Source organism: Callorhinus ursinus, unplaced genomic scaffold (genome assembly GCF_003265705.2).
Source record: "Callorhinus ursinus isolate GAN/ISIS: 27379988/994484 unplaced genomic scaffold, GSC_fseal_2.0 scaffold23, whole genome shotgun sequence".
Classification (NCBI taxonomy): Eukaryota; Metazoa; Chordata; class Mammalia; order Carnivora; family Otariidae; genus Callorhinus; species Callorhinus ursinus.
In genome coordinates this window covers 4,182,941-4,304,836 of record NW_027397085.1, presented here as the reverse complement: position 1 = coordinate 4,304,836, position 121,896 = coordinate 4,182,941, and the positions used below count along the sequence as shown (strand labels likewise).

Genomic DNA, 121,896 nt, shown 5'->3' with positions numbered 1-121,896 from the left:
CCTGTGCTTGAGTGCGGTGGATTCAGGGCAGAGATCCTGGTTGTCCTTCAGTATTCTACTCTTCCTTAATATTGTTAGAATTTTAGCTAGGCACATAGTTGCCTAGAATCCTGCATTTAACCAATTTTTTATTTCATAAACCACTAAGAAGAAAATACTACCTAAGATGGGTAGTCCAATAGGTTATGACTGGGTTAAAATGGGATACCAAGGGGGACCCTGGGTGTCTCAGTCTGTTAAGCATCTGACTTTTGGTTTTGGTTGCGGTCATGATCTCAGGGTCCTGAGATCGATTCCCACTTGGGTCTCACGCTTACTGGGGAGCCTGCTTAAGATTGTCTCCCTCTTCCTCACCCCTCCCGCACTCATGCTCTCTCTCTCTGTCTCTTGAAACAAATCTTAAAAAAATAAAATGGGATACCAAAGTTTACACCTTCAGAGAAGAAATGAGGGTCTTACTTTATTCAAAAGAAAATTCTGGAAGCCCATTTAGAAATGATTTAATATTGAAGTTCTTATAGTGGTGGTTATAAATCCAGCCTGGACATTTCTCAAAGTTGTACGAAGAACTAAAGTGTGAGCGGGGCGTTCTCTCAGAGCGCTCTCCTTCAGGTAAAACCAAATCCGAGGACCAAGCAGGCCGCACCCGCAGGTGGTCCCTCCCAGGCTGCCGAGCCGCCCGGGCAGGAGCACTGAGGCACGCTACCCGGACACCGCAGGGAAAAGAGAGCGGCCCAGCAGTGCCTGCCGGCTCTCCGCGGGCGGCGAACGAGGGCGCACGTGGACCCTGCCCCGACCATCCCGGGTCACCGGGGTGCCGCGAGGGAGCCGCTGCAAGGGGCGGCCGCGGCCGTGAAGGGCCTTGGGACAGACCTGAGGGGTGCGGCGGCCCGGCCCTGGATCCCGAAGCCAGAGGGGCCTCGAGAGGCGGCGGCGGCGGCGGCACACGAGATCCGTGAGTTCCAGGAGGCGGGCTGTAGACCGCGCGGTGGCGGCGCCGGTGGGCGGATGGGGGCGGGGGCGGAGGGAGTCCGGGCCGGGCGGTGGGGGCTCGTGTGCAAGGTGCCGCCCGACCGCCTCAGGACCCCGCGGGATCTGGGCGCCCACCCCCCGCCACCGCATCACCTGTGGGTTGGTTTGCCACTTGGCAACCCCCCTCCCCAAGTTTTGATTCCGGCTGTTTTATTTCAGGTGAAACCTATATACTGTGGTTGGAAGGAAAGAGCTATTCTTTCACTTTAGGGAAGAGGGTTTTTGAAGAAATGATTAAGCCCTATTGCAAATAAGGAAGAGAGTTTCATGCGGTGTTATCTCCTATATCCTGACTCACGCGGTGACTTACTGTGTGACTTTAAATCACTTAATCTTTCTGTGCTTAGGTTTCTAAAGCATGGGGTGAGTCTTCTGTGCCTCTTTGAGAATAAACTTATAGCATAAACTGAGGCACATTGTTGAGTCTTCAAAAGTTGAGAATGATTTCAAGGCTGTTAACAGAGCACTAGTCCCTTAATAATGTTCAATTAGTTCATCCATCCATCGGTTCGTTCATCTAGAAATATTCTCAAGAGTTGACGATTTACTAGACATATTTTAGATGCGACTTAGGCGGTGGGAGCGTGACAGTCCACGTTCTGGTTTGGGTGGAGGGTTGAAAGACGCTAAAATAAGTGAGCGAATAAGTGAGGAACGTCTTTCAAGGCAGTGATAATTGCTGCGGAGGCCACATAGCCTAACCCTAGCTTATGAAGTTTTTCTCCTGTGTTTTCTTCTAAAAGGTTATAGGTTTATGTTTTACATTTACATTTATGATCTATTTTGAATTAATTTTTATATAAGGTATGAGGTTTACATCAAGGTTCGAATTTTTTCATTTGGACATCTGTTTCAACCAAATTTTGGTTTCCATTTGTTGATGCCAGTATATAGAAATATGATTGATTTTTATGTGTTGACTTCGTATCCCACAACTTTGCTAACCTCATTTATTAGTTCTCGAGCTGCTTTGTACATTCCTTTGGATTTTATACGGAGATAATCAAATTGTTTGCAACTAGACAGAGACAGTTTGATTTCTTGCCAATCTGTATGCCGTTTAATTTACTTTTACTGCTATACTGTACTGGCTAACACTTCCACACAATGTTTTAAAGAGCGAGAGTGGACATTTCTGTTTCTTCCTGAGCAAAAAAAGCTTTGAAACTTTCTTGATTAAGTATGATGTTGGCTGTCAATTTTTTGTACATGTTCTTTATCAGGTTGAGGAAGTTCCCTTCTATTGCCATGTTGCTGAGAGCGTTTTTGGTTTTGTTTTTACTCATAGATGGATGTTGAATTTTTTAAAATGCTAAAATGTTATCAATAGATCATATAGTTTTTCTTCTTTAGACTATTTGTATGATAGATTACATTGCTTGGTTTTCAAATAATGAACTAGTCTTGTATTCTCAGGATAAACCTCACTTGGTGTGTTATATTTTTTATGTATCACTGGATTTGATTTGATAATGCTTATTCAAGGAATTTTGAATCTATGTTGATGAGGGATATTTGTTTATAGTTTTATATTATTACAATGTTTTTGGTTTTAGAATGAAGGAAATGCTGATCTCATAAGATGAGTTGGGAAGTTTTTCCTCTTGTGGTTTATGAGAGAGATGGTATAGATTTGGTGTTATTCTTTAAATGTTGGGTAGAATTCACTAGTGAAAGTATCTGGGCATGAGGATTTCTTTCTTTCTTTTTAATGCACATCTGAATGCTTTTTAAGGGCATGAAGATTTCTTTTTAGAATATTTTAAATTACAAATACCATTCCTTTAATAGTTATAGTATTATTAGGTTATCTATGTAATCTTGAATAAATTTGAATAGTTTGTGGTTTTCAAGAAATTATTTCATTTCATCAAAGTTGTTGAATTTATGTTCATGGAGTTGTTCATAATATGCCTTCATTATCCTTGTATTGTCTGTTGGGACTGTAGTGCTATGTCCTCTGTCATTCCTTATATTGGTAATTTGTGTCTTCTTTCTCTCTCTCTCTTTTTTTTGTCAGTTTTGCTAGAAGTTTACTGATTTTATTGGTATGTTCAAAGAACCAGCTTTTGTTTTCATTGATTTTTTTTCTGTTGTTTATCTCTTTTCAATTTCACTGATTACTGCTTTTACTTTTGGTATCTTTCTTCTGTCTGCTTGATTTAGGTTTATTTTCCTTTTTGGTTTTTCCTTTCTTTTTTTAAGATTTATTTATTTTAGAGAGAGAACGCATGTATGTGGGCAGGGGGTAGGGGCAGAGAGAGAGGAGAGAGAATCTCAAGCAGACTCCCCCCTGAGTGCAGAGCCCAGCATAGGGTTCCATCCTAGTAACCTGACATCATGACCTGAGCCAAAATCAAGAGTCAGCCATTTAACCGACTGAGACACCCAGGTGCCCCAGGTTTTTACTTTCTTAGGGTAGGAGCTTAGATTACTGATTTGAGACTTTCTTTTCTAATAATTTAATGCTATGAATTCCTCTCTTAGCTTTGCTTTAGCTGCATCCCACACATTTTGATATATTTTATTTTCATTCAGTTCAAAGTATTTTCTAATTTCTCTGGGTTTTCCTCTTTGATACGTGGTTCATGTGTGTGTGTGTGTGTGTGTGTGTGTGTGTGTGTGTTTATGTTGGAAGTTTTGATAGTGCTGGGCATAATACCTTCCCTCTTGGCTATATTGTTCTGGGGGTGGATAGTGGCTTCCCAACCCTTCCATTCATCCATCTAACAAATATTTATTGAACACCTACTAACACTCAGAACTGGAGTTATTTCAGCTTCCTCTTTGTATTCTGGTGAAGGAAACAGATAGTGAGCAAGTAAGCAAATATATATGTATTACAAAGTCAAGTAATATCAAGTGATATGAAGAAAAAAAATGAAGTAGGGTACAGGGGCAGAGAACAACAGGAGAAAGGGGATTGGGTGGTCAGATACGATTTTTTAGAAGTGGTACCAGTTGAGCAGAGACTTGAATGAAATGCAAGAGGGAGCTGGGCCTTCTTTTTCTTTTTCTTTTCTTTCTGTTTTTTTTTTTTTTAGACTGTATTTATTTATTTGAGAGAGAGAGATCACAAGCAGGGAGGAGGGGCAGAGAGAGAGGCAGGCTCTCCACTGAGCAGAGATCCCGATGTGGCACTCCATCCCAGGACCCTGGAATCTTGAGCCGGAGGCAGATGCTCAACTGACTGAGCCACCCAGGCACCCAGGGCCTTGTTTTTCTACGTCACCGTGGTCTCCTCCTGTTCTGGTCCTTTTACTTCATACTTGCCCAGCTCCTGAAGGTATTGGAGTTTTTGACCCCTAAAAGTTTAAGTGAATGATACAACTCTGTGTAACCTGTTGTTTTGGGCTGAACATTTATCTTCATCTTAAACATTTCAAAAAAAAAAAGAGACATATATAGTAAAGTAATCTAAATGTTATTTAATCAAGCTGAAAATTGATATGCTTATTATTTGTCTAGATTATTTTTTTAAATCTGTCACTTACTAGCTAGAAGGTAGACAGTGGTATGTTGGTAAATGTTTGATTACCAGCTCTGGGGGGGGGTGGAGTGGGGGGGAGTGAGTTCTGATTTGTAGTATTTTCCCGTTTCCTTTGTGTAATACTTTCACCATGACTGATTTAAAGCTACAGTATCATTGGACACAGTTGGGAAGAGCTACAGCCAGTTCTTATTAGTCTGTACAAACTGGCTTCTTCACACTGCCAAAGGTAGTTTTATAATCTCCATTTACATTTGAACGTAAACATTCAGAATTGTTACAAGATAACTCAGTAAATTGTGGGCAAGTCTGCAAACATTTTGAAGCCTAGGGATTCTGATGCAATTGGCTTGGGTTGAAGAACTTGGCATCAATTTTTTTTTAAGGGATTCAATTGATTTTATTGTGAAGCCAGAGCTAAGAACCATTGATTTAGTGGATTAAGAATCTTGTATGATGGGGCACCTGGCTGGCTCAGTCGTTAGGCATCTGCCTTCAGCTCAGGTCATGATCCCAGGGTCCTGGGATCGAGCCCCGCATCGGGCTCCCTGCTCAGCAGGAAGCCTACTTCTCCCTCTCCCACTCCCCCTGCTTGTGTTCCCTCTCTCGCTGTGTCTCTCTCTGTCAAATAAATAAATAAAATCTTAAAAAAAAAAAAAAAGAATCTTGTACGGTGCTTCCCAGTTGTCTTAGAAGCTCCTTCAAAATTACTTTTTCTTATAGATGTGGTAGACAAGGGACAAGATATTTGACTTCAGGGAAGGAATAGAATCCACGTGTCATATTTCAGGACACCACAAGGTCTTGATTTACCGTGGGACGTACCCAGGAGGGAAAAGACCAGGAACTAGAACTATACTCCCATTGGATTAATATAGAGGGACAAAGAGCTGGGGTCAGGGCTATGTGGGAATGAGGAGAGAGTTGAAAGAAGTCTAGTCTAACTGACAGAATGCATTAGCTAAAGCATGTGACAGTGGGCAGTTTGAATCTCCACTGCAGTAGTAGACTCTCATGCTGACACCCTGGACACTTGCTGTGATTGAAAGCTTGGGGTTTGGATTCAGGCTGCCTGGGATAGTTCTATTATTTATGATCTTTAAGAAATGAGCAAGTGGTTTAGCTTTTCTAAGTCTCATTTTCCTCATCTGTAAGATGGGGGTGATAATGTCTACTCCATCAGGTTGTTAATTTCATAAAAACCCCACTGTGCTCGGACATTTAGAGATCAAGTAGAAGAGGAAGAGCCAATAAAAGAGACTGGAAAGCAACAGGTAGTCTATCAGAAGCCTGAAGAAGAATGTTACAAGGAAAGTATGGCCCTCTGTCAAATCTGCCAAGAGTTTAATGCACACAAAGAGAAGTGATGACTGGGCTTTTTGGCAAGGTGGAGTGATCCTGATAAGCGCAGATTCAGTGAAGTGATGGGAATGAGGTCTGATTAGCACGGAGGTGAGATGAAACTGTGAGGTGAGGAAGGATAGACATCAATTATAGAACACTTATAAGAGTTTTGGGGGAAACGGTAGGTTGAGAAATGGAGTGGCATTTGGAAAGGATGTGAAGTTAAGAGAGTTTTTTTCCGCTGGAGTATTATAGTGTCTCTGTATATGTTGAAGGGAATGGTCCCCTGGAGAGAGATTAAATGATGCAGAGGAAAATGTGACAATTTCCAGGAGATTGATACATGAAATAATTGAAAAGATGAGAAGGGTGGGATCCAGTGCTCAAATGGAGGAGTTGGCCTTGGCTAGGTGTGGGGATGCTTCATTGACTATAATAATAGTAAAAGCAGAGAGTGTGTATAAAAGTAGGTAGGTAGGTTGGTGGACTTAGTGGCTGGAAAATAAGGGAGTTACTATCTGATTGCTTATGTTTTCTGTAGGCAATATTATCAATTGAGAATTGGATGTTGGTGATCATGGAAACTAAATTAGGTACATTAGTAGATTGTGATATTTGAAAAGAAAGGAAAAGTCATGGAATTGAAGAATGGAAGGCTAGGGAAATGAAGTAGGATTCCTGTGACGAGATTGTACTTGAGATTAGTGGGTAAGAATTTAGGAGTATGGAGGTGACTGGGTGGCTCAGTTGGTTAAGTGTCCGACTCTTGATTCTGGCCCAGGTCATGATCTCAAGGTCATGGAATTGAGCCCTGCATCAGGCTCTGCACTCGGTGTGGAGTCTGCTTGAGATTCTCTCTCTCCCTCCCCCCCACACTCCCTCTGCTTGTGCACGCATGTGTGGGCTCTCTTTCTCTCTAAAATAAATAAATAGATCATTATGTAAAAGAATTTAAGAGTATGTTAGTTATATGCAGTATGTTAGTCTCTGTAGTCAGGGTAGACTAGCTTTTCCTGCAGCAGCAAATAACGCCTAAATCTGAGTGACTGAATATAATCAAGATCTCCTTCTTGCTCAGACAACATGTCTAACAGGAGGGTCCCTGCTCTGCCTAGCTTCTCAGGAAACTGTGTGTCAAGAAGTGTAAAGAGGCCAGAGCACTTGGGTGGCTCAGTCAGTTAGGTGTTTACCTTTGGCTCAGGTCATGATCCTGGGGTCCTGAGATCGAGCCCCGTGTCGGGCTCCCTGCTCTGGGGGGAGCCGCTTCTCCCTTTCCCTCTGCCCCTCCCCCCAGGCTTGTTCTCTCTCTCAAAAAAATAAAGTAAAAAAAAAAGTAAGAAGAGGCCATTTACTCTACTTGCAAGCTAACAAGTTAGCCAACCATGGTATCATGGACATCATGGACACTAGCAGAAGACACTTCTGGATCAGACACAGGGGACTTTAGTACTCACAGGAGGAGCGGTAGCCAGAGTGTCCACATTTGTGTAGATTCCCCAAGTCCCCGTTCCACAGGGAGATGCTAAGCGCACCAAGTGACACCTGCATAAGCTGTGAGTTGTGTTATGGACGAATCCTGCACTTAGGGAACCCAAACCTTTTCTCTTGGGCCAGAAGCATGCCTTACTCTCTCTATGTTTTAAAGCAAGCCATAAGCAAACTAGCCCCTTGCTCCAAAGGAGGATATTAGCTCTCTTTTTTGACACAGTTGACTGTGCCAACATCCTGGAAAAGATGGTCTAGAACAAAAGCAGTCAGTGCTTCTGCTTATAAGTTGTACAGAAATGGGGGTGCCTGGGTGGCTCAGTCAGTTAAGCATCTGCCTTTGGCTCAGGTCATGATCCTGGGGTCCTGGGCCCCTTGTATTAGTTTGCTAGGGATGCTGTAATAAAGTAAGCTGGTTGGCTTAAACAAAAAAATTTGTCTCAGTTTTTGAGTCTAGAAACCCTAGATCAAGGGGTCGGCGGAGTTAGTTTCCCCTGAGGCCTTGTTCCTTGGTTTTTAGATGGCCATCTCCTCCCAGTGTCTCCACGTGGTCTTTCCTGTATCATATCTGTATCCAAATTTCCTCTAAGGACACCAGTCATATTGGATTAGAGCCCATCCTAATGACCTCATTTTAATTACCTCTTGAACGATCCTATCACCAAATATAGTCACATTTTAAGGTACTATGGGTTAGAGCTTCAACATGTAAATTTTAAAGGATTACAATCCAGCTACAACACTGCAACATTTCAACACATGGCTTCCAGGGTTGATAAAATGGGAAGAGAGCACCTGGAAGGTGACACGGGAGCTTTTCACCAACTCTGGCCCAAGGAACATACCATCACTTCTGCTTTCAGTACAGGGGACGGACCTCATCTAAACTGCAGCCAGACTGGGATGTGTTTGTATCCATGCACTCAGATAGGAGGGGAAAACCAGATGTCGATGAGCACTAGCCATGTCTCCCACAGCATAGTTGTGTGTTTCTCTCCAGTACTCTTCAGCTGTTCAGGTGCAGAAATGGAACAGATAGCAGGTGGGTTTAGTCTCAGAATTAGGATTCTGCCAGCTAGTCTGATGAGGAAAGAGAGTGGCAAGGGAGGTAAAGGTGTTTGTGTAGAAGGGATTTCAGAGGTGGACTATAGGATCTAAACTGGGTAAGGAGTGGAGTAAGGGAATAAGGGATGTTTATATGAAAAGCTGGTAAGAACAGTAGATTGGAGGACTCGATGAGGTTGTAGAATTTCAGGACTGGGAGAATTAGAGCAGGTGAGTTGGATGGATGAGGTGGTGGTCAGACGATGGGATTTTGGGGGGGGCATTTCCTTTTTTATTTAAATTCAATTAATTAACATATAGTGTATTATTAGTTTCAGAGGTAGAGTTCAGTGATTCATCAGTTGCATAGAACACCCAGTGCTCATTCCATCATGTGCCCTCCTTCATGCCCATCACCCAGTTACCCCATCCCCCCCACCTCCCCTACAGCAACCCTCAGTGTCTTTCCTATGCTTAAGTGTCTCTTATGGTTTGTCTCCTCTCTGATTTTGTCTTGTTTTATTCTTCCCAGGTTTTCTTTTTTTTTTTTTTTTTTTTTTTTTTACTAACCAGAATCATGCTCTATGTATTGTTCTTTGATGTGATTGTTGGAGATGTTCTCAGCCTAGCACACTCCTTTTATCCATTCTGTATTCCACAGAAATAGTGTCACTGTTTGGGTTGCTTCATTCTGCTGTTATAATTATACCTACTTTTGTGCACAAACTAGAGCACCGGGGCTGGAATTTGAGGGGAAGAGTGCCAGTTTGAGCCCTTGGCAATCTGAAGTGAAGGCGTGTTGACTTGGCATTGAGCAGGTGGCAGGCCGTGCATGCTGACTTGGGCAGGAGGGCGGCTGGACTGTGAATTTTGGACCCAAAGGCCAATGGCATCATGTGTGACAGGGACGTGGCTGGTTTTGCTTTTAACTTTTGTTTTTCTGGGAAACTCTCTCTCTCCTTCTATTCTAAATGAAAGCCTTGCTGGATAGAGTATTCTTGACTGTAGATTTTTTCCTTTTAGCACTTGGAATTTATCATGCTGCTCCCTTCAGGCCTGCATAGTTTCTGCTGAAAAACCCACTGATAGCCTTATGGGGTGTCCCTTGTATGTCATTGCTTTCCTTTCTCTTGCTGCTTTTAAAATTCTCTCTTTATCACTACTTTTGGCCATCTTATTTACTTTGTGTCCTGGTGCAGACCTCTTTGGGTTGGTTTTGTTTGGGGGTCTCTGTGCTTCCTGGATTTGGATTTTTCTTTCCTTCCCCAGATTCAGGAAGTTTTTAGCTATTATTTCTTCAGACAAATCTTCTGCCCCCTTTTCTCGCTCTTCTCCTTCTGGGATCCCTATCATACGACTATTACGCTTGACAGTGTCGCTGAGTTCCCTGGGTCTATTCTCATTTTGTGTATTTTTTTCCCCTCTCATCTGCTCAGCTTGATTACTTTCCATTACTCTGTCCTCCAGGTGGCTGATCCGTTCTTCTACTTCCTCTTGTTTGCTATTTATTTGAGGTGGTCTATTTTTATTTCCATTTAGTGAGTCTAATAGCTCTAATTGGTTCTTTTTTACATCTCCTATCTCTTGATGGAGAGTCTCATGGAAGTTTTGCACTCTTTTCTCAAGTCCGGTGAGGATCTTTATGAGCATTACTTTAAATTCTCTATCAGACAGATTAGTTATCTCTGTTTCCCTTAGGTCTCCTGCTCTGATTTTGTTCCACTCTTTCATTTGGGACATATTCCTCTGTCTCCTCATTCTGTCTATTGCTGTGTCTGTTTCTATGTGCTAGGGAAGTCAGCTACATCTCCTGCACTTGAAAGTAGTGGCTTTATGAAGAAGAGGTCCTGCAGCGTAACGTCTCTTTTTCACTAGAAAATGTGCTTCAGGAGGTGTCTCCTATGTGTGTTGCTACAGGGGTGTCCTACCATTGTGGCTGGGATGTGTTTGCCTTCAGTCCAGCCTGTGATGGCGCTCTGCCTGTTGTGGGCAGAGTCTGGTGCCTGTGGTGTTAGTGGGCTGGTCCTGAGCTGCCTTGGGCTTGAGTTGAGTCAAACCAGGTGTTCGCCAGAGATGAAGTAGCACCAAACTGCAGGCACTTTCCCTGTATTGTCCCCTGAGAAGCTTTTGTTGATGGGTGGGGCCTGTAGTCAGACCAGCTGCCTGCCGCCAGCCCACTGCTGGGGTCACAGTCAGACTGATGTGTGGTTATCTTCCCCTCTCCCTGGAGCAGGACTCACTTTGGAGTAGTGCTGACCCTTGTCTGGGCTGCGTGCACACTACTGGGCTTGTGGCACTGCTTTGATGGGATCTTGTGAAGAACGATCGGAGTGGGTGGATCTGCTTCTCTGTGGCCTCTTGTCTATGCCAGGCTGCGGAGAGTCTGTTCTGCCAGTTTTCGGGCTGCTTTCTGGGTTATTTATGACGATGTGGGTGGTCTGTAGGCAGCCACATGGCAAGGCATGAGCCCAAGGCCCTCCTACTCCACCATCTTCCCAGCAGCCTCAGACAATGGGATTCTTGAAGATGTCAGAGGTAATGTAGTTTTTGATGATGATGTCAAAAGAATGACCCTGGGGTGCCTGGGTGGCTCAGTCATTAAGCGTCTGCCTTCTTCTAAGGTCATGAGTCCAGGGTCCTGGGATCAAGCCCTGCATCGGGCTCCCTGCTCGGCGGGAAGCCTGCTTCTCCCCCTCCCACTCCCCCTGCTTGTGTTCCCTCTCTGCTGTGTCTCTCTCTGTCAAATAAACAAATAAAATCTTAAAAAAAAAAAAAAAGTATGACCCTGAAATTGGGTGGCTGAGATCAGGTGGAATGAAAGATTATTCTACATGAGGGAGTCAGAGAACTGGGAGACCAGAGTATGGGATTTGTCATCTGTGTGGATGTTGAAGTCACTTAGAGTGGGGCCCACAGGAGGGTTAGAAGGCAAGAGGGGGATCCAGGTGAGAGAATGAATGTGTATTTCCCCCATGAAGATACTCTTGGTCTTTGATTAGACTTGGTAGTATTCTAGAGTCTTTGGCAGATTATATTTTCATTATTATTATTGGGAAACTACTTGGCAACTCATCCACAAAACCTCTTAGGGGGCTTTCTTTTTAGAGATGGCCTGTTGCTGATTTCAGATCATTCCAATTCTGACTTTATCCTCCTAAGAGACCCTACATATTAAAAATACTCAATAATACTTTCAGATCATTCCAATTCTGACTTTATGTCCCCTGAGAGATCCCGAGTTCTCCTGCATATTAAAAATACTCAATAAATCCTAAAATCTTCTCTAGGCTAGTTAATAAAACCTGCCACCTGAATGTGTATATGTGTTTAATATGTAATGTTTATAGTAGGTATGAATCTACTTTTATCTCTTTTTACATAAATGAAAATAAAACATGTTTATCCCTTTAGCCTTTGTATATGTTTATATGATGTGCTACATTTTAATGATTTGTTTCTGCTGGCCGGGCATCTGCAGTGGGTTCTGCAGACAACAATTTTATCTCTGTAAACTTGTATGGAGCATTTGGGCTCCTGCCTGTCTAATCTTATACAGACATCATTAAAAAAAACCGCAAGTCCATGGCCACCCTCCGACCTCCTAGAGGCAGATACTACGTTGCTGACTTCAGGGTGGTCCTTGGAAATGATGTTTTGTTTTGGACCAGGAATATTTTTAAGGGTGTGAAAACATTTGCATTGTGAGCCTCAAGTGAAATCTTGATAATACAGCTCTGTAAAATATTGATGCAAATTTCCTATGTTCAGATTGGCAGAATGTGAAAGGCTCAAGGCTGTTGTGTCGTTTTTAAAGTCACCAGGTTTGCCACGTGAGGTTTGCCTTTTTTTCCTTCACCCCCCCCCAAATTCCTTCAGTCATGCTTGCTTGTTTTCTTTCAGTACTGCCAAATCAGAGAAGCTTTCACAATGCTGCAAAAAGCAATAATTTGGATCTTATGGAGAAGCTGTTTGAAAAGAAGGTTAACATTAATGCTGTGAACCATGTGAGTAGAAGTCACAGATGTGACAAGTGAGTACTCTAAGGGTGGTTTGGATTTACACAGTCTGACTGAAATAATAATAAAAATAAAAATGATTGTGCTGGATGAGGTAAGGGAGAGCTCTGTTGTTGGTTAATTCCAGAATGTGTAAGCTAAAGGTGGAATCAAGCAGAGGAATATAAAATCTTATCAGAGGGGAAATATATAGTCACTATGTGCATCTGTGCAAAGTCTGTGGGTAGGCAGTAAAGCCAGTTGTCAAGGTTATGGGCCTGGACTTGATCCTGGATTGCAGCCTTTGGATCACTGGCCTCACACATTCTGGAAAGGCAGAACATCTTTTGCTTCACAGTTTCGTCACTGCTTTCTCTCCAGGGATGTCCTTTGTTGTTTGGCCTTCCAAATTTAAAATCCAAAGGAGCACGGGTTTGTATTTTATCGCTTTTGAAATATAGTGCCTTTGCATGTCGGACACTGGGGCCTTTTCTAAAGCTTGGCTCTTACTTTATTGTTCTTCAAGTGCCTGGGTTTAGGAGAGAAGTCTACTGCTAGAAATACGAATTTCCTACTGCTTGGTTTTGTAGAGATTTCCTGACAGCTTTTCGGGGCAAGGTTTATCAAAGTAGACAGGTTTAGGGCTGTGTTAATTGCCTAGGACAATCTGTGCAGTGGATCAAAGAGGAGATAACAGAGGTGGATTTAATGCTAAATGAAGCAGAAGTTTTAGTGTCCTTACTGGTACAGACCCCTTCCAAGGCATGGGGGAGGGCTCTAGCAATGTATTCTCATGCTTATATGGTTTTGTAAAATCTAAAAAAGTAAGAAACTTTAATTGCCATCAGTTCAGCTTTTTGACTCTGGCTTTAAAGAGGGCTCTCTAGAGAGTGTAGACTACGTTTCACAACACGTAGATCTGTCCCAGACAGTGACGTCATATGAATTGAAGTCATGCATCATATGCAGTGGAAAGATATTTACTGGTTGTGCATATGTATATGGAAATTTATGTGTCTGTGTGTATATTGTATGCATGTGTATCTCTGATATGGTTATATATAATATTCATTGTCCGTAGGTATCCTAGAAAGAGTAGAAAAATAAAGTTTTGCAGGATAACAATTTTAGGAACCAAACAAAAACAAAAACAAAAAAAAAAGGAAATGAATCAGAAAGGAAAGAATTAAAAAGAAAGAAGCGAGCAGGGGCCTTTGCAAGTAATATCTAGATAAATTGTTGAGTAAGTAAAGCAATAATCATTTTTCCAAGTAGCAGGAAATAGATTCTCTAATGTACTTTTATAATAATTTAAAATTTTTTCACATAAGACTTTCTGATATTTTAAAAAATATTTTATTTATTTGAGAGAGAAAGAGAGCACAGAGGGAGAGGGAGAGGGAGAAGCAGACCCCCCCCCTCCACTGAGCAGGGAGCCCAATGTGGGGCTCCATCCCAGGACCCTGAGATCATGACCTGAGCCGAAGGCAGACATTTAACCAACTGAGCCACCCAGGTGCTCCAAGAAATTCTGATAATTTTAAACCATATTCTTATGTTAAAGTAGTTAAAAAGATTTAATGCTAAATGAAGCATGATTTAGGAGACAATCAGGGCATTTTAACTTATGGTCACTGTGGCAAGTTACCAACTCTCAATGAACTGTATTATACTTTCTAATGACATCTCTTTTAGTCCCATTTACAGCAATTTGTTTACATGGTTACTTGTAGAGTTCCTTAAAATCTGTGATGATAGAGATGAAAAAATATTTATAAGTGGTTTTATTGAATTATCTTGGATGCTGTTTTGGCTTGACATACCAGAACACAACTCTAAATTGCAGACAATGTCAGGATAACTCATGCTTTGTCAAACTCCAGTTTATCATCAATTTAGCTACCAAGGATATCAGATATTTAATTTTTGCAATACTTTATTCGAAACAAAGGAGGAAATCCATGTGCAGGCACCTTCTTTGGAAGCAAAAACAGTGTCTAGAATATGGGAAATATGACATGTGTTTTACTTACAAGCAAAACATCTCTTCTCTGAAACAATGAACTGTCTCTGGACATCCCAGGAGTACCTTGTTGGCTTTCCTTTGAAGCAACAGATAGTCATAGCTTTCTTTTTCTGTGTCTGCATCGTTCTTTTCTTTTCTTTTCTTTTGTCTTCTCTTTCTTTCTTTCATTCTGAAGCAGTATGTTTCAGTAAAATAAACTACAAAAAATTATAGAAGGAAGACCATATACGGGGTTGAATATCTAGGAAAATTTTTGTTTTGCATTATCAATATATTCTAAGCAGAAAAAAATTGCTGTTATTAATAATTGCATATGGGAGAAAATACAACTTTTGCTTTTTATTTTTATTTATTTATTTTTAAAGATTTCATTTATTTGAGTGAGAGAGAGAGAAAACACATGTGGGAAAGGGGCAGAGGGAGAGGGAGAGGGACAAGCAGACACCCTGCTGAGCACAGAGCCTGATGCAGGGCTCGGTCCCAGGACCCTGAGATCATGACCCAAGCTGAAGTCAGACGTTTAACGGACTGAGTCATCCAGGCACCCCTACAACTTTTACTTTTTTTAATTGAAATCCATTATACTGTTACAATCAATCATGGGTTATGCCATGCACATATAAACATATGATAGAAAATTATGGCCGTTTAAGACACAGGAAACATAAAGAGGCTAAATAGCAATTAGATGACTGAAAACACAAATTATGTTTCTTCAGATGAACCGCAAAGCCTTGCATTTTGCAGTGGGGGCAAATGATTTATCTGCGGTGGATTTCTTGCTTAATCATAAGGCAAGAGTGGATATTGCTGATAAGGTAAGCTCACCTTCATTTGGTAGAATGGATTGGAGCATAACCAGTGTATGGGGAAAATCTGGTCACTTCAGTTATCTTTTTTTCACATACACACAGAATATTTCCAAATTCAGTTTTCACTTTGGAAAGATCTCTTTAGGGTGTATTTGGTAACTAAATTGTTTACCTATTACTTGTAGGACTTAGGCTTTTGCTAATTTTCTCATATTGACCTTATGGCCAGTAATATGCATTTGTAAGAATAAGGTGGTTGCCCATAGTATAATTTGGGACATGGGGGACAGAAGCTAACTGGCCTCATGGACATTAAATCTTGACTTTGCTGTGTGAACTCTAATAAAGCTTATTAAGTACATACTATGTACTGGGCACCAGTCTTAGGACTTTGATATTGAGTGCCCAACCTTGTCTCCCAACCTTGTGAGAAAAGTGTTACTAAAAATATACAGTTTTCATAGGAAGAGCCTAAGACAGAGAAGTTGAATATCTTGCCCAATAATTACATCTAAGAAGGGGTGAAGGCAGGATTTGAACCAAGTTTACCTGGTTCCAAAGACCATGCTGTTAGCCCTAAAGCAGCTTAACTATTTGTCTGCCTTGATATCAAAACCCACCCTAAGGATTTTCTCCCTACTTTTCCCAACTTCACTTACTACTTTATCATGGCGCAAGAAAACCACTTGGGCTGGATATACCCAATATCACATTCATCATCTCCAGTTGCAATGAAAGATGATGGTCTTGATTTTTAGAATCCTATGGACTGTGGCTCCTGGTTCTTAGTTAACCAAATGGGCCATTGTTCCTAAAGTGTTCCGAAGGTTTTCACAGAGCTATTCTATTTTGTCTGGATTGACTCATTGGAAGATAAAACTCAGCCCTGCTTTACTTTCATTCTTCCAGGTCCTGGGTTTAGTATGTGCTTAGTAAATCTTTGGAAGATGAGTAAATGAAGTCAGATCAAACCAGCTGGTCATATTGTTGGTTTTGTTGGTGTAGACATGGCCTAGACATGATAATGATGAAATTTTTTTTTGTTTTACGAGGGGAGCACATCCTTCTCTGTTTTATTCCTCTGAGATTGGTAGGCAAGTCAATTGATATGTAATAGAATCAGAATGAAGAAGTACCCCTTACTAAAAATTGGCACTGAAAGCACTCCAATTTTGTGAGGGTAATAAGTTGTATTATGGTTATTGTACTTAACATGTTGTTTGGGTCTGGAAATTCTTATTTGATTATTTTGCAATGTTAGCCTGCAAAAGATGACTTGGTAATAGACCTGATTGCCAAGAGTCTATTCTTAATTTTGACGTTGAAACCCTGATACAGTAACTTTTTATTTTAATTTTTAAATTGACCGTACAATTTTCTTTCTTTTTGGTGTACAGTTATATGAATTTTAATGTATGTGTAGATTCATGTAATCACCAGCATAATCAACATACAGAACAATTGCATCACCCAGAAAATATCCTCATGCTGCATCTTTGTAGTCAAACCTTTACCCACCCTGGAAACCACTGATCTCTGCTCCATCTCCATAATTTTGCCTTTTTAAGAATGCCATATAAATGATGTCATATAGCATATAACATTTTGACACTGGCTTCTTTCACTCAGCAAAATCTCTCTGAGATTCATTCACATTATATGTATCAATAATTCCTCCCTTTTTGTTGCTGAATAGTATTTTAGTATATAGATGTGCCACAAGTTTATTTATGCACTCACCTGTTGAAGGATGTTAGAGTTGTTTCAGTTTTTGACTATTACAATTAAGCTGCTATCCCTTTCACGAAGATGGCGCCAAAGGCTAAGAAGGAAGCCCCTGCACCTCCCAAAGGTGAATCCAAAGCAAAGAATTTGAAGGCCAAGAAAGCAGTGCTGAAAGGCGTCCACAGTCACACAAAAAAAGATGATCTGCACATCAACTACCTTCTGACGGCCCACGACACTGCATTTCCGAAGGAAGCCCAAATATCCTCGAAAGAGTGCCCCCAGGAGAAACAGGCTTGACTGCTATGTCATCATCAGGTTCCCCCTAACTACTGAGTCAGCCATGAAGAAAACAGAAGAGAACAACACACTTGGGTTCATTGTGGTTGTTAAGGCCAACAAGCACCAGATCAAACAGGCTGTGAAGAAGCTCTATGACATGGATGTGGCCAAGGTCAACACCTTGATCAGGCCTGATGGAGAGAAGAAGGCATATGTTCAACTGGCTCCTGACTATGATGCTTTGGATGTTGCCAATAAAATTGGGATCATCTGGGCACCTGAGTGGCTCAGTTGGTTAAGCGACTGCCTTCGGCTCAGGGCATGATCCTGGAGTCCCGGGATCGAGTCCTGCATCGGACTCACTGCTCAGCAGGGAGTCTGCTTCTCCCTTGGACCCTCCCACCCTCATGCTCTCTCTCTATCTCATTCTCTCTCTCAAATAAATAAATAAAATCTTAAAAAAAAATTGGGATCATCTAAACTGAGTCCAGCTGGCTAAATCTAAATGTAAATTTTTATACAAACAACAACAAAATGAATAAAGTTGCTATCAACATTTGTGTACCAGTTTTATGTAGGCGTAAGTTTTCATTTCTCTAGTATAAAGCCCTAGGAGTGAGATTACTGGGTCATGTAGTAAGCTGTATACAAGAAGCTGCCAGACTATTTTCTGTAGTGGCTGTGCCTTGCATTCCCAGCAGCAGTGTTACAGAACTCCTTTGTTCTACATCCTCATCAGCTCTTGTAGCTTTCATTTTTTTCTCCTCAATGTTTGCCTTTCTAATGGGTGTGTATTGGCATTTCCTTGTGATTTTAATTTGCATTTCTTTAATGGCTAATGATATTGAGCATCTTTCTTGTGCTATTTACCATTTGTATATTTTCTTTGGTGATGTGTCTATTCAAATCTTTTGAGTACTTTTTTTAATAGAGTTGTTTGTTTTCTTACTGTTTGGTTTTGAGAGCTCTTTATATATTCCAGATACAAGTCCTTTGTTAGACCTGTGATTTGCAAGTATTTTCTCACACTCTGTAGCTTATCTTTTTCACAGAGCAAAAGTTTTAAATTTTGATGAATTCCAACTTATCTGTATTTTAAATCTTTTTTAAAAAGGATTTTATTTATTTGACATAGAGAGAGAGAGTACAAGCAGAGGGAGAGGGAGAAGCAGGCTCCCCACTGAGCAGGGAGCCCAATGTGGGGCTCGATCCCAGGACCATGAGATCATGACCTGAGCTGAAGGCAGCCACTGAACAGACTGAGCTACCCAGGCACCCCCCAACTTACCTGTATTTTAAAAATGAATCTAGGTGTTGTGTTATATCTAAGAAAGACTTGCCTAATGTGTCATGAAGATTTTCTCATATTTTTCTTGTAAAATGTTTAGAGTTGTGTGTTTTACATTTAGATCTATTGTCCATTTTGAGTTATTTTAAGTATAAAGTATGAGGAATAGGTCAAGGTTCTTTTTTTTCTTGCAGAGGGATGACCAGTTTCTTCATCATTTGACACCAGTGTCACTTCAGGTTTCAGCACTTTTGCAGTGCTCTTTGGACCTGCCCCACGGGTCCAGTCTGAGACCTGGGCAGTGGTCTGCCCCATAGTTCAGCATTCCAGGGCTTTGTCATGTTGTGTAGGGTCTGGTCCATGTACGGATCGGAGTGAGGCCTCACACACAACTTTATGGGCTTACTTTCTCAAGCTTCCACCTCTCCAGCCTCATCACCCCCACATTCCCCGGCTCCAGGGCCCCTCCTCCCCTTTTCCTGGTGTTCTGACTAGAAAGTCAAGGGGGTGGTCTCTGAGCTCGGCTATGTACTTCCCATGATTAGGTCTGCCTCTGGGACTGAGGGAGAAAAATAAGGAACATGGGTCCCACCCCACCCACTCTTATGACCACAGTTCCTTTGGTCCGAGAGGATTTCTCTGTCAGTTTTAGGTGCTTGCCCACTTAGTGCTGTTGCTGTCCCTTCTACCACAGGGTTCCAGCTTTGGGAGTGAGGCTTGCCTGGAACAGGACCAGAAGAGAATAGAGAAACAGTATTTCCCCTACTTTCTCTGTCTTGCTCCTTAGCCCAGAAAGAGAGGGCTTCTCTTGGAGTTCTTTCTGTCTGTGCCCAGAGCACACTTCTGTGACTTATACTGCCTTGAGTTCAAGCTGGAAGATGTGGAAGGAAAAAAACAAAAACCAAATCAGGAAACCCTCTTTGTTTATATTTTTGAGTTTTGGTTTACTTCCCAATCTACCTGCTACCATTTACTTCTCAGAGTCCTCAAATAGCTACTCCATGCATTTTGTCTGGAGATTTCAGTCACATCTGGTGAGAGAGACAGTGTATTTACTCCATCGTACCCAAGACCATAATCCCAAATCTTTAACATACTAAAAAGTGGAAGGAATTGTACAATGAACACTTACACATCCATTGCCCAGGTTGATAGCATCTTTTCTTTTACACAGCATGTCTGAGGATCACCATGTTTCTAATATATTAAATACACTACTGGTTTCTGTCAGAGTGTAAGTCAGTTATTCCTGAAATGATGAAGAGATGTTCTACCAACTTATTCTTTTTGAGGCTTTTCCAAACATACATTTGGAAGCTAGCATCAGCTTTTTTGTAATTTGGTCTTGTGAGATTGAAATGCTGTCAGATGGGAAATATGGTATTAGTACATATATATTCCAGATGTATCTCTGTACTCCACCTTGAAAGTTTCACTAAGTTTAATATTTCTATAACTTAATTATTCACAGTGGTATTAGAACATAACTAATAAATTGCTTTTTATAATTCAAGCAATGCTGTGTTTGGTCAAACTTTCTTTATCTGGGTCATGAGCCTTGAGTTTGTCTTGGCAGATCTGTCTTCTAACACCTATTTGTAAAGAGCCAAAAATTGAACCCCTTCACCATCAGTATTTATTCATTGCCTGCTCTGGGTAAGTCTCAATGCCAACTACTGGGGATTTAACAGCATTTAAGTTCTTGTTACTCAAAGTGTCGTCCTGAGACCAGAAACACTGGCATTTCTTCGGAGCTTGACATGCAGAATCCCAGAGCCTACCCCAGACCTCCTGAATCAGAATCTGTGACTTAACAAGATCCCCAGGTGATTGTGTCAGGAAGCACTGGCAGGAGATACAGTCCCTGCTCAGAGGGGTGTACAGTCTATTAAGGGAGCAAGGACCAAGACCATTGACATGATGTATCTTTCAAGGCACTGCAAGCTAAGGATCAAATGCATGGCCCAGGTGCTGAGAGCTTCAGGTTCAAAGTTGGTGGCATCCCTGAATCTTGGGAACAGGCACACTAGATAAATGGAGGCTCTTACTCCAGATGTGAATCAAGGATCCCAGATGGAGAGCAGGTGGCGTTTAGAGGATAATGACAGGCATCAGCTCTCAGAGCTTCTTATCTCTGGGAAGGTATTCCGTGCATGTGCTCCTCAGGGGAAGTTAATGACCTTCTCACTTGTGATCACACTGGTGATAGGGACAGAGTGTCACCGACGGTGGACCTTTTACACTTTACAGAGCATTCTGTACACTCTGAGTGTAATCCATGACACATGCTCACAAACTGTCCTAGGCATGTCAGTTTATTGTCACAAGACATAATTTTATGAATATTTTTGTAAGGGAACTAACATTTGTGAGCAGTGATTCTTTTCCTCTGAGGAATGATGGTTCCACTTGGAATATATGGCTTCAAACATTCCTGTTGTTGGCAGTTTGAATTCCTGGCTCTTGGATTTTATGATTAGTGTTTGAAATCTTTCAGTGTTGCCTGCTTTGAAATTAGGAATGACCTATTAGGAAAAAATAGAGCTCCTATCAAAGTGTGAATTATCTTCTTTCAAAAATATTTCTGGGGGTGCCTGGGTGGCTCAGTCGTTAAGCGTCTGCCTTCGGCTCAGGTCATGATCCCAGGGTCCTGGGATCGAGCCCCACGTTGGGCTCCCTGCTCCGCAGGAAGCCTGCTTCTCTCTCTCCCACTCCCCCTGCTTGTGTTCCCTCTCTTGCTGTCTCTCTCTCTCTCTCTCTGTCAAATAAATAAATAAAATCTTTAAAAAATATATTTCTGACTTATTTTTTGACATATGTGAAACTGGATTTAGTATTCCTGAATAGAGACCATTAGTTTGTAGAGAAGAGCAATTAAGGAGTAGAATTGTATTTAGGGCACATTTCTTGAAAAACCTCAACTAGTTATTGTACATCATTAGTCCTTGGGAAAAAGTGCAGAAATTGGTGAGCACTTTCTGCATATTGGAATTGTAAATATATAAATAGGCTTGAATAGACTAACTCACTGGGTAGTGTGGCAGCCGAAATGTAAATTTTATAGAGTATGACATTTAAAGCAGGGTTTATCAACAGTGGCCCTATGACATTTTGGTCAGATGATTTTTTGTTGTTGTTGTGGGAGGCTGTTTGGGATTATAAAATGTTTTGCGGTATCTCTGGCTTCTCCCCACTAAATGCCAATATCTCCACTCAGCCCCAGCAATCAAAAGTATCTTCTGACATCTCCAAATGTCCCCTGGAGGCAAAATTGCCCCTCTCCCCCACTGAGAACAACTGAGTTAGAGTTACACCTCAATAATCTGGGATTTCCTTTTCACTTCTCTGTATCTGTACTTCCCTGAGAAGCAGAGAATACGTTAATGCAGTTTCTGTGGTAGCCAAAGTAAATGCCAAAAGGCAAATGAAAGTGCCCCCCACAGACCCTCCTTCCTTGTTGATTTAGTCATATTGTATACATCTAGCAAACTGGTTTCATGGCTTACAAAGTCAATTAAGATGCAAATAAGATGTGCTGAGAAGGCTTACTTTTTGGAAGGATGGCATTCAGAAGGCATTTAGAAGGACTTTAACAGAGCACTGGATGATTTTTTAACAGAGATGAAAGGAAACAGAGAAGCAGACACAGGAACTTACAGGTAAGGAACCTGAGGCTGAGTGTTAACTAGAACATAGTATTTGAAGTAGGAGAGCCAAATTGAAGGTCAGTTTCTTTTGACTCTACAGATCACACTCATAAAGTGTGCTCTATATTACTTCTCTAACTTGGGGCCTAGGATGCAAGTCCCAGCTTTCCTAGTTTAGTACCCTCCAATTCCACCTTCCTGAGATAGCCAATGTTAACTGCTGGCTCTTTCCTTTCACACTTTTCTCCTGCTCATTCAGTCTACAAGTCTAACTGCCCACAGCGTCCCGAAGGGTCAGTAGGTCCTTACTGAGTCTCTGTCAGTCTATTCCATGCATGTGTGCATGCACATGCACACCTATATAATTTTTAGAGAGAGTATTTCAAATGATTTATATAGAAATAGGGTTCTTTTTATAACCTCAGTCTTCTCTGTTTTTTCTTTTTTGTGCACCTGCTCCTTCTCCAGTAACTACCTTTAACAACGCGGAGAATGTGTGTTTATTTCTGTACTTTTGCTCATGCTCAGTAATCATATCTATATTGGCAGCGCACATCTATCTATCTACGTGCCCACCTTAGACAGATATAGATACATATGTGTACACATGTGAGTTTTTGTCGTTGCTTGTTTTATAAAAAATGGGATTATATTTTTTTGTGCATCTTATTTTTCACATTTAACAGCTACCTCGGAAATCTCTCCAAGTCAGTTTTTATCGCTCTAACTCATTATTTGTAATGGCTGCTTGATGTGATATGACTGTGCCCTAATTTGCTCAGCGTTCTTATATTGATGGACATTTACCTTGCTCTCCTTTTTAAGGGTTACAATTAATATCCTTGTTTACATAACATTAGGTTCTAAAACTCTTTTTCAGGGGATAGATTCCTAGTAGTGGGATTGCTGGTTGAATTGAAAATTTCAATAGCTATTGCCAGATTGCTGAAACCATAATTGTTCATTTCCACTAATACCTTAAGAGAGCACCTTTTTTCGGTCCACTTTTTCAATTGGTTTAATTGCCTTCTTTTTGTTGATTTGTAAGAGGTTTCATGTATTAGAAAAAGTAACCATTTATCTTTATTAAAATACATTTTTAAAAATCTATCATTTGTTTCTTGACTTTATCATCTTTCCTTTTATAACTTGTGGATCAAGACACTGTACCTTACAGTCTAGATTTTCTTCTAATATTTTTGTGTGCTTTTGTGTGTGTGTGTATAATATGATATAGGATTTAATTTTATTTTCTTCCCTGTAGAGAATGACTTGTGCCTGTACCACTTATTAAATGTCTTCCTTTCCCCCATAGAATTGAAGTATCACATTTGCTGTATATTAAATTTTTTCCCTATTTGTTAATTTTCAACACTTGAGTATTATCTTGGCCTTTGTTAACTGAGGTAGTGTGTTGTAGCTCATTCCAGTGATAGACGCTTTTCTTTTTTCTTCTTGGGGAAGCACGGCTTGACAGTAGTTCACCTTGCAGCCTGGTCTGGAAGTCTCGAGATCATGCTCATGCTCATTAGAGCTGGAGCAGACCAGAGGGCCAAGAATCCGGTAGGTATGTGGGTCACACCTGGACATAGTTCTCCCTGCCCCAGTGCAGGATGGGGAAGCTCTCAGATCATTGTGTATATATGTCCCCCACCTTGGCTCTCTTCAGGATGGAATGAATGCCCTCCACTTTGCAGCTCAGAGTGATAACGTACGCATCGTGGAGTACCTCGTTCAAGATTTGCATTTGAAGGACCTGGCCCAGCCTGATGAGGTGTGTTTGCTATAGCAGGACAGGTCCTATGCATACCGCCCCCAAATTCCTCTTTCTTCCTACTCCTGCTAGAGCTGTCAAAGCAGCCAGCACAGACAGACCTGGCCCTATAGCTAGCTCCTCCATCACTCTGGCAGAGGACAGAACAGATGAGAAGTGTTGGTGTTGGTGGGGCCCCAGGCATCTCCTGTGGGAAGGGCAGGAAGTATTGAGCAAGCATCCAGATTCTTTTTTCCCTCCCGGTCCCCTCGTCCTGGCTGACTGTGGACAGCATCCACCCTATTTTGTATTCAGAATGTATGTTTGCATTTTACTCCATTATGCTTGGCCTTTTGGGAGTGTATTTGATCCAAGACTATGAAGTAATGGAATCATGGAATATAATGCGGTGTTACCATATTTGTGTACATTCTTTTTCTTTTCATAAGGAGATAGATATATACTAATAACAGTCACCACCTATTGAGTATTTATTAGTGTTGCTAGGTACAGAGGAAAGCTATTTACATACATTATTTCATTGAGATGTCTAGGGCCTGGTGTATATGGATGCTTAACAAATCATTGCTGAATGAATGAATTATCCTGTTAATTCCCATAATTCCCATAATCATATACAGAAAGATTTTGTTTATTTTTAAAGGTGATGAATTTGAGGTTCAGAGAAGCTAAGTACCTCGTCCAATGTCCCAAAACTGGAAAGTGAGAGCTAGGATTTGAATTCAGGTCTAGCTGACCCCAGTCACCATGCCGGCATGCTGTCCTGTCTCCCTTCTCAGATGGGCATTCCCTATGTGCCAGGGACTGTCTTTTTCCTGGAATATCTTCTTCTAGACTTTTCTCTAGGCTTTTCTCTCCCCTGTTCTGTCTAGGGGAGAATACCCTGTGAGACTGAACTTTTGATTTCAAATGGGACCTCCTTTTCACTGTGCCTAGAACATTATTCTCCATAAAGTCTCTCCAGAAATTAAGCAGTAATACCTCATTTCACCTGTTGTAAAAAACTTTCACATTCTTTTCTGACCTTAGTTTTTTTTTTTTTAAAGATTTTATTTATTTATTTGACAGAGAGAGAGAGCACAAGCAGGGGTAGCGGCAGGCAGAAGGAGAAGCAGGCTCCCCACTGAGCAAGGAGCCTGATGTGGGGCTCCATCCCGGGACCCAGAGATCATGACCTGAGCTGAAGGCAGATGCTTAACCGACTGAGCCACTCAGGTGTCCCTGACCTTAGTCTTAACAACAACAACAACTCTTTCTTCAAATGAAGTCTATAAATTTGTTTTACTTCCTCTGAGTATGACTGAGTAACTATACATTTACAGCTTAGAGGCAGACAGACTTGGACTGTGGTCTGGGCATATATATTAGCTATGAGCTTTAAGCAAGTTTTCCAACTGCTGAAAGCCTCAGTGTGTATAAGGGATGATTGGGGAGGGGGGTGTTTTGGCTTCCATATAATTTTTATCAGCAATACCTCCATGGTTTCATATAGATGATTGATATTTCCCCAGTTTTATGTAAAAAGGCCTGTGCCATTGAACTTCATTGTTAAGCCATTCCACCACCCCTTTCCAGTCACACGCTACCCCTAAGCCGTTCCTACATAGCAATATTGGAACAGCCACTGTTGGGATGTTTGAATGAGTTAATGAGTATAAAGCACTTACTTAGCCAAGAGCCTGATACATGGTAAGTGCTCACTAAATGGTAGTTATTATGACAATTATTATAGGATAAAATACACTGATATCCTCTAATTGATAATCATAGTCAAATAGTGACACAGTGAGGAAGTTAGATCATTCTAGTTTGATTGATGCTAAGTAGGGATGCGACCTGTGAATGAATTCCACTCAGTTCAATTTAGCAGATCTTTGTTGAGGGCCTGTTATCTAGGAGACACATGACAGTCTTCCCTTTCAGTGGGCTCTGGCTGATTTCACAGGAGACAGCAGGGTGTGGGGAGGATCAGGTAGGCTGAAGGGGCTCAAGGACCAGAGCAGGTTTCTGGGAAGTCTTGGCCACATCTGCAGCTTCTGCTGGCCAGCAGCCTTCTTGGCCACCATCTCTTTAGCTGGCTCTGGGGCTGTCCTGTCCCCACCCCTCTCCCTCCTCCCCTGTGTGTTGGGAAAAATGCGGAGGAGTCTTGGCAGCAGACTCTGCAGACATGTCCAGCTGAGAGATGTTAAAATTAAGATGGATTCAGAGACATATGAGGAATGAGCAAATAATGAGTCCCCTGGCTCATTTAGGGAGAGAAGAATCTCTGAGTCCACTTTTAGTTCTGTAAGAAACCTAGATGGATCAATGCAAAAGACAAAGTCTTCTCTTTTTCTGAGATCTGTGAGTGGGTCAAGGATGTTGGCAAAACCCAATAGGATCTGGGATCAGGAGCTCAAGGTGTACTAATTCATCATTAGATTTTTCCATCTGTGTTTGCTTAAAAGTACTGTGGAACTCACTGAATGCATTTGATAGAAATGACTGCTTCACCTTCACAGCTGGTCCTCTTGCCTACTTTCTTCTCAGCAGAAAGTGATGGAGAGCCTGCTGACCTGACCAGCATTGGCAAAATTCTCTTTAGCCCAGAGGGAACTCCAAAAGCTAGCAAGGAAAGCCTTGTGGGGAGGAGGTCTTTATTAATAAAAGAGATTTCACTAGGCCCAGAGGAGTGTGGGTGGGGATGAGAGAGATGGAAGACACTGGAAAATATTTTGAGGTTTCTTCCAGCTCTGTGGCCTCTCCAGGGGAGAGAGATTAGAGCAGCCAGGAGAAGTTATTGGTAAAGTAGTATAGATGTTTTGAATCTACATGTGAACTTCCATCTAGTGGTCAAAATAAGTACTCAAAATGTTTGGGGTGGAGCAGGGGCAGAGAAAGGAATGGCCTTAGAGTATATGAATAGTTGTTGAATATTTTCATAAGAGTTTGGTGGTACCCTGTTAGGTTGGTTTCAGCTGTAGACTTATGGGAACTTCCATTGGTTTAAAGGAATCTTATAGGAAGTCTTTAAAGATCAAAATGCAAAGAAGCTTCCCTTTTTGGAGGGTTGGGAATAATGAGCATGAGGGGATTTGGGAAGACATACCTACTTACATGGACCTGAAGCCGGTATTTAAGGGCTCCAGTGTGCAAGGGGGGGACCTCACCCACCCACCCTAGTTTCATGACTGCATATTTAACACGCTGCTCCTTCAGCACTTTTTTTTTTAAAAAAGAGAGAAAGAGACAGCGTGAGAGAGAGAGAGCACAAGCCGGGGGGGTGTTGGGGGGCGGGAGGGAGAAGCAGACCCCCGCTGAGCAGGGAGCCCAAAGCGGGGCTCGATCCAAGACCCTGAGATCGTGACCTGAGCCAAAGGCAGACGTTTAACCGACGGAGCCACCCAAGCGCCCCTCCTTCGGCACTTTTTAATTCATGGCAACTTTCTTTTTCCCTCTCAAATCTCTAATTATTAAGGAACCTGCTCGGTTTTCCCTTATGCCAGGGTTCTGTTGTGAGGGTCACAGGGTAACGGGAAATGTCGTGGGGGGTAGACCTGCACACGGGGCACTGGGGGGCTTTGTGCTGGGTTCTCCCTGGTTTCCTCTCAGAGGCTCTCCTCCCATCATCTCTGGGGTCGCTGTGGGAAAGGATGGTCAGTTTGGACTTTGGGTAGCCATTTATAGTGGCTGTTTATGAAATTTTTGCTGAATTTGTTAACCTGTCAGATTTGATAACCCTGCTAATAAACTTAAAAATGAAAAATAATTTCTAATAAACAGTTGCAACCTCTCAGACTTATTCACATGCTAACAATTTAAATACATTGAATTAAAACAGGTTAAATAGACATTGTGTTAATTAAGGAAAAAAGATAACAGAAATTCTGGCCCCTCCTTATTTTCATTAATTAGGAAAGGGAATCGGGATCCTGAGCTGGGAAGGCACTGTGGTTTCTCTGAAACGGGAATTCTGACGCCAGGTTCCACTGTCCTGGCTGGAAGATCTCCCTGCCTTGCAGGTAGGAGTCAGTCCCGGGGGACTGTACTGGCTAGAGGCCAACCTGAATAGCATTTTAGAAGGGTTTGGTGGTTAAAAAAGGAAATAAGACATGGTAAGAAACTATATATTTTTTTAAAAAACATGTATTTTTAAAGTTGATGTTATTTTCTCTAATAATGTAGGCTAAAATGGGAGAAAAGATTTATATCTCATTTTACTGTCACTTCATCTTTATTCTACCTTCTGATATGTTTCTAAGATATGGATTACTTTAAATGCCCTTATTTTGTGTAATTTGGCTTTCACATTTTTTTTTTCTTGCTGATAACATTTTTAAAGGGCATCCAAAGTTTAAAGTAATAGCTGTTTTCTTGGTGAGGAAAAATATTTCATCCGTGATAACCTCCTATTTCTTATCAGATTAGGCTTTCTTTGGGGGTGGGTCCTCTGTCACTTTGTTTAGCCATGCAGAAATGCAAGTCTTTGTAGCAGCCAAGGGTAAGAGTAAGGGCATTTTATTTTTTTTAAGATTTTATTTATTTATTAGAGAGAAAGAGTGTGAATGCAGGAGCAGGGGGAGGGGCAGAGGGAGAAGCAGGACTTGATCCCAGGACCCTGGGATTGTGACCTGAGCCGAAGGCAGATGCTTAGCTGACTGAGCCACCCAGGTGCCCCCAAGAGTAAGGCCATTTTAAAGTTGAACAGATGAGCACTTGGTGTTATACACACCTAATAAGTCGTTGAACACTACATCAAAAACTAATCATGTACTATATGCTGGCTAACTGAACATAATTTTTTTTTAAAGATTTTATTTATTTATTTGACAGAGAGAGACACAGCGAGAGAGGGAACACAAGCAGGGGGAGTGGGAGAGGGAGAAGCAGGCTTCCCGTGGAGCAGGGAGCCCGATGCGGGGCTCGATCCCAGGACCCTGGGATCATGACCTGAGCCGAAGGCAGCCGCTTAACAACTGAGCCACGCAGGTGCCCCTAACTGAACATAATTAAAAAAAAAAAAACTTGAACAGACCCCTGGTATTTCTAATAGTATTTGTCCCCAAACTGCTAACTATGTATTAGTTAGACTTTGTTCTGTTATGAGTGATAAAAATCTAGTTTAGTCTAGATTAAGCAATAGAGGTAATTTATTGCTAACTGAAGAGTGTGAGGATGTATCTGAATGGCTTGAGGCATGGCTGGATCCAGCTCTTCTTTTCCTTCCTCTCTAACTCTCTGTTGTCTCTCTGTTGGCATTATTGATGGATACACTCTCCACATGGTGGGAAAGCTTGCTCCTAGCAGTTTCAAGATATTCTTATAATCTTTTTTTTTTTAAGATTTTATTTATTTATTTATTAGAGAGAGAGAGCACACATGTGTGCATGAGTGGGGGGAGGGGCAGAGGGAAAGGGAAAGACTTTCAAGCAGACTCCCTACTGAGTGCTGAGTCTGACTTGGGGCGTGATCTCGCAACCCTGAGATCATGACCTGAGCTGAAACCAAGAGTCAGATGCTTAACTGACAGAGCCACCCAGGTGCCCCTCTTACGGATATTCTTATGGATTTTGATTCATAAGAAAGAAAATTCCTGGGTGCCTGGGTGGCTCAGTTGGTTAAGCGGCTGCCTTCGGCCCAGGTCATGATCCCAGGGTCCTGGGATCGAGTCCCGCATCTGCTTCTCCCTCTCCCTCTGCCTGCCTCTCTGCCTACTTGTGCTCTCTATCTCTATGTCAAATAAATAAATTAAAAAAATCTTTAAAAAAAAGAAAATTCCTATCATCAAATGTTCATATATAAATCTCAGGAACGACTCTGTTTGGCCCTGCTTGAATCATCTGCCCAATCCTGAACTGATCACTGTGACCAGCATGGGTTAAGTGGTCACTTCATGGGCCAGTTAAAACCTGGCAGTTGACAGCACTAAATGGCTAAATGGCAGAGTACATGTGTATATAATTGGGGAAGTTCTCTAAAGGAAAATGAAGCTGCTGTTACTAGAAGAAAGAAACATAGAGACAAAGCAGCAGATGTCTACTCTAGGACACAACACCCTCATGTATTATTTATGGTCTCTGTGGGTAAAGGGCTAACAAAACCCCTTTTGCTTCTGCATGAGAATTTAAACTTTGGTTAGCTTTTTGGCTCTGTGTCACTGCAAACAAGATAAGCATTGCTTGTGATAAAAATGACCCCTAATTAGGAAATTGCATTTGCATTGGGCTCCCTGCTCAGCGGGGAGCCTGCTTCTCCCTCTCCCACTCCCCCTGCTTGTGTTCCTGCTCTCGCTATCTCTCTCTCTCTGTCAAATAAATAAATAAATCTATCTTTAAAAAAAGAAAAAAAAGGAATTGATTGACTCACTCAAATACTTCATGCACAGGTAACTTCAGGTATGTCTGAATCCAGCAGCGCCCATGATGTCAGCAGGGCTCTTGTCTCTTTTTGCATTTTTCATGTGTGCTTGCCACTGTGCTGGCTTCATTCTTAGGTGGGTTCTTCTTGTCAGGTGACAAAGAGGGCTGATGACTGCTTAGCCGATGACTCTAGATACAAACAGAATGTGCCAGAAAAATATCCCATAGTTGACTCTGATTGGCGTAGCTTGGCATGTGACCATCCCTGAGCGAAACAATGTGACCAAGGGATAGACTGTGGAAGAAGCAGGAGCCTGTGATTAACAGTTCTAGAAAAACAGGGCACAGGCTCCCAGGGGAAAATGTCACCACCAGTGCTCTTGTCTCTTGTTCCAGTGCATTAGCAATTTAAAAGGCCTTCTTCCACCATTTCTTGTCACTTGCCTTCCCACCCACAAACACACACTCATACTGAGTTATGTACCCCCACATATCACCAGCTCTCAGTTACTGCATTTCATTATAATTACTTGCTCATGTGTCCATCTTCCCTGTTGGACTCAGAGCTTCTTGTTGCTGACCACAATATCTGGCATATTCATGGATGCTCAATAATTGTGGAACAAATAAGTAAATAATTTATAAGGGTGTGTGACTAAATGTTTTCATGTAGTGTATAATCATGTCTCTCACACATCCTTTTTTGTGATTTTTTTTTTTAATATAAACCTTTATCCATTGTCACCATTTGCAGATATTTGTATAAGCCAGACACAATAATTTTTGGTCTGTCATTTCCAAAGTGTTGCTCAGGGATCAAGACTAAATTCTGTTTTTCAATTAGGTGTCTAATAACTTGCAGAAAATCAGAAAACTGGGGGCCCAAGCAATCTGTTTCTTCTCTTTCCACTTCCTTAGTGAACTCACGAGAATGATGATGAGAGCCAAGCCTTCCAGGGTTGAAGGTTGGGGATGTAGGCCTCATTGGCAAACATGTCTGGCTCAAGAATAATGAATTAGGAAAAATTTTTGTACTACTTTGTTTCTCCAGCTTCCATAAATGCGTGAGTACAGAGTCCCATAGGGCTGATCCTTGTAGACGTTTTTTTTTTTTGCCATTATTATTTCAGCATTTTCCTTCCTTATCCTTCCTTTTTTCCCCCGTTAATGGGGAATCATGTGTTGTTTGTCTCAAGTTAACAGTCTCCATGATCTTTTCATTACCCTGCATTAGCAGATCAGATAACAAATCTCAGATTTAGGAACCTTCTTATAAAGAGGCTTGTATCTTGTTTTCCACATTTCAAACATCTTGCTAAGCTTTTGGTTAATAACACACCAAGCCAATTTGTGAGTGTTTTCTTTAATTGAAGAAAATACTTCTGCCTCCATCTTGCCCCCCAACTTCCTTTTTCTTCTTTTAAATATCTGGAGTCAGAGGGGTGCCTTGTGGTTCATTTGGTTAAATGTCTGACTCTTGGTTTTGGCTCAGGTCATGATGTCAGGGTGTGAGACAGCCCCACATTGAGCCCTGCCTTGAGCCTTGAGGAGGGCTCCATGCTCAGCACAGAATCTGCTTGAGATTGTCTCTCCCTCTCCCTTCCCTTCTGCCTCTCCCCCTGCTTGTGTATGTGCGAGCACTTTCTCGCTCAGATTAAATAAATAACATCTTTTAAAAAAATATCCTGAGTTTGAAAATTAAGTCTTCTGTGGATCTTTCACTTTCTTGATGACATTTTGGCTATTGCAAATGGACCCTTCAATGGCAGTGTGAAAAATTTAAGAAATTACCACGGTCAGAAAATTCTACATTTGAACTTTCCTCCCCAACAAATCATACCTAAACATCCTTATTAAGCTATGTTCTCTGGATGTTGCCTAATTTTTCCATTCCAATTCATATAGACCTGTTCTCAAGAGTATTCCTGTTGATTTTTGGTGAATGTTGGAGATAAATATATGAGCAAGCAAGGAAGGCCTAAAAAGAAGCAGTAGAGGGCGCCTGGGTGGCTCAGTTGGTTAAGCGACTGCCTTCAGCTCAGGTCATGATCCTGGAGTCTCGGATGAGTCCCACATCAGGCTCCCTGCTCAGCAGGGAGTCTGCTTCTCCCTCTGACCCTCTTCCCTCTCGTGCTCTCTATCTCTCATTCTCTCTCTCAAATAAATAAATAAAATCTTAAAAAAAAAAGAAACAGTAGATAAAATTCCATGTCTGATTGAGCCATCTAAATATTAAGTCCTGGAGAATTTCTGCTTCAAACATTTTTATCAGTAAAGCAAGGCTTAATGTGTGATGTGCTTGCTAGGCACCTAGTAGCTTCTCAATAAATAGTTGAGTGATAGAACTATTCAATAAACACGGAAAGTTCCTGGACCATTTTCTTACACCACACACAAAAATAGACTCCAAATGGTTGAAAGACCTAAACGTGAGACAGGAGTCCATCAAAATCCTAAAGGAGAACACAGGCAGCAACCTCTTCGACCTCAGCCACAGCAACTTCTTCCTAGAAACATCGCCAAAGGCAAGGGAAGCCAGGGCAAAAATGAACTATTGGGATTTCATCAAGATAAAAAGCTTTTGCACAGCAAAAGAAACAGTCCACAAAACCAAAAGACAGCCGACAGAATGGGAGAAAATATTTGCAAATGACATATCAGATAAAGGGCTAGTATCCAAAATCTATAAAGAACTTATCAAACTCAACACCCAAACAACAAATAATCCAATCAAGAAATGGGCAGAAGGCATGAACAGACATTTTTCCAAAGAAGACATCCAAATGGCCAACAGACACATGAAAAAGTGCTCAACATCGCTCGGCATCAGGGAAATCCAAATCAAAACCTCAATGAGATACCACCTCCCACCAGTCAGAATGGCTAAAATTAACAAGTCAGGAAACGACAGAAGTTGGCAGGGATGTGGAGAAAGGGGAACCCTCCTACACTGTTGGTGGGAATGCAAGCTGGTGCAGCCACTCTGGAAAACACTATGGAGGTTCCTCAAACAGTTGAAAATAGAGCTACCATACGATCCAGCAATTGCACTACTGGGTATTTACCCCAAAGATACAAATGAAGGGATCCGAAGGGGTACGTGCACCCCAGTGTTTACAGCAGCAACGTCCACAATAGCCAAACTGTGGAAAGAGCCAAGATGTCCATCAACAGGTGAATGGATAAAGAAGATGTGGTATATACACACAATGGAACATTATGCAGCCATCAAAATGAATGAGATCTTGCCATTTGCAACGATGTGGATGGAACTGGAGGGTGTTATGCTGAGTGAAATAAGTCAATCAGAGAAAGACATGTATCATATGACCTCCCTGATATGAGGAATTCTTAATCTCGGGAAACAAACTGAGGGTTGCTGGAGTGGTGGGGGGTGGGAGGGATGGGGTGGCTGGGTGATAGACATTGGGTAGGGTATGTGCTATGGTGAGTGCTGTGAATTGTGCAAGACTGTTGAATCACAGATCTGTACTTCTGAAACAAATAATGCAACATATGTTAAGAAAAAAGAAAAAGAAGATAGCAGGAGGGGAAGAATGAAGGGGAGTAAGTCGGAGGGGGAGATGAACCATGAGAGACGATGGACTCTGAAAAACAAACTGAGGGTTCTAGAGGGGAGGAGGGTGGGGGGATGGGTTAGCCTGGTGATGGGTATTAACGAGGGCACATTCTGCGTGGAGCACTGGGTGTTATGCACAAACAATGAATCATGGAACACTACATCAAGAACTAATGATATAATGTATGGTGATTAACACAACAATAAAAAAATAAAAAAAACAATAAACACGGAAAGTTGGTAGAAATCCTACGTTTGAAAATGAATCTTGTTGTCTGGCTGTGAGTTGGCACTTCCCCAGGTGCTTGGGAGGAACGCTTCTGAACAGTACTTTTCTGCCCCCATAAAAATGATTCTGTGCTGATGGGGAGTTCCCACAATTTTGGGCAACAACTCAGAACTGGATCTGGTTGGGACTTACAGAGATTATTATTGCCTGGGAAGGGCCTACACGCCATGACCAGAAGCACCGTCTTGGTCTCCTTGTAACCATCAAACTGCTGTCCATCTTGTCAGTTGTCTTGCTTGTCCAATAAATGTGTAATAAACACTGGAGGTTTGTGACTGATTTTCAGAAAGGAAGAAAACCATTTCTTTGGGCAGCCGACAGGGGCCACACTGAAATGATAGAAAAACTTATCTTCCTTAATCTACACACTTCAGAAAAGGACAAGGTGAGTTGGACTCTTATTTCTTTGCTGAAAACAAGAGAAAGGGGAGTGACACCTGGTATATAGATTTAGTGATGTCATTTTGGTCAGGAATGTTCAGTTGTTACTACAGTCAGAGTATGGAATATCCAGATAAAATGAACCTACTTTTGCAGTGGAACATCCAGATTGCTAATTTTCACTCCATAAATGTTTGTGAAGTCAACAGACTACATGGATTTTTCCGCTGTTAACTCCAGTTTCCTCTTTTCCTCCCCTGAGGTCTGCTGGAGACTCAGTCTCACCTGACTGGGGAGGGAAACCCTAATGGACACCCATATCTTTCTGCACATCTTTGATTATTTTCTTAAGAGGAATTCATACATACACATGGAATTGTGCGTCCAAAAGTTTTGCACATTAAATCATTTGGTATACATTGCTAAACTATCTCCCAGAAATCTTTCACCAGTTTACCTTCACATAGGTCATATGGGATTGCTTCTAAATTGTTTCACTTTTTGTTAGCAGATTAGCAGCAAAGGTAGAACAAGGAGCATGGATGGTTTTTCCCTACTGGTTCAAACAACTATGTCTTTTCATTTGAAACTTTAAAAAATTGTAAATTTCACTTGAAACTATGGATAATGTGGCCCACACTCTGGACCACAGCTTTAATCAAAGTGAAACCTCTCAGGAGCCCCATTTCAGCCCTGTTGGAGGGGCGTGTTGCTCAGTGCAGAGGACTCTATCATGAGTTTGTCTCTGTTGCAGGAGGGGAATGTTGCCCTGCATCTTGCGGCAAAGCATGGTCACAGTCCTGCAGTCCAGGTGCTGCTAACCCAATGGCAAGAAATAAATGAGATCAATGAGGTGCGTGAAGTTGCTCATTATAGGTAAGCACAAGACTCAAAAGTGGAAGGGTGGGAGGAGTGGCTTTCATGGGAGGAAAACAAAGGTGTTAGTGCTGCAGAGTGTAAAATGTCATGCTAAAAAATCCCTTCTTTTTTCTTTAAAGTATCCCAGCAAGTCATTTGTTAATCCATTCATGTATTCACCCATTCCCTCAAAAATATTGAATATGTAATTTATGCTATGTAGAGTATGTATTCTTATTCTAGAAGCCTACAGGCCAAGAAGGGCATGAAAAAAGGTGGGAGCTGAGAGGGCCAAGGCAGAGATTAAAAAGGGCTGTGCTCACCAGGGGGCGGGCTTGGCTTTGATTTGTAGACCTTGCAGGGTTTTAAGCAGCAAAGAGAGATGGACTCCATTTTGGGTATAGGCCTGTGACTGTCATAGTGGTTTGAAGAGGGGCTTGGTGCCTGGAGAGCCTGGAGGTGGGGACACCCAGTCAGGTGATACTGGAAATTGCTAAATCAGGAGCTATGGAGAAAACCTGCCACCAGGACACTCACAGGGAGCAAATAGGATGAAGTAATGGGAGGAGGCAGAGGCCGTAGGATTTGTGACTAGGGTTAGAGAGAGGGAAGAATTTTTGATGCCCAATTCGCCAGTTTGGATTACTGGGAAGGGGTAGTGCCTGCCCCTGAGCAGAGGCGAGCAGGTGATTGAAATCGGTAATAAGGATTTTGGAGGACTTTACTCTGAGGCACCTGCAGGGTGCACGTACATTCAGGTGGGGAGCAGTGGGGAGACAGAAACTCTCTGGGGTTCAGTGGAAGTTAGGGGGATGGAAACTGGGTGAAGGCTTAGGTGGAGAAGCTGTGGCTGTGGAGGCAGATTTGTGAGTCATCTGCTCTAGATAGTCACTTTTAACCTTTGGGTCAATGAATTCTACATGGTCTCTTTGGAAAGAGCTCTTTGGTATCTCTCTGAGCAATTCTGTAAGAAGATAATCATTTAATTTAAGGCACCAGTGATTATAAGGTATATCATTATTTTATATGACACTAAGAAAAAATAATGCCGCCACTTAAACCATGACACATACAAGCTTTTTTTGTCCCTTAGAATAGTTAATACTTCTTGAAAGAGTTTTTTGGACTTTTATCTTAGATTTTTCATTAGACACATATAAAGGAACAAATAAAAAAGATAAGTTGGTTCCTGAACTTCACACTGAGCTTGATTCTTCTAAATCACTTTCTTACTCAGAGTCTCGATGTCTTTGCTTTTCCAAACAAAATACTGTCCTTTTTGCCTTCAGAGGTGCTTGCGATGCAACATTTCTTTAAAGGGCACCCCACTAGAGTTTCTGAGATTTTCTTCTAAGCTGACACCCATTCTGATTTAATGCACACTGCAAGCAGTGACAACAAAATCACATCTACTATCTGGTTGGCTGAGATTGTGAGATGCATCCTGATCCCAGATACGTTAAAATAAGCTGGTACTTAGAACTGGTGGCTTATGACCATAAAAGTAGCAACTGTGGGCAACATAATGAAAATGGAGGGCTATGAGAGTGAGCCTCCGTGATGTCTGGGCCAAGTCGGTGTTCTCTTTGGACCAGAGAAGCCCACCAGGCTAGTCCCTTGCATCCCTGGACTTGCGCACCCAGAGATTAAAAGCAGGGCTCTGACTGTGTGGGTCAGGTCTTGGCTCCATCAGTCTTCTAGGTAGGTGATCTTGGGTTTAGTCCTTAGCCCCTCTTAGCCTCAGTTTCCTCTTCTGTCAAATAGCCTCCTAAGGCCATAGTGAGGTTTAAATGGGAAGGCGATGTCACACACAGAGCACCAGGAATAGCGCCTGGCACATGGTAAGTGTGCAACCGATGGCGTCTGTTATCACTGGTGTGGTCTGGGTGCAGTATATGAGTTTGGACCCGTGGTATATATTGCTATTATCCTCATTTTATTCTCTTCAAGTTTCTGGGGGCAGTTAAGCCAAGCTTTCACTTGAGGATCATGGACAAAAATAGAGCCTTCATTTGTTTACTTTTGTGTGTGTTCAGTGTTTTCTGACTGTCTGGCATAATGATGATCAGGTTTAATTGGTTTAACTTATTTAAAGAAGATCTCGAGAATTTGATCCTCTTGAATAAAAGTTATGAATGATGTATGAGAAGCTACAAACAAAACAAAACATGAATCACCTAGGGTAAATCTTAGGTGTGATTGGCCTTCACAAACCAATATAGGTATCATAGCCACAGGATTTTTTTTTTTTTTAAGATTTTATTTATTTGACAGAGCACAAGCAGGGGGAGTGGAAAGCAAAAGGGGAAGAAGAAGCAGACTCCCCACTGAGCAGGGAGCCCAATGTGGGACTCGATCCCAGGACGCTAGGATCATGACCCAAGCTGAAGGCAGATGCTTAACCAACTGAGTCACCCAGATGCCCCCTGTAGTCACAGGATTTAACTGAAAGTCTTAATCATGTTTGCCCTGTTCTAATACTTTACCACTGGAATGTGTGCACTTGGACTTCACCCACCTTTTAGCTATTTTTGAGTTAGGGCACATTGGAGAGAGCTCATAAAGTCCAACTAACTGTCATTGCAGATTATGATAGGTTTCATCTGCACAAAATAATGACTAGTGATAATATTAGCCTTTTGGATAGGACCCTAATATTCATACAGTCCTTGGCTGCCTGTGTTTCCTGTTGTAAGCTGTTGCTGCACCAGTTGGAGTGACCCCTATGAATATACTCTAGAGGAGTTGTCTCTAAAGAGGCTTGGTAGCAAACTCCTATCAGTAAGGAGAGTTTGGGTGTGCATCTGTCTCATATACATTTATAATTAAATTAATACCCTACAAAACATAAACCAGAAATATACAGTTAAAAATTTAAGATAAAAATAAATATAAATAGTAGTTCTTATATTTTCTTCACACTGAAATGATTATTTTAGAGATGTTGGAAATATTTTCCTTCCATTTTCTTTGTGTTCCTATGCATATATATTTTTATCGGCTGCCCAGAGTTCATTTGACTCTTCTTCAGCTCTTGGACGTTTTATTTCATTTTCCTTTTCTTAAAAGTAATGCTGTCACAAACCTCTTTGTATAAAAACTGTAGTTTGAATTCCTCACTATTTCCTTTGGGTATATTCTTAGAAGCAAGATTGTTGGGTCAAAGGTACAAATGTTTATTAGACTCCTGATATATTAAAGATGTGAATTCTTTCCTTCACATTTTTTTGCTAATGCTTTTCCCCACTGTGGTTTGCCATTTGGCATCTCTTTTCCTGGAAAATGAGAAGGCCTATTATGGGGAGAAATTCCTTTGTAACAGATGGCAGGCCCAGGCACTCAGGTAAAGCAGCGTGGATACAATTTTTCCATCCCTTTGAGATGGGGACATTAGTTCCATGCTCCTGCATCCGTCTTGACAGGATTGTTCATATCTAATTAGCTACGAGTAAAGCCTTCTGAATTTGAACTAATGCATTTGTTAAGCAGAATACTGCCCAAGGAGGGAAATGGTTAAGGAATGGGAAGGAATTCTGCATTTCTTCCCGGTATTTTTAGGAAAGAATCTTCATGAGGAGGGGGAAATATCCATGTATTGTGTGATACCAGTTCCTTCTTTTCTTTCTGCGTTTTGGCCTAAACTAAGCTCTCACTTTGTCCTACTAACATTTATCATAATGAGTTTCAGGAAACCTAATTACTGAGAAAGAGTATTACTGTTTGTTTTTTTTAAAGGACACACAGCAGTTTAAATCAGTTTTAAACTTTAAAGCTGTACTTGGTACAAGTGTGCACCATTTGTATCTATATATCTATTTTGATAAGTTTCACACTGCATTGTAACTCGTATTTCCATGATTATCTTGCTTACTAGGCTGTTCCCTTCTTGTGGGCAGTGTTTCATCTTTCCAATCACAATGCCTTCGCCAGACAGGCAGTAAGTGAGAAATAAATGTTTGCTAGATAAATTAATAAAGATTAAGGGTATAAATGGTGGATGGAAAGCTTGCAAGGAGGCAGCATAACAGGATAGGCGAGGGTGCAGGCTTTGGAGCCAAACAGCTGAATTTGCATACTAGTCTTGTCCCTTTCCAGCTAAGGCTTAGTTTCCTTTTCTGTAAAATGGGTTAATATTAATCCTGACCTCACAGAGCTGTGCTTTTAACTCTGCCAAGGCATATAGTCTTGGCAATATAAGTTGGCATATAGATGCTCAACAAATGCTATCCATTAAGAGTAATACATAAAAGGTAGGGAGAAAACATGCTGTTTCTCAAGTAATTTCATTCCTTGCCAAAGGGCGATTAATTTTAATTTTTTTCCTTTTTTTAGAATGGAGAAACACCATTCTTTCTGGCTGTTAAAGGAGGTCATGAAGAAGGCAGCAAAGTGCTTCTGGCAGCGGGCAGCGATGTCAACATTCCAAATAAAGTATGTGCTCCGTGCCGTGTTCACTCACACAGGGTGGGGGTGGGGGGCATGGGACTCAGAATGTTCTTTGGGCAATCTGGTCTTGAACTGATCCACTCACTAGGCTTTTGTAGAATTAATATTTATAATTTGCTTTGTTTGAGGTAAGAATTAATGATTTACCTCTGATATTCCCCTAATTATTTTCTCCTTGGAAGCATTGCCATTCTTCCTATTGAAAGGAATAATTGAAAACAGGGGCAAAAGGAGCAGATAGTTGATACTTCTCAAATACAGAGACTTTCTCATTCTACTTTGTTTTCTCCCTAACAGCTATACATGCCTGGCTTACACATAGTAAATGGTAAAAAACAAAACAAAACAAAACAAAATAAAACATTATTGTGTGAAAGCCCAAGTGGTCAGTCTGGAGCCTGAAGAAGACATGATGGTGCCTTCTTGTAAACGCAGAATGCTTTTGTATTTAGGCATGATGCTAAGATCCTGTGTCACTTACCTTCATTTTTTGGTGAGGGAACTGGAATTTAGGAAAGTTAAGGAACTCGTTAGGGTTATCTGACTAATCAGTGGCCATGGTGAGGATTCTAACTCTTGTGGTGGCCTTGCCTTTCAGATGGTTTTACCTTCTTTTTCTATTTCTCGAAGTAATTTTAAATTACAGTGAAAGTAACAAGAAATTTGAATAGTACCAAGGGGGTATATTCCAACTGCACATCTTGGTTTCACCTCCCCAGAACTAATGGGATTAATAGGTTGTTGAATCTGGCAGGAATTTTCCATGCATTCACATGGAAACTGTGATGAAGCACGCACATGTGTGAGTACTGACACTACCACATGGATCTGCGGCTCTGCACCTTGCGTTGTTGTTTTTTTTTCTTTTAAGTGCACCAGTATGTTTTGGAACTCTCTCCATGTCAGTACAATGGACAGGCAAACCTTTAAGATATTGCAGGTTTGGTTCCAGGCCATTGCAAAAAAGTATCACAATAAAGTGAGTGAAATGAATTTTTTGGTTTCCCAGTGCATATAAAAGATTACTGTGGTCTGTTAAGTGTGCAATAGCATTAGGCCCCTAAAAACAATGTACATACATTAATTAAAAAATACTTTATTGCTAAAAAAGCTAACCATCCTCTAAGCTCTCAGTAAGTCATAAGCTTTTCGCCGGGGGCGGGGGGGGGCAGGTGCGGAGGGTCTGGCCTCAGCGGTGAGGGCTGCTGACTGATCAGGGTAACGGTTGCTGAAGGTTGAGGTAGTTGTCGCAGTTTCTTAAATGAGACAACAGTGAAGTTTGGTGCAGTGATTGACTCTTCTTTTTGTGAACCATTTCTCTGGAGCAAGGATGCTGTTTGGCATTTTACCCACAGTGGAACTTAATTAAAAATTGGAGTCAGTCCTCTCAAACCCTGCCCCTGCTTTATCAGCTAAATTTATGCAGTATTCTAAATCCTTTGTTGATCTTCACAGCATCTTCACCGGGAGTAGCTTCCATTTCAAGAAACCACTTTTTTTGCTCATCTGTAAGAAGCAACTCCCCATCTCTTAGTTTTTTTATCACGAGATTGCAGCAATTAAGTACATTTTCAGGCTCCACTTCTAGTTCTACTTCTCTTACTGTTTCCACCATATCTGCAGTTACTTCCTCCACTGAAGTCTTGTGCCTTCACCTTGTAAAAAAAAAAATGTAGTATCTGTGAAGTGCAATAAAGCAAATCAATAAAAGGAGGTATGTCTATAGAAACAATGCCTTTTCAAAAGGTGTAAGGATAAACGCTAGGATCGAGAACAGAGTCCCAAACTGGTAATGTTTTATACTCTTTATTCTGCTTGTGGAAGTGTACATCTGTACAATGCTTTTAAAAAGCAGTTTGTCACTTACCTTTCACCCAGGTTTGAAAAATTCTGTTAAGGGAATAATCTTAAAAAGGGAAAAAGCTACATGCATTAAGATAGATAATGAAGTTATCTCCAATAGCCAAGAATTAGATACAGCCTGTACATGCTATGAATTCTAGAGGAAAGCCAAATAATGTTTGGTGTACCTTTTTCTTGGAAAGTTATGTAGCTGTTAAAAATATTAATGGTAAATACTAAATATATTACAATAAAAAAATGTTCATGATATGGGGCGCCTGGGTGGCTCAGTCATTGAGTGTCTGCCTTCGGCTCAGGTCATGATCCCAGGGTCCTGGGATCGAGCCCCGCATCGGGCTCTCTGCTTAGCAGGAAGCCTGCTTCTCCCTCTCCCACTCCCCCTGCTCGTGTTCCCTCTCTTGCTGTCTCTGTCAAATAAATAAATAAAATCTTTTAAAAAAATGTTCATAATAGAACACTAAAAAAAAACCAATATGTATTTGTGCATACATCTTCACTGTCTGAAATTTATATACACATGGACAAGACTGTGAGAGAGTGGAAAATAAAGATACTATGACTTGATTCCCACTGGAGTTGCAGGCTTATTTGTGCAGTAAATGAGCACCATTATTTATGCAGTAAATGAACACCACGTTAAGAATTCATGGAGCCCATGAAATTCTCAGAGTGTGGAGAGCTGTGCTGTCTTTCAGGCATTCACAGGTGCCTCCCTGCCCTCAGTCTTCAGCCACCCTTGGAGTCCCTGGAAAAGCCTCCCTCATTATCAGGGTCCTATTGGGCTCACTCCTTTTGGCTAACTCCATTGTTCTATGCCCTCCCTCCCTTCTGTACTTAATTCTGTTAGCCTCCAGAGAGGTTTTGCTTTGTAATGGCTTTCACATGCTCACATTCTCCCCACCCAACTAGGATTGCAGACTCCACATTGTCCATATCCTTACAGCCTCAGCCTCATCTAGGCAGCCTGGAAATTGTCCTGAGTCCATTTTTCAGCTTTTACATTTTTCTTGAGTTTTCCCTTGAGTTCATTAACACACTTCCTGGATCAACAGCCTCAGCCCCCACTTGCTGTTCACACCTGTCTCCGCCTAACCCAGGGAAGACCCTGGGGGACCCGAGCGGTGTGCAACAAGAAACCAGCAGCATGGACAAATTACTGGGGGGACACGTTAGGCTTATTTTGCTCTTACATCTGTAGGTGATTACTGTGTTTGATCTTGGAAATGCTTCACCTCTTGACAGTGATTTTTCTTGCTGTCCAGGAGATTGCTTTTGTGCCCTAACCCCCAACTAAGGGGAAGGGGTAAAGGATTGAGCCATTTCTGGGAAGGTAATTGGAGATTATTGGATTTAGCTGACAGCAGAGGCTTCCTCCATTTGTGCTGGATGTTATGCTGCCCAGAGTTTGGGCTGTAGGTTCTCTTCAGGGTCGTACTAAATGCCCCTGGTCCAGGGAAGACTTTTGTAGATGCTAACAACTCCTTTCTGGAGGCCCTACCCTTACATCTTATTAAACATATTTAAATGCCCCAACATTCCACATTAAAAAATTGTTTTTGCTGTAAATTATTTTAAAAGGCTTTTTAATTGGTGCTTTCATAATTATTTGGTTATGATAAACTCCCCTAATTTATGATTGACTCTGGTTTGTAAGAACTCTGTGTATACTTGGGAATTTGAAGAGGTGAAAAAATTTAACCTACAAATTGTTTACAAATGTAATGAATATTTTATGACTATTACATTTAACAATCAATGAAGTATGAATATGTCAATTAAATATTTATTCACTTCAATTTCACGGTTTTCTTTGGGTATCTTGGAATCAATAATTTTTTTGGTAAAGGTTTTAAACATTTCTGTGGCTCTTAAAAAGTCTGTAGGCCCTAACTCAGTGTTGATGGTGCCCCCGGGGTAAGATGCTAGACTCTCACAGCTCTTCCCACTACCTCCTGGCTTTGGGTTCTATGCAAACTTGCTTCTGATTCAGATCTTCTCATTGGAGGGGGCACTTCTTATCATTCTGATCTCAGCCCCAATGTTACCCTATCCTAGAGGATTTTCTTGATCACTCACTGGAAAGTAGCCATCCAGTCCTGCTGTTTTACTTTGTGTTGTTGCACTTAGTACGAGCTGTTATTATTCTCATAACGTCTGGATCTAGTAAATAGATTTATTCTCAGTCTACTGATTGATTGATCTGTCTGCCAGTCTCTAGGTCTACTGATTGTCCACCTCTGCTGGAATGTACTAGTGGAGATCTTATTTACCATCCTGTTTCCCCACTATCTAACATAGTGCCTGGCACATGATAAGTGCTCAAGTTTTTGTGTTTGTTTTTGGTGTGTGGTGTGTGAAATGAATAATATGATAGTTATGACTACTGTACATATTTACTAGCTCATTTATTCTCCCAATATTACTATGGCTTGAGAAAAAGAGGTATGATGATGTGGTAAACAGAATAATGCTCCACCCCAAGGGGGTCCCCTTCCTAATCCTTGGAACATGTGAAGATGTCATGTTACAAGGCAAAGTGGAATTTAGGTTGTGCATGGAATTAAGGTTGCTAATCATCTGACCTTAAAATGAGATTATCCTCAATTATCCAGGCGGGCCCAGTGTACTCACAAAGGTGTTTTAAAGCAGAAGAGGAAGGCAGGTGAGGAGGTCAGAGCGATGCAGGGTGAGAAGGACTTAGCTGGCTTAGAAGTTGGAGGGAGGGGCCATGAGTGTGGGCAGCTTCCACAAACTGGAAAAAAAGAAGTGGATTTTCCTGAGGGCCTCCAGAAAGGCCTTAATTTTAGCCCAGTGAGACCCATTTCACACTTCGGACTTCCAGAATTGTAACATAATACATTTGTATTGTTTAAGCCACTGAGTTTGTGGCAATTTGTTATTAGCAGCAATAAAAACTAATACAGGTAGTTATGTCCTTTTTTACGGATGAAGACAAAGAGGCCTGTACTTGAGAGGTCACTTATTCAGGGCCATAGACACATTTAGTAGCAGCTCAAGCTAGAGTCCAGGTGGTCAGTGTGTGTACTGTTCTTAGGAGCATCTTATCTGTTGCTTCATAAGAAACTACCGGAAGTGCAGTGGCTTGAGCCGACAGTACGCTATTATCTACCGCTCACGGCTTGGGGGCTTGGGCTGCGCAGAGAGATTCTTACTTTGGGTGTGTTATGTAGTCACAGTCAGGTGTCAGCCAGGACTTTGGGCATTTGACTTAAGTGAGCTGGACGTCGCCGGTGGCTCGCTCCCGTGCCCCGCAGTTGGTGGCAGCTGTCAGCTGGGAGCTCAGCTCGGGCTGTGGAACAGCACTGACGTGTGGTCTCTCTTCTCCCAGACTGGCAGCTGGTTTTTAATAGGCAGGAAGCAGAAGCTGCCCGGCTGGTTAGCGGCTACACCTGCCACTGACACACTGTCCCTTCTGCCGTACTCTGTTGATTGGTCCGAGCACTCACAGGGTCCACCCAGATGCAAGGGTAGACCTCGTGTTGGGGGAGTGGAAGGCTCACATTGCAGACAGGCACATGAGATGGCAGTTACTTATGCAGCCATTTTTGGGAAAATGTTACATCCTATAGAACCTTGTTTGGTGGACCTAGAAACACCTCATAGCAATCTTACAATTAATCAATCAGCAACTATCCAGTGACCTTACATTATTGCAAGGCACCACGCTAAAACCTTTTGGAGGTTGGCAGGATAATCAAGAGCAATTTTGCCATCTAGTGTGGACACGAAGTGAAGAGACTTGAGCACACAGAACAGGGAAGGAGAGGCACTGAAGCTGGGTAAGGGGCCATCAGGGAACACTGCACAAAGATAGCAGTCATGCTAAGCTTTGAAACCAGACCTGGCAGAAGGGAGAGCTGCAGGTAAGCCGGCCAAGGGGCAGGGGGTTGTTGAGGCATTTCCTGGGACCAATACCAATTCAGCCGTTTTGGTTCAAGGGGGGGTTTTGCAGGGTGTATGGAGAGAAGACTTGGCCCTTGTCCACTTTGTACTTCTTAGAGAAGGGAAACAGGGATTTAGCTCATATTTGCCTGAGGCATGTGTTACCTGGGACTCTCCTATGGGAAACACTTAGGGGAAATAAAAAAGAGGCCCTCAAAATAATCAAAAGCACATTGGATTTTATTTCTTAAATTGTTGTTCTATTTCATTGTATTAATTAATTACCACGTGATGAATACCAGAAAGCATGCTGGATTGTAATGGGGGTCCTCCTTGCCCTTTCCACCTGTGTCTTGCAGCTCAACATCAGTGCTTTGCAGATGGCAACCCAGAATGGCCATACATCCCTTGTCAGCTCTCTTCTCCGTGACAATGTTGATCTGCACCAGAACGCAGAAGTGAGTCTATTCTAGTAACATGGACTTTGATCCTGGTGCCGCGAGGCTGGCTGTGTGGGGAGATGCTCCTTGCAGATACTTTGGGGGGATGAGATGTTCACAAAGGAGGAACTCTTTCTGGGAAAGCTGACTGACTTCTTTTGGAGACTGAGTCTTAATTTTGAGAAATAAAATCCAAGGGATGAATTTTAGAAAGTCATTGAAGTTCCGGAACAAAATGAATTCTTTGTGTTTTAAATATTGATATTTGCTGCAATAAAACTTTCTCAGGTGTCTAGAGACGCTTTTATTCTTGTATTAAATCTATCAGTCTGGGAAAAAAAGGACACTGCTATAAATGGAAAGGAGAATGATCATGTTCCCCCTCTTTACCGAGTGATCTTATTTTTTTTTTTTTTGAAAGTCAATTCTTTTTACTGATTTAGGTTTTCTGAAGTTTGAGTTGGCTTTGGTAGCATTAACAAAGGACCTCTGTGCTGAAATTAGATGGAAAACATTCCTCTATTTTTTACCCTATTTTCATTTCTCCTGTGAGAATGTTATTTCCTCTGATCTTGCTTAGCCATTACTATTTATTATATGAACTGGAGAGAAGGGATGTGATTTGATCACATCTGGTAGTTTTTGGAGAACAACGTTAGGGAATTCGCTCTGAACTCACCTGGTCTATCCAAGGATGCTTCCTGTTTCTTGGGCGGGGGGGGGGGGGCAGTTGGGTCCCAGCAAGGCCGGTGGCTCCGGCAGGAAGAACATTGCCCACTTCCCTGGGCCAACGGATGCTTTCTCTTTTTTCATGCTTGGTGCCTCAAGAGAGAACATTCTTCCTTAGTAGAAGAGGCCTGCACAGAAAGCCTTCCTCCCACCCTGCCCCAACCAGTCCCAGCATGTCCATTTCCTTGTTCATGCCTGTGGCAGCCTGACCTATGCAGCTGTGGAGTCCTACCACCCCCTCTTCTCCTCTTCCTCTGTGTCCTGGTGTGGCTCTTGCACACTCAGTACGTCTCTCTTCCATAGGTTTCTTTCCCGGTAGGTTTCCTGGGAAGGAGCCTGGTGCCAGTGTTAGAGTCAGGTTGTCGGATAGGGGTTCGAATCCTGTCTCTGCCACTTTCTGGCTCCAAGGGCCTTGTGGAAGTTATGGAACGGCCCTTTGCCTCGTATATAAAGTGGGGAATAGAAGATCTAACTGCTAAGGTTATTGTGAATGAAAACTATTAGCCCAGAGTTTAAAACAGAGTGTAAACTGTTGGGGAAGTGAGTATGCATTAACTAGAATTATAAAAATATGTTCCATGTGCCTACCTGGTGCTTATTATTGATATCTCTTTCCCCTGAGCAACCCTGCCCTCTGTCCCCATCACCTGCCCTCGCACATACCTGCCTTGGCTCTCAGCTCGCCTTCTGTGCATGGCCTCCCTGGATCTTCTGAGCGCCCTGCTCTTTCACACGTGCACCCCCCCCTTGCCACCCACTGCCTTCCCTCCACCCTGACTGCCCCTCAGCTCACTCTCACACCTAACCTCTTTCTCCCCACCTTTTTTTCTTTTCGGCTGCCTTCAGTACCCCTGGAGACCTTTCTCTAAGGCCTCCATGTGCCAGCGGCCACTGGGTGGTGGTGAAGCAGCAGGAGCTAAGTGTGGGGTCGTAGAGGTGGTCATGACCACCTGGTGGGGCTGGGAAAGAAGCCTGCCTGTGGGGATGGCTGAGAGGGGCTGGGACATTCCAGGTGAGTGAGGGTGAGGCTGTAGGACAAGCAGTTTAACCGCAAATGAGGAGGAAAGGGGAGCAGGCTGGAGGGGTTTGGTGAACATCCTGCGGCTGTATACTCTATCTACATGGGAGGGCTACACATGAGAATGGTGTCCCTGGGTGAGTGGGGCATTAGTCCCACAGAGTGCTATGGGGAGAAAGAGCTCTAAATCACATCAGTTCAGGAAATGCTGAATGTGCATGCCTTTTCCGCCTTGTAGCTATTCCCACCATAAATTATGTCTTAGAAGGCACTGAGAAGTCCTGCAGTTAAGCCTATTTCATATTTCTTATCATTCTTATCTAAGTGAAAGTGTCAGTTCTTCAGGAAGGCTTTTTTTTTCATCTTCAGAAAGGTTAGCCGTCTGCCCATCCCACATATGCTCTCCTGCCACTCTCCTTTTCCTCCAAAACACTTTTCACAATTTGTATATTTTGTGATTTTTTTTAAATTAATATTTTCTTACCCCACTGGATTGAAAGATTCCTGAGAATGGGCCATGTTTACCACTGAATCCTTAACCTCCTGAAAAGAGCCTGGCCCATAGTAGGTGTTCAGCATATAGTTCTAGAACAAATGAAGGGGGAGAGCACAACCTTGGGATGGAAATGATGCTGAACACTTGCTACTACTGACCTGCTGCTGTGCTGGGCAGTTCCAGTACTAGGAGATTATCAGGACATCTCTGTCAAAATGAATTGCTTTTTGGTCTGAATGATGAAGCCAGAATCTTTTGGATTTGAAATTTTCTTTCTCTTTCTTTCTGCAGCCAAAGGACTCCCCTCTTCATTTAGCTGTTATCAACAACCATATCTCAGTTGTGAACAGCTTATTAAGTGCACAGCACAACACTGACATCTTAAATCAGGTAAGCCAGGTATATCAGAACCCGGAGAGTCTGTTTTCTTATGATTCAACGCATTGTGTGGTTAGGGGTAGTTTTGAGCAAGTTCAAGGTACCCTAAAAATTTCCAGGTGGAATATACATATTTTCTTTATCCCTTTTCTTCTGTGACCCCCACTCTCACTTGCACACGCATACTTTTTCAAACACACAACTGGGGTTCAGCTAGTGCATTCTTAAACCTGTTTGCACTTAACAGTCCCAGCACCTCTGATAGATAAACAGTAGCTCAGAGGTAAATCGCCAAAGGCTCTTTAAATCAAAAGCCACTCCCTCAGTATGAAATATAATTGGCTGGTGGTAGCCCTTTGCCACAAGGAGGAAGCTTTGTTTCTATATTAGAGACTGTAAATGTGTCTTCCTTTTACCCAAAGGCAAAAGAGACCTCTCTGAATAATAATGATAATAAAAATCACCATTCAATCCAGTGGAGCAGAATCAAATGCCCCGTAAAAGGAATCCATCACTGGCTGGAAATGCAAATGCTGAGGTGGAAGATTAAGAGGATGGGAGTGGGCACTGTGTGAATCAGGGTCAACTCTGGGGCTGAGCTGCCTCTCCCAAGAGCTGTAGGGAGTAGGAAGAGAAACCCCTGGGGGGTGGAGCCCTTCTGGAACCCTGGCGACAGATGAGAACTCTGGACACCTCTTGCCTTTCTGCCTCTCCCTACAGAAGCCTCAGCCTGCGCCCCGAGGGGAGGGAACGGCCAGATCCAGTGTGCATGCCTGTCCTAACCCGCTGGGTGGCCCTCAGCTTCCGAATCTGGGGAACCCAGAGCACTGCCTCAGGTCTCTCCAGTCTCTTCCATCTCCAACCTAGGAGTTCCTTTGTGTGGGAGCAGAATGGACACTTATCTACACTTCCGTCCCTTCCTTCCCCCACGGACCTTCCTCCCTGTGTTCCACTATCCCAAATGTTTGGGGGAGGCAGGGGAGGACCTTTTTGTTATTATATATACTTATGTGTCCGAGTCTGTTAGTGCCCCAAATATTTCCAAATGAGGAGAATCTTTGTTCCATACACAGAACTCACATAGGATTTTGGTTTCACCAGAATTGGCTAGATTCACTCCAGAGAAGGAGGGTTTATTAGTCTGCGCCACCCCCCCGTTACAGAATTAGACTTTATCATTTCAATTTTCTGTTATATTGGGAATACACTCAATGTATAACAATAAGAAAACGTAAATAAGGTAAAAACTTATATTTGTTTGTAATTCCCCCCCAAAGAAAGACAACTCTTGTTAATATTTTGGTTCATTTCCTGCCTTTTAGACTTAGAGCAGTATCGTCGCAATGAAATATTATTGGTATTTGATGTATGGCACTTGTATCTCTGTTCCATGTTGATATAGACCTTTGATAGTTTGTCATTTAAGTGTGATGTTGTCGATGAGCCCCCAGAGGGGCACACTGCCACCCAAAAGTGAGTCTTTAATAAATGCTTTCTGATATTAATTATGCTAATGCCCCAAGCAGGTTGGCCCTGTGCTCTGGTTGGAAGAATACTGATGCTATTGCCCAGCTGTGTGACTCTGGGGAAGTTGCTTCCTCTCTCTGGTTCAAGGGTTGGCCTAGACCATAAAAAGCGTTCCTTTCAGTACTAATATCTTAGAAATATCTGCACATTAGCATATCCTTTCAGTGAAAGGTTAAAGTGGGTGACTTTCTTGTGATTTTGTATACTTCTTTAAAACACTGTTATCCTCTTGGTAAGAAAATGATTAACCCAGAAAGAAATTTCACCATTTTTAAATGTACAGTTCGTTGGCATTAACTACATTCACATTGTTGAGCAACTATGGCCACCATCCATCTCCAGAACTTTTCCATCTTCCCAAACTGAAACTCTGTACTCATTAAACACTAACTCCCCATTCTCCCTCCCCACAGTTCCTGGTAACCACAACTCTACTTTCTGTCTCTATAAACTTTACTATTCTAGTATCTCATATTGAAATCTTTTAAAAATCATTTTTAATTGTTGCTTACTAATCCAGCATTTGGATATATCATAATTTATCAAATGAGTCTCCTAGTGAAACATGCAACTTCCTTTCAGTTTTTCACTGTTAAAAATAACACTGCAGTGAATGTCCCCTGTACCTATGTAACAGTATGATCTTGGGGCGCCTGGGTGGCTCAGTCGTTAAGCGTCTGCCTTCGGCTCAGGTTATGATCTCAGAGTCCTAGGATCGAGCCCTGGGTTTGGCTCCCTGCTCAGTGGGGAGCCTGCTTCTCCCGCTGTACCTCCCCCCTGCTCGTGCTCTCTCTCTCTCCCTCAAATGAATAGATAGAATATTTAAAAAAGTAAATAAAATAAAAATGTGATCTTAATCTATTTTCCCTTATGCCCATATAGGACACCTCTGCATTCCCTGTGTCTTTTCATTATGTAAGTTTTTTTCCCCTCCTTAATGTGTTTAGATTACATTTTTGAAATTTCTCGTGGCAGAGGCAGCAGACTCCTTTGCATGTTGCTGCTGATCTTGGCAATGTGGAACTGGTGGAAACCTTGCTGAAGGCAGGCTGTGACCTGAAGATTGTTAAGGTAAGTGCATGGCCTTCACTGTGTTCAACAGAGATGGTTGTGAAGAACTTCCTGTTGGCTGTAAGCCTTAGCATACCCCTTGTGGGAGATGGACACACATTGGAGAAACCTTTTGTCCTGGCAATCAGTAAAACATCCTGATTTCGATTGAGGTATGTAGGTAAGATATTTTACTCTGAATAATAAAATATGTATTTCTTAAAAATTAAAATTATTTATTAATTTGGGAAAGATGATAGATTCATGTGGTCCAAAAATTAAAAAACATAATCAGTAAAGGTTTTACAATAAAAATGTCCCACCCACTCCTGACCCTAGTTGTCTGGTTCCCACACTACTCTTGCCACACGGATCTATTGTCATCAGTTTCTTAGTTCTTTCCAGTTTCTTTATGCATAAACAAGCAAACATAAATATATTATACTCTTACCATATCCTCCATCCCTTTTACATTGTGGTGATGTACTTCTCCATATTGTCCTGCATTTAGCTTTTCTCCTTTAAGTATATAAAGTGGAAACTTCCATATTAGTACAAGGAGAGTTTCTTCATTCTTCTTTATATAGCTGCACAATAGACTGTGGCATGGACATATCATAATTTGTTTAGTTCCCAGCCGATGGGCATTTGAATTGTTCCTAAGCTTTTGCTGTTATAAAAAGAGCTGCAATGAACAAACATACACATGTCTAAACTTGCTCTTACTTAAAAATTCTTTAATTGTAAAATCAATATAACATAAAATTTATCATCTTAACCATTTTTTTTAAAGATTTTATTTATTTATTTGTCAGAGAGAGACAGAGCACAAGCAGGGAGAGAGGCAGACAGAGGGAGAAGCAGGCTCCCCGCCGAGCAAGGAGCCCAATATTGGGACTCGATCCCAGGACCCCAACCATGACCCGAGCCAAAGGCAGATGCCTAACCAACTGAGCCACCCAGGCGTCCCTCATCTTAACCATTTTTAAGTGTACAGTTCAGTAATGTTAAGTCTGTTAACACTGTTAGGCAACCAATCTCCAGAACCTTTTCCTCTTGGCAAACTGAAACTCTGAAGAGCAACTACCCATTTCCTCCTCCTTTCCCAGTCCCTGGCAACCACCACTTTATTTTCTGTTTCCACGAATTTGACTATTCTGGGTACCTCGTATAAATAGAATCATACTGTGTTTGTCATTTTGTGACTGGCTTATTTCATGTAGCATAATGTCCTCAAGGTTTATCCGTGTTGTAGTGTGTGTCAGAATATCCTTCCTTTTTAAGGACGAATGATATTCCACTGTGTATAGACCACATTTTGTTTATCCTTGCATCTGTGGACAGACGTTGGGTTGCTTCCACCTTTTGGGCATTGTGTAGACTTGTTTTTAAAGAAAGACAACTTTGTTTTTTTTAAGTGATGCAGTAAGGTGGGCTCCATCACAGGAGGGTTGCGGGGCCATCGTCCGCTAGGTTCCAGCTTACTGAAAAGCGTAAACACAGGAGACCAAGGTATGGCAGTCCTGTCAGGTGCTCACCCACGTGCACCTTATTTCATTCCTCACATCTGTTCTGTGGGGTGGGCAAAATTATCCCAGTTTCCAAGAGATTTCAATGATATCAAGGGTCACACGCACAGTAAGACGCAAAGCCAGGCTTCAAAGCCAAGGCTGCTTGTTGGTTGTCCAGCGCTTTACCACAGCTGTGAGCAGAGCTAACTATTTCTACAACTTGCAGTTTTTCCCTTTCTTGTCTTCACCCACAGTCTTCATCAGCTCAGCACATCCTTAATTCCTAGTGCAAGCAAGGTTCACCCTCCATACTCTTTCAGAATCTCACATTTTACATTTGTGGGACTTGAAGGATTGATGTGTTATTTTACTTTTCTCTAGAGGTCAGTTTTTTAAGTTATCATAAAAAGTAGTACAAGCCCACTGTAGACAATCTGGAAAACACAGAGAAGCATAAGGAAGGAAAACGCAACCACCCATAACTCTGTCACATGGGTGGAATTACACCACTTCCGCCATTGTGGCTTGTTACTGGCCCTTAACATTTGGCGTTAGTATTAACAGTTCACATTCATATTTTCCCATGCTTTCTCTTCCTACTTGATTCCACTTTCTCATTAATACTTAACCCCTCTGGGGCAGTCTTGTAGGTGAAGAGCCTGTAGCATTGGGAAGGGAATTCATGCTGGGCCCCCAGTGCTAGTGGACTGGATGTCCTGGCAAATGCCGTCAGTGCTGTAACTTGACTCACAATTTGATTTTCCCATTTTTCCCTTCTCCTCCCTTTCTTCTCTGGGCCTGGCACATGATTGGCCCCCAACACCTAATTAGTTAAGTAATAAAAACTACCTTTTCTACTCACTCCCACCATTTTTACCAAGGATAAATGGCTGTAAGAGTGAATCAGAGTGGGCTGGGAAAAAGGAGCCAGGGTTTGGTGTGAATATGACTTTCCCAGAAACTTGTTCTCTCGGTCGGAGGTGTCACCAAGCTCCTGGAGGGCTTCCCTCCATCAGCGGCAGGATTATTTGGGTTTCCACTCCATGGCACACTCCCTGGGAAGGTTTTCCTAGGAACTTGAGAACACTGGCTGAAGCTGAATGCTGCTAATCACGGTTACACAGATGGCTTCCTAAGCCAGAATTCAGGCTGTCTGCAATGAAGGACTTGCTAACTGCCTGCAGAGCACAGTTCTTCCTAATTCATTACTGTCTCTTTTGACTAGAAACTGGTAACTGTCAGCCCTAACCTTCTGGCCCACCTGGGTCTTAGCACCTCCACTAACAGCCAGATCATTTGGGTTGGTGGGAGTTGTACTTGCTCAGCCATGTGAGAGAATTACTGGGATAAATTGCTAGATCCCTAAGCATAGGGACATGGGTTGCTAAGAACTTTTTGTGGGATTATTTCTGACATTCATTTTTGATTACCTTCAGGATCCCTGAGCAAATTTTTAACGTGCCATTTAAAAAATAGATGAAAAACACCGTCTTTTGCTCAGGAAAAGAAATGTATAGATGTGCAGATTGTACACTGCCTAAAATCTAGGGCACATTACTTGTAAAACTGTGTGCTGTAGCTTTGAGCTATATCGATCTTGACAAAGGTGCACCTTTTGTAATTTGTATAAGATACCAGATGGGATCCCAGGCCACTTATGCCCAAAATTATGTCCAGAATATCCTTTATTGCTCATTCCGTTTGGTTAAGTTTCCTATTCCTCACCCTTGGTTAGAGGCAGTATAATAGAAAAAAAATTCTAGGTAGGAGTCTAGTGAGCTGAATTCTGTACTATGAATTAGAAGTGTTGTCATGGATATTACTATTCTCAATGAGAACCAGCATCTTCTGTCTTATTATCTACTCTCCACAACACATGGCTGCAACTTCTTGGTCTAAGATGGCTGTTGAAGCTCCTGCCATCATGCTAGCATTCCACTCAGGAGGAGGAGGAAAGGAAGGAGAATAACATCCTTCCTGTCTTTAAAATTACTTCCCAGAAATTGCATGTGCCACTTCCATTTATATACCAAAACTTAGGTCACATATCTAAGTGCAAGGGAGGCTAGGAAATGTTTGGAGTGGCCAAGTGCCTAGCTAAAATCGGGAGGTCTTTTCCCATAGAAGAAGGAAAAGGCTATTGGGGGAAGGAAGTATGGCACACTGACTAAAGTCTCAGCTACAGGTAGAGTCAGCCCTGAGTAGAAAAATGTGTGATCATATTATTTATTTGCCGAGGACTCCCCAGTGCAGTGAGCCAGGGAGACCCCCGCCCAGGGGTCTTGGAGAAATGTTTGGATTCTCACTGATAGAGCATGTGTAAAATATCATCTGTTGATGGTCAGTTCCTAAGCCCAAATCTTTTCCCCTGCCCTGTTGACACAGCACCTGACACTACCAATACCTAGCACCTCTTGAATAATTACCATGTGCCATGCACAGTCCTACAGGCTTGATATGAATGATCACATTTACACCTCACCACTACACCATGGGGTAGTCTTTGAGACCTAGAGGAGCTAAGGACTGGCCCAAGTTCCCAAGTGCAAGGAAGCAGTAGGGATCAGGATTTGAATGCAGGTCCCCCCGTTCCAAAACTGGAGCTCCTGAACACTAGGCCATACTGCCTGACACTTTCATTTTTACCTTTTAGCAAGAGAAGACTGCCATGGCCGTGGCCTCCAGGAGCAACCACAGCCTTGTTGTGGACATGATCATTAAAGCAGAGAGATACTATGCCTGGAAAGAGGTAAAGAAGCATGGTTCCAGTTCAGCAGTGAGCTCTTCTGCAACCACCATCTTCTTACGGGCAGTGTGGGGTTTGTGTAGTTCTTTTTTCTGCTCTAATGGGCAGGGTCCTGGTCAAATTATGACTGTCCTTTTGGCCTGTGCTGCTCCATTCATGGAACGAACAGCTGCTGCTTCCTCCCTCCGTCTCCTTTGCCAGCTTCAGGAGTCAGAACTGAGGTGTGTAGAGCTCATTGGGCTAAGCAGGCTGGCCCGTGTTGGCTCTAACTGGCCCTGCATAGCTGGCTCCCAGGTTGTGCCGTCTGTCATGGAGTCTGGCTCTGGTACCTTCTGGAAGTTCTCAAACCCAAAGTTCTCATCATTCTTTTTTTTTTTTATGTTATGTTCATCACCATACATTACATCAACAGTTCTTGATGTAGTGTTCCATGACTCATTGTTTGCGTATAACACCCAGTGCTCCACGCAGAACGTGCCCTCCTTAATACCCATCACCGGGCTAACCCATCCCCCCACCCCCCTCCCCTCTAGGACAAACCAAAGTTCGCATCATTCTAATGAGTGATAAAGAAGTTTATGTTCATGGCTTTGCTGTTTTCAACACACCGTTGTGCTGGCTGCTACTCAAGTATCCTGTGATAGTCACAAAAACCTTATTCATCTTGAGAACACAGAAAACTTGCCAAGACATTCTCTCTGCCTTCTTTCATCATTACTTCCTCTGATAGCTGCCATGCATACAGCTTCACAACAGAATGCCCTTCCCTCCAACATCGAAATCTAAGCCCTCAGGCAGGATTTGCATTACTGGGCACCACGCTCAGTTTCTACTTTGGGTTGTTGCCATCCTAGGCTGAATGGCCCCCCTAGTCCAGTAGGTTGGTGCCAGAATTCAGGTCCTAACCCTCAGGTGTTTACCCCTGAGGAGCCTCAGGCCTGGTTTGTGGTCTCATTTGCCAATCCTGAGAAATTTCCCTTAAATCCTTTAAGGCAAAATGCATTGATTTGCCTCCTTCTTGCTCACAATCCTATTTAATTGGCTCTGCAGTCCTGATATATATATATCTGGATGATATGACATATATGTCATTTGAAGTCCATACCATCCTCCTCAAACGTTTCTTGTCTGTAAAACAAAACATTTTTATGACCATTAAAGTTCTCTCTCCTCCTCCTAGTTGATTTTTGTTCCTCCTGCTCCTTCATTCTCTTCTTCTTGGCCTTAGCTTCATTCTCATTTTCTTAGATCATCACCGTATTTGATTGAAGGTAACCTCCCCAACTTCCACATTTTCTCTTGCTTTTTAAGTGACTGTTTTCACGTTTTCTTTGAAAATAGAAATATTCATTGGTTCTATTTTTAACGTCTGCTAGCATTTTTAGATTCTTTTTCCTAGAGGAGAATAAATTACTTTTCCACCAAATGAATAAGCCCCTTTTCCTAACAAATCTTTGAGATGTGAGAGTTAGATGAACTTTGGGAATCCTATACAATATATAAATGTATGAAGGAGACCCTCAGAAATGAGAGTTGTTATCCTTGGTGACCACTGGGGACCGACATCTGGAGTGGGAGGAAAGCTTGTTTTTTAATATATATTCTTAAATGTTTTTAACCAAGTATATTTATTACTTATTTTATTTCAAAGATTTATTCATTTATTTTAGAGAGAGAGCATGCAGAGGGTAGGGGCAGAGGGATAGGAAGAGAGAAACTCAGCCAACTCTGAGCTGAGGGCAACTCAATCCCAGAACCCTGAGATCACCACCTGAGTTGAAACCAAGAGTTGGCCGCTTAACCGACTGTGCCACCCAGGCGCCCCTATTTATTACTTACTTTAAGTTCACTTTGTTCATTAAACAATTATATCTTTTTTTTAACCAAATGCATTTATTATGATTTCAAATTCTCTTTATTTAACAAATTTATATCCTGGCCTAATATAAAATGATTCCTAATAAAGAACATTAAAGAGAGGATTGAAATTTCCTCTCTTATATCCATCATTAAATCCAGTGGTTCAGAGGCAAATGGGAAGCTTCCTAAAATCTGGCTTATGCTATTTTAATTTCCACCAGTTTTGGCATATGATAAGTTCTTTGGCAGACAAACTATTAATGCTTCTCTGAACTGCTGAAAAAGACCTGGGCTTTCCAAATCCATGACCCTTTCCTCTGGAAGCCTGAAGGACCACCCAGCCCAATCCTGGAATGCAGAGCATGTGTGTTTCTCAAAGAAATAAAAATGCTGTGGTGCAAAGGTTAATGCATTTTGCAGTTCTTCCCTCTATCTTGTGGTGTTTCAGGTTTTGTTCTTGTTGGAATCCTCATTGTTTCAGGAGAGGGAACGAAGAGAAAAGGAAAAAGTGAAGTGGCCACGGCTCCCAAGTTTGTGGGATCCCTCACCCTCAGCCCTTCCTCTTTCAGGACTCCCTGGGAGTTAGGCACTGCGGGAGTAAAGCTAAGGTTGGGACAGGGTAGACCCTGCCTGCCTTTTACAACCTCTGAAACAATTACGGGTAATTTATATCTCCCATTCCTAGTCCAACTTCTTTTCACAAGGTCCAGATACTAGAGAAAATACTGGCCCGTCTCCTTGGGCATGCTTCCCAGGATGTTGGAGACCTTCCGAGGAGACTGCAGATGCTATGAAAGACAAAGACTGCTCTGTGATGGGGGCGGAGGTGCAAGCCCCACCACGTTCTTCTCAGGTTTTGGCAACCAGGTGCCCGTATCATTTTAGTCCACTTCCTGCCCCAGCATGGACTCCTGTCTTGCTGTTCAGATTATCTTTCATTAAGATTCATTTTTAATTAAGTGAAAGACAAAAATAGGAGTTGCCATATATGAAAAAGGAGAGTAGATAGTAAGTCCCAATCTTCTTGGGCTGTGTGTCCTGTGTGTCCTTAACTGATCTGCAGCCTCCCGAAGGACGGTGATCTGGAGGCCTGACAGCACGTACAGCAGGTGCAGCTCTAGGAAACCATGACACCTGCTTTCACTTTGAGATTTTTCTCCAGTTTCTTTGGCTGCATTCTGCAGAAGGGGCAAAAGGAACCTTGGGAAACTGAGAAAACAAGATTATCAGTCCAGGCACAGGGCATTTGGACTAAGCCTGGCTGCAGTGACTTAAAACAAAATTCTATCGACCCCTGTCCTCTCCATTCTTTCGGTCCCCAGAGTTAGGCTTCTACTTTGCTCTCCTCACACCAGAGAGCAGGATGAGTGGAGGCATCAGCTTTGGGGTCTTTCTAAGAGTATATCCAATCTGGGCCTCTCTGAATCTTTTTTTTTTTTTTTTTAAAGATTTTATTTATTTATTTGAGAGAGAGAGACACAGCGAGAGAGGGAACACAAGCAGGGGGAGTGGGAGAGGGAGAAGCAGGCTTCCCGCGGAGCAGGGAGCCCAACGCAGGGCTCGATCCCAGGACCCTGGGATCATGACCCGAGCCGAAGGCAGACGCTCAACGACTGAGCCATCCAGGCGCCCCTCTGAATCTCTGATATGAGAAAATCAAACACACACAAGAAGAACAGGGGATATTGGCTGCAAGTAAGGACTTCAAAGATGAATTTATTGTTGTGACATTTCCTTAGCTAAGGCACCCCCTCTGTCTTCTGTTGGGTGAGTAAATAAACATCAGCAAGCTGGGATAGAAGCATACGACATGGCAAACCCCCTCACATTTCCTTTGTCAGACAGATAGTACTCAAGCTTTTCATTTCAGACATCTGTCTCCATCCTGAGTGACGGAAAGCGATCCAGGTACAGATAATACTGAAAACGTAAGTCTTGGGGACCATCGTACCTGGTACATCTGGACAACTGTGTACATACCATGAAATAAGGCGATAAGCAGAAAATGTCTGGAATCGTCTAACGTAGTTACCTTTAATTTAGGAGCATGGTGAGAGCATCAGGGACCCATCAACCAGCTTTACTTTGACATTCAAGCAAGATCACAGTTTGGAGACCAGACATATTTGCAGTCTTCTCTGGAACCTGGCTTACCATCAGCTAAAGGCCAATGAGTGGCAGAAGCTGGCCCATTCATAGAACTTTACAGATGACCAGATCAGAGCCATTGAGGAGCAGTGGTCAGGTGAGCGTGGCCTAGATAATGCAGACAGGAAGGAGCAGCAGTTCTTCCTGGTGGCAGATCTTCCAAGTAAGTGGTTGGTGCTCACAACAAGCAGACTACAAGGGCCCAGGAATTGGGACAGTTAGCTTAGGACCACAAAGATGATTGAGAACTTTGCAAACCATGAACATTCATGGACTCCGCAATAAACTGAAGTTTGCAAAGGATAATTACTTTTTATTGAGCCATACTGAAAAGTTGGCATTTACCCTTTTAAGGAAATGAAGGTTCCCAACTGAATAGGCACTAAGGAAGCAAGGACTTAACAGTTGGCTTGTCCCTGGGAAACCAACCTCTCGTAGTGTTCCTTGAGATTGTCTTGGGGTGAAAAGGTTCATTCTCTAACAAAAGGCTCACTGTTTAGGGCTTCTACTCCAGGAGGAATCCAAGCCACATCTGGGTATAGAGTTCTTGGGTGAGACCAGCTGTCCCATGAGAAATGTGGGAGACAGACTCAGGGCTCTCCCGAGTAGAAGATCCCAAGCCATGGAATCAATTCAGCCAGACTCCAGCTGTCAAAATTAGTGAGGTCAGGTCAGCTGGAGTCATTAGCTTTGCTTTTTTATGATTTGACCAAAACTTAGGAAATAAAGTGTGTTTGGCATTAATCAGCTAATTAGCTTTAAAAACAAGGAAGCAGACACTTTTCTTGGCAAAACATTCTATTCAGAGCACTTTCCTTACACGGATATTATGAGATGTGAACAAGTCCCATGCTCAGGGGTTAATTTGCGTTACTGATTGCTGGGACTGTAGATGGCAAAACCACAGCCCATGAATACGTGCTATTTACATCAAATAAAAGTAAATCATGGCACTTTCTATTGCTAATTCTATGGCTACATTATGGAAGATAATGCATTGAAAATGTTGAATATTGACTATAGTTTCTGAAAAGATTTCTTTTTTACTGTTAAGCTTTCTCCTTTGTCAGTAATTAGGCATATGACATTCTGTGAAGTTTTTAGGAAAATTTAGTTGCCTTCTGGAAATCTCTCCTGACCTAAAGAAATGATCTGAAAATATACTGTATCTTCAGAGTAACTGCCAGCAGGATAAAGGGGATTTAAAGTGTTTTAGTCAAACAATGTGGAATGTCTAGAATGCGTTTAGCTCTACCAGGTGAGGGATGCAACCGCTCTATAAGCCAAGGTGCACATTTGGTGGAATTTATAATCTAGTTGGCATGGTAACAGCAACATTCACAATCCAAATACAATCCAGCGTAATGGTACTGGCACTAAGGAGTTTGTGGGCTTTTAAGCAAAGGAGAGATGCGTTGATGGTGGTACTGAAGAATTAGTTTGGCAAGGGCAAGATCAGGAAAGGAACGGGATTCACCTAGGAGTATGTTCTTTATGGGTACAGTTCCCTTTCCCTGAAACACCTACTTCTTTAACAGTCTATCAAGCAAGCTTCCTCCCCAGAGCGTAGGCCCTCCTTTTGTGGTATCTGCCTGTTCCCACACACACTGGCTAGAACTAGGAGCCTGTTTTGTGTTTTTAACTGTGAACTCCTGTTGCGAGAGACACATCTCAGCACTTCCCTCCAACATCTCTCAGGGGTTAGGTATCCAGTGAATAATCCTGGCCCAGGGGATGCATACTTCCATCAGAAGCTGGAGTAGCATGATGGTACACGTTTGCTGCTCATGTGGTTAACAGACAGCAACACCAGCATCTGGGTGCTCATTTGAAGTGCAGATCCTAGCCCCAGGCAGACTGCATGAGACTCGCCATTGTAACAGGATCCCCCATTGAAATATGCACTTTGAGTGTGAGAAATGGTGGTGCATAGCAGTGCCAACTGAACGTTGAAGGAGAGCTCTGCATCTCAGATTGTTCCTTACCGTTGGGCAGGGACTCAGCTGCTTCATGTCTTATCTGCTCTTTTGGTGTGTCAAGCACAGTAGGTGCAAGGTAAGTGCTGGAGGGAATCCAAACTCTGGTCACCCTAAAGAAGTTCCAGTGAGGGGAACTGGAAGGGCTTTCATCCACTGGGCTTTTTATATAACAGCCATCAGAAGAGGAATGAGTTACAACCACAGTCATACAGAAAATTCAGTGAGAACTAAGATCACAATAAAAAGAGACATCAGCATGTGGGGTTTTGCCTCTGACTGTATGTACGTGGCACAGGAAAGGGAAGTTTCCGTGAACACGGCCACAAGGCTCTGCTCATCTGGCTGCATGGGACCCTGATGTGACACAGGCCACTCCGGTCAAGCATCTGTATGAAGAGCTGGTACGCGCAGGTTTCCCAGAACTATCTGGTGAGTTAGTTTTCAAGACAGAAGCTCCTTCTCCCTTAAAATGGTGGGGGGACAGTCAGCAGAAACAATACTGTCCGTTAACAGCGGCAATCCCAGTCTGATGAGCACGGTGGCTCATAAAGAATAAGCAGCTCCTCTGGTGAGTTGATACTCAGTCGATACTGATCCCACGTTAGCCGGGCAGTTCTCTTTGTCACCCCCCTACTGGGCATTTGAAAAAGTGGAGGAGGATTTCTGTTGATGTGTATGTGTGGCAGGGTGTGGAGGTGTGTGTGGGGTGTGGGGAGCAGGAGAGGGCAGGAATTAAGGTTAGAGACAGTTTCCACAACTAAGCATGGTCTTGCTCAAAAGGCCATTTTGCCCCTGTTGAGGAAATCTGCAAGTTAGTGTATTCGAAAATGTTATCTGTACGTTAAAAGAGCAGACAGGCTTTTACTTGGGCAGCTGAGGTTACTGCTGAAAATCACTTGCCCCAAAGACTGTACTGTCAGGGAAGATGCTTTCAAAACTGATCGATAAATTAGGGGGTGCTATAACTCTTATGCAATAATAACTATTCAAGCAAAATATAGGCACACCTGCCATTATTTTCACCGATGCAGTTTTACCCGAAGCCGAGCATAAATGCCTGAATCACACCACTGATCCAATACTCAGTTTCAAAGGATCGTGCATGGATAATGGCTCCTCCCGTGACATTATCTTCGTAGCACTGGGATTGTTCCCTCAACTTTAAATTTGTTCCTGTACGAATTCTCAGGGGAGAGTAAGAGGCAGTCCCCTGAAGTGGTGCAGGGATGTGCTCGGGAGCAAGGCAGTGTGGGCCCGTCCCTGACCTCTAGGGCTGATGGCAGTGTGATCTTGAGCAAGTTCTCCAACCTCACTGTGCCAGTGTTCTCCTTTACTAACTAGAAAATTGTCTGTCGAAGGTTGTTGTGGGATTAAGTGAGTCATAGTGCCTGCCACATAGCAAGTGCTTAATAAATATTAGCTGTTAATAATAAATGTTATCCTATTTTTTCCAGAAAAGATCCGTCAATTCAAAAATGAAACTAACTCAAAGTCCAAGAAATGTGCAGTTTCATAAATGCCTAAAGAAATTGTATTTAATTGATATTCCACTCAGCACCATCCTTTAAATTCAGTTCTTTAATGCCATAAAATTCTAGCAGTAGTATTGATTTTCCTTTCAGCTGTGACAGTGGTGATGACAAGAAGCTCTACCGGATGAAAAAATGGTATTAGTACTTTCCAACTACTGAAATGAAAGGTCAGAAGTTTTTTTTTTACTTTTACTTAAAGCAAATTGTATATGATTTTTGCATTTCTGCCATTTGATACAACATATGTGATAGCATAATCTAGGTTTTGCACACCATTTTTTTTTTTTTAATGTTTGTAGGAGCAGCATCCTTGTATATGAAAAAACCAAGGGATTTAGAATAGACAGACATGGTTTTAATTAGGGTTTGCCACTTCTTAACTGTGAGCCTTTGGGCATACTAATACTCAAGTTCTCAGATCTTCAGTTGCCTTCTTTATAAAATGGGGAGTGTCTCTCTCTTCCACAGCATTGGAGATGAAGGTTGAATGCCTGTTAAATGTCTAATCTCATGCTCACAGTATTGAAATCATCCACTGTTCGTTATTTCTCTTCAGTGAGAAGAAATAGTTTTGGAAATTTACAGTTACTGTTGGCTTTAAATAACACACATGTGTAGTATATTGCTTAGAAAAGACCAGAAGTGATTACACCAATGTTTGTTGTTTTTTTAATCTCTTGGTGATGTAATTACAGGTGATTTTCATTTTCTTTGTACTTTTTGGTACTTTCCAGGTTTTTTTGACAGTCAGCATGTAGTATTTTTATAATCTGAGAAAGTTATGAAATAAATATGAAATCAAGTATCAACTCGTATCAGTTTATGTGCACCTGTTCATTATAATTTAAGGCTCTCCATTCTCAAATTCTGACGCTTAATTCTTCAAGGCCAGAGATAAAATCATGAGCAGTATCAGTATAGTTATTCTATCATGAATTTATAGTTTTACATCTTTGTCTCATGCTGATTGTAAATGGCCCACTTACGTTTATGTTTAAAATAGGTAGTTATGTTCACACAGGCAAAAAGTTTTAAGAGAAAGGTATTCAGTGAAAAGTCTTGTCCCCATCTGTTTTTTTTTTTTTTTTTAAAGATTTTATTTATCTGACAGCGAGAGACACAGCGAGAGAGGGAACACAAGCAGGGGGAGTGGGAGAGGGAGAAGCAGGCTTCCCGCCGAGCAGGGAGCCCGATGCGGGGCTCGATCCCATGCCCTGAGCCGAAGGCAGATGCCTAACAACTGAGCCACCCAGGCACACCCCCCCCCCGCCCCGATCTGTTCTTCAGTATGCCTGGTTTCCACTGACCATGCTACTTACTCCCTCTTCCAAAATCTGAGTAACCTCTTAACCCAAAAGTAAACAAATAGAATACACACTTACTGTATAAGTGTTTTAATTGTGGTGTTTATGTTAAATTAGGCTAACACTAATTATTTGATTCTGCTTTGAACAATATACAATTTCTAGAGCTTAAAGTTTAAAAAGATGCTTATGATATTCTTAATTTCAATATTCATAATATTCCCTTTAGTTTGCCCATATGGTTATGGCTTGGATACTGAAAACCATTCCTAATTGTCATCTAGGTTCTTCAAAAAGCAGAGCTTGAGACCAAAGTCTACGAGTAGCTGTTTCTTAGGAGTGTAAATCCAAGGAAGCAAGAGGGAAAAAGGGAGTGAGATGAGAAAGGAGGGAGAGCCCAGACCAGGGTGAAATACCAAATTGGCCACCACTTGGTATGAAGCATAACTGATCATCTGACTTCCAGGGTACTCTGAGAGATGGGATGGACTAGTACACCTCAGTGCAGTTCATACAGGGGAGAAAGGAAGAATTGATCTGTTACCACAATGGGGTGTTAATTCCGGGCTGCATATGAGTAGGCTCCAAATGGAGCCTGTGGTCTGTTGTGCTTCACTCAGAGTGCATGGTGAAGTCCTAGAGAAGAGCGTGGCCGAGGTATGGGTAGCACAAGAGGTGCTGTTGGTTTGTGTTTGTTGAAACCCCTGAGGAGCTGTTTGCCACAGTGGTAACTGGGCCAGAATTCAGAACAGTGCTGCATAAGAAGGGTCTAATACTCTGATTCTTTAGTTCAGAAAAGTACAGAGAAGCCTTGGTGTGCCCTTTAGAAAACAGGATATTTGCCTATCTCCCATTTATTCTCATGTTCTATTACAACGTGAGGCAGTAAGAGAAACTATTTCCTATAATAAAGTTAGAGCATAGAACTAGATCATGTTCAAAATAAAAGAGGCTTCTAAGTAAGTCCATCCAATTCTGTCAAAGATACGAAAATTGAGGCTCTGGACAGATTCTTTAGAATGGACTTGTTTTTATGTAACCCAAAGTACTTCGTGAAATAGGAGGGGTAGGTCCAGCTCACTGTTTCACAGATGTAATCCTAAGATTCACGAAATTAAATGTCTGGCCCAAGATAACCCAGTCAGCCAGCAATAAAACCATTAGAAGCCTGGTCTTGATTTCCTCAACCACTTTTACCCAGACAGTTTCTTCCACTGAAAAGTCTCTGCCCAGGCCTAGAAGGTTTGCTGAGTTGCCCAGTGCTAAACCTTCCCCCACAGGGCGATGTTTAGATGTTCAGAGAGAAAAAGGGTTCAATGCCGTACAGTTTCAGAAGGGCAAGAAAGAACATCAGAAATAGGATCTATATGTTGGCTAACTGAACATAAAATAAATAAATAAATAAACAAACAAACAAACAAACTACAAAAAAAAAAAAGAAACAGGATCATTCCAAGAGGAAATTTTTTTTGATGTTTGTGTCTCTCTTTTTGTGCTAGTAAAAAAAAATCTTTCCCTTTTAACATTAAAATTATTCACAGGTCTCACCAATTCCCATTTTTAATTGTAATAGTCTGAGGAAAATGAAGACTAATACACTACCATCACAAAAACTTTGTATTAAAGTATCATTACTTTTTTTAAATTTTAAAATAAAAATACCTTAATTTTTCTATTAGTTTTAATATTTTTAGTAAAGTTCTCAAAGTTTACTCAGTAACACTGGAAATGATTTAGCCTTTTGGAAATAACGTTGAGAAAACAGAATTTATAAACTCTTATGGTGTAATCAGTGACAGGCTGAACCTATTAAAAAATTAAGTCATTTTTTAATTTAAAAAAGTTTTACTTAATTGCTTAAATTAAAAAAAATAACATTAAAATAATCCTACATATAGTTACAAAGGATGGTATGGCTTGAAAAAGTCTCTTGTAATTTTGAAAAGATGAACATGATATATCTATGATGTTCTGAGAATATGAAATTTTAACAACTAGAGACTTCTAATTCTTGGTAAAACCAGAAGAATTAAAAGATCTCAATATGTGCATATTCATTTTAGTCAACCACTTTTATGGAATGAATGCTTGTGAGAGACTGGGTGTGAGTTGACCTGGTTCCAAGGGATCTAGAAGCTGAGGTACTTTCAGGATGAATCGTCCGGGGATATTTTGCTGCAGCAGCTTGAGGAATGGTTTGCTGAAAAGGTAAAAATATGCTTTAACAATCCCATAAAATTACACCTATTAAATACCATTTTATTATATGTAATTTAACCAAACTAGTATCTGTTAAGCATCCAGTAGATACATGCAGTAAGCTGGTGAAGCAGCCATTAAAACAGATAAGATGTGGTCCTTAATCCGTAAGTTAGACTGATGTGCTCAATACCCACAATTCAGTATCAGAGCTATATTCCAGGGGATCACAAAAAAAGCCATGGAAGTCATTCCTCAAAGAGGACTCCAGTGGAATCTTGTAATGTTTACAGAGGCCAACTACATAAATGGACTTTATGGTGTTTGGGAGAAGGGTCAGCCCCAAGCCCTCCCTCCCTTCACTCCAATCAATTTTCTCCTCCCTGTATCTGTTAACAAATGGAGTTCAATCTCAGGGAACATGGGAAAGCTCTGAGGAATCCTGCCTGGTCCTTGCTTCAAACCGAGTAAAGCACATCTCTCGTATTTCAACCTGGTTCACCTGGGAGCTGACTAAACCTTTTATGATTATACAAGAGGAGATATTTCCAGAAGCCTGGTGCTCCTTATTGTGGATTACAACTTTCTATACAAATAATTAGACGCTGAGGACAAATCTCAAGAGGAGGATGCCCATACCATCTCAGAGCTCAGGGGAACATCTTGGACCCAGGCACCAAAGCATTAGTCAGTGCGCAACCGACTTCACTTCATCTATACAAGTAGATATTACATGCATTCGTATGTGTAAAATGTACAAGTACAAGGATTTCCTTTATTATACTGGATACAGCTTCTCAGTAGGCAGAAGTGGGACCTGTTATCCAGGTCTCAGTCCATGTCACTGAGTAGTACATGTACATTCCTAGTTGGGTCGTTCACTTAGAAAAGTCATCTTTAAAATACTTGAAGTAGAATTATATATATTTGATCAAAACATTCACTGGATATTTTAAAAACCCTTTACTTAAAAAAAATAATGAAAACTCTTACAACAAAGGTCTTCATGACAGATCCTGCTTTAAGAGTTCCTCTTTAAGGAAATGGAAAAATAATTTCCTGTCTTAAAACTATTTTATATAAATGTTTCATTGTACAGAGATAAATGGATAACCATTACAGATGGAGGAGATTCTTCCAACTACTATGAAAATTTAGTTGCTAACAACCTAATCTGACCCTGTTAAAAGAGCTATTTCTCCTTGGGGAGGATGGGCAAGAGGAAATGCAGAAACAGATTCACCTTACCACTGGTTTCATGATCTCCAGAAATATGGCAGAAAATGAAGTAGCACTAGGAACAAGCAATTATCCAGCAGATGGGGCTAAAGTGTCAGAAATCTGACTACTGGTTTATTAGTAACTGTTTCTGGTAGTTACAGGTCTTAATTTTGGGGATAAAATGAAAGTAGTACAGGGGCACCTGGTTGGCTCAGTCGTTAAGCGTCTGCCTTCGGCTCAGGTCATGATCCCAGGGCCCTGGGACGGAGCCCCACATCAGGCTCCCTGCTCGGCGGGAAGCCTGCTTCTCCCTCTCCCACTCCCCCTGCTTGTGTTCCCTCTCTCGCTGTCTCTCTCTCTGTCAAATAAATAAAATCTTTTAAAAAAAGAAAAGTAGTACAGAGGACTGCCACAGTGTCTGTTATATAATCCCACTTAGGTAATCATGAAGCAGTTTCTGGCTGTCTCGTTCACGACCAATTACTAGAGAAGTACGAGAAGTACTATATATACTGAATTAGCAAAGGGCAGCTGGGGAGGTAAATCTCAGAAACAGGGGTTGTAAGTCTTTATTTCCTTGTGTTGTTTTTTTTTTTTCCTTTGGAATATGAATTCCTATCATTAGTACAAAAACAAAAGGCTGCCTAAGTTAAAATTAAGCATATATGTGATCTCTTTATGCCTTCTTTATCTTACAAATGGACAGTCCCTCTCCCTCTCTATACACATATGTGCTGATAAAAATAGAAATGAGTTCATTTCTTATTTCTGATACCAAATCTCGCATATTCAAACATGTATTGAGAAGTCACTTAAGGACTTTCTGAGTCTTTGCAACCTCTGAAGGCTGATACTCCTCCACCCTCCATACCCTCCATCTGGACTTGGTGCCTCTGTGTCAGTCTCCACTTCACTGTGGTCATTCTTTACCTGAGGCTAAATTTAAACACTCCAGCTCCTCTTAATCATCTAGCAATCATCTACTGCCAGAAAGAAAAGGATGTAAAATCATTTCACATATATTTTTGCTAATATTTTGACATATTAAGTAGACAGGAGTGTTGTCTAACACTGAAAATTTATATAGGGGGCATTCTCTTTTAAAGTCAATTCTTGTTTCTCTTTAAGGACGTGATCTTGTAACTTTCAAAAGTTAAAACTTTTTGAGACAATTGTTGATTCATATGCAATGTTAAGAAATAATACAGAGGTATCCCATGTACCTTTCTCTAGTAATTTTTATTAAGTTAAATCTGCTTGTGGTTTTACAATTTATAAAGTGCTTTTTTTTTTTTAGTATATCTCATTCAATTTTCACATTATCTCATTTAATCCTGAATCCAGAAAATAACTCTAGGAGCTAAGTACTCTTTACACTCCCATTTTACACAACAGGAAATGGAAGCTCAAATATTTTACTTGATTTGTGTTATGATCACAAAGGCTTAAGTAAGTAGCAAAACTGAGATACTAACTCAGGCTTTTTTGTTTATTTTTGCTTAAATTCCAGGTATTGTCTTTTATATCATGTGAATTTACTGCAACTTGAATTTTTTCCCAAACTACAAATATGCTGAAAGTTGTACTGAAAAAAGGGGGAGAAGGGCGCCTGGGTGGCTCAGTTGGTTAAGCGACTGCCTTCAGCTCAGGTCATGATCCCGGAGTCCCGGGATCGAGTCCCGCATCGGGCTCCCTGCTCAGTGGGGAGTCTGCTTCTCCCTCTGACCCTCCCCCCTCTCATGCTCTCTCTCTCTCTCATTCTCTCTCTCAAATAAATAAAATCTTTAAAAAAAAAAGAAAAAAGGGGAAGACTTAAAAAAAAAAGCCAAAATTAAAGACTATAAAAATAGGGAAGTACTTCTTATAATCAAATACCTGCTACATGAACAGCAGATAATGAGTAAACAGCTTTTGTCTCTTCTTTTTAAATTAATGAGAAATCATTTGTATATTTCTTTTGGTCACCAACACAGTGAATTACTTTTTGTGTTGATAATTTTTACACTGTTGAGAAGAAACAGTGTTTCTGAAATTAATTTCCTAAAAGAGTTAAGGGAGATTCAGAACAGGTTTGATAATTGTAAGTATACAAAGTATCATAATAAAAGGTAGAACAAGTAGGAGTCATCATGAATTTTCATCTTCTCCTCAACATGTAGCTTAAGTTTTTATTAGTCTATAAACTCTCAGGAAAAAATTTTTTTGACAAAGGTCATCAAATATGTACTCACCACTGTGACTGGATGATGTTTTTCCACAACAACTGAGCTCATGGGAGGAGAAACTCCCATTATAGCTAAGCTGCTACTAATTCTGTTTTTTGAGGCAAAATCACATCTCCCTGTGATCCGGGCTGTAATTGTTCTTCCAGCTTTCTGTTGTGCAGATGTCACAACTCTGGGCACATACTAAAAAAAAAAAAAAAAAATACCCAACTGGTAGAAATTTCATGGTAAAATATATAGTACTTTTGCTTCTATAACTTATGAAGGAAATACATAGGCACTTAAAAAATAACTGTATATTAACCAACTGTAAGATGGAAAAAATAAACTTAAAACAATGAGACAAAAAGCAGAACAAAGAACCAAGCACCCCAAAACATCCCTTTAACCTTGGGTGTACCGACCATTTTATAGGATCTTGCAAACTTTTTATTTATTTATTTTTATTTATTTCTTTTCTTGCAAACTTTTTAAAAAGTTCTTTATTCTGAAATAGATAGATTCATAGGAAGTTGCAAAGATAGTATAGAGAGGTCCTGTGAATTCCTTACCGGGTTTCCTGCTATGATTACATCTTATATAAGTATAGTATAATTATGATGTCAAAGCCAAGAAGCTGCCATGGGTATAATGCCTTGGTATTATAGATCCATGTCATTCTTTTTTTGGTGTTGATTAGCAGTTTATTTTATTTTTTTAACTTTATTTTATTATGTTATGTTAGTCACTATACTTTACGTCATTAGTTTTTGATGTAGTGTTCCATGATTCATTCTTTGCGTATAACACCCAGTGTTCCACGCAGAACGTGCCCGCTTTAATACCATCACCAGGCTAACCCATCCCTCCACCCCCCACCCCTCTAGAACCCTCAGTTTGTTTCTCAGAGTCCACAGTCTCTCATGGTTCGTCTCCCCCTCTGATTCCCCCCCTTCATTTTTCCCTTCCTACTATCTTTCTTTTTTTTTTAAAGATTTATTTATTTGAGAGAGTGAGAATGAGAGAGAGAGAGAGTACATGAGAGGGGAGAGGGTCAGAGGGAGAAGCAGGCTCCTCGCCGAGCAGAAAGCCCGATGCAGGACTCGATCCCAGGACTCCGGGATCATGACCTGAGCCGAAGGCAGTCGTTTAACCAACTGAGCCACCCAGGCGCCCTTCTTTTTTTTTTTTTTTTAACATATAATGTATTATTTGTTTCAGAGGTACAGGTCTGTGATTCATCAGTCTTGATCCGTGTCATTTTTATCACGTCTAGATTACTGTAACTATCACCGTAATCAAGACACAGAACTATTCTAGCACCACAGTCTCCCTCTTGTGACTCTTTAGAATCATATCCGTTTCCCTTCCTCAACCACCCTTGGCAACCATTATTGTTTTATGAACACTTTTGATCCTTATGTATAATTAATTTTACACATATGCTTCTCATTAGACATATGCTTTCGTGTTCTTTTTTATTGCTTTGTTAATATACTTTTTCTCATGAATACAGAGACCTGCTATAATTTTTAATGAGAGGTTTTAATAACCAACAAACTGAGGTTTATCTAGCTCAGTTATTTTCCTATTTTAATAGGAAACAAATTTTTGTAAATGAGGATTCCCCTTTTGAGTTATTTCTATAGAATATTTTGCAAAAATGAGATGATGATATCAAAAGGTAATGCCAGCTTTTACAGCTTTTGTTACTTACTGCTGGATGATACTCCAGAAAGATTATATTTCTATCAGGAATAACATATATATTTGATTTAATTTGTGGTTCCTTATTAATTTTTTTTCAAGATTTTATTTATTTATTTGAGAGAGAGAGAGACACAGCGAGAGAGGGAACACAAGCAGGGGTAGCGGCAGGCAGAGGGAGAGGGAGAAGCAGGCTTCCTGCTGAGCAGGGAGCCCAATGCGGGCCTCGATCCCAGGACCCTGGGATCATGACCTGAGCTGAAGGCAGACGCTTAATGACTGAGCCACCCAGGAGCCCCCTTATTAATTTTTCATATTTGCAGTTCATTTTGTCAACTATCCATGTTCTTTAATTACTTGCCAGGAACGGGTATTGCTCTCAAAAATGTCTAATTGCTCCTGATGAATGTTTAATTGCTCCTGATACAGATACTTATCTAATAGAATTTTCCCTATTTCATTTTATCTGTTTTATTTTTCAATGCACATAAATTTAAAAAATTATAGCTTATCATTAATTTCTTCCATAATTGAATCAAGCAGCCTGCTTTGGACAGCTGTGGTAATTATACTCTTCTAACATTTATTTATTTGGGTTTAACTTACTAAAACATTTGAAATTTCAGTGTGAATTATGAATCTAAATTAATTTTCCCTCTAACGATAGTTTTTTCAAAAGCATTATTAAATAGTGATCTTTCCTCATTGTTCTAGTCCATCTGAGGTTTCATTCACTGAAGTTCTTTACATATCTGCATCTAGCTACAGATGGTCACAGCTGTATATTGAAAGAAGATAGTGGATTCCATGAGAAATGTCTCTGGGAAAATTAAAATGATAGAATATTGGTGTGTCGGGAGGACTCTAGGAAAATAGCACTCAGTGAGGTTTTGTAAATCCTTGGAGAGTTTGGATTTGAGACTTAATTACAGTTGCACAGAAAACCAAGCAAAGAAAAATGAAGGAATCAGTTCCAGGAATAAAAAATTGTACTAGAAAGGAAATGTAGGCATAGTATACATTTGTAGCTTAGCCATATTTACATAGTCATCATAAATTTTAACAATGCAAAGCTGGAATATCTGTATCTAAATATATAAAGTGGAGGAGCGCCTGGGTGACTCAGTTGGTTCAGCATCCGACTTTTGATTTTGGCTCAGGTTATGATCTCAGGGTTGTGAGATTGAGCCCCAAGTCCGGCTTTGTGCTGAGCGTGGAGCCTGCTGAAGATTCTCTATCTCCTTCTTCCCCTCCCCCTGCTCACATGCTTTCTCTCTCTCAAATACATACATACATTCATACGGTGGATGAGGGAGGGGAAGGGAAGAAATAAGGTGGTATAAAAAGGCCAAATTCTTTCATCCATAATAAAAAGTCCAACAGATAATGTCTGAAACTGATGCATGTGGAAATGATGATATCAGCATATTATTTAGGGAAAAAAAGGTAAATAGGAGAAACAGCTAATAGAATTTAGGGAGAGATATTTAGACAACTGTTTCTCACTATAATAATGTAGAAACTATTTGGCTATTTAAACTAAGTTTTTGTGGGTCTTATGAATTTAAGAAACCAAAACTCTGATCCTAAAATATTTACCAATATGTTTTTGTGGACTAAATTCATGCTTTTGACCTTAGGGAAACTTTATCCTATTTCTTATTAAAAGAAGGTATAAAAAAGACTTTATAAACTGAAGAGTTTTAAAAACCATTTTAAAATGTAAAATATAAAATGTGCCGGTAAGAGTATTTTTATGAAAAATTGAAAACTGAAGTACAATTAAGCTGGTAACCTTATTCCTGCCCAGTCACATTTGAGGGGTGTAAACACTCCCAACTATAACAGCTGTTCTTACTTGGAGGATGAAGGAATGAACGAAAAACTATGTAAGTTTTGAGAGGGAGACATGTGGAATGAGAAAAACTAGAGTAGTTGGAAAAATGCCCATGGCTGATAACCTTCACCCAACCAGTTGAGAATTGCTTTAAAATGCCTTCAACAGGGGGTGCCCGGATCGCTCAGTGGGTTAAGCATAGTGGGGCTCCCTACTCAGCAGAGAGTCTGCTTCTCCCTCTCCCTTTGCCCCTCCCCCTGGTTCGTGCTCTCGCTCTCTGAAATACACAAAATCTTTAAAAAAATAAAATAAAATGCCTTCAGTAAGATGGAAATACATACTCCAGTAAAGAAATAAAGACTAAAAAGGAACCTCTATACACTTCTTTGAAATAGTTGTCTTAATTGACTTGCATGTTTACCAGGTCTGCTTTTTGTTTTCAAATGGTTTGTTCTATAATCAGATTGCGTTGCAAGTTTTGTTAGGTTCTTGCTTTACTTTACAAAAAGTGAAACTGGAAATTACAGAAAAAATAGTCCACTGAGTGTAGATTATATAAAAAAGATGGCTTAATTACAATCTGTGAACCCATACTCAGTTCAGCTACACTAGCAAATTAATATATACACTTATGTTTGAACATAAAATGGTATGTAATATATGTATATATAATTTTTAAAAATTTCCTGCTTTAACTTTTTTAAACTGACCTTTTGACTAAATGACCACTTACTCGTCCCAGTCATGTTGGATCTCATTAAATTTATCAGCTTAAGTGACTTAAAAAATGCCCTAAAATGGAAATTCTAGCATTTTATGCCATATCAACAAATGCAACAAAATCAAAAGGATTAAGAAAGCAAAGGGAAATGACATATTTTTTAAAACTCAGTATTTGTGTGTTTTTTTTTAAGATTTTTATTTATTTTGACAGAGAGAGACACAGCGAGAGAGGGAACACGAGCAGGGGGAGTGAGAGAGGGAGAAGCAGGCTCCTCGCTGAGCAAGGAGCCCGATGCGGGGCTCGATCCCAGGACCCCGGGACCATGACCCAAGCCAAAGGCAGACACTTAACGACTGAGCCACCCAGGCACCCCTCAGTATTTGTTTCTTAATATTTGACATGGAGACAAACCCGATTATCGGTTAAGAAACAGGGCTCTGTGACCAAACTGTCAAAGTCTGAATTCCAGCTCTGTTACTGCTTGTGTCCACAGGCAAGTTATTCCCTCTCTCTCCCTAAACCTCAGTTTCCATTTGTAAAATGAGGAAAGCAGTGCTGGGTGCCTAAGACACCCTCTCACTTTCCATTCAGATGAAGAGGAAAGTTAAGAGGGCACCTTTACTAAAGAGTTTAAAAATCCAACTGGAACCCCTCAATTATTCCAACTGGGAGTTAGAAAAAATAAAGTGCCACCTATTGTCCAGCCTTGTGAACTGCAACATATTTGCTTGTGTATGCCTAATGTAGTTCTTGAAAAGTGCTTTCCACCATGAAATTCTGGTATGTTATTTAACATATTGAGGATGTCTGCAGAAATTAAAAATTTTACAGATGAAGGTGTTATTTTACTAGGATGGTAATCCTCCTTTCTCCAGTTATTTGTTTCCCAGGCTCTGCAGTTTATTCTCTGTAAACACCTCCTTTTAGCAACTGAAAATACTAAGACTAGAAGAAGTTTTGAATAGTTCCTAGGAAGCCTCTGTGATTAAAATGAAAAGAAAGGTAACCAGGCCTACCTCACAAATCTCTCCTTTCCTAGTCCTAACAATGATGGTTTCACATAGGTAAGTTAGCCAACTAATATTCTTGTTCCTCCTTTTGTTATTATGGTTCTTTTTAAAAACAAGAAGACACATTTGAGGTGAATCTGAATCTGATGACTATAATTATATAAGGAAGGAAGAAAACTAGCATTATACTTAGAGTGATTTACTTCTGATTTTCCTCTCCCCCTAACCCTAAAGGCTGTATTTATGTGAACAAAATTGAATGTGTATCTATTAATGAAGGAGGATGTAGCTGGAAGGGCTGTCTACACAATATTGTGTTTTTCAGGTTTCAAAGACTTCAAAATTATCTCAAATGGTTTAAAAAAGTAACAAATAGGGTGGTAAGCATACTCATTCATTCAGTTCTTCCTGTGCATGTTCAGGTTTATATATAAATGCAGATGTACGAATGGTGTAGTCATATTTGAAGGGAATTTTGAAAAATCCAGGTCTGTGTATTATCTGAATATGCAACATGAATGACAAACCAGAAATTTAAATAAACACTCACTGTGTTTACTTAAATGAGATCATCTGTATAGGATCACACTTGAAAATGTGTAATCATGAAAAATAAACACAGCTGAACACATCAGAGTTGAATTTTAGTGTCTTATTTCTAAGTCAAAACTCCCTCACACATTCAAATTTCTCTTAACAGCTATATTTTTTAACCTCTTTGAATCAAGAGCAAACGTGATAAGCATCAGATCTCAACATATTTTTCCCTGAAGTTAATAGCTTCCAAAAGGCAGAAATTCATGTCGGCTGGACTACTCCAGATGACCAGTTGACTGACTCAATGCCTTCCTTAGCTCCAGAGAGCCGTCCAGGGCAATGGCAGCTTCTAAAGGTCTGCCAGGGGCGCCATAAGACATAAAACCTATTCTGCCATCTTCTGTCCCCTCAGGTAAGTGGTTAGGGTCCAGCAGGAGAGGGACACAAGCAAATCAGAATCACCTCAGGAGCTTTATAAAACTAGACATGCCTTTGTGCCCAACCCAAGCCCCTGTAGGGAAGGGGATACATTGTTTTTAAAAAAGCCCTGCAGAAGTGAGTCCGGTAAGTTTGGACTGTATCTCCACTCCCTTCACTTTTGAGAATCGCTGTTTGAAGAATACAGGTTTAACAAGAGGAGGCTCAGGAGTCAGAACCCTGACATGCTTTGTAACTCTTCCATATTAATTAGCTTGATTAATTTCCCTTCAGGCAAGTTCTCACACAAATACTCCAACCCCATTCAATAGTTCCATGCTCTATGTACTTCCCTTGCAAGTAGCTCAGTGACTAGGAAAAACTACTTCCATCTTTATTCCAATCGTGAATTACAACCTAATCAAATCAAGACGGAGTAACTACAGAGTAGTGTTAACGATATATCTACATCCAGGAAAAGGCAAAGCTGTAGTTGAATACAAATATACAAAGGAGCCCTTAATCTTCTAAGCCCTTCGAAATACGCACTAGAGTTCCCTTCAAAATAGTCTGTCATCAACTCTTTTTTTTTTTTTAAAGATTTTTTTTTATTTGTTTGACAGAGAGGGACACAGCGAGAGAGGGAACACAAGCAGGGGGAGTGGGAGAGGGAGAAGCAGGCTTCCCGCTGAGCAGGGAGCCCGATGTTGGGCTCGATCCCAGGACCCTGGGACCATGACCTGAGCCAAAGGCAGACGCTTAATGACTGAGCCACCCAGGCGCCCTGTCATCAGCTTTCTCTAATCTATTTTCCTGAATAGTTCTTGAAAAATGTGATATAAAAAATTTATTTTTGTTTTAATTATCACTACTATAATAGAACTTTCAGCTAGCTACGGGTGGCTCAGTTGGTTGGGCGACTGCCTTCGGCTCAGAATCATGATCCCCGAGTCCCGGGATCGAATCTCACATGGGGCTCTCTGCTCCGTGGGAAATCTGCTTCTCCCTCTGACCCTACCCCCTCTCGTGTTCTCTCACTCTCTCTCTCTCTCTCTAAATAAATAAAATCTTAAAAAAAATTGTTTTAGCTACTTCGTGTATTAATTTATTTTCTGTGGCTGGGCCTAAATACCATACAGACTTTTCCTCCATGAGAGAATAGGTTCTATGTTCCAAGTCTCCAATATACGAGCAAGTTTTGAGCCCCCTTCCCCACGTGGGCACCTGTAGTCCCTGTACTAACCATTTCTTCTGGTGCAGCAGCCGCTGTAGACCCAGCGCCAAGAGTTGCAGAAACAGGAAGGTGAGCAGAGGAAGTGGAAGGAGCCCCAGCCGACGGGATGGAAGCGGCGGAAGGAAAAGCAGCGGCGCCGGCCGCTCCCATGGCAGCTGGGGGCGGGGACTGTGGCAGTGCAACCACTGGGGGCACTGGAGGGGCCAGAGGATCCGAATGAGCAGAATGTTCTTTGCCTTGAACGCCAGGGCCATACTCTTCTTTTCTATTTGTGAAGTCTATCCCTATAAATTACAAATTAATTCCATTAAAATTCTTCCAGGTTAAGATTCGTTTCATGCCCCCCAACAATGAAAATACATAATAGCTAACATTTGGTTCTAAAGAAAATGTAGAAATTTGTCATGTATTGCATACTATGTTTAGCATTATTAACTGGGTAATGTTAGCACTAACCACTAAAGACTTCAGACCATTTTCTTCAATATGTGAAAGCTAATGAAGACTTGCTCTTATGTAAAAGATAAAAACAAGTGTGTACTCAGCTAGGATATCAGCTGAGTAAAATGTATTGCCAAAACAGCCATTATAATAATATGGTCACAATCAATCTAAGGATTTATGTCCTTTTGCGTCATTTCATACAACTGTCCTGATTGATGGCCTGGTATTTAGAACTGTTGAATTTTTTTTTCTGGTATCACTATACCGTCTCATTTCCATCTCTTGTTCCTATCCAAACAAACTCAACATATTTTAAACTTGATTTTTCAGCACACAATAATAAATCAGTAAGTAACACTAAAATTTTTACTTTTAACATTGTAAAAGAAATCAGTTCTTGCAAGCAGATTATATAACTCATGAATTAAGGTATATTTGCACACTTAACTGATTTTAGTGACACCCTGTATAGTAACCTTCTCTCAAAAATGAACCTTACCCTTAGATCAAAGGAGTAACATTGGCTTCCAGAAGCTAGAGCAAAGCGTTTCTTCAAAATTTAGATTCCGCCCCCCCACCCCAGTATTAAAATTTCCACTTAAGTCTGTATCTATGTGGCATCTAACACCAGGGTGAGGGTTTGGAAATTCAGTCACTGAGATGTTTCAGAATGTCTGAAGAGAGGGTGTTAAATAGCCCTACGTTTAAATGGTTTTTGATGTTGTCCTCTTTGTACTGGAAATTTGGGCTTCTGTGTAAGTCCTTCTCTTAGGCTATCTTTATATAAAACAGAGTAATAGTACCTCATTAACAACGTTTAATGAGGATTATAATGCATAGATCCTCTGAAATCCTTTGATGAAGAGGGACTAATTCAATATAAAGTACTGCTTTTACTTTAAAAACAAAACACACATACAGAATTTTAACATGTTTTTGATAGCAAGTGATTCTGATTGTGTCTTTTTAGGTGGGTGGCAGACTTCTTAGATGTGGAGCCAGTACAAATGTGAGTTCTCACGTTGGGATTCCCTGGAATAGAGGTAGCTGACTAACTCTTGCTAATGTGGGCTGATTTATGCAGTTCCTTTTTGGCCAATCACCGTAAGGTTAATAATTATTCTCGTTTTAACTGGGATAAGTTTTTTCATCTGTAAAGCATTTTTCTGTTGTTCCTAAAATTGTTTTAATATTTGGCAGGTACCATTTTAAAGGCCATTTTTATTGTCACATTTTGCCTTCTTCATAAAACTTCTAATTTCTAATCTTTAAAGATTTAGGATACTACACAGCATGAGATGCACTGCAGATCATGGACAGCAGAGAGGACACACAAAAAACCAAGTATTCTGTTATGACAAGATAGATAGAACATTATTAAAAACTGTGTTATAAAAAACAGTTGTTTTAGGGGAAGAAGGGCCAGAAGTAATTTTTTTTCTTGTGAGAATTAAAATTTTTTTAAAGCTGTTAATGAAATGCCACAAAGTTACACATCACAGAGCAAACCTAGCATTAGTTAACATTGAACTTTTGCTTTTGGTATGGTAGCTCTACCAACGCTACTGCTAGTGTGTGTCTTACTACTCCTGTCATTTTTATCCCCCGTGTGATGATAAACAAACCACCAGGCCACTCACACAGTTAAGATCCCAGGACTTGGCATTAGCTGCAGATAAAAGGAGATTTAAAAGCAACAGGGGCAAAACAAATCATGTTGTGTAATTATCAGAATACATTTTCTCCAAATCCTGTTCTGGATATTTGCCTGTAGGAGAGAAAGCTGTATTTGAATTTAAAATTTAAGACAGTAAAGTTATTAAGGTGGTAAAACACTCCATCCTAGTCAATTCATAACCTTCTTCTGTAGGTTATGAGAAACAGGTCTCTTACAATTGAATGTAGGAAGTATAATTTGTCACTTAACTTGTGAAATCTAGGTCTGTTATAAGTAGATACTTAAATTCTTCAATTTAATATATACAACTTGCTAATAATTACAACTGGTGGTGGTGAGTTTGTTTGCAGTGTTGATACTCAATTAAAAGACAATTTATTGGAGAAATCAAGTACTCCTTTGGGTATTAAGCAAGATAAACTTTCTGGCCTGAGATTCTAGGATTCTAAATTTCTAAGCTACATGGGGACCATACACCATGACTGCTTCAGAAAAAAGTTATTTGCCTTAACTTGCTAGTATCAACAACACACACAATTTAAATAATAAATGTTTGAAGATGCTTTAAAATGAAGGTATGACAACCACAGAAAAGTTATTCACACTGTACTGGAATGTTGATATTACAAAATGAAATTGTCTCATTGATAAATAAACTGCGAATCTCAAATATGATTTAATATGAGGATATACTGCAAAAAATGTTCATGTATTTACATAAAACAGGCTGACTTGAATCAAGACAGCAATAATTATATCATTGCTATCATCTTACATGTCAAAGTATGTTTTGTCTTTTAAAGAGCTTCCAATTATACTTCACTGCATTTCCAAAAGAACCCTCTGTGAAGCAGGTAGGGAAGATTTATATTATTTTCTTTGTTCAGAGAAGAAAACTAAAACCCACTAAGGAAAATAGGCCTCGGTCCAAATTAGTGGCAAAGACTCTAGTCATGTGCTATTCCAAACCCTGCTGAAGAAACACCCACATAAACCACACAGATTCCAGCCAAAACGTGGACTTTTCTTTTCTTGAAATAAAAGTATTTTACTTGACTTCTGTACATAGGCCTATATTTATATTTGCTGAAAATTAGTTTTAGTTGAGGTCTTAAATTGAAAACAAGCAATTTTTAAAATGGGAAACCATGACTAGATAAATATTTAATCAACAAAATGGTCCAAGGAATTTGGCTACTTAAAAATAAATAAATAAATGAAAATTTTGTACTTGAAAGCATTGCAATTATTAGCTAAAAGAGCCTTAAAATAATGTTTGGTATTCGAAACATCATTTTAACATTTAAAACACTTAAGATTTGACAGTTTACTTGACCAGATCTAAGATACCATAAGTAACCAAAACTGGGTGAATTTTCATGGCAGATTTAAAAAGATATGACACCATCAAGTTAAAAATACCAGTACCAGGATAAGACATAGTCATTGCAGAAAATCAGTACTACAGACCACACCAATCACTGAAATCTCCTCAAATCCTTTTTGAAAGTAGGCGGAGAACCTTATACAAAATACTAACCTGTATCACCTCTGTTTTGAAATATAGTCATGGCTTCGAGATTTAATGCACACACACCCCTCATGAAAGCTTTCTTCATGGAATCTTCAAAGTGCTCTTTTTCATGCTGCATTCTTTGAATCTCAGCTTTTGCATTTTCCAAAGCTCCAGATAACTAAATAAGGGGAATTTTTAAAAAGAAGAAAAAGATTTGAGACACACGGAAGGATATTAATAATTCAAAAAATAGACTACATTGTGAAGTTATTTATTTTTTTACAAAAGGCAGGCTATGCTTATTTAGAGTCACAAGGAGTTGATTGACTCAGTGTGACCCAAACCACAAGGAAACCATTCTACTTCACTCCATTCTGAGTCCTAGGGTGGCCCAGACTGGCCGGAGTGCTGCTTGGGGCCCATTCACAGGCTTATAAGTTTCTCAGTGACGGTAATCTGTGACTCTATGAGATTGGCCAAGTAGCTGTTGAGCATGGTGTCAAAGTCATTGGAAATTATCTTGGGTACTTGGTTAACCAGGCTCCTCAAGGAACGGCCCACAGTACTGTCAGCTGACACCTTTTGAGACAGCACATCCTCTGTATACTGCAACCCTGTGCTTAGGGCATCTGGATGTGAACCAATGTCCCTCCTACTTGCTGCAGATTGCTTGAGAGTGTGAACACCTGGTTGGGTCTCAAACAGGTCATCATGATCAGGTTGACTCCAATGTGTTCAGTGTCATAATATGAATATTTCACTGTCAGAGGTGTGAACATCACCCCCAGGGTACTCCCAGGGATACCCATTAAAGTGCTGACCTAGGCCTTTATGCTCATGGAGGCTCATATCCACAATGAGGTGAATGGGGATGGAGACTACCCTGCCATAGTACTCATGTATCAGCACAGGGTACTCTGTAACATCATGGCCTGTCGCCGTACTGGCCCAGGATGAGCTCATTTGGAGAGACTTTCTTGTGTAATTCATACATGTTCTTTAGCAAATTTCATGTCAACAGCTACCTCATCTTCTGACTCATTGGGAGGTACTGAAAAGCTGTTAGTGACTTCCATTGAATGCTTGGCAACAGTTCTCAGCAGGGTCTCAATAACTGGGGCAGTGCCCCCATTGCATCATGGCTCTCCACAATGGATGCCAAAATGACCTGGTGTGGCTGGACCACATGGCTGTGGGGGGGGGGTTGCGGGGGGAGCAGGGGGAAGGGAAGAGGACTGCGGGTCTGGATCCAAGCCATGGTCCTAGCTGCTTTAGCCCCTGGGTCTGGGGATGAGGCTGGAGCCAGTGTTGGAGCTGGAACCAGTGCCAGGGCTAGAGCTGAGCCAGTGCTGGGGCTGGGGCCAGGGGCAGGGCCAGGGCTGGAGTAGTGGCAGGAGTACTTGCTGGTATTGGCAGTGTGGCCATCTTGTCAGGCTCTGAAGTTATTTTATGTGAAATACTAAAAACACTTTACCACATACCTCTTCTGCTATGTATCTCAATTAATTTTAAAAGGTGCATTTTACCTCTACTGTCTCTATCAAAAAGCCATTTTCATTTCTAACCATAAAATCAAGTTTCAAACAAGGGGAATTTCATGCCGGTCCCACCAAATCTTGCTGATGTGTTTTAATTATACCAAACAGATATGTAATTTCTTACCATAAAACTTATGTAGAATATTAAACAAAATACATTAAGAGCCACAGACAGACTGTCATCTCTTCAGAAAAAAAATACCTAAATGCACTATTAACAGAATCTTTCTTTCCTGTTCCTCCTTCCTTCCTTCCTTTTAAACGTTATCTATAGAATTTAAAGTGCAAAGTGACATTAAGTACAACACTCTATCCCATAGACCAAATCTGAAGGGACCGCCATTTTTTGTTTTTTGTTCGCATGTCATCTTGAATTGCAGAAAATTATTTGTACAATGAATCTTATTTTTAACGTTAAGAACTTAGTGCTATAATGATGAAAAAAGGGTTTTCTTTTACTATTTGATTTTAAGAGGCCTACTGCATTTTTATTTCATTTTGGGCCTCAAATATTTTCCTTTGGAAACAATGTTGATTACTAAAAGTCAATAGGAAAATAACTTCAGTTTATATGCAACTGCTTTACATCAACCTTATCAGAACATAATTTACTTAAATTAACATAAGGATAAACATTTTTGTTTTGGGTCTTTACTTTTGGCTCAATAAAGGCCAAATGAAGAATCTTAAGAAAGCATGCTTTCTTAGAAATATAAGGGTCTATAGGTGATTTACATTTCCAAGGGAAACGTACATGCAGGAGAGCCAACACAAATTTGGAGGTCAGAGTTAAGTTAGTCTGCAGGTCTGACTTGCTAGTGTTCTCTGCCAGGATGTCTAATTTGAAACTACATGGCACTAAATGGAACTGGAAATGGGTTACTCTGCCTAAGTATTAAGTTTTTTTTTAAATTTTTATTAAAAGAAAGTCAAAGTATGAAAAGAAGTTTACCACAGCAACTCTGGTTTCATAATCATTGGAAATCTGGACACAAACTTCTTCCGCTCTTGCTTGACAAGCTCGTTCTACTACCTCTTTCCACTGCTTCTGTGCTACAGACCGCCAGCCTTTCCAGACCTTCTTCAGTAAAGTTCTCTGGAAGTACTGGTCAGCTAGTTTACCTTCGTAGACCTAAATGAAAGTAATACACAACCTCAAAAACACAGTGACTGGTAAATACATTGGCAGGGATACTAAAAAAAACAATGTAACCCTGTGGTAAGCAGTGTACATACATTACCATCTAAGCCTGTGTGATCACGTTATTCTCATCTGCAGACAGAACAGGCTTAGAGAGGTTACGTAACCTGCCCAGGTCACCCAAGTAGAAAGGGAAAAGCCAGCCTCGCCTCATTTCAGAACCTAAGCTCTTATCCTTACATCACTGCTGTATGCCACCAATCAGGTTAGGAGGAAAAAACAAAACAAAATAACAAATGAAAGGAAACGAGTAACTTGCCCTCGGAGTTATGAATCTGTAGCACCTTTTAGCTGAAAGCAGGCCAAGATGAACAAGAGAGAGTGGCTGTAAGGCCCAGAGGGTGGTGCCCGTGGCTTCAGGTGCCACTACTTTCTCTTCATCCTGGTGGCCGCCGCCATAAGCAAGGCTAACTTAATTCACACGCTTTGCCACCATAGAGTGCTAAACAGCTCCAGATGGAAGCATATGCCAGTCTTCTTTTTATCAATGAATTTAAATTCTTTTCAAGAAGTAGTTCCAATTTCAATTTTCTTAAATTTAAAAAGCTATTCAAAAACTGATGGCAGTCTCAACTATTTCACTAACATTTAAACATATTCTCATTATTTCACTTTCAAAATATGACATTCTCATTTAAATAGCTCTTTTCAATATGACTGGTGTAGAATTAATCTACCGGGATTAATAAAAAACAATGAAAGCACTAGAAAATATCCTTTAAAGAGAAATCCTGTTCCATGATAGTAGCAGCCTTTTCCTTAAGTATTAATCTCTTAGAAGTAAGCACACAGAGATCACTCTATGGCTCACGTGAGCATTAAATAAAACACACACACACACACACACACACACATCAATCCTCTATACTCTTGAGTCTCTATACTGTCTTCTTGTGGGATATACATATGTTCTCATACTTTTCCACTTCTGATACAGTAATTTATTATTTTTAGTTTATATTTACTCTGCTATACTGATTCAGCTCTTAGTTAATGAAAATAAAGACGTTCAAGTTTAAATTATAAAGGAAAGATAATTTTTATGAAGCTACATAGACATAGCTTTCTTTGATTCTCTAAGGATCAAATGTTTGATACAGTACTGCCTCTTTATGAAGAGGATATATTCAGGCATTTCTGAAGTAGAAACAATATAAGAAGCATATGATATGTTAAAGATTATAAATTCTTTCTCCACATAATCACATCTGACATTAAATTTGTTAAAGGGGTTCCATGAAGAGGGCATCTATAAGTCAAGTATAATCCTTACTAACTTACTACAAAGTAGGAAACGACAGATCAATTGGTCTACAAAATATGAGGTATTTTTTCCCAAACTACACTAAAATCCTTTGAAATAAGAGCAACATTAAATTATAAATTCATTTTGATTTATTAGAAAACAAATCTTTCTTTGGCTTTCACAATAACTCTAAAATGTGATCCTAAACCCTTTTGAGTTCAGAAGTCTAAAATCTGTCAGTTTCCATACTTACATCCTGTCTGCATTTAACATGGCCAATTCGCCAGTGGAAGAATGTTCTCATCAGCTCTATCCTTTCCTTTTGCTTGCCTATGGCATGAGACAAGCTAGAAATCACCTGTAAACAGCAATTAACCCAATTATTGTGATGCTACAATAACAGTGATTGGTAAAGTGACTTTCTCATATATCAAAAAATGCCCAAGAGAATACCTCTGCATCACTAGTATATTAATCCAGTTGCCTTCATTATTATCTTTAAAAAGACCAAAAACTTGACCACATGAATGCGCTACATATCAATGAGTGAAGAGGAACAAAAGAGAAAAGAAAGAAAAATCTTCATTATGTGTATCTTTGCAATAATCAAAAAAGTTTATGTATATGAAAATTAATATGGTCATTGACGTTTAACTCAAGAAAGACAACTACACATTTGAATATTTTGCTATGTATACAGAAAGTCCTTGTTCATTAGACTTGACAGTAGGGACCAGGTTTTAAACATCTTTCTGGTCCCTAAACACCTTTGGTACCTTGGATTAGAAGTTGCTAAGGATTTTCTGGATTCAACAAACTCATAAAAGCAAACAATAGTTATACTATAATGTACTTCTTCAATTTTTCCTGTTCTTTAAAAAAAAAAAATCTATGAAGGCTTTTCAATCCTAAAATGATATTCTATCTTACAAAGAACTGAGTAGCTGAAATATATTTTTTAAATTGGCCACATTAAAGCAAGATTTAGTAAATTGGGCATATTTACTGAGAGACATTTATTCTGGCTCTTCTTTAAATAATTTTCAAAAGTGGAAAAGGGTACACATGCTAAGACATTAGTAATATTCTATTTCTTGAGCTCTATGGTGGCAAACAGCTGTTCATCTTACTCATTTTCAAACTGGACACATGTACACCCTTGTGTGTGATACTTTGAAATTTAAAAAATATATATATATATATTTAAAATATTTTAGGGCACCTGGGTGGCTCAGTCAGTTAAGCGTCTGCCTTCGGCTCAGGTCAAGATCTTAGGGTCCTGAGATCGAGCCCCACATCGGGCTCCCTGCTCAGCAGGAAGCCTGCTTCTCCCTCTCCCACTCCCCCTGCTTGTGTTCCCTCTCTCACTGTGTCTCTCTCTGCCAAATAAATAAAATATTTAAAATCAAATCAAATCAAATATTTTAAAACCTTAGGACAGATTTTTGAGGGCAATAGAGAAAACGACTGACGTTAGTACCTATTGTTTCCAAAAAGGAAACTATATAAAATGTTTGATTTTACATGATACCCTGAACACCAAAATAAATATACATTTAAAAAAATATATGATCTTTATCTAGCTCATTAAAACAGTGAATGCTGTATCTGCAGATAAGTAGCTGAGGTGTCACCTCTGAAAACCACCATCCTTGGGTGGGGGTGAGGGGGATGGGGAGGGAAGCAGTGGATATATTGCCCATTCTGCTTGTTGAAGGTGCTGCTGGGAAGCACAAAATTAGCAAAGACCTGAACCTTACTCTCTCATTCTTAAGAGGCTAAAAGAAAGTGAAGTAAAAAGTACTCTCTGTGTGGGGCACCTGGGTGGCTCAATCTGTTAAGCATCTGACTCTTAGATTTCGGCTCAAGTCATGATCTCAGGGTGGGGACATCGAGCCCAGTGTTGGGCTCCTCCCTGGGCGTGGAACCTGCTTGAGATTCTCTCTCTCCCTCTCCCTCTGTCCCTCCCACCCCTAGGGCGCTTGAGCTCTCTCTTAAAAAAAAAAAAGTGCCGAGTCTGTAATAAAAGGAAAAAAATTTCATCCATGAATAAAGAAATATCACAAATAAAATATGAGATACCTAAAATGGCCCCTAAAAACATCGTTTAACATGGGGGTAATGCTGGTTCCGTGATGTTCTCTTAAGAGCAGTTAGAAGACTGGGGGAAAACAGTGTCCCCACATTTAGCACGCACTTTTAAAACTTTAAGCACGCTGATGTTGGTGACAAAGATTAAATGACATGACCTTGGCATGTTTAATAGGATGAATGTATCTTATTTCTATGCATCTGTTTTTTTTTTTTTTTCCAGTTTCTGAAACAACATCTTCCCTTTGTATCCTGTATGACCTAAATAATCAGTTCCTGGCATTTATTACCTAGCAAGATCTTTACTGCATCTCACTTAAAAAGAAATTTAAAAGTGAAGACCTCATCTTTTCTCCCAATGGAAACTTCATAGGCTTTTTGCAGCTCCTTTAAGCTGTTGATCTGGTTGCACAGTTGTTTTAAGTGTGCTGCATGTTTTTCTTTCTCTTTTTTCATTTCCATTCGGTGCCAGTCAATAAAATTAAGTCTCCATTTGCTTAGTTCAGATATGATGTTTGTCTGAAAAATAAATACACCAGCAATTAAGCAGTTTGTTTAACACTGCTTCTTTTTAAAAATTTTTTATTGTTATGTTAATCACCATACATTACATCATTAGTTTTTGATGTAGTGTTCCATGATTCATTGTTTGTGCATAACACCCAGTGCTCCACGCAGAACGTGCCCTCCTCAATATCCATCACCAGGCTAACCCATCCCCCACCCTCCTCCCCTCTAGAACCCTCAGTTTTTCAGAGTCCATCGTCTCTCATGGTTCATCTCCCCCTCCGACTTACTCCCCTTCATTCTCCCCCTCCTGCTATCTTCTTTTTTCTCTTAACATATATTGCATTATTTGTTTCAGAAGTACAGACCTGTGATTCAACAGTCTTGCACAATTCACAGCACTCACCATAGCACATACCCTCCCCAATGTCTATCACCCAGCCACCCCATCCCTCCCACCCCCCACCACTCCAGCAACCCTCAGTTTGTTTCCTGAGATTAAGAATTCCTCATATCAGTGAGGTCATATGATACATGTAACACTGCTTCTTAAAATTACAATGAAATTAAGAAATATTAAAAATAATTAGAACAAGCAATCAACATAAGAGCTATTTATAAAGACCACTAATGAAAACGTTTCCAAGTTCAACAGTCATGGCTCTTCTCAGTTCACATTCACCATACTAGGGAAATGAATTTTTTTCCCCTATTTTATTTTGTATGAAACCTTGTTGTTTAAAAAAAATTTCAGGTCTCCTTGACTAGTAAACAGATACTCTGTTTATTCAAGGACTTTGATGTCCATCTTAAGATGGATCAGGGAAAGCAGAAATGCAGGGGTATGGCCTAGGCTCAGCCATAGGAATGGGAAGGTATTTAGATAGAGGCAGATAGTGGAAACCATGGGGGCTGATGCTTTCTTCCCCCAAATCATTTATCACAAAGGACATCTTACAACAAATTGCTAAGTCTGATCCCTTTTCACCCTACTGACTGGCATAAGTAAAAATACACAAATAGTCATGTTATCGAAGAAACTGGGTAACAATATGATTATCTGAACATAGAACAAATTAAATGACTGGCAGTAGCTCCTCCACTGGACTTGCACCACGATTAGAAGTATGACACCTGTTCCAAGGGTGAAAAATGCGAACAACTATACTAAAAGATTATTTCTAGAATTTATGTTACCAAATAATAGAGAAATATAAATGCCATAGAACTCTCATGACTGTAATTTCACTGTGAATGTGAAATCACTTTTCTCAAACTATGTTTCAGAAAAACTGTATTTCTCCATTATATGTTAAATAGCACAAAAAAATCCATATCTGTAATACTTTGTTTTATTTAGAGGCCAATAATATCACTAAAATAATTAGTTTTTATAGTCTTAGCAGTTACACACTGTGGTTGCTAAAAGCAGCTATAAAATGAATATACGTTGCTAAAATTGGATCTTGTGTTTCATATAAAAGTAGACATTTCCATTAGTCACAGCTATGATATGGTAAGGGTTCACTAAGTGTCTCTGTCACACATAGGCTAAGTCTTTTAAAAATATCTGAGAAATGCAATGGAACCTGCAGAGCTGTTCCAGCAACTATTGAAAAGTATGCTATTCAAAGTATAGGTCCTGAACTAACAGAATCACCTGGAAGCTTGTTAGAATTGCATAATCTCGGGCCCTGGTCAAGACCAACTGAACAACAAGCTGCAGCTTAACGGAATCCCCAGATGATTCGTATGGACATTAAAGACTGAGAAGTACAGATTTAAAACATTGGACTGATCTTCTCAGGAAACTAAAGATTCTTTTCACAAAATTTTTTGATTCAAAGAAAACAGTAAAGAGTGGGATCAAGAGCAGAACTGTTACCCTACATATTAAACGACTGTAATTGAACAAGTGTAATACCTTAAGCCCTGAACTCCAAAGATCCAGTACGTTTTCCATCTTCTGAAGGTTTTCATCCGAAATAAGAAAATCGCTCACAACGATTTCATGGACGTCTGCATGACTAGAAATAGATGCTGGTGAGGAAGAGTCACCTAAGAGGTTAGAACTGAAGAAATCCATCACTGGGTGTGAGGGCTTCCTCGGTGACGACACTGGCGATGACCCTGAAGAGGAGGGAAAGGTGTGGTGGTCAGGCTGGAGGATGGATATAACCCAAATGTAAGGAGTTCTAATGGAGGGTGAGATGTCAGTTACCCACGGAGGTGGAGCAAAATGCAGAGAAATGACCTTTCAGTATGCTTACTCTTAAACTGCACTTAGGCTGAAATTAATACTGTAATTTCAGTACTGTCACTGATTCGGGACTGACCAGCATGGGATGCCTCCTACCCTCCCTCCCCCAAAATGACCTCTATCCTAATCAAGGATGCTTCATATACCCAGGTCCAGCCTGAGCTGAAGGTATTATCATCCACATCATCATATCAACAGTTACTAAGTGCTTACTATGTTCCTGTAAAGATGAGCTCTCCTAATACATGCTGCCCGAAGAGACAGGCATTATTATCTCCACTTTACTGATGAGGAAATAGGTTCAGAAAGGGTTAAGCAACTAACCGAGGTCCCAGTGGTTGTGTACAGGTCATTATTACCTTATGTCAAACACTGGTATGGGTTTTAACACCACTAAAATTCAACTCTCTAAGTAGAAAGAGACTAGTAGTTTAGTTTGATCAGATAATCAGTTTTAAGACACACTGTTGGCCTTCAACATATAGGTGAAAATATACGTATCTATATATATATATATCCATATATACATAAAATTCCCACCCTCTGCCCATATACATGGTGGGACAGTGGGGGATGGAGGTAGGGGTGAAAGCCAGAACCAAAAGAAGAACTGGCATCTACCTTAAAAAGCACAACCTAGAAAAGGTTACTATTTTATCACACGTGCAGGTTGGAATTGCCATTTCTCACAGATCTTGCTTTTGTTATGAGGGTGCTAATAATCAAGAATAAAAGGCCTCCCTGTCTTCCTTAGTGAATGAGATGAGTCAAAGATAAAGCTACTGTAGAACTTGTTACTTAAAAGTACATCAAGAATTCTTTGCGAAAGGGAAAATCATTCTCTAATATATATTTTTGCATAAAAATTTATCAACAAATGGTTTAGGCTAGTCAACTATGAGATACTACCTACATATTCTGAAGAAAAAACCCAAAGAATAAAGCAGAGTGACAAAGTACATGAATGTTCTCTTTCACTGGATTTCACCAATAAGATGTGCACTCATGGGAAAAGCAAGAGGCTCTGCTTTTTATTTTTTATTTTTAAACATTTATTCACCTTTTAAAAAATAGAATCACATAAATGAAGAACTTGAAACATCCCCCAGGGATTACACTGCCCAAGCCTTTTATTGACAAGTGAGGAAACTAAAGGATAGAGGCATTTCTTATGTGGTGGCTTAAATGGCCCGAACATTATATAACATTGAGTCACAGGGCAAGGAAAGTGTTTTATTTTAATTATTTTAAACATTCTGTGTCAAAGAAAAAGCTTCAGTCTGGTGCTAGTATGCTTTTATAACCTCTGTAACACTTGCTCCTCCCGCCTTTCAACAGAGAAAAAGCAGACTTCAGGCTGAACACAACACCACCAGTGATATCCAATCAAAACTTACTAATTTTGTTTTAGTTTCATCTATTTTTACCATGTTTTCTATTTGTAAAAAGGGCATATTAGTTTTATGCTATAATCAGCAATGACACAAATTTTCCTTTTAATGAATTTAAGCTAAAAGTCAATATATCTGAAGAAAAACACAAAATGATAGAACAAGTGGTATGAAGGTAGGACAAAAATCATACACAAATGCCTGAATGTTGGGAAATAATGCACTGGTTCATGAAAACATTTAAACTGGCCAAACTCTCTGACATCCCAACAATTCTTTTAAAGTATTTTCCCTCTATCCTAGCAGTTTTAAGAAAGATGGCCACACACTGTAATAGATTAACCTGTCTCAACTGTACTAATTTTGGAATTTTATGAAATTATTTTAAACAGTTATTAATTAATAAGTTAGCAACAGCAACATTTAAGAATCCTGCCAATAAATAATATGCTGAAATTATTCCTCTTAGTACACAAATAATATTCATCAAAGCACACAATGTTGTATACGAATAAAAAGAAGCTAAGGAAAAGTCATACCATCTGTCTTTAGATGACCTGAAATATTTAAATCACCTCCTTTTCCAACTTCCATCTCTGTTTCTCTTACTGCAGGGCTATTTCCTGCTGAAAAGAAAAATTAAAAAAAATTTTTATTAAACCAAACGACTCTTATATCAAATGCCTAATTGCACATACCTGATTTAAGAAGGTAACAGTATCTAAGATTTTAGAACAAGCAAAATACAACATGCTGGGGAAAGAGCAACACTAAGACAAAGAATAAGAAGAAAGAAAAAATCAGACTAGAAAACGTCTTACTGTATCATTAGTAAACTCAACTTTACCCACCAAACACAGATGAAAGGGAATTCAGCCTACTATAGCATTCAATTCGCACTAAGAGACTAAGTGGGTGAATGACATTAGAATTTAGAAGAAGCTACTCTATCTTACAACACCAGATATCTCCAGGGGCCTGCTGCTTTTCACTAGCTGCAATCAAACTAAAGTGACACCGGCTCCTCCAGAACAGGGACTGCCTCACTTCCAACTTAGGAACCCTTGTTCAATACATGGTGAAAAGAAAACGGGGGAAAACTTCCCAAGGATGGCTGTGTTGGAGGCTTATATATACTTTGTCAGTTTCCATATACTGTGCTTATACCAAGGAACAGCAATGGAGGAAATGGGATGATAAATTTATAAATTCTAACCACGTCTACGTGTGAATCAGGATGTCTAAATTCACTGCATGTTGTATGCTTAGATCTCAAACCCTTTGTGGAAAACGCAGAGTAGTAATGAATAAATCCTATCTTGCATGCTAGAAAAGAACTGGGGTCTTGAATCCCAAGTGATGACCCTGAAAGGCTGGAGAGTCGGGGCAAGGAAAGGACTCCCCTGTTGTGTCACTGGGAACAACAGTACAGTAGTACTGCAGCCAGGGGAAAAGGAAACAAGGTTCTGGTGACCACCAAAAGGGTAGAGGCACAGAGGGCAAACATACAGACTGACTATTTACACATTTTATAAGACAGTATGCAGCACTTTGGGTTTGCTCAGTAGGAACTACAGGCTGAGGTACCTGGTGTAATCAAAACATGGTCAAGGTCACTGATGTAGAATGAATAAATCCCAGGATCCTATCTCTTGAAATCAATTAAAATTTGGACAGAAAATATTCAGTGTTAGCATGTTTCAGTGTGAGGTTCTGGCCCTATTTGATGACCCAGTGCAGTAGGCTGAAGACTGAAGAGCAATGAAAACTTCATGTCTACAGAAGGAGCGGAACCGAATACCAGGGCTGTAACCGCCCAGAAACCCAGGAGCCTGCTGACTCCGAGTAGGCTGTGTCATGTGCCTTCAAGGAGAGATCGTTGGAGTTAGGCCTTTTGTTGATAACTGCCTATTGCCAGGGCCATCTTAGGAGGGCTTTCCGTGCCCTTTTAAGGAATATTTCCTTAGAGTGAGCTGTCTGGGATCTTGTACTTTACTGAATAAATAATGGATAGGTGAAAGGAGCTTTATCCTCCTTTTTCCACCTTTCATTCATCTATCAGTATACCTCCTGGTATATATTAGCTTTCAATTCTGTCTCTGACATAGTCCAAAATGGGCTCACCTTTGTGGTGATAACCCAAACACTCTTCCGTACTCATAGAAATGCTGCCAACAAAGTCCTACTAGCAATGGTTCATAAACTTAAAAGGTTCTGAGGGCTACCTACGGACCATCTTTAAGTGGTTAGCCACTTCTATGGACTTAGTTTCCAAGATAAGCCTAGTATATAACCAATTGGAACAAGTAGAGATTAAGTATACTTCCACTGAGAGACACACAATGGCTACCGTGTTGCTTTATTATTTTTCATAAAAGTAATAGTCAAAGTTCATATAAAAATCCAGCTGTCACATTAAGAGCCAAGAGTAACATAATAAAATGGAAAAATTTTCCCCAGATGATAGTGAGACACAGGACTGACTGAGAAGAATCACTGGAGAAGCATTTTTGCAATCCTAAGTCAACAGCATTCATGAGCTTAGTAACATCTTAAATTAGGAGATATCTTTAAAAATATACATAACCTTGATTATGAAGAATATCATCAATTATAGTAGGAACCCTCATATCTGGTACCAGCTCTCCCTTAGAATGACATGGCTGTGAAGCACCTGACTCGATGTTTGGAGTCACGATAGCATAACGAAGCAGTTCTTCGTACTCTTCCTGTGAGAAGCCGATAACAAAGAATATTATAACACAGTCACAATGGACATTCAGGCAAAGAACAATAAAGGCCCAGTTAAAGATGTTCTCTACTTCAGTTCTCAAAATAGTATTCCCATGTCATAAGGAATGTGCACTTTCTTAACACAAAACAAATCCAACAAACCTATCCAGATTTCTTCCAGTGATAGCACCTTAGTACAGATTCCTTCAGCATGTCAATTTAGCAATGGTGACACAAAGGTTACCTAGAGAACTTGTCTGAAGCCGATCAACAGCTCCAAGGCAGAAGAGCCCTCCCTCAGTTGGCAGCTACTTGCAGGTGGGCAGAGACACGGTTAGCCACTTCTCTGCTTTTCTGAAACGTAGTTTGAAGATGTTGCTCCCAGGGACGCCTGGGTGGCTCAGTCGGTTAAGCGTCTGCCTCCGGCTCAGGTCATGATCCCGGGGTCCTGGGATCGAGCCCCGCATTGGGCTCTCTGCTCAGCAGGGAGCCTGCTTCTCCTTCTCCCACTCCCTACCCACCTGCTTGTGCTCTCCCTCTAACAAATGTAAAAAAATCTTAAAAAAAAAAAAAGATGTTGCCTCCAAAGACGTCACATTAGGACAGTCTAGGGACGAAAAGGAGTTTTGACTCTGCTTAATGACAGCCACAATCCAACAACTCACTCAGCAACAACCCTGAGTCTCTTTTCATAGCATGGAAAAAGTATAAGGGAAGTATTGGGAGAACAAATACTGAAGATAAAAAGAGAACATGAATGCAAACCTGTTCCACTCTACCTGCTGACACCTTCACAGCACATGAGAAAGGAGTCATAAAAAATAGAGGTTATAAAGTGTAGACCTTACAAGAATATTCCTCAGGTTTAAAAAAAAATTGGAATTTCCTAACATAGATACTTAGCTATTTCTTTAGCCAAATCAAAAAATGGCATCTGTGAGGGCACCTGGGTGGCTCAGTTGGTTAAGCGACTGCCTTCGGCTCAGGTCATGATCCTGGAGTCCCAGGATCGAGTCCTGCATCAGGCTCCCTGCTAGGCAGGGGGTCTGCTTCTCCCTCTGACCCTCCCCCCTCTCATGTGCTCTCTCTCTCAAATAAATAAATAAAATCTTTTAAAAAAAATGGCATCTGTGAAGTAAAAAATATACTGGAATTTAGTCTCTATTCACAAGGGATTGGTCAAGATGTAACAAATATTCCTACTAAAAGGAGTCATTTTTAAGAGTCTCATGCACGGACCCAGACAATTATCTTTGCATTAAAAAAAATTGGGGGGAAGGTTTTCAAGAATGTTAAATGTTATTATTCTAAAGGATTATTCTGTGTTAATTTTTCTCCATAAGAAGTTTAGTTCAGATAGAGAACTATCATCTCAATAGTCATAACTGTTCTATTATTTGGATTCATCTTCAGTGTGAAGATAACCAGTGTTCAAAACTACCTCTTTGAAAGGTCATAGTCAATACCTGCTGAAGTGAATTAAGTGAATTCTATCTAGAATTATCTTTAATAAAACCATTATGATATGGTTGGTATAGTTACTTGAAAATTAGCAATCCCTCCTTTTTCCCTTTGGTTTTCTGAGTAAGAATATTTAACTACCCACCACACCCAAGTTTCGAGCCATGGTTATATCACGGTTAACTGAAATAAGTGTCCTGGTGTTTCCCCAAGGAAGAGACATTACTGCACTCAGAGTTCTATAGCGGGAACTACCTTGTATACCATGTCAGTAGTCAATATCAATGCATTTCAAACTGGTTTCCAAGAAGTGTTTCAGGGGATCCACAATGTTTTCTTCAAATTTTATTTTTAAAGCTATTTAGCTCTTTTACAAACAGTAATAAAAGGAGCATGAACTAAAAGATATACCATATATGCTAAATTTTAACAGGCCCAAAAGTATAAATTCTTAAATTCTTGTGTTGGTTGGAATAAAGCTGCTTCTGCCATCCATGTACATGTCAAAGTCTTGTAAACGTGTCATGGATTAGAATGGTTGTAGCTCTGCACAAGTCTTTTGTTTTGAAGTCACACCTGTACACATTTCTGCTCATGTAACCTGTACAGGTAAACACACACTGTAACACATGTGGCCACATCAATTTCAAACCACTCAAGCTCAAGCACATCTGATGGTGCCAGTCCCTCCTTATGAGAGTGATGAGCTGTGCAGTAGCAAACGACTTCGGACCGTGTTACACGCTTATCATAATACAAAGAGTTTTAGCCCTTCTTCCAAATTTGAGTCTTCTGGGTGCTTCTTCTGTGATTTTTATATTTATTAAAGTTTGAAGAAGCGACAGATTTTGTTGGTGATTCAACATTGAATCAAACATTTTCTATCAATCCTTTTTTATGCTTTGGATCAGTTTATTTAAAAAGCTACCAATTTTTCATAATGCATAGAGAAATTGAATCACTATGTTGTACACCTGAAACTAACAACACTGTGTGTCAACTATACTCAAAACAAAACAAAAAAGCTTCCATTTTCAACTGCTTATATTAAGAATTAGAATTTTCTTGATATCACGTAGCCCAAATAAAATATAGAAGCAAAAAGGTCACTTAGGCTTATCAAACTATGCTGGTCTTCTTTATCCACCAACGTCAAATGTGCGTTTATAAAAGCAGCTTCATTGTTTTTGCTGACTTTGTGAGGAATGTCACAAATCTGCATTTATAACATAAATTTATACAATTGTATTTCTGCTTTAGCCTTTTCCTATTGGAATTTGAAGTAAAATTGTTTGAGAAGAGGTTTTATGCTGGTAGATGTTTGAAAACTGCTAGTCTCTAGGGTAATTAAATGCAAAGAAGTGACTTGGTTTCAGTTTCAACCTTGATCTGCATATTTAACATAGATAACACAGCTCTTTACACGTCATGGCTAATGGCAGAAGAGAAACAGATACTCCAAAGGGAGAATCATTAGAAAGAAAACTCAATCATCAGAATTTGGGGCGCCTGGGTGGCTCAGCCAGTTAAGCATCCAAGTCTTGGTTTCGGCTCAGGTCATGATCTCGGGGTAATGAGATCAAGCTCTGCGTGGGTTCCCCCTCAGCACAGCGTTTGCTTGAGATTCTTTCTCCCTCTCCCTCTGCCCCTCCCTCCCACCCTTTCTAAAATAAATAAATAAATCTTTAAAAAGAATCACCTTCATATTGCTATAGTCAACTCCTTTGTTAGAGATGTCCCCTTTATAATAATAAACACATGTCTGAATTTTAAACTTCCATTTCCTGACAGAAAATAAAAGCCAGTATTTCACACGATCCTTATCACTGAGGCAGGAGGCTCTTTTTTTTTTTTTTTTTTTAAAGATTTTTTATTTATTTGACAGCGAGAGAGGGAACACGAGCAGGGGGAGCAGCAGGCAGAGGGAGAAGCAGACTTCCCACGGAGCAGGGAGCCCGACGTGGGACTCAATCCCAGGACCCTGGAATCACGACCTGAGCTAAAGGCAGACACTTAACCGACTGAGCTACCCAGGCATCCCTACAATTCTTTAGATTTAAATAATCTTAAATTTTAAAAATACATTTCCTGAATCACATCAGTTTCCCAGTTATTACAATAAAAGGAAATAGCCAAATCGTTTGATAAATTGAAGCCATACACAAGATAATCTACTGGTTTCCATAAAACTGAATGAGTCAGTCCTAACAAAATATATAAAATTTCAAGTTCAGTAACTCCCTACCACAGAGAAGGCTAACAGTCCAGCAGCATCCATTTTCCCTTTTTTCCTTTAAGTTACTAAAACCTCAGGGTTTGACCTAGGAGATTGTTACTGGCCATGCAGCAGCATTTGTCAAGCGCCCTTCCAGCAGGTATGGCCAAGAGACCTGGTCTATGGGATCTGGGTGGAAATGATATGTACAACTTCAGGTTATGTCCTTGGAAAGGAAGCTGCTTGCTTACGACTCAGCTCTTCCCACGGGTTAGAGGTGGTGGTGAGCTAGCACCCGATGATGCAAACCTGGTCAACAGCCCCGGGCATGGCGGAGCAACACGAGAAAGAGGCTGGGTCCTCAGATGAACTCAGGACTCTCTATCAGCTCTGACTTACAAGAGGCTATATATCAGCTCAGGCTTTGAAGCAATTCACTTAAGCAACTCTTATTTGATTCCTGTTAAAGTGGCCAAAATAACACCCTATTATACTTCCCAAACAGCCAAAATAAACTTGATTTTGGCTAAGAACATAGAAAAATGTGGCTGTTAGGCACTGAATATCTGTGTCCTCCCCAAATTTATATACTGAAACCTGAATCCCCAGAGCAGCTGTATTTGGAGATGGGGCCTCTAAAATAACTAAGGTTACATAAGGTCATAAGGGTGGGGTGCTGATATGTCAGGATTAGTGTCCTAGGAAGAGAGGACAAGAGTTTTCTCTCGGCCCATGCACACGCACCGAGGAAAGGCCATATGGAGGCCTCAGCGAGAAGGCAGTTGTCTGTAGGCCAAGAAGAGAGAGCTCACCAGAAACGGACCCTGCCAGACTTTGCTGTGGTACATCCAGCATTCAGAACTACAAGAAAATAAATTTCTGTTGTTTATGCCACCCAGTCTATGGTGTTTGGTTATGACAGCCCAAGCAAACTAATACAGTGGCTATCCTGTATTTGTATTTTGAGGTCAATTAACTTTTTAGTTGGTGGCGATTATAACTAGATTTAGCCAAATCAGCTTTGCTCAGTCAGAATTAGTTTATTACAACTTCCTGCCTATAAAGGGAGGGGAAGTAAAAGTCAGTGGCTTTAACTTGTAGCTTCCCTAATCCGTCCTCTGTTCTGGATCAGAAAAGGAAAAAAAAAAAAGAAAAAACCAAACATATATTTCAAAGCTTCCACAACAATCACTATGACTTAAGGGAGAAGTAAGTAGGTATATATTAACAGTATTCTATGTATGTATGTTAGCTTATCTTAGGTAAGATTAAAATATCAGGTATTTAAACAACTATTTTAGTTTCATATATGTAGATATGGGCCAAATACGCTATTTTTTATTTAAGGATCAAAATAAATAATATTGTCTTTCTTACTTGTCAAAGATAACCTGTCTTAAGGTAAACAAGAATCCTAAAGGAACAACCAAAACTTGTAATTTTGCTCCCCAGGAACAACCAAAACTTGTAATTTTGCTCCCCACCAACAACAGTTGGGACTGGTGTCACCCTGAACTATAGCTGAACCCATACACACCACGTAAGGTCAGGGCAACCGGCTGACAGTGTGGAGTTGTGCTTAGAGGAAGTTATCAGTCAGTAAGTACCATGGATGCTGCCCATTCCTCAGCATTTATCAACGATACTTTTATGAATCATTCACATAATTGAGACAGTGAAGAAAACTCCCTTAGAAGGAATACTGATTTATAAGGGGCTTTAGTATTAAATGTTTAGTTTTACGTATTTACTATATATGTAAAAGCATATAATTATTTTATGTTATTTTTAACATTTTTGGTATTTATATTTTGAAATGTTTCCAGTGATGGAAATATAGGCAGGTTTTCAACTGTCATTGAAAACTAATGGGGTTGTGGCTGAGGGTAGCTGAAGGTTACTAATAAACAGAATCTCAGTTCGGTTGACATTCTAAGCAGGTAACCAGTAACACAAAATTATTTTTGTCATGTTTCTCTCAAATTCTACTCTGGAGATTTGTTCTTTCGATGTAAAGCTTTGTCTCCTGACAAAATGACAACTTGAGAACTTACAAGGTGTTTACATTTTTTAAAGCGTTCTAAACCCAACAACGACAATCTGTGGGGTTTTTTTCCCCACCAGCAACAAACTATTCTCAGTCACTAGATGAGTGTCCTACAATTCAACTCAATTCTGACACTATCCACTGCAGAAAGCATCAGAATCCACAGAGTAAGGGCTCAGTCCCATAAGACTTCACCTCCCCCAACCCAAACCTCAGACACCAGTAGCAAGTCTAAGTCATTAACTAAGCCTTTGACCAACCAGCTACACAGACTGGAGGTTCCAAAGATCCCCCTCCCCAGGTTTAATTTGCTAGAGCACCCCAGAGAACTCAGAGAAACATTTTACTTACTAGATTACCAGTTTATAATAGAAGGATATAACTCAGAGCAGCCACATGGAAGAGACACAGGACACGGTATGGGGAAGAGGGGCAGAGCCTCCATGGCTTCTCCTAGCCAGTCACCCAGCATCTCTGTGCATTCACCAAGCTGGAAGCTCTCTGAACCCTCTTCCACTGGGTTTTTACGGAGGCTTCATTACACATGCACAATTGATTACATCATTGGCCACTGGTGGCCGAACTCAATCTCCAGCCCCTCTCCCCTTCCTGGAGCTCAGGGTGGGGAGGACTAAAAGTTCCAACCCTCTGAACATGTGGTTGGCTCCTCAGCAACCAGCCTCTATCCTTAGGTGGGGTCCAAAAGACAACTCGTTAGCATAACAAACACATTTATCACTCTTATTATTTAGGAAATTTCAAAGGTTTTTGAAACTGTGTGCAAAAAAAAGGGATGAAAACCAAAATGCATTTATTATAAGTCAATCACAAGTATAGATGAGTTAATCAGTTCTCTCCTGAAGGAAGTCTGGAAAAGTCAGAGATAAAAACTGCAGGAAAGCACTGTTACCTTAAAAGACAGCACTAGTAGAAGTACATCCAAAGGGAAAGCAAGGATGAAACATCTATGTCACAGTTCTAGACTACTTTTATCCTAGTAAATAGTCACAGGTATTTTTCCAAGAGCTTCCCATTTCTAAATCTGTAATTTCAATTAAAGGAACATATATGTTTCATAAAATATCTTCCTAAAACTTTTCTCATATTACACACTGTCAAAAACAACTTACTCTTATTTAGGCAAAAACATAATGTCCAGCTTTTCCCCTCGTAAGTGACAGAACTATAAAACTCAAGATATACCATATCAAACTCTCTCATTTAAAATCTATTCTAGAAATCTGAATCCATATTTCTGATAATAAAACATTTAGAAATAAAAAGAAATTTAAAACAGTTCATGTAAAAACCACACCATTTATCTGTCACCGTCCAGGTCCTATGCAACAGAATGTGCTGAACGTTGTAGCAACAGGGATTAGAACCTCGAGTAGAACACGAGGGAATCTAAGTCCCCAGAACTCTGGGTGGTTTGATATTGTACTAATTTGCATTAAAGCGAATGCAGCATTCAGAAGAGATAGCTACCATGAAAAAACCTCAAGAAAAAAAAAATTCTTGAGATTTCCAGCTTCTCTCATTGTGCTGTTTGCAGCTTCTGCACGAAGAGTGTTTGAAGAGTTCTGATTATTTTCTGAAAGGTTCAAACAACGTAAGGTATGTCCCAAAGTCTGTGAAGTAATTCTCGACATTTGGTATTAGTATAATTTGATATACACTATACACAAATCATAATTATAAATGTAAATTTACATGAATAAGTGAAAAATGTATTCCTAGTTTTCCCTCATATTGTCCCTTGCTTAAAGTAAATAAGCCACAACAAATTTAGACATGTCTTCCTACCTGAAGATCTGAAGACACAGAACTGCGCCGGTCAGAGCCATTCTGTATAACAGGAAGTGAGCCTTTCTCCTCATCTGATGACATTCTGCATAAACTATAACACAATAGAAACTCACTTGATATTTAAACTAAAATAACATGTTTTCTATAGATATAGATACACATCCTATCCTGTAAACAATAATCCTGTGAAATATTAAAATCACTCAACATATTGAGCACCCACAAAATAACTAGGCAAGGAAAAAAATAGTAAAAGACTCAATTCCCAACATCAGTGAGTTTTTAATGTAGTCAAGGAGATAACACAAATATATGAAAGGTTAAAGAGAAATGGGAGTTTGTCAGACACATCCACAATGGGGTCTGTTGAGAATAATCGATTGTGATTAATATTCTTTTTTTTTTTTAAGATTTTATTTATTTATCTGAGAGGGAGAGTGAGCAAGAGAGAGAGAGCACGAGGGCGGGGGGTGGGGGGGAGCAGAGGGAGAGAGAGAAGCAAGAAGCAGGCCTCCCACTGAGTAGGGAGCTGGATGCAGGGCTTGATCGGGGGACTCCAGGATCATGACCTGAGCCGAAGGCAGATGCTTAACCAACTGAGCCACCCAGGCGCCCCATGATCAGTGTTCTTGAGCAATGTGTGGCAACCTGTGTGCTGTATGTTTTCCTGTAAGATACTGAACCAAGAGAGAATGAACAATTTGTGCAAATTCTTTGCTTGAGAAACTTACAATTCAGGAATATTATTTTAAGGAAAGCAAGACTATTCAGAACAACAGATTCTTATATGCCATAGAAAAATTGTTGAAAGTCTTAACCAAAAAAATAAAACAAGCACTTTTAGTAACACATAAATATATTTAAAGGACAAGTAGTGGGGCACCTGGGAGGCTCAGTCAGTTGAACGTCTGACTCTTGGTTTTGTCTCAGGTCATGATCTTGGGGTCCTGGGACTGGGCACTCAGTGTGGAGTCTCCTTGGGATTCTCTCTCCCTCTCTCTCTCCCACTCCCCCTGCTTGTTTCTGTTCTCTCAAATAAATAAAAAATCTTTAAAAAAAAATAAAGGACAAGTAGTAACTATTCAAACTATCTGAACACCAGTTACATGGAAGACAATGGTGAGAAATATAAGATGAAGTCCTGTCCTCATGGACTTTATAATCTGTCGAGACAGCCAGACATATATAGAATATAAATGACTAACAAATAAAAAAATGCTAGTAGACCCTAAAACAACAGAGGTACACAGCAGGGAGGAAGGAGTAGCTATTTTTCATGGGGTGGGATCATGAGGGTGAAGAAGCGGGAATGGAGCCAGAGTAGGTTTTCACTGAAGAGATGAACCGGGTACTGAGACCTGACAGACAAAGATGTTAAGGATGTGCCAGACAGATAAAAGATGTTAAGGACGTGCATTAGAGCAGCAGAAGCAAAGACACAGAGGCACGGGCATGTATACCAGGAACAAAAGTAGCCTGTAAGGCTGAAGCAAAGGGTGCAGAGCAAGGCTTGGCTAAGGATGGAACAGGCAAGGTAAGGGGCAGCCAGAACATGGAAAATCAGGATTATGTCAGGTCAAAAACATGTGGTCTCTACTCTAGAGATGTTACTGAAATGTTTTAAACAAGTGATGACATGATAAGCCTTGTTTGTAATGTTGACGGCTTCCAGATTTCTGGCTTGGTAATCAGATGGATAATAGTGCCACCCTCCAAGGCAAGAAATGTAGGAAGGTAAGCAGGTTGGAGGGAAGGACAATGGGCTCAGTAACAGATGAGCTGGGTGTGAGGCACCTGTGAGGCACTGAAGTGAAGCCGCAGATACTGCCCTTCACAATGGCTACAATATGAATGGTGCTTTCTGGAGTTAAGCAATGAGGGAGCTCTGTCCTGGAGGTACAGGCTAGAGATAAAGTTTGAGGAATCATCAGCATAATGGGAAATACTGAAAATGGGAGAGGATAAGATCACATATGAAAAGGAGTGTGAAAAAGAGTTCTTATTCTGAGGTCCATACACCCAAATTATATGCAATATTTTTAGTATAAATGCACATGTGTGTTTTTCTAGTAAGGGGATCCTTAGCTTCTAATATGTGTTCAGAGGGGACTATAACCCTAATAAAGTTAAAGTCCTACTACTGTAGTGAGAAGAGATTAAAAACTAGAAACACTTAACATTTAAAGGGGAAGTGAAGAGCCAGCAGAGGCAGAAAAGGAGGTCAGAATGGTAGAATTATCAGAAAGAAAATCATAAAAACTTGGGGAAAGGAGTGCTTAAAGTCAGATGCCAAAGAAAGATGAAAATTGGGGTCTCCTGAATATGGCAGGAAGGAAGTTGCGTTTATTTATCCAACCAATTTCAGCGGAAGGTGAAACAGGTCTCAATCACAGCGGCCTGAAAAATAAATGAGATAAGGAAACTGAAGTAGAAAGGGCAGATACAGGGAAAAGTACAATATTAGAATGGAAACATAGGTTGGGACTTGTTCATGGAAACTTAGCTTTATTCAATGAGTATTACTGTGTACACAAGTGATAAGTAAACTAAATCGCAGCATGACTGTCTTTAGTTAAGCCAATTAGGGAGGATAAAATAAGCACACACATGCCCAGCAAGGAAGGGCTGCTTCACGGACATCCAAATCCGTGGCCTGGTTCATTTCTATTTTCATTCACTTCTTTTAGGATGTATTTGCATACCGAGTAGATAGTAGGAGCGGAAGTGGGCTGGTGCTGATTACTCAAAAAACAAGCTGAAAAGTTGGGTCTGACTTCAAAGAGTCTCTGAATAGATACTGCAGCCATAAAACAACTACTGTATTTTTGGAAAATATGCCATAAGTCTTCCATCTGCCCTGCTTTGATGCCAGCAAGGTACGACAGTTTCTTTGAAACTCTACAACCGTAGCATTTTCTTACTGTTTCTAGGTTCAGAAAGAAAGGAGAAAAAAAAAATGAAGCTTGCTTTAATGGGTGGCAGATGTTAATCAGTTGGCTAAATTTCCAATATTCTCTAACCCAAGGTACCAGAAACCACGAGATAAGAAGTTGTGGGTACTTCTCGATTGCCAAAGAAATCAAATTACGTCTTGGTAAATATCTGGCTGATAAGGAGAGAGGGGTCCGGGAATTCAAATGTAACCCCCAGAGACAGAGGAAGGAAGGGTGAATTAACGTGCAAGCTGGCAGCAGGGTGACGTCTCTGCGCTCTTCACCCATCTTAGCTGCTGGAGAGGGGATGCGCCAGCCCCGCCCCACGTAAGGGACTAGAAGCAGAGGAGGACAGCAGTTGTGAGTAACCAAAGGGCTAGAAGTTCTCTTCGATCACCTTCTTGCCCACCCTTGTTTGACTCAAACTCTTACTTAAAGCGTTAGCCAGGGTTACTTTTCCCCTTACGTTTTAAACGACCGGAACCTATGGCGACAGTCACCGATATACTTCAAGTACCCCTCATTCCTGCCCTCTTCCCGGACGCCTTGGAGGGAAAACTTCTGCACCTTGTCGACCCGCAGAGGAGCACACAGCCCATGTCTCGGGGAAGACGCCCCCTGCTCCGTGGTGTACGAGTCCCGGGAGCGGAAACCCGAGCCGTGGCACTTGCAACCCCACTCCACTGCCTCCGCCGGGGACGCGAGGCCCGCCGCGGCGCCGCTACCCACCGTCGCTGCTCTCCACAAACCCGGATGCCTGCCTCCCCGTCTCGTCGCCGCGTCTCCGGCGAAACAACAGCGGTACCGCGGCTACCTTGGCAGCAACCTGACAGTTTCAAACTGCAGAGAGGAATAAAGGACGGCCCTGTGCATTGGCCCCGAGCTTCAGCAACCTGGCATTTGATTGGTCCCAGACTCGGGGGCGGGGCTCTGGACAACCGCGGGGAGACGCCGGAATTAGGTAGCTTAAGGAGAGCCCCGCCCCCGGCGCCGGCCGATACCGAGGGGGCGGGGTCTTAGGAAGCCCCGCCCAGCGCCTGGGAGCTAAAGTACTGCGCGTGCTCAGTTCCTTGAGGCTGCAGACTGAGGCGGCTCTGGGACCAGATTCGGTTAGAGGATGCCCAGCTGGGCTGAAGTCCGCCCGGGCGGTATGTTGTCATCTTTCGATAATACCCGAAGCCCAGGCGTGTGGTCCTCATGCATAAGAATCATCTGCGTCCATAATGCCCTGCGACAGAATCACTCGGAGGTGCTTTTCAAAAGTACAAATTCCTGACACCCACCCCTCTGCTTGATTCCTTCCGTCTTAGAGCCAGGGAATCTGAATTTTTAACAAAGACCACCAGTGATTTTGATGGAGCGGTCAGCGGACCACGATTTAAGAAACTGCTGGACTAGGTTTTACTAATGACCTCAAAGGTGTCAGATTGCAAGTCAGGCCCTTCTGGCAAAGTGACTATGAACCTTAGAATTATCAGTCATAATTATATCCTGGCTCTACCACCTATTCACTGTCACCTTGGATAATGCTACCCACATAATAGTGTTGTAGGGAGATTAAATGAGTTAATATATCTAAAATACCTATTACACAACATCAAAAATACTAGCCTTTAGATTTATACTGGCAACAGATATGGTGAAAGGTACATTAGGATCCAGGATGCAAAGGGAGCACCCCAATCTGGAGACCAAGTAATGAGGTCTGGGTGAGTTTTCAGGCTCCCTTTGTTACCTGGAGGATGAGGTATCGGGGTTTTTTTATTTGTTTGTTTGCTTCCGTAGATAGAAATGGCATAACCTGGATCTCATCTACCTACTTGTTGGCAGAGCCAGACTTCTCTTGAACAATGAAGAAGAGCCAGCAGTTTCTTTGGAACAAGCTATGCTTGTGTTCCTCCCCCAAATCCCCTCTTGCCCATGGTTATTGTAAACAGAACAAATTCCTACTAATGCATATGAATTCATACCTAGTTGAGATCGGTTTTTCGAATTGAATTGCCACCTGGTGACTTCATACACTGTGATTGTTACTGATGCACTTATCCTTTTGCTCTCCTGCCACTTGGCACCATGTTGCTCTTCTTTCTCTTCTCTCTTTTAGGGGGTAGGTTTTCCTCGAAAACCATTGGGTAAGACATCTCCATTCTTCTGTGAAGCTACAGAGAGAAAGAGACCAAACCTAATCTGGATGTTATGAATTTAACACTGATTCTTTTCCCAAGCTTCCTAGAGAAGGGGAGAGGGGGAGAGATGGAGGGAGAGAATCAAGCACCCGTAAATTCATAGTAATTAAATTGCTAGCTTGAACCCTTCACAATTACTCATTCAACAAATATTTATCTAACATTCATCGTATGCAAAACGTTTTGTTGGTGCTAGGAATAGAGTGGTGAACGAAATAGACACAGTCTGCCCTCACAGAACTTAGAGTCTAATGGGAAAAGAGAGAGCCCATCTTTAACAACTATGCATGATTATAATGCTTTATTTTTTCTATTTTCATTTAACCTGGACTTCCTCTTTTTTTTTTTCTTTTTGGTAGAGTAGACATTTCAATAAATCTGTTTTCTTTTTGTGTTTGTGTGAAAAAAAAAAGCAAAAGACCCCCACACATGTGAATAAAAAATTATGAATTATGTTTGAAGAGAGGGGAAATCAGGAAATGCCTGTCTAAGAAAGTACATTTAAGCTGAGGTGTGAAAATGAACAGGTGAAGAACTTATTTTATCTAATAAACACACATGTGTTACTATGTTCTGGGCACTGTACTCATTAACTCATTTAATCCTCAGATTATCTCTATGATATAGATGCTATACCCATCCACATTTTACAGATGGGGAAACTGAAGCTCAGAGAGTTTATGTGGCTTGCCTAGGATCACACAGCCAATGAGAACAGACCTGGTGTTCAAATCAAGGTAGTCTGGACTCCAAAGTCCATGTTTTTATCACTCAGTATGTTCTGTTGATAGCATGACAGTTATGGATTGGATGGTATCCTCCAAAAAAGATAGTCAAGTCATAACCCCTAGTACTTGTGAATATGATCTTACTTGGAAATAGGGTCTCTGCAAATGTAATCAAGTTAAAATGAGGTCATTCTGGATTGGGGTAGGCCCTATCCAGTAACTAGTGTCCTTATAAGAGAAAGAGTTACAGGGAAGAAGATGGAGGTGTTACTGAGAGTCAGATAGAAAAGAAAAGTTCAATTTTAAATATGCTGTCTGAAATGCCTGGAGATACTCAGTTGCACTGTCCCATTAGGCCATTTGACATACATGTCTAGAGCTCAGAAGAGATCAGGACTCAGATAAATAAAATGGGGAGGCTTTGCATATAAATCTGTGGAGGACTCCAGAATGGCTCCAATTCTTCATCTCTCCCTATCAGTGTCCTTTGCCCTGCCCTCTCATTAATGGCCAATGGGATGTTAACAAACATGATGGAAGCCAAGGCTTTGAAGGCACGTGGCTTGGCTTACTTGTGCCCTCTTTTATGATCATGGGAACAATCCTAGACTAGCCAGTTGAAAGATGAAAGACATGTGTGTTAGACTTGAGGGGCCTGGTCATCCCAGTGGAGGCCATTCGATATCGGTCTATAGCCAGGGGACACCCAGAGAGTATGTAAGTGCAGTCAAAGATGGCAGGACCACCAGGCCAATCTGCAGTCGTGAGCTCAGTGAATGTTGATTGTTTAATGACACTGTGTTTTGGGTGGTGTGTTATATAAATTTACTGTGTAAGAGATAACTGATAAGATGCAATTTAAAACTAAGGAACTAGATGAGACAGCTTTGGGGGGGCAGGGAGTGGGGAGAGTAAGGTGAGTAGAGAAGAGGGTTGAGAACAAACCCTGGAGTCAGCTGATGTTTAGGGATGGGTATCAGTGGAGGAGCAGCCAAGGAGACTGAGAAGGAGGGGCCAGAGAGGTGGGAGGAGAACCTCGAGAAGCTTCAGTAAAATGCCGGTGAAGTGACTCATGAGTTTGACGATATGGAGGCCTTTCCACGGGCCCTGAATTCTGAACCTCTGCTCTAATAATCTTCATCTTGTAATCGCCACCGTTTTAAATTCAGCCATTTGTTGAGTTCGGCTTGGATTCTTTCTATACCTCTATATCTTCATTTCTTCTTTTTACAGTTCACCCTTCACAATGCTGACTAATTATCTTCTTAAAATAACATTGCATTGCATAACTTCTTCCTCAAAAACCCTCCATGGTGTTATATGGCATGTGAAGCCCTCCTAAACTCAGAAGATCTAGGCTGGAGTCTTTCAGTTGTCCATGTAGTAGGTGTAAAACTTTAGGGAAGCTTTGTATCTTTTATGAGCCTAAGCCTCATTTTTTTAAAAGTTGAGGAAATAATAGAACCTACCAAAACTAAATCTAAATCTGAACCTGAATCAACCTATCTACCTATGAAAATTATTCCCTCTTGAAGCTGGGGAGAGGTCCGCCTATTTATTTATTTATTTTTTAATTAATTAATTTATTTTTTAATTAATTTATTTGACAGAGAGAGAGAGACAGCGAGAGAGGGAACACAAGCAGGGGGAGTGGGAGAGGGAGAAGCAGGCTTCCCGCTGAGCAAGGGGCCCGATGTGGGGCTCGATCCCAGGACCCTGGGACCATGACCCGAGCTGAAGGCAGACGCTTAATGACTGAACCACATCAGGCGCCCCGATGTCCACCTACTTAGATTACATGTCCCGGTCTACTTTGCAGTTGAGTGAGGCAATAGAATACGTGTGGAAGTGAAATGTACCACTCCCTGAACTGGTTTTTAAGACTTTAGGTATGGGGGCGCCTGGGTGGCTCAGTCGTTAAGTGTCTGCCTTCGGCTCAGGTCATGATCTCAGGTCCTGGGATCAAGCCCTGCATCAGGCTCCCTGCTCAGCGGGAAGCCTGCTTCTCCCTCTCCCACTCCGCCTGCTTATGTTCCCTCTCTCGCTGTGTCTTTCTGTGTCAAATAAATAAATTAAAAAAAAAAAAGACTTTAGGTATGTTTTTTTCTGAGCCTTCTCCTTCCCCACTGTGTTGAATGATCATGTGGAATAGAACTCCTTTGCCAGTTCTGTAATATTAAAAAAAAAAAAAATGTTCCTTTCCCTTTAAGTCACTGTATTTTGGGGTCAGTCTGTTACAGCCGTTACTCTAATATCGCTTCTAGGTGTGTATAGATGGATATATGACATTGTTGTTGGGAGGCAACGTATGTGAAAGTATTTGGAAATTTTTTTTAAAGTGAGACAAAATCACATAGGGTTTGGATATATAAGATTTGGTGTTTAACCTTTTCCAAGAAGTCAGCATGAACCTAACGTGGCTCTTGGTACCTGTTGGGAATACTTACTATTCGTGGTGGCAGGATTTGAAACCCATGTCATTTTTGCTAAATCTGGGTTAGGGGACTGATTCAAAACCTGTTTCTTTTTCAGGTCATCCCTGACTCATCTAAAAGGGTTTCTGTCTCCTTACCCTATGACTTGTTTCACTGGGACTTTAAGGGAACATTCCTCAACCTGGGAATCTTTAATGCTGATGACTTGTCCGAGGGTAGCAACTGTAATTTAGCCCATCACTGTGATTTTATGGAGGGATAAATTAGATCTAGAGAGAAATAGATTGCTTTTCTTGAGTTGCAAATCTGGAGACAGAAAAAGAAAGGCAAGTCCGGAGGAAGGGAAAGGAATAGGGGTGGAGATGGGGAGATTTCAGAGTCAGAGCCCTTGCCAGGGCCTCTATTTGGATAGAGGCCGCCATAATCTTCCCTATTTTTCCACCAGACTCCCAGACTCAGATTTTCTTCCCTTCTTTCTTATCCCAGCTACTCCTCAGTTCAAATGTACCTGCCTTTGCCACAGCCCCTAAGGCTGGATTTTGTTTCTCCCGGTCACAGGTGGCTGCCGTAATAATTTAATCTATACACAGAGAGAGGAACCAGTCTCCAGAGCACTCCTCTCCCTGTGAGCTGTGAACACTGGCCTTCTGGAAACAATGTTTTGTTTTTTTCAATCAGAAAAATGACTGGAAGGTGGAATTTGAGTTCCAGCAGGAAGGTGTGCAAAGAACAGGGTGGATTATTTGGGGGCAAGAGGCTCACAGTGCATATCCCCTAGTAGAACTTCTGTAGCTGGACCACACAGTCTTCATAGAATCCTCCACACACTGAGAGCCAAAACCATGGATTCATAGAACACATTTAAGTGAGGCAGAGCAGTGGGAGAAAGACTGTCCCTTAGCCAAGACACAGACAGTGTGGTAGCGGGCACCATGGGCACTGAGGTCTACAGATGTGGCGCCATGGCCGTACTGTGCAGGGGGCAAGTATTTGCCGTGGAGTAAATTTGCTTGTTCGGGATATTTTGATACCCTGGATTCCACAGTTACATTTTCTTACCCAGCACTCCCTGGCCCTTTTATCGCAGAAGCGAGTTCACTTCTTAGCTTCCCCATCAGCCTTCTGTTCTTCCTAATTATAGGGACTCATCCTGGGCCCTCTCCATTAGCATCCTCTAGCCATGTAAAATCTTCCCTACCCTTAGCATTTCTTTCTCCGGGATAAAACCATCTAGGTCTAGCTGCGAGAGGCAGGATTAAATAGTTTTTCAGAGAACAGGTTTAATTAGTCCCACTGATGTTTTGAGTACTACACAGATGCTGTATTCTTGGATCTTTAGGGCTTCAGAGATGGGTTTGCAGATCGGGGGTAAATCAGCCCAGGGATAAGAATCTGTGCAATTGGAGTTTAGGAAAGCAGATGCAAAACCTACCAGAAGCCACCGCACTTACCAGCAGATTTCATATGATTGTTTGGTAAAAGCTCTGCAGGTCTGCACAGGTCACCTCTCTCCGGACTCTGGGACTGAACCTCGGAGCCAGCCTTCAGCCCCCTGCAGTCCAGAGGTTACAGCTGCAGAAGCCCAGGAGCAGGGGACAGGGGCCCAGGAAGGAGCAGCCGCATGCAGGCTCCTGCTCTTGCAGAACTCACAAGATTTCTCATAAAGAAGTTTGTAGTCAGAACTTGATGCTGCATTTTTATTCAGGAAAGAAGAGGAAGAGAAGAGTGTCATTTCCTAGGAATCCAGCACTGGAGAAATGAGGAAAATTCTTCCAAGGATGGTCTCCCATTCAGAGTTGAGGAAACTTTTCTGTTCAGCTGATGCAGTGTGTGTTGCTGTGAGTAGCACAATCATCAGAGAAGATGGAATTGGTGAGCTAGCCAAATTCTGGGGAGTTGAGGATGCTCTGTCAGAAATGACACGGGGAGCCATGGGTGGGGCAATGCCTTTCACGGCTGCCCTCACAGAGTGCTTAGCTCTGATCTAGCCCTCCTGGGAGTAGGGTGTTCATAGTAGAGCACCCCCCACACCTGACCTGGGCATCAGGGAGCTAGTAAGTCCCCTGCAAGAGCGAAATGTTCAGGTTTTCCTCTTATCTGGTGGCTTTAGGAGCATTGTAGGGCATGTTGCTTCAAAGTTCAGTATCCCATCAAACAACATATTTGCCAGTAGGCTGAACTTCTGCTTTGATGGTGACTATGCAGGTTTTGAGGAGTTGCAGCCAACAGCCAAATCTGGTGGGAAAGGAAAAGTTTTTAAACTTGTGAAGGAAAAATTTCATTTTGAGGGAATAGTCATGATTGGAGATGGAGCCGTAGACATGGAAGCCTGTCCTCCTGCTGATGTTTCCATTGGATTTGGAGGAAATGTGATCAGACAACAAATAAAATATAACGCAGAAGGGTACACTAATTTTGTAGAGCTTTTGGGAGAACTTGAAAAATAGTATTGATTTCATATAGTTCATAACAACTTCAGGTTAATTTTTAAAAGTTATACAGTTTGAGGGATGCCTGGCTGGCTCAGTTGGTAGAGCATGTGACTCTTGAACTCAGGGTCATGAGTTCAAGGCCCACGTTGGGTGTGGCACCGACTTAAAATAAAAATGAAAAAAAAGTTGTACAGTTTGATATTGTTTGCTTACAGTTGCCTATTACAACTTAATATATAGATTTGGTACTGTTTATCTGTACTTCCAAGTAAACTATGGAAAATGGCTTTTTTAAATTGTAGTCCCGATATTATTATGACCATTAATTATCTGGAGAGTTTTATAATCTGCATTCTTTGAGTATTCTCCTAGCTATATTTTATTTGAAGCCTTTAAAGGTAGATAGTAAATTAAACACCTTCACTCTTGGAAATATAGGTTAAGCAGCTTTTAGTGAACATTGGTTTTCCCTTTGGTAGGTAAATAAAAGCTTATCCATGTATCAGAAAAAAAAAAAAAAGAACCTATGCAAGTCTAAATTATGCCCCCCCACCCTACCTTCTTTCCTTTCTTTTTTTCTTCCCTCTTTTTTCAATGGAGGGAAGGAAAGAGAAGGTAGATCCAGCATTTGAGAGCAGATTTGGAGTGTTGTGGTAGAACCTGTTTCATCTCCTTGATAGTACCATTTGTATAGATTTTTTTTTTCTGTTTCAGTTTGTGAGGGGTCATGCCAATCATTCCGCCTACCATCTATGAACATGTTCCAAAGTTCAATTGTAAATGTATTGTTTGTAAGTTGAAATGCATCTTTCTACAGAAAATGAAAATATTGTAACTCCAAGATAAGCTCCGTTATGATTCTATGATGGGGCTGAAATGTCATTCACAAGCAATAAAATAAAGTAGAAAATAATACTGTTGCCATACTAGTGAGTTTGATCAGGAGGAGAAGTAACAGTGAATGAACAAAATTTCATTGTGTGTTTATCTTGAATGCCGGTGAAAAGGACACGGTTATGGGAGTGGGGTCATGCGGTGCACCCAGAGGGAGCGAGTGAAAGCGAATGGGACACGGGGAATCGATGGGGTATGTCAGGAGATGGGTAGACATGAAACCCATCTATGTTTCCTGCTCTAAGATATCACCCAGGGCTGCCATGATCCCAGCCCCTTGTGAGCGTCTGTGCCTGCTGATCTCACACAAGTTTACGGCGTAAATTGAAATGCTGGTCTCACTTTTGGTGAGAATGGTCTCACCATTTCCAAATATATTGGAAGATCGGTGAAAGAAGATTGGGATTTCCAGATCATGGCCTCCATCGTGTTGCTTACTACTCAGGGTCTGTCTTCAGTCTGATATTAATCCCCATTATATATCCCCCTCCAATCCCTTGGGTCTTCTGAGTCCCTAGCCTGCATCAAAATCACCTGAATCGTTTACTAAAAACACAGGTTGCTGAGCTCTACCCTCAGGATTTCTGATTAGGTACTCTTGGGGTGGAACCCAAGAATTTGCATTTCAAACAAGTCCCCAGGTGATACTGATGCTCTGTTCCTGGGGCCACACTTTGGCTTAGGTCAGTCCAGGTCCTCCTCTGAATTGTGAGTAGCATTCTGTGTGGCTCCAAGCTTCAGCCTTCTCCACCGGGGTCGCAATCAGACATCTCTAAGGCTCTGCCCAGGACCTGCCGGCTTCCTATCTAGTGCTCTGAACATTGAAGTCCATTTCTTTCCTCAGTCCCAAAGATACGTTCGTTTCCAGACTGAAGACTACGGAGACCTGTTCTGACAGCTGTCCACCTTGGACACCTCTGGGGTCCTGGGGCTTGGAAGTCTCCTCTTTTCACCCTAGTTCCCTCTATTTTTTTCAGTTGACTGCGACATATTCACCCCCCTACAAATCCACTCGCTGAAGCTCAGCTTTTTACCTCCTCCTCCAAGTAGCCCCAGGTCCTAATTCACCCTCTTTGCGGTGGGGGTCTGATCCTGAAAGCCAGTTTGTGTCACATCCAATAGCTTTTAGCAGGTATCTGTTCCCTGCCTCAAAGCTGTGAAGTGGCTTCCGGGGAGCCAGGCCTACAGCCTTGACTCCCCGATCTGTAAGTTTGGATTCTTCCCATGTACTATCTCATCACTCAGATGGTGACTGTTCTCCTAGGGAAACATATATTTTGCTCTTAGTTGTTACACAAAATTCTGCGTAAATAAACCATGGGACCCCAACTACATTTCCAATAAAATTTAATTTGATGCTATACAGGAAATTGTGATGATTTTTCAGATTTTTTTTTTTTTTTCAGTTTCAAGCCCAGAGCAGCCTTGGAGTAGAGCCAAAGTCTCTATTTCTTTTGTTTGGTCCCTACCAACATTTTTTTTTTTTTAAGATTTTATTTATTTATTTTGACACACACAGAGAGAGACAGCAAGAGAGGGAACACAAGCGGGCCGGGGGGGGGGGGGGGAGCAGGGGGTCGGGGAAGGGGGAGGCGGGCTTCCCGTGGAGCAGGGAGCCCGATGTGGGGACCCCGGGGGCATGACCTCTGCGCCGGAGGGAGGCTTTTAGCGGACTGCGCCCCCCGGGCCCCCCCCCCCACCAACCTATCTTAAAACAGCCTTCTTCTTGACTGGTTTCTGTGAGTCACAGGGGCTGGCTCACACACAATCACATAGTGTCTTCTCAGGTACCCAGGAATTCCCCCCTTTCCCCAAGTGACCTGCTCCCGGGACCTTGAATAGCCCCAGAGACACTGCTGATGTCCGCCAAAAGTACCTTCACCTTCCGCGCCCACCAAAGATGGCTCTGCTCTCTCCTGCATCTGCCAGAGGCACTGTTGCTGGCCAGCCTGCTCTGGCCAAGGTGCTAACGTCTCTGCTGAATGTAGTGGCACCTGTTGTTGGCAAAATTGCTAGTGTTCTGCCCTGTTGACAAATACCCTGACAGTGGCCCTGACTTGATAAAGACTTCACGGCACCAATCGGTTCTCTACGAATGTGGGAAGGATCCTTTTGTCTTACGTGTTTTTCCTGGGTTCCAAAGTAGTACCTCTGGTGGTGTCAGTGCCTAGAAAGACTTTAGCGAAGGAGCTTTTGGCAGAGATGGCCAGCTGTCTACCAGAATTCCATTATGTACAATTAGTACTAAGAAGTCGCTGCCTGAGCATTAAAAAAAATTTCTGAGCCCCCGACCCCTCCTGTGCGTTTAGTAGAATTACGGAACTAGTCCACCGCAATTTCACAATCGCAGTTTCGCGGAGCTGATGTGTATCATTTCCAGGCCAAGGAGTTTAAGAAGAAGGTGTACCTTCTTTTTCCTTTCTTTCCCCTTCAGCTGGCTCTAAGACCTCAGGGAATGTCAGAGTATAGGATGGAAGGAACCAGGACACCTCGGACTGTTCTATAAGTAAAAACTACATTTTTTGTGCACTTAAAAGTGATTAAAATGATAAATTGTTAAGAATCGTTTACCACAATTTAAAAAATACATTTCTACTATTCTAAGCTACTAAAAATTTGAGGCTTATGTGTACAGTAGCTAATGTTACCCTAATTAATTCTCGTCTCCCTAAATTTGTTCTCATTTAGGGCTCCATTTCCCAGAGCCTTGCGTCAGGTTACACAGAGTGTAGTAGAAACAACACTCAAAATTCCTTTCTTCTTTTCACATTGGCCCTTTGTCCTTGGCAAGACTTTCTGTGCCTGGACTTCCTTAGTGCTCCTTTAAAGACCTTTTTAGAAACAGACTCTTGTATTATAGCGTAGTGGTTAAGCTCACAGGCCCCAAAGAGAGGTTTCCTGGGTTTGAATCTCACCTTTGCCCCTTACTAGCTGTGTGACCTTGGGCAAGCTACTTAACCTCTGTGTGTGTCACTTGTCTTAAGCGCAAAATCATCGGGCAATATTATTACTTACTTTTAGAGGTTCTTGTGAGGATTCCATGAGTCAAAAGATGTACAGTACACATACCTGGCTGAAGTACACATCACTGTTTCACTGTTGATAATATTCACAGCTCCTCTGGTCACACATGTGTGAATCTTGGATAAACAATTTAAATTTGAGCTGAGCTTCTTCCTACAAAATAGTAAAATGCCATATTAATAACAGATGTGATTTCCACTCTGGGGGAAAGGGCATATCCTTGCATTTTGGGGTGCTCAACTCCAGAAGTACCTGAGTTATGTATCAAGCAATGTGCGAGGCCATGTCACGTATTTTGTTCTTAGTTGTTACAAAATTCTGCATAATTGAATCATGAGATGAGAAATACTTTCACAACAGTTGGGTGATATATGGGGAATTGTGATATAATATTAACCATTATTATAAGTACAATACTGTATTATATATTTACCTGCCAAGTATAAGAATTCTTTTTTAGAATGTTATTTACCCTTTAGAATTTTTGTTAATAAGATAAAAGCAAGTCAATTAAAAGTTATTTATCTTCTAGAAACACCAGAAGAGAATGACTCTGAAAAGGGAGATTTTGCAATCTTCCTCGAGGGTCATCTTTATCCACTGAGATATATAAGGTACATAATCCTGATAGTATATAAAGCAAGTTCTATCATAAACCCTTTAAAAAATATGTAGATTCTGTTAACATGAAAAAAATAAAAAGTTTTTTTTTAAGCTATGGGTTGATAGAATTTTGTATTTAAAGAGAACTTTGTGTTGGTTATCATTCAGCTTACACGGATCATTATTTTCCCAAGATGAGTGGGCAGGTATTTGAAACTATTTTAATGAAAATTTAAAAGTCATTGGTTTATTTTCTATGACATTGTATACTCATCAAATGTATGTAAACACATAGAATTCTAAGAAAAACATATGCCAAAACATGCTCTTCTTTTTTTTCCAAACATGCTCTTCCGTAAAATCAAATTTAAATAAGATTGCAAAATACCATGACAACCCTATCTAAACTATGATTCAGATAATTGAAATTACAATTGAAGATGTTGACAAAAACATACACAGTATAAAGGCATTAAGTTCACCATGAGAATAAATGAGGGGATGTAGTCAATTTGCTGAATTTCTAAGAATCAAGTCACATAGATTACCCACGTTTCTTTAAAAAGAGCTTTAAAAGTTAACAGATATTAATTTACTTCTGGCCAGTGAATATATGATATATATTAATGTAATATGAATATATAATCTAAATTATTTTAAATTACAAATAATCCTGTCTGAATAAAATTATGGAAAATCTATATGGGAGGGTTTTTATCTTTTTTTTTTTGAGGCAAAAAGGGGTTTGAAGAAAACTTAATGGAAATATTGCTATCCAACACTGTCATTTAGAAATTACTTTTTAAGGAAAGAAGATTCAATTGTATTGCTAATTAAATATTTTTCCCTTCTAATAATAAAATTCTAATCCTAGGTAACTGTGAAAACTGTAAATTTTCTCTTGTACACTTTGCTGATAGAAAAGAATAAGATAAAAATAAAATAAGACTCTTATGTTTTTTCAGATTTTATTTATTTATTTGAGGGAGAGAGAGAGCATGCGCGTGAGGGGGGGGAGGGGCAGAAACAGAGAATCTCGAGCTGGCTCTGCCTCAAGGGTGGGCATCTGGCATCATGGGGCTCCATCTCACAACCCTGAGATCATGACCTAAGCTGAAACCAAGAGTTGTGGCTCAACCGACTGAGCCACCCAGGTGCCCCAAGACTCTTTTTTTAAATTAGAGGTTTTAGTTTATTATTTTATTACTTTTGACATGGATTTTTCCCCCCTTCTTCCTCAGTTCCCAATTGCCACCCATAAAATCCCAAATCTTATTCAAGGCCTATCTCAAATACTACTCCCCCTAAGAAGACCATTTTTGTTTTAATATTATTTCTTATGATCTCTTCCCACCTCATGCACTCCGTCTGCTTAACTCACATTGTATTGTGCTGTGTATATGCTGCACATTGCTAGGTCCTCTGGGGGCAGGGATTGTGACTTCTTTTTGTGTCACCTGTGGGACCAAGCACAGACGTTATGTGCAGTGGGCCCTAAATAAACACTTGCTGAATTAAAAGTGTTAAGTACATAACAGTTTTCCCAGTCCTCTCTACAATAATTTGTGTTTGCTGTTGATCCGAACCTCTCTTCACTTATGTAGGCCTGCAAATCCCTTCAGAACAAAGCCCAGCCTGCGGCATGAGTCAGCGTAGAGGGTCTCTGCGCATTCCCTGCTCTGGTAGCTTCCACAGAATGGAAGGAAGAGTCTTTCAGCCACACCAGGGGGCAGTGTGACACACATCGGCATGGCCATCCAGGCAGGTAAAACAATGGAAAAACAATGCAGTGATTCTGCAAAGAAAACATTTAGAAAATAATTTACTACAGGGGGATAAATGACCTTAATTTTCTGTACTTTAATCAGACATCCCAAGACTGCCATGATTTATATCACTGCTGCTGACAGGGAAAAGTGAAAAAAAGTTTTATTATTTGTGCTGTCAACAGGTACACAGAAATAGGTATGTATCTGGGCAGACAAGGGTCAATCTTTGCGTTTATATAAAGGAATAGAAGTGATCATATTGAAAGTTAATGTTCTATTATTTTGTAAATATGGGAATAGCTGTAAAAGGCACAATTATTATTTACAATTCAAATGGTCAGAGCATCTTACCTATGAAATAAGAGATTAATCTGCTTCTCAATATGCAGTATTTTTTGAGTTACAAAATGGTTGAATTTTGGAGCAAGTGAATGATTTGTGCACATTTTTCTCTATGCCTACAGATATCATTGTTGCCTCCAAGTTGGGATTCCAGCTGAAGTCCCACTGAATTTGAGATATGGTGAAATAAGGGACAATTGCATTATTCTGGCATCAGTACCCTATTCTCCTATGAAGTAGCACACTGTGTAATACTTGTCAGGTATCATCACTTCCACATTTCAGTTGATGAGTATTTATTGGAACTGTAAGATAGAGGAAGCACTCACTAACAGGGAGAAATCTCTCCTATAGGGCTTATTGTGGACATTTGTCATTGTGGAAATTTCTGATCGCCCAGCACCCTCTGAACACTCTTCTAATGTGTGCAAACATGCTCTTTTATGAGTCTCCCTTTCCCAGGTTGAAGCTGAAAGCTGGCTTTCCCAGATTCCCTTGCAGCAAGGGTACAGATGTGGGGCCTGGATTCCACCAATCAGATACACTTGCCTGTGACTTTGTTTGGGAGATGAGCAGTGGGAGAAAGGAGGCACGCAGAATGTGTTATTTGGCAAGTGTGGCAACGAAGGCGTTGGGCTCTTTAGGGGCATTACTGCCAGAGTTTCTGGCATCCACTCCTGAGCATCACACAGCATGAGCTGGACCCCATCCGTGCCAGTGATGGTGGTGGGGGGGGGCTGACTAGTGACAAGCAGGGACGTTTGAGCTGTGGTGGCTCCTGCAGGGTATTGGACATTGTTCCCAGCTGCTCAGCGTCCAAGCCTAGTCTCAAGCCCTCTCAGCTTCTGTGAAATACTTACTAGACTTTAATTAATTCTTCTTCCTCTTAACCCAGCCAAGGTAGATTTTGTTGTTTGCCACTTAAAACCTTGATGGAAACAAGGAATGAGAGGACATATTTTTTTTTAAGACATAAATTTTGGGATAACCTGTAAAAATTGTACCATGGGTCTAGGGAAATTTTCTTATGAAAATAAGAAAGGAGGAAAGAAAGAATACAATATAATACTTGTAACCTGGACCTAATTAAAGGTCCAATAAATGAGATAAAGCAACTGCAACTCAGTGAAAATAAAGTCATTTTAATATTGATATCTATAAGAAGCATGCTTTCTATAAATAAGGGAGAGATCATTTTAATGTTTGGAACTAGGATTTGAATGTCATATCAGGAAACACTGAAATGTGATATCAAAGAGTAATTTAGCAAAGTACCAATCTTTTAGAAAAGCCAAATAGAAAACTGTTGTTTTTGTCTGATTAGTACCCTATTTCCCTTCGAGTTACAGAATCCCTCTTTATTCTTGGGAACCCTTGAGAGGATAAGAAATAACTGTTGAGAAGGATGGGGCAGGAGGTTATAACATGATAAAATTTTTACAACTTATCCCCAAATTTATGAACCAGGAAGCAGGCTTTCACCAGATACTGAATTGATCACTTCGATCTTGGATGTCCACCCTCCAGAACTGTGAGAAATAAATGTTTACTGTTTAAGTCACATAGTCTCTGGTGTTTTTGTTGGTAGTATCCCCAATGAATTAAACATTCACGCAGCCCTCACCTCAACGAAACACTGATCTGATTTTTTTAAATTGCTATAGATAACTTTTAACTTATTCTGGAAATTCAAATAAGTAGAATATAGAGTATGCACCTTCACCCTGGCCACTTTCACCCAGTGTGATGTTTGTGAAATTCATCCATGTTATGTTTGTTTATCAGTATAATTTGTTCCTTTTTTTACCGAGTGCCATTGCATTGTATAAATGTACAATGTTTATTCACCTGTGGGTGGATGTTTGGGCTCTTTCCAGTTTGGGCTGTTATTAACTTTCATATATGTCTTTTTATGGACATATGTTTTCATTCTCTTGGGTAAATACCTAAGACTATAGTTGCTGCTGTGCATTAACTGTTTTTACATATTGTTGGCTTTGATTTGCTAATATTTTATCTAGGGCTTTCATGTCTGTATTCCCAAGGCCAAGGGAAGTCACCATGACTATCATTCAAGGAGGGAAACATTTAGTCCTTTGCTGGGAGGTTGAGGCAATACTAACCTTTTGGCTCTTTACCTGTGTGGGAGCCATCGTAGCAACAGTCCCTTAATCCTAAGCAATGGTTGGTGAAACCAGAATACATACCAACTGGATGGAATCATCCATCACCACAGAAAGAAAGGTACAAGAAATGAATAATATGGCCATGACAATGAGGAGTCATGCTGAGATTTAGAGGCCACAAGACTCCATCTTCATAACTAAGTAAACTTGCTCTACGCTCCTTCCAATCTCTGGTTTTTGGGGTTTTGGGGGTCAATGTACATATAATTCTTAGGCAACCAATCTGTAAGTCGATGATCTTCTGATGGAAAGGCAGTCAGAGACTGCCTTTCCATCAGAGGGAAAGGCTGTACAGAGGGAAACTGTACATTTTTGGGAGGCTACTGATATAATTTAAAATGTCAAAAAAAAATGTCCTCATGAGACACACTGTTTTTAGTTGTGGGGGTGTAACCACTATACCACTGTATCCAAAGGTGGGTTCAGAGAAAGTACAGTCGCTCTGAATCCATGGAGTTACAGCTATTGACACTGGATCAAATGTCCTCTTTCTTTCTTTTTTTTAAAGATTTTATTTATTTATTTGAAAGAGAGAGAGAGAGAATGAGCAGGGGGGAGGGGCAGAGGGAGAAGGAGAAGAAGACTCTCCACTGAGCAGGGAGCCCAATGTGGGACTCAATCCCAGGACCCTGGGATCACGACCTGAGCTGAAGGCAGCTGCTTAACCAACTGAGCCACCCAGGCACCCCAAATGTCCTCTTTCTGAAGTGTGAAGTGTCTTGGGAGTGTTACTGCTTTGAAACCTGTCAGATTCCCAAAAAGTAAAGATTACTTATTCCACAGTAAATAATTTTCTTTGCAAGTTAAGATTTATAAC

The 121,896-nt window shown here is 40.9% G+C and overlaps 2 protein-coding genes, 2 long non-coding RNA genes and 2 pseudogenes across 11 annotated transcripts; 3 read left to right on the top strand and 3 right to left on the bottom strand.

Moving 5' to 3' along the window:
* Positions 1 to 598: 598 nt before the first annotated feature.
* On the top strand, positions 599 to 51,258 carry ANKDD1B (ankyrin repeat and death domain containing 1B). 3 transcript variants are annotated; one of them, XM_073905316.1, is made up of 9 exons: positions 599 to 955; positions 12,296 to 12,399; positions 34,438 to 34,536; positions 35,287 to 35,385; positions 39,723 to 39,821; positions 45,962 to 46,060; positions 48,577 to 48,675; positions 49,384 to 49,499; positions 51,166 to 51,258. In XM_073905316.1, exons 2-9 carry the CDS (start codon positions 12,352 to 12,354, stop codon positions 51,230 to 51,232), a joined length of 726 nt encoding a protein of 241 aa, XP_073761417.1. In that variant the 5' UTR covers positions 599 to 955; positions 12,296 to 12,351; the 3' UTR covers positions 51,233 to 51,258. The 3 variants fall into 3 exon arrangements, 2 of the variants coding, with proteins under 2 accessions (XP_073761417.1, XP_073761418.1); XM_073905317.1 differs by lacking the exon at positions 12,296 to 12,399; XR_012382035.1 differs by lacking the exons at positions 34,438 to 34,536; positions 35,287 to 35,385; positions 39,723 to 39,821; ... (2 more) ...; positions 49,384 to 49,499; positions 51,166 to 51,258 and adding exons at positions 15,136 to 15,234; positions 16,626 to 17,015.
* On the bottom strand, positions 40,917 to 46,859 carry LOC141374869 (uncharacterized). The gene is made up of 2 exons (XR_012382038.1): positions 46,722 to 46,859; positions 40,917 to 41,491 (listed from the first exon to the last, which is right to left on the bottom strand). It is a non-coding gene; the product is annotated as an uncharacterized lncRNA (long non-coding RNA).
* Positions 51,259 to 55,296: 4,038 nt separating the features above from the next.
* Positions 55,297 to 61,972, top strand: LOC141374867 (uncharacterized). Its single transcript, XR_012382036.1, has 3 exons — positions 55,297 to 55,500; positions 59,401 to 59,602; positions 61,780 to 61,972. It is a non-coding gene; the product is annotated as an uncharacterized lncRNA (long non-coding RNA).
* Positions 61,973 to 64,782: 2,810 nt separating this feature from the next.
* On the bottom strand, positions 64,783 to 105,355 carry POC5 (POC5 centriolar protein). Of its 6 annotated transcripts, none has more exons than XM_073905312.1 (13): positions 105,210 to 105,354; positions 104,250 to 104,473; positions 101,545 to 101,638; positions 93,870 to 94,011; positions 91,822 to 91,908; positions 89,556 to 89,761; positions 87,467 to 87,643; positions 85,287 to 85,391; positions 83,539 to 83,718; positions 81,073 to 81,226; positions 77,420 to 77,694; positions 69,972 to 70,148; positions 64,783 to 66,520 (listed from the first exon to the last, which is right to left on the bottom strand). In XM_073905312.1, the coding sequence occupies exons 3-13, from the start codon at positions 101,626 to 101,628 to the stop codon at positions 66,380 to 66,382; spliced, it is 1,728 nt and encodes a 575-aa protein (XP_073761413.1). In that variant the 5' UTR covers positions 101,629 to 101,638; positions 104,250 to 104,473; positions 105,210 to 105,354; the 3' UTR covers positions 64,783 to 66,379. The 6 variants fall into 6 exon arrangements, with proteins under 6 accessions (XP_073761413.1, XP_073761414.1, XP_073761416.1 ...); XM_073905313.1 differs by lacking the exon at positions 105,210 to 105,354 and adding an exon at positions 104,947 to 105,187; XM_073905315.1 differs by lacking the exon at positions 105,210 to 105,354 and adding an exon at positions 105,048 to 105,187.
* Positions 81,379 to 82,306, bottom strand: LOC112839685 (eukaryotic translation initiation factor 3 subunit F pseudogene; annotated as a pseudogene).
* Positions 105,356 to 111,548: 6,193 nt separating the features above from the next.
* Positions 111,549 to 112,276, top strand: LOC112839622 (phosphoserine phosphatase pseudogene; annotated as a pseudogene).
* The last annotated feature ends 9,620 nt before the right edge of the window (positions 112,277 to 121,896 follow it).

Coding starts and splice junctions, on each gene's coding strand:
- ANKDD1B (XM_073905316.1), top strand. CDS start 12,352: ATGGAGAAGCTGTTTGAAAAGAAGGTTAACATTAATGCTGTGAACCAT. Junction 34,537..35,286: donor ACACTTCAGAAAAGGACAAG/GTGAGTTGGACT, acceptor TCTCTGTTGCAG/GAGGGGAATGTTGCCCTGCA. Junction 48,676..49,383: donor ACACTGACATCTTAAATCAG/GTAAGCCAGGTA, acceptor CTCTCCCTACAG/AAGCCTCAGCCTGCGCCCCG.
- POC5 (XM_073905312.1), bottom strand. CDS start 101,628: ATGTCATCAGATGAGGAGAAAGGCTCACTTCCTGTTATACAGAATGGC. Junction 94,012..101,544: donor CTGTGTCTTCAGATCTTCAG/GTAGGAAGACAT, acceptor GGCTTCTCACAG/GAAGAGTACGAAGAACTGCT. Junction 85,392..87,466: donor CCATTGGGAGAAAAGATGAG/GTCTTCACTTTT, acceptor TGCTGTTTACAG/GTGATTTCTAGCTTGTCTCA.